The sequence below is a fragment of the Drosophila subpulchrella genome, unplaced genomic scaffold, assembly GCF_014743375.2.
Source record: "Drosophila subpulchrella strain 33 F10 #4 breed RU33 unplaced genomic scaffold, RU_Dsub_v1.1 Primary Assembly Seq15, whole genome shotgun sequence".
In the NCBI taxonomy this organism is placed as follows: Eukaryota; Metazoa; Arthropoda; class Insecta; order Diptera; family Drosophilidae; genus Drosophila; species Drosophila subpulchrella.
Genome location: NW_023665489.1, coordinates 3,089,642 through 3,233,066, shown reverse-complemented (window position 1 = coordinate 3,233,066; position 143,425 = coordinate 3,089,642). Strand labels below are relative to the sequence as shown.

Genomic DNA, 143,425 nt, shown 5'->3' with positions numbered 1-143,425 from the left:
TATATGACGTGACTGCCCCGTAGATCAGTGAGAAAACAAAAGGTTCAAATGGCAACAGTGGGATTTATTATCGTGGTATTGGTACAGCGGGTGTGTGGCTATGCTGGCTTCTGTATCTCCTTGCTCTGGCTCCGCCGGCTGCGTGTGCTCCTCCTTCTGGCTTGTCGACGCGTTGACTCGGCTTCCGCTTGGCTCCTGGGTCTCGGGACGCTCGTAGTGGCCGCCTCTGCTCACTCGCCGACGCGCTGCCTCGGGGTCGCTTGTTGCGCCTTAGACTCGCAAAGAGCTCGGCCTTGTGGGCTTAGGGAAGCGTCACCGTTCTCAGACTAGGGTGAACAAGCCTTGCTCTCCAGGCCGACGCCTTTCGAGGCAATACCTGTCCCTTGCTCTGTCCCGGACGGTCCCGCTAGGTTCTTGCTCAGATCGCGCTGACAGTCCAGGCTGTCGCCAGGAGGCTGCCTAGCAGTTCACTTCGCTTTACGCCTAGCGCAGACGAACGTTCCACCCGGCTTCACCCTAATGCTTATCGTCCGTGACGCGCCTGCGCTCCCCAATGAGCTCCGCGCGGCGGTGGTAACGTGGCTGCCGGAAATGTCTGCTGGCGTCGCTGCCGATGTCTTCTGCGTTGTCTCCTGACCAGTAGCTTGTCGTTCTGGCACTCGGGGAGTTGGGTGGTTGCAGTTCAGGAACTTCGCCGGTAATCGCAGGGCTCTCCAGGCGCTCGCCTCTTGAAACCGCAAACCGATCTACCGCTCGTCCGTCACGCCAGGTCCTGCTTGGTCGGGCAAGGTACGCTGGGTCTCCGACAACTTTTCTCCCCGAACTGACGGTTCCTCGTCGTAGGACTCTTCCGCTTGTCTCTGACGGACCCACCGGGCGACTCGCCAGGGTGTGGTCGCGACAAAGTTGGAAAACGAACGCCTTGACTTAGCCGTGTGTTGCCTTCCGGAACTCAGCCACTTGCGTCTCAATTCGGAGATTCCTGATGTCCCAATCCCGAACGTCTCGACGTGGCGATCTTGCTCCTTGTGTGCTTCCCACGGCGCTGCTTCCGACGACTCGCTTGGTTGTAGCTCCCTCGTAGATTACTTGCTTGACTGATTGTTCACTTGGTACTTTGACTGATCTTGAAGGCTTGACTCCTCGTGATCGACTGATCCAGCTGCCAGCGCTCTGCGGCCTTATATAGGGCCTACGGGAACCGTTATTTCCCTTTTGCCCACGGCCCGCTGGATCTCTCCACTCCGGGTCCAAAGTCCGTGCCTCCTGGTTGACCCACTTGTCCTTCACGTACCGCATCCAATCGATGCTCCGCCCACTGCTGCCGTCCCGCTGATTCCCGTGATTCTTGTGGCACGCCTGTGTGCCACTCCACTGCCGAGATGTGGCACTTCTTCTCCCGGTCCAAAGTTCACGGGAGAGTCCAAAGTCCGGTGCAGTTCCGTTATCCGCTCGGCACTCTTGCTCTGCCCGCCAAGTCTCCATTCTCTCATTCTCCACTCCTTGGTCTCCAATCTCTCTCGTTCTCCATCCAAGTCTCCAAACTCTCTTGTTCTCCATCCAAGTCTCCAAACTCTCTTGTTCTCCATCCAAGTCTCCAAACTCTCTTGTTCTCCATCCAAGTCTCCAAACTCTCTTCGCCGCGCCGTTACTACGCGAATTCGCCGCGTATCTGGTAAGCGGCCGGCCCTCTGCTATTGCTTCTATTTGTGAGGAGTTATTCAACTCCTCACATTCCCCCCTTACTTCGGGAAACATTTAAAACTGGTTCCTACTCTCCGGCGTTTCCTTGCTTATCCTAGCCTTCGAGTCCTTGTGATTCCCGCGGCGCTCTCTCGTTGCTCCCTCGATGTTCCCTCGACGCTCTCAACTCCGTTGAGTTTCTACAGCGCTGGTCATCCTCCTCGTAGAAACTTGAATCTCCCGCACCGATATTTTCCTGACTCCACTGGGACATCGATACTCGTGTGCTATCGATCCCCAGCTCGCTGCTCAATGCTGCGTTCTACTCCTTTTATTCGCTTCCTCCGCCTGGTCACACCATTCGTGCGTGATCGATGTGCGTTATCGATAACGACGGTGCGGCGTTGCCACCTGCTCGTTGCGATATTTCCACCTTAGGCCGATATTACCGTTTGACGTGTACCCATCGATCGCACTTTCATCTAGTGCCAATCGACCGCCTATCGAGGCGCCCCCTTCCCTGGCTCGTGGTGATTTTGCAACTTTTGATCTGCCCGCACAGCTTCTGGCTGATCTGTCTTTTCCATTTTATCTTCTCAGCTCCTTCCAGCCTATGCCGTTCGTTGCCCTCAACCTCCAGTACAGTGGCCCCAGTGGCCTTGCATAACGTTTGGCCTTCGTTTGTAGCAGAGCTTTTCTGCCCGTGGTGAGTTGCACTTTTGGTTGAACCGGCATTCACTTTCCTTTCCTTTCAGGGTTTGTTCGTGTTGTTTTTTTTCTGTTAGCCGTTGGTGCGAAGCGTGTTTCTGTCTTTTGTTACCAGCTGGCTACGGTGTAGATCTGATTCTGCACCGTCCTCCCCCTTTCCTCGGGTAACAACTAGACGGGTTCGTCCGACGCCTTCCGTAAAGAATCTCCGGATGCTACGGTGTGCCTGGACTGCGCGCCTTGTGTTGCTTGTCTCCCTCCGCGCATACTCTCTTCTACGTGGCGTAAAAGGTTGACTCTGGCTCGCGCCCGACGCTGAAACCTGTTGCCTTGCCTGTCTGTTGCCGTTTTGTAAGTGTCCCTTCCGCCTGGCGTAATCGCGGATGACTCTGGCAACTGCCCGATGCTGAATCCTGTTGCCTTGCGGTTGGGATCACCAACCATCCTTATCCACGTCCTTGTAACCTATCCTTATGGTTGACCTTTCTGCGTGGCGTGTGGATGACTCTCGCTTAGGCCTGACGCATAATCCTGTGGCCTCGCAGTCTGAATCAACGTGAAATCCTTATCCATGTCCATGTGCTATCCTGATTGTCCTTTCCGTGTGGCGTATGGATGACTCTCGCTTCGGCCTGACGCCTAATCTTTTCGCCTCGTACTGTTGTTAGACATCTGATGTTTCTGCTGTCTGCTCGTTTTGTTGTTGCTTGAGCTCGCCAACGTGAACCGTCCTTTCTTTCTTCGACTGTGTGTGGTGAATTTTGCAGATCACTGGAGAGACGAAATCTACCACCTGGTAAGGGCCATCGTACCTCGGGGCTAGTTTTGCAGCGAATCCTTCAGCCGCTTTGGACAGGTGATGTTCCTTGGCCCACACTATGTCGCCCACCGCTGGTGACCATTGCCTTCTTCTCAGATTATAGTGTCTGGCTTGGTCCTGGGACGCCTTTTCCATATTTCGCCGTACGATCTCGAATACCTCCCTCAGTTTGTTGGCGTTTTCCTCAGGGGTCTCCGTAGGTCGTCCAGTGCCTAGGGTTTCCTTATCGTATAGGCTGCTGGGTAGACGTGGTTCCCTGCCCTGGGTAAGAAACGCCGGTGTATGGCCGGTGGATTCCGATGTGCTCGTGTTCACTGCTAGCATGATCTCCGGCCACTTCTCGTCCCAGTTTCTCTGGTCCAGCCCTGCGAATTGCGCAATCATGGTCTTGACCGTTCTGTTCGCTCGTTCAGTCGGATTTTCTTGTTGTGTGTATGGTGCGGTGGACTGTTGTCTGATACCCATCTCAGCCAGAAAATTTTTAAATATGCGGCTTGCAAACTGTACTCCATTGTCCGTTATGACCACCTTCGGGACCCCGTACCTTGCTATTATGCGCTCCCTAAACGCCTTCTTGAGCGACTCTGCTGTCGCACTGCGTAGGGGCACCAGTTCCGTCCATTTCGAAAACCTGTCTATCATGACCAGCAGCATTTGGTTCCCGTGCTTAGATCTTGGTAGGGGTCCAACGAAGTCTGCACATACCGTGGCCCATGGTTCCTCCGGCACCTGGGTCAACATCTTCCCGGCCGCCTGCATCTGATTGGGCTTAAAACGCATGCAAATCTCACATTTTCGTACGTGGGCTCGGGCGTTACTATGCATGCCTGGCCAGTAGTATCGGGCTGCCAATCGTGCAATTGTCCTTCGGCTTCCTACGTGTCCCGCGGATGGTGCGTCGTGGTTTTCTCTCAACACTGTTTCTCGTAGCGACTTCGGGACGCACATCTTCCATGACGCGACGTCTTCACTGCCTGCTCGGTGAGGTATGTCTCTGTACAGTGTCTCACCATCCATAACATAGTCCGGGTACTTCTGCGGTTGGGTCCTTATCTTTTCGCCCATGTCCTTGATCCAGCTGCACTCTCCTGAAGTTATTGTTGCTGATGCCTCTTTTAATCCTCGTAGCGTCTCTGGTAGTGGTTGTCTTGATAATGCGTCGGCCACCACGTTTAGCTGGCCCTTTCTGTACGCTATCTCAAAGTCGTACTGTTGTAGCTCCAGGGCCCATCTGGCGATCCTTCCTGAAGGGCTTTCGATGCTGTTGAGCCACTTCAGGGCCATGTGGTCGGTTACTACCTTAAAGTGGTAACCTTCCAGATATGGCCTGAGCTTCCGGATCGCCCAGACGATCGCCAAGCACTCCTTCTCCGTTGTCGAGTAGTTCTTTTCCGCGCCGTTCAGTGTTCGGCTCGAGTAGGAGATTACTCTTTCGCCCTTTTCGGTGTCCTGGGTCAGTATCGCTCCGATGCCGTAGTCGCTGGCGTCTGTTTGCAGGATGAAAGTTCTACTGAAGTCTGGGCAGGCTAGCACTGGATCTGCCACGAGTCTTGCCTTAACCTCCTCAAACGCCATCTGGTGCTCTGGTGTCCACTCCCACTTACTGCCTTTGCGCAGCAGGTCGTTCAGGGGTTTGACGATTCTGGAAAAATCTGGTACAAATCGGCGGTACCACGACGCTACTCCTAGGTATTGCCGGAGCTCTTTGACAGTCGATGGCGGTTCTAGTTCGGCGATGGCGGCTGGTTTTTCTGGATCTGTTCCTATTCCCTCGCTAGTCACTCGATGTCCCAGGTACAGCAGCTCCTTTTTGAAGAATTGGCATTTTTCTGGATTCAGCCTCAGATTTGCCTCCTTTAGACGCCGGAACACTTCCCTCAGGTTTCTTTTGTGTTCTTCCAGCGTGCGACCGATCACTATTATGTCATCCTGGTAAGCGAATGCGTGAGGTGACATCTCGGGGCCAATTACTTGGTCCAAGACTCGCTGAAACGTTGCCGACGCCGAGTGAAGTCCGAACGGCATTACCCTCCACTGAAACAGACCTTTGCCTGGTACCGTAAATGCTGTATATTGCCTGCTACTTTCTTCCAGTGGGATCTGCCAGTATCCATCCTTCAGGTCCAAACTGCTGATGTACCGCGCTTCTCTTAGTTGATCTAGGATGTAGTTTATGCGGGGCATTGGGTAGGCATCCTTCACTGACTTCGCGTTGATCTGCCTGACGTCGACACACAGTCTCCACTTGCCTGTCTTCTTTTTCACCATCACGATGGGGGAGCTGCATGGGCTCTTTGAATGCTCTATGAACCCCATTTGGAGAAGCTCGTCCACCTTTGCGTTGATTTCCCCTTGAATTTTTGGGTTCTTTGGGTAGTATCTCTGCTTGATTGGCTTGTCGTCCTTCATTTTGATCTGGTGTTCTGCCATATTCGATGTTCCCGACATTGTGCTGAAGTCTGCCAGCTCTGTTTCAAGAAACGCTGTAGTATCGTCCAACTCGTTTACTTGTTGAACGACTGCTACTGATAGCTTCTCCTCGAGCCATCCATTGTATCGGTTCCTGGCTGGTATTATTATTTCGTGTCCAGCACACCTTATCTCGGTTCCGACTTGTTTCAGGAAATTCCATCCCAACACTAATGGATCCACTACCCCGGGTAAAATCAACAGGCTCATGGTCACTTGTTTGTTGCCGAATTTGACCTCCACCTCGAGCTGCGCATTAATTCCGCCGCACCTTCCATCTGCCAACCTAACTTGCCGTCTCGTCCTGGTAATCTTTCCTAGAGCAGCAATATTGTCCGCCAATTCTTCGCTAACGAAGCTTGCCGTTGCTCCGGTGTCGATTGTGGCTGCTGCATGTCACCTGTGTTGGTGACGACGACTTGGTCCTTGAGAACTTGTTCTCCTGTGCGAAAACTTCCCGTTCCTTTTCAAGTTCTTCGTACTCGTCTGCTAATATCATCAGCGTGTCCAGGTCCGACACTTTGTATGCCCTTAGGAAGATCCTTAGACTAGGGGTGCAGTTTTCCTTGATGATCCTTAGGGTCTCTTTAGCGGAGTAATTAAGTGGCCTCACCATCGTCTGCATGTCGATCATGTAGTCCTTGAACGACTCGCTGAAGCCTTGCTTCCTTTGCCGGACCTGGTCCGCCAGCCTGGTGAAGAAATCTCTTGGCAGGAAATATGTGTGGAAACTTTCAATGAATTGTGCCCAAGTTCTCCACTGCTTATTGTTGGCGATGAACCATTTCAAAGCCCTGCCTTTTAGCTACTCCGGCATTGCTCGAGGGATCATATCGAGCTCCAAACCGTACGTGTTGGCGGACCATTCTACTTGCTCCAGGAACTCGAATGGTTTTTCCGCCCCGTCGAACCTGAACGACCATTCACGGACCTGTTTAGCGACCTTTGCATAGTCCGACTGGCTTGGTCTCGGGGTCAGCGCTGCTGTTTTCTTTTCTTGGCTTGATTCTCTCCTGTGGGCCTCTTTTTGCATATTGTCAATGCTCAGGCTTGCCACCGGGTTTTCCCCTTCAGCGTTCGTTAGCGTAATGCTTGGGCCGGCTCTGTCGTAGTATGTTGCCTCCAGCTCGGCCCAGATGTCGACGAGTTGTGGATCATTCTCTATTTCGGAGTAGTATTCCGATAGGTCCTTCCTCATGTCGTCTAGCCTGCCCTCCAGGGCGACATTGAGCCTCTGTGCGACATGGGCGAAGTCTTCCTTCTTGAGGCGGTAAAACTTCTTTCCCATTTTTACTGTGCTGTTCTCACTGTTGGGACAATCACGTTGGGCGCCAGATGTAACGAACTGATTTTGTATGTCTGCTCGCTACGAGATTCGTGCGGCTAGCTCAGAAGATTGTGTTTTCGTCCCACCAAATTTATATGACGTGACTGCCCCGTAGATCAGTGAGAAAACAAAAGGTTCAAATGGCAACAGTGGGATTTATTATCGTGGTATTGGTACAGCGGGTGTGTGGCTATGCTGGCTTCTGTATCTCCTTGCTCTGGCTCCGCCGGCTGCGTGTGCTCCTCCTTCTGGCTTGTCGACGCGTTGACTCGGCTTCCGCTTGGCTCCTGGGTCTCGGGACGCTCGTAGTGGCCGCCTCTGCTCACTCGCCGACGCGCTGCCTCGGGGTCGCTTGTTGCGCCTTAGACTCGCAAAGAGCTCGGCCGTGTGGGCTTAGGGAAGCGTCACCGTTCTCAGACTAGGGTGAACAAGCCTTGCTCTCCAGGCCGACGCCTTTCGAGGCAATACCTGTCCCTTGCTCTGTCCCGGACGGTCCCGCTAGGTTCTTGCTCAGATCGCGCTGACAGTCCAGGCTGTCGCCAGGAGGCTGCCTAGCAGTTCACTTCGCTTTACGCCTAGCGCAGACGAACGTTCCACCCGGCTTCACCCTAATGCTTATCGTCCGTGACGCGCCTGCGCTCCCCAATGAGCTCCGCGCGGCGGTGGTAACGTGGCTGCCGGAAATGTCTGCTGGCGTCGCTGCCGATGTCTTCTGCGTTGTCTCCTGACCAGTAGCTTGTCGTTCTGGCACTCGGGGAGTTGGGTGGTTGCAGTTCAGGAACTTCGCCGGTAATCGCAGGGCTCTCCAGGCGCTCGCCTCTTGAAACCGCAAACCGATCTACCGCTCGTCCGTCACGCCAGGTCCTGCTTGGTCGGGCAAGGTACGCTGGGTCTCCGACAACTTTTCTCCCCGAACTGACGGTTCCTCGTCGTAGGACTCTTCCGCTTGTCTCTGACGGACCCACCGGGCGACTCGCCAGGGTGTGGTCGCGACAAAGTTGGAAAACGAACGCCTTGACTTAGCCGTGTGTTGCCTTCCGGAACTCAGCCACTTGCGTCTCAATTCGGAGATTCCTGATGTCCCAATCCCGAACGTCTCGACGTGGCGATCTTGCTCCTTGTGTGCTTCCCACGGCGCTGCTTCCGACGACTCGCTTGGTTGTAGCTCCCTCGTAGATTACTTGCTTGACTGATTGTTCACTTGGTACTTTGACTGATCTTGAAGGCTTGACTCCTCGTGATCGACTGATCCAGCTGCCAGCGCTCTGCGGCCTTATATAGGGCCTACGGGAACCGTTATTTCCCTTTTGCCCACGGCCCGCTGGATCTCTCCACTCCGGGTCCAAAGTCCGTGCCTCCTGGTTGACCCACTTGTCCTTCACGTACCGCATCCAATCGATGCTCCGCCCACTGCTGCCGTCCCGCTGATTCCCGTGATGCTTGTGGCACGCCTGTGTGCCACTCCACTGCCGAGATGTGGCACTTCTTCTCCCGGTCCAAAGTTCACGGGAGAGTCCAAAGTCCGGTGCAGTTCCGTTATCCGCTCGGCACTCTTGCTCTGCCCGCCAAGTCTCCATTCTCTCATTCTCCACTCCTTGGTCTCCAATCTCTCTCGTTCTCCATCCAAGTCTCCAAACTCTCTTGTTCTCCATCCAAGTCTCCAAACTCTCTTGTTCTCCATCCAAGTCTCCAAACTCTCTTGTTCTCCATCCAAGTCTCCAAACTCTCTTCGCCGCGCCGTTACTACGCGAATTCGCCGCGTATCTGGTAAGCGGCCGGCCCTCTGCTATTGCTTCTATTTGTGGGGAGTTATTCAACTCCTCACAACATTAAGTCTTTAAAAAAAAATATTTAACTCAAAAAAGGTTGGCTGATGAAAGACAAATAAGAGAGAGGAGAAGACTGAGGAGGGTCTGGCAGGTCAGCAGAAGGCGGACCGAAAAGACTGCATTAAACAGGGCATGCAATGATATCAACAGAATGCTTTTACACTTTAGTAAATCGCTTAAAGCTTACCTGGCGTACCTCCAGCCCTGTAGCCCTGAACACAATCTTTGAATAGCCACCAAATACTTCTCCACGAAGTGGCCGCCGGAGTCCCCCAAGGCAGCGTACTTAGCCCAATCTTATACTCTGTGTACACCGCGGACATGCCCATTCCCACGGGTAGCCACAACATAACATGCACATACGCGGACGACACGGCGTTCCTAGTCTCTGCGGACTCCCTGACACTGGCAGCGCAAGGCCTGCAACAAGCTCTTTCAAATATCGAACCATGGCTAAAAAGATGGAACGTCATCATCAATGCAGAAAAGTCAACGCATATTACCTTCTCCTTGCGACCAGGAATATCCCCATCGGTTATGCTAAATGGTGCAGCCATCCCACAACAGCTTACGGCTAAATACCTGGGCTTAACCCTGGATCCCAGATTAACGTGGAAAGAGCACATAGTGGGTAAAACAAAACTCATGAAATCAAAAAACCGACAAATGTGGTGCCTACTCCAACGAAGAATTGTCCATAAAGAACAAACTACTTCTTTACAAAAGCATTATAAAGCATCGAGTTATGGGGCACTGCAGCTAGTACAAACATCAAGAAACTAGAAAGAGCCGAAAATAGAATTCTGCGACAAATAATAAATGCGCCTTTCTATGTGCGAAACACCACTATTAAGAGAGACCTAAAGCTTCCCACAGTGGTTGAAGAGGTGGCAAGACAAAGCAAAAGGCACCTGGACAAACTGGAAGCCCACGCAAACCCACTCGCTTCCAGAATGCTGGAAGAGCAACCTTGGCGTTTAAAAAGATGGCACCCCACGGACCTGCCCTTCAGGATTCCCTGATTCAAAACATTTAATTTATTGCCCCCTGGGCAGATGAAAATACCGTCGCCTTGCCTATCGAATAATTCCTAAGATTCCAAATAATAGAACTGTAAAGTGAAACCAGATTTTCATTATTCGGTATTTAGTGTACAGTAGTCCGATTTCCCTTACTCGATACTTTTGGTATTTGTAGCATGAACAAGTACTATTCCACGGCATTGTTCGGCTCATTCATTAGAGCCTTAGAAAGAGAGAAATAAATTTGACATTTTCTGGGATTTGTTTGGTTAAGAAGGCATGGTCAGTTTAGCATTTGAACGTTAATTTCAAACGTTATAACTCAAAAAGCTTAAGCTAGCTTTTTTAAATGTTCGAAGCTTTTAAAGCAGTGGTCGGCACACACATACCATCACAGTTTGCCTTGCATTAGTGTAAGTGTAAAAAACACGAAGTTGGCGCGCAGCGCTCTGACGCCTGACGTTTCTCTGTTTTGCACTGAAATTCTCTGCCGCAGAAGCAAAAAAACACGCCGAAGCTGAGAAAAAAAAGACCCGAAGACTCATGCCGAAGTCATACGAACATCTACGTTATACGTGAGCGAGCAGAGGATGGGCAGAACACTATCCTATGCTCACTAGATAGGCCGCTGCCGACCACTGTTTTAAAGTAACTTCTATATGGGAATAAAATTGTAGGCAATTAAGAGTTTATTTGGGCGGTAAATCAGACACTTTTAATACGACTTTAAAATATTTCGGTGCTGAACAAACCTTATAGTAGTAGTCATTTCTTTATGAACCATTCGAGTTTTATTACCGAATGCCATCATATAGTTTTGTCTTTACTTATAAGTTGCAGCGTTATTTTTTGGTCGCAACGGACTAATTAAGGCTTTAAAATATTACTTTTGTTGTTATACCCCTGCAGAGGGTATATTGATTTCAGTCAGAAGTTTGCAACGCAGTGAAAGAGACGTTTCGGACCCCATAAAGTATATATATTCTTGATCAGCATTACTAGACGAGTCGATCTAGCCATGTCCGTCTGGCCGTCTGTCCGTCCGCTTCTACGCAAATTAGTCTCTCAGTTTTAAAGCTATTGGGCTGAAACTTTCCCAAAAGTCTTATATCTTTTGCAGGTAGTATATAAGTCGGAACCAGCCGGATGGGACAACTATATCTTACAGCTCCCATAGGAATTATAGGAAGAAAAAATTAAAAAAATTATATCTTTGGTGTTTTTTAGCATATAACCTCCTAAGCTTGAAAATAACATTTTTTAATTAGTTTTGAATTTTGAATACAATTTTATTGAAATCGGACGACTATATCATATAGCTGCCATAGGAACGATCGTAAAATTGGTGGGAAAATAATATGAAACAAATTAAAGCTTCGGTGTTCCTTAACATATAACCTCCTACGCTTGGAAATAACATTTTTTAATTAGTTCTGAATTTTGAATTAAATTTATCAAAATCGGACGACTATATCATATAGCTGCCATAGGAACGATCGGAAAATTGGTGGAAAAATAATATGAAACAAATTATAGCTTCGGTGTTTTTTAACATATAACCTCCTACGCTTGGAAATAACATTTTTTAATTAGTTTTGAATTTTGAATTTAATTTTATCAAAATCGGACGACTATATCATATAGCTGCCATAGGAACGATCGGAAAATTGGTGGAAAAAGAATATGAAACAAATTATAGCTTCGGTGTTTTTCAACATATAACCTCCAACGCTTGGAAATAACATTTTTTAATTAGTTCTGAATTTCGAATTTAATTTTATCAAAATCAGACGACTATACCATATAGCTGCCATAGGAACGATCGGAAAATTGGTAGGAAAACAAGAAAGGAAGTTAGCTTCGGCAAGCCGAAGCTTATATACCCTTGCAGCTATAATTATTAAATTTAAAAACACAAAAAATGATATTCCCAATAGTATAAGATAATATGTCAAAAAACACCGAAGCTATAATTTGTTTCATATTATTTTCCTACCAATTTTCCGATCGTTCCTATGGCAGCTATATGATATAGTCGTCCGATTTTGATAAATTTAATTCAAAATTCAGAACTAATTAAAAAATGTTATTTCCAAGCGTAGGAGGTTATCTGTTGAAAAACACCGAAGCTATAATTTGTTTCATATTATTTTCCTACCAATTTTCCGATCGTTCCTATGGCAGCTATATGACATAGTCGTCCGATTTTGATAAAATTTAATTCGAAATTCAGAACTAATTAAAAAATGTTATTTCCAAGCGTTGGAGGTTATATGTTGAAAAACACCGAAGCTATAATTTTTTTCATATTATTTTTCCACAAATTTTCCGATCGTTCCTATGGCAGCTATATGATATAGTCGTCCGATTTCGATAAAATTTAATTCAAAATTCAAAATTATTTAAAAACTGTTATTTCCAAGCTTAGGAGTTTATATGCTAAAAAACACCAAAGATATAATTTTTTTTCATTTTTTTGTCCGATTATTCCTATGGGAGCTATAAGATATAGTTGTCCGATCCGGCTGGTTCCGACTTATATACTACCTGCAAAAGATATAAGACTTTTGGGAAAGTTTAAGCCCGATAGCTTTAAAACTGAGAGACTAGTTTGCGTAGAAACGGACGGACAGACGGACATGGCTAGATCGACTCGTCTAGTCATGCTGATCAAGAATATATATACTTTATGGGGTCGGAAACGTCTCCTTCACTGCGTTGCAAACTTCTGACTGAAATCAATGTACCCTCTGCAAGGGTATAATAATATGAAACAAATTATAGCTTCGGTGTTTTTTGACATATTATCTTTTACTATTGGGAATATAATTTTTTGTGTTTTTATACCCTTGCAGAGGGTATATTGATTTCAGTCAGAAGTTTGCAACGCAGTGAAGGAGACGTTTCCGACCCCATTAAGTATATATATTCTTGATCATCATGACTAGACGAGTCGATCTAGCCATGTCCGTCTGTCCGTCTGTCCGTCTGTCCGTCTGTCCGTCCGTTTCTACGCAAACTAGTCTCTCAGTTTTAAAGCTATCGGGCTGAAACTTTCCCAAAAGTCTTATATCTTTTGCAGGTAGTATATAAGTCGGAACCAGCCGAATCGGACAACTATATCTTATAGCTCCCATAGGAATAATCGGACAAAAAAATGAAAAAAAATTATATCTTTGGTGTTTTTTAGCATATAAACTCCTAAGCTTGGAAATAACAATTTTTAAATAATTTTGAATTTTGAATTAAATTTTATCGAAATCGGACGACTATATCATATAGCTGCCATAGGAACGATCGGAAAATTTGTGGAAAAATAATATGAAAAAAATTATAGCTTCGGTGTTTTTCAACATATAACCTCCAACGCTTGGAAATAACATTTTTTAATTAGTTCTGAATTTTGAATTAAATTTTAGCAAAATCGGACGACTATGTCATATAGCTTCCATAGGAACGATCGGAAAATTGGTAGGAAAATAATATGAAACAAATTATAGCTTCGGTGTTTTTTAACATATAACCTCCTACGCTTGGAAATAACATTTTTTAATTAGTTCTGAGTTTCGAATTTAATTTTATCAAAATTGGACGACTATATCATATAGCTGCCATAGGAACGATCGGAAAATTGGTAGGAAAATAATATGAAACAAATTGTAGCTTCGGTGTTTTTTGACATATTATCTTATACTATTGGGAATATCATTTTTTGTGTTTTTAAATTTAATAATTATAGCTGCAAGGGTATATAAGCTTCGGCTTGCCGAAGCTAACTTCCTTTCTTGTTAAATTTAATAACTATAGCTGCAAGGGTATTTAAGCTTCGGCTTGCCGAAGCTAACTTCCTTTCTTGTTTTTATTTGTTTCCATCACTAAATTGGCCGCAAGGAGCTGAAATAATCAAGCAAAAGGCGTATTTTAAATTTTTATTCTAGATACTGCAGCTAGTGCTAGAGATGTTTTCAAAACTACATCCATGAAGCAAGCCCAAGTGATTGATGGCAAATTCTGTTAGTGTCGGACCCTGGATCACAAAAATGCCACTATCATTTTTTTCGATGCCACATATTTTTTTTCAAATGTGACATTTCTGGCTTTTCAAATTTCATCTTTTATTTCGACTCTTCTCCAAACAATCAGGCCAGTTTCTGTTTCATTTCAAAGTCAATAGATCAGGGCTAAACTTTTCCATAGATCAATATGATTGGATAAATATTGCCAGCCAAGAATGCGATAAGATCCGTTACATTTTTACTTGAAGTTAACATCCTAGCGAATAAATCAAGCCGTATATGCCCAAAATTCATGGCAAATTTATTTTTTACTGAACTTTGAAAGTTTTGTTTTTTCAACTGTCCTTGGCCGATAGACTCCAAATTTAGTTGTGTCAAAAATAGCTAAATCAGATATTAAAAAGGTTAATAGATATAAAAGTAGTACACAAATGAATTTAAATATTTATAAACTCTTTACAAGTTATAAAATTGCATGCGTAATGATATATAAAATTATTATTTTTAAAAAGTTATATTTAAAAGTACACTATAAATCAAATTTTTGGGTTATTTTGGCTATATACCGCTTGTTATATTCGATTGGATGAAAACTTCAAGTTAGAAGCCATTATGATTTTTCAACGGACTAGGTTAGGTTAGGTTACGTTAGGGCGGCTGTCGGACTATAGTCCGACACACTTAGACCTCAATGGGTCCATTGTGATACCGCATGATCTCGTTTTTTTCCTTCTCTAGGGTCCCGTTTCTAGTAGTTTCAGCCTGTGTTATGCTGATCAGCATGTCTTCCACCCGGAAGATTTAATAAAGGCACTCATGTTTTTGAGATTAATCTCCGATATTTCGGTAAGATCGTCGATGAAGGGGCTTCTTAAGTGTTTCAGTCTGAGTCTGCATAGGGCTGGGCAGAAGCAGAGAAGGTGTTCTACCGTTTCCACTTCTTCCTCATCCCTACAGCTTCTGCAGAAATCATTTTGCGGGGCTTTTAGCCTGCCGGCATGTGCGCCAACAAGCCAGTGGCCTGTAAGAGCTCGAATCAACATGCCACACTCTGTGCGGCTGAGTTTGAGTAACTCCGAGTTTTTTTGTTGTTTATCACAGGCCATGTCTGGTGAGAGATGCGACACTGTGGTGCGTTTTGCCAATGGGTGTTGGCTAGTGTGTTGAAGTAGTTTTTTATATTTAGCTTGCAAGTAGCCATGGGCATACCGACATTCTCCTCTCCTGGGAGGAGAGGCTTGGTGGTGCCCTGCCCGGCTAATTCGTCCGCTATGCAGTTACCTACGATGTCCCGGTGACCCGGAACCCATATTAGGCTGATAGTAAACTGATTTGCCATCTCGTGGAGAGATCTGCGACAGTCTGCTATTGTACGGGAGTTGGTGTTTGTCGAGTAGATCGATTTAATAGCCGCTTGGCTGTCACTATATATGTTTCGGTGTTCTCTCTGGAGGTTAAAGTTCCCTAAACAGGTTAGTGCTTATTTTATAGCGTGGACCTCCGCCTGAAAGACGCTACAGTGGTCCGGGAGCCTGAATGACTTCCTGATATCTAATTGTTCAGAGTATACACCTCCGCCAACGTGTCCTTCTAATTTGGAGCCATCTGTATAGAAACAGATTGCGTCCGTCGTGCCCGGTCGGCCCTGCTCCCATTCCTCTCTATCAGGAATCAGGGCCTCAAAGGGTGTGTGACTATATTCAATGGAATCGATTTATCATGCTGGAGAATTTTAGCATGGCCATAAAATTGGGCTTTCCACTGCCCTGTGTCCGTCAGTCGAATAGCTGCCGATTTGGCCCTTTCCATGCCTGCTAAGTCCAGGCTAGGGAGGTTCAAGATCGCATTCAGCGCTCCATTCGGGGTGGTTCGAAGGGCTCCACTAATACACAAGGCCGCCATTCGCTGTACTTTGTTTAGAGGAGTCAGTATGCATTGTTTGTGCAAGGCGGTCCACCACAGAGCCACTCCGTACAGTAGGATTGGCTTGACTACCGCTGTGTATATCCAGTTGACTATTCTAGGGGACATGCCCTATCTTAGCCCAATTGCTTTTTTACAGGAGTTAAGTGCAATGGTCGCTTTTTTGATTCTCTCTTGGTTGTTTAAGCCCCATTTGAGGCGCTTATCTAGTACTAACCCCAAGTACCTGGCGTGATCGCTAAAAGAGAGATTACAATTGTTTAGAATGGGTTGGTTAAGTTGTGGAATTTTGAACCTATTTGTAAATAGAACAAGTTCTGTTTTCGAGGGATTTATCTCGAGTCCGTTCGCTATCGTCCATTCCGATAGTATTTTAAGTTTAGCGGTCATAAGATCGCAAAGTGCTTGTGGATATTTTCCATTAAAGATGATGGCGACGTCGTCTGCGTATGCCACGACCTTACAACCTCCTCTTTCCAGAGTCCGCAGTAGTTTATTTACTGCGATCTTCCATTTTTCAACGGATTTGTTTCGAGGTTTTACCAAAGACCATAGAAGAAGACCATAGTTTATATTATCTCTGGTTTTACGATCAAACAAAAACACGATCAAACTTGAATTCTACGGCTTTTATGAAAGTACATGAATTCTATGATTGATGTTTAAAACAAAAACTTCTGATATCAAGCAAAAACTCCTCATAACGAGGTACAAATCTAGTGACCCTAGTGGCACCTTTGACAAACAAAAGTTCTGATATCAAGTTTGTGACGAAAATGTTTTTTACGATCTACTAAATATATACAAATTCTAAATTTTTCTTATTCGACACGCTTTATAAAATCGTACAGTTAAACACAGGCATATTGAATTGGAGCGTGCCGATGGCAATGTTTTCTAGCCAGAACAACCGCCAATGTCCATAAACACCCAGTTACTATTATGGAACGCGAACGGCTTAAGAAGGAGCAAGCCTGAGGAGGAACAGTTCATAAAGACAAACCAAGTCGACATTCTGCTCGTGTCCGAGGCCCATTTCACCGTCAGATCCCACTTTCCCATCACCGGCTATGACACAATCAACTCATTACACCCTGGCGACCGAATTCGAGGCGGAGCCTGAATTATTATTAGACGCGGCATTCTGTACGAGGAGCTTGAGTCCGTACAGCTTGAGTGCAGTGTGCAAGAACCCACCAAATTACATCGCAAGGCAAAATCACCAACGCTGGATGTGGCATGTTCTATGGACTTGCCCATACCAGAAATTGTAAGCGAGGAAATAAAGGAGGAGATACAAGCCCTAAAAACATCCAAGTCCCCTGGGTACGACCGACAATATGGCGCTGCCCTGAAACTCATGCCGCCAAATTGTATCGAAAATTCGAAAACCATTATGAACCAAAGCCTTAGATTCGGCCATTTCCCAACCCACTGAAAATGGTCCAAAATACATACAGGTCAATTAGCCTATTGGCAATTGTTTCCAAAATTTTGGAAAAATTGTTCTAGAGGAGGTTGATCCCGGTACTGGAGGAGAGGCAAATCATACCCGATCACCAGTTTGGCACTAGGAGAGCTCATGGAACTATTCAACAGTGCCGTAGAGTGTCAGATGCATCTTGGGCTCTTTTGAAGCTAAAAGGTTATGCTCTGCAGCCTTCTTCTTAGACGTGAGACAAGCCTTCGAGTGAGTCTGTCACCAAGGCCTACTCCACAAGATCAAGCGCAGCCTGTTTCTGATCCAAAGGAGAAGAAAACTGTCCACAAGAAATAAACTCCTTTTATATAAAACGACTATAAACCAGCTTGGACTTACGGAATTGAGCTGTGGTGCTCTTTCGCAAGTACACACATCAAAAAACGGAAAGGGCTGAAAACAGAATTCTTCGGCAAATCTTCAACGCGCCTTTCTACGTGCGAAATACGACCATTGAGACCTTGAGCTTCCCTCTGTGAATGAAGAAGTGGCGAGGCACAGTAGGAGACAGCTGGACAAATTAGAAGTTCATGTTGCAGCCTCGGCGCCTAAGAATTATTACTTAATTTCTTAACTCACTCTATGTTACCATAAAATAAAAACTATATCATAAAAAAAAAAATCTCAGTGGAAATGCGCAGAAGTTATATTTATCCCGAAACCAGGCAAGCCAGATGCTGAACTGGGGTCCTACAGGCCAATAAGCCTCTTGGACATTCTTTCCAAAATTTTGAAGAAATTTCAGTCATCCAGCAATGCTATAAGATTGTGATCTATACATTATATACAAGGAGAATGACTGCCGACAGTCAGGCCACGGTACACGAGACTGTCCGAAATTACCCATCGGAACGTGCGGCAGTACTTGCAAGGATGAATGCTAGACTTTAATCATGTTATAGCTTTATCAATAAAAATTAAAATAAACAAGAAAGAAAGTTAGCTTCGGCAAGCCGAAGCTTATATACCCTTGCAGCTATAATTATTAAATTTAAAAACACAAAAAATGATATTCCCAATAGTATAAGATGATATGTCAAACAACACCGAAGCTATAATTTGTTTCATATTATTTTCCTACCAATTTTCCGATCGTTCCTATGGCAGCTATATGATATAGTCGTCCGATTTTGATAAAATTAAATTCGAAATTCAGAACTAATTAAAAAATGTTATTTCCAAGCGTTGGAGGTTATATGTTGAAAAACACTGAAGCTATAATTTGTTTCATATTATTTTTCCACCAATTATCCGACCGTTCCTATGGCAGCTATATGATATAGTCGTCCGATTTCAATTAAATTGTATTCAAAATTCAAAACTAATTAAAAAATGTTATTTCCAAGCTTAGGAGGTTATATGCTCAAAAACACCAAAGATATAATTTTTTTTTTCCTATAATTCCTATGGGAGCTGTAAGATATAGTTGTCCGATCCGGCTGGTTCCGACATATATACTACCTGCAAAAGATATATGACTTTTGGGAAAGTTTCAGCCCGATAGCTTTAAAATTGAGAGACTAGTTTGCGTAGAAACGGATGGACAGACGGACATGGCTAGATCGACTCGTCTAGTCATGCTGATCAAGAATATATGTATTTGATGGGGTCGGAAACGTCTCTGCAAGGGTATAAAAACTTTTGGACATAACGTAGAGTAATAATTAATTAGAATTGAAATAAAAGTCAGTGATTTAAATACAAAAAGCATTAATTCAATTTCATTTTAGATTCGCTGCCGTTGTTGTCGGCGTGCCGTGAATGTAACATCTTCAATTGAGAACATGCCACGGAAGATATCCGATTCCGATTGCGCAGATGGAAGCAGGTCGAAAGGAGTGGCCATTCACCAATGAAAATACCTTCGCCTTGCCTATCGAAAAATTCCTAAAATACCAAGTAATGGAACTGTAAAGTGAAACCAGATTTTCAGTATTCGGTATTTAATGTACAGTAGTCCGCGTTCCATTACTCGATAGTTTTGGTATTTTTAGCATGAACAAGTACTATTCCACGGCATTGTTCGGCTCATTCATTAGAGCCTTAGAAAGAGACAAATATATTTGACATTTACTGGGTCTTGCTTGGTTAAAGCCTAGTACTCAGATCGGCTAAGAGTTTCACTAGTCGAAAAATCTTATTCTTTGTAGTGTGACCGAAGTTTTCAAAGTTCACCCGCAATGCATGTAGCATGGTCTTACTGACAAGCAGCTGGGTTTGTTGCCAAACGGAAAACAAAACAATTGGAGAAATTTAAAAAGGAGGAGTCTGCTGGTACACAAAGAAATTAAATTAAAAATAGATGGAATGTTCAACGAATGTTTTTATTTATGTAAATTAGTTGTTTAAAGCTTCCTTTTCGTCCCACGGATGCTTCGCCATCTTTCCCGCGCCACCGCAGTCCAGCTCCGAGTCCCAATAGGCATATTGGACCTTGAGGGGAGCCGGATTGGGAACAGGGTTGATCCGCTGATGCTGCAGGAAGTCGCCCAGCATCCTGGCAGTGGCTGGACATGGCTTCTCCAACTGTTCCTTAGCGGGCGCCCTATTTTCCTCCTCCCTGTAGAAGGCAGCGCGTCCTCCAGCTCCGCTTAAGCTGCCAAGTAGCTGGTGGTTATGGTGTACGGAGTCCTAATGGAGAGGTCTTCGGAGATCATATTACTGGTGGTCCTGCTGAAAAGATACTTCTATTAGTAAAACGCAACCAAATTATTTTGGCTAGATCTTACTTTCTTTGCCAGGACACGCCCGGCAGGATGTCCATGTTGAGAGCGAAGTCCCACTAGGCATGTTCCTTCCCACTGGGATTCTCTAGTGGATCTCCTCTAGCACTTCAACTATTCAGCGGGTTTGCCCCTGTTGTGGTATTGCATCCTGTCGGTCAAATCCCACAATAATGGGCAACAGCTTGGATTAGGCGTCCTTTTTCATCTGCACTGACCTCCATTAACAGTTTTTGGGGTTTTTCTTCCATTTAAAATTTTTAAATTCCCCACCGCTTCTGCACGAACACCGCCAAAGATTAAATTTCTTATTCTTTGGGCCGCGGCTAACGGCGTTCATCGAAAATTCACTCCCGAAATCTGGTATTTTTTCTGGTATTTCCTTAGCTCATCTGAGTACCACGCTGAAAAACAGACCCGACGAAAACCTTTAGCCGCCTGTTTGCCTCTCGCTCACTCCTATGGTTAGCTCGCGGTTTTCGTCGATGTGAGTACTAGGCTTTAGAAGGCATGGCCAGTTTAGCATTTGAACGTTAACTTCAAACTTTATAACTCAAAAGTCGTAAACTAGCTTTTTTAAATGTTCGAAGCTTTTAAAATTAACTTCTATGTATATGGGAATAAAATTGTAGGCAATTAAGAGTTTATTTGGGCGCTAAATCAGACACTTTTAAAACACTTTAAAACATTTTGGTGCTGAACAAATCTTATAGTAGTAGTCATTTCTTTATGAACCATTCGAGTTTTATTACTGAATGCCTTTTTTGGTCGCAACGGACTAATTAAGGCTCTAAAATATTACATATGTTGTTTTTATTTGTATCCAGCACTAAATTGGCCGCAAGGCGCTGAAATAATCAAGCAAAAGGCGTAATTTAAATTTTCTTTCTGGATTCCATATGTACTGCAGCTAGTGCTAGAGATGTTTTCAAAACTACATCCATGAAGCAAGCCGAAGTGGTTGATGGCAAAATCTGTTAGTGTTGGACCCTGGATCACAAAAATGCCACTATCATTTTTTTCGATGCCACATATTTTTAAAAGATTTTTTAAAGTTCAAAATGTGACATTTCTGGCTTTCAAATTTTATTTTTTATTTCGATACTTATCTACCCAATCAGGCCAGTTTCTGTTTCATTTCAAAGTCAATAGATCAGGGCTAAACTTTGCCATAGATCAATATGATTGGATAAATATTGCCAGCCAAGAATGCGATAAGATCCGTTGCATTTTTACTTGAAGTTTACATCCTAGCGAATAAATCAAGCCGTATATGCCCAAAACTCATGGCAAATTTATTTTTTACTGAACTTTGAAAGTTTTGTTTTTTCAACTGTCCTTGGCCGATAGACTCCAAATTAAGTTGTGTCAAAACAAGCTAAATCAGATATTAAAAAGGTTAATAGATATAAGAGTAATCCACAAATGAATTTAAATATTTATAAATTCTTTACAAGTTATAAAATTGCTTGCGTAATGATATATAAAATTAATATTTTTAATAAGTAATATCCTTTTCTCTTTTTCTCTCTATTGGCCAAAAAAAGTTGAAAAAACGGAACTTTAAAAGTACACTATAAATCAAATTTTTGGGTTATTTTGGCCATATACCGCTTGTTTTTTTCGATTGGATGTAAACTTCAAGTTAGAAGCCATTATGATTTTTGAACGGATTTGTTTCAAGTTTTTACGATCAAACAAAAACACGATCAAACTTGAACTCTACGGCTTTTATGAAAGTACATGAATTCAATGATTGATGTTTAAAACCAAAACTTCTGATATCAAGCAATAACTCCTCATAACGAGGTACAAATCTAGTGAAGGTCGCACCTTCGACAAACAAAAGTTCTGATATCAAGTTTTGTGACGAAAATGTTTTATATGATCTACTAAATAAATACACATTCTACATTTTTCTCATTCGACACGCTTTATCAAAATCGTACAGCTAAACACAGGCATATTGAATTGGAGCGTGCCGATGGCAATGTTTTCTAGCCAGAACAACCGCCAATGTCCAAAAACACCCAGTTACTAATATGGAACGCGAACGGCTTGAGAAGGAGCAAGCCTGAGGAGGAACAGTCCATAAAGACAAGCCAAGTCGACATTCTGCTCGTGTCCGAGGCCCATTTCACCGTCAGATCCCACTTCCCCATAATCGGCTATGACACAATCAACGCATTACACCCTGGCGACCGAATTCGAGGAGGAGCCTAAATTATTATCAGACGCGGCATTCTGTACGAGGAGCTTGAGCCCGTACAGCTTGAGTGCAGTGTGTAAGAACCCACCTAATTACATCGCAAGGCAAAATCACCATCGCTGGATGTGGGATGTTCTATGGACTTGCCCAGAAATTGTAAGCGAGGAAATAAAGGAGGAGATACAAGCCCTAAAAACATCCAAGTCCCCTGGGTACGACCGACAATATGGCGCTGCCCTGAAACTCATGCCGCCAAATTGTATCGAAAATTCGAAAACCATTATAAACCAAAGCCTTAGATTCGGCCATTTCCCAACCCACTGAAAATGGTCCAAAATACATACAGGTCAATAAACCTCTTGGCAATTGTCTCCAAAATTTTGGAAAAATTGTTCTAGAGGAGGTTGATTCCGGTACTGGAGGAGAGGCAAATCATACCCGATCACCAGTTTGGCACTAGGAGAGCTCATGGAACTATTCAACAGTGCCGTAGAGTGTCAGATGCATCTTGGGCTCTTTTGAAGCTAAAAGGTTATGCTCTGCAGCCTTCTTCTTAGACGTGAGACAAGCCTTCGAGTGAGTCTGTCACCAAGGCCTACTCTACAAGATCAAGCGCAGCCTGCCTACACCATGGTACAACTACAGAAGGTAGTCCCGTCGCCTGCCTAATCGTTTGGCTTTCAGTCCGTTAACGTGTTTCAGCGATATGGCTATCCCTTTCCCCTGCCCGTATTGGGCGTATCGTTAACGGACTAAATTTTGCCGACGGGACTATCTTGTATAGTTGTACAATGGCCTAAACCATTTTGCCTGGCACTAAAGGCATACCTTAAAAATAGGAGGTTCTATGTTAGGTGCAATCATCAGGAGTCTCTCAAGGAAGCCCAATCCTGTACTCCATGTACACCGCGGACATGTCCATGCTTACGGGTAACTTCAGCATGACAGGCACCTACGCGGACGACACAGCGTTCCTGGTCTCTGCGGACACCCTGGTACTGGCAGCGCCTGCAGCAACCACTTGTAAATCTTGAACCATGGTTGAGATTGTCGAACATCATCATCAATGCCGAAAAGTCCACACACACATCTTTCTTCCTGAGACCAGGAATCTCCCCATCGGTCACATTAAACGGTGCAGCCATTCCCTTCGACTTGTGGGACCCGGAAGACTTGGAAGAAACGATGCAACTCCTGGATGTACCCTGCGCCATGGATTTGCGCAGAAGGAAATAAAAAACAATTCGGGAAAGGAAATGAAGCCATCCAGCAGTGCCATAAGGTTGTGATCTATACATTATATTTAAGAAGAATGAATGCCGACAGTCAGGCCACGCTACTCGAGACTGTCCGAAATTACCCATCGGAACATGCGGCACTACTTGCAAGGACGAATGCTAGACATTAATTATGTTATAGCTTGATAATTGTAATTAAAATAAATATCTGCTAGTCTGGCGGGCTTTGCAATTCTGTTGTTCTGTTCGAACCTCTTGATCGTGTGCATGATGAAACCGCCAGTTGGGTGATTTACGCGCTGGAAATAATGTGCCTTCCCCATTCCTGCAGACACTTCGAACGGATTGCTGTATAAACAATTCTTTATTTCATCTTGTATTAGTGTGTAAGCCCTTATGTATAGCATATAAGATTTTTATGTACACTTTTGGCAGCGGCGGCTTCTCGGCCACCGCTGAACAATATATGAAGTTACTCTTGAAATTCACTTCAAACAAAGCAGACGTCTTATTTCTATTTCAATCATATTAACTTCAACAAACCTAAACCTTTGGAAATCGAGATATCAATACTGGACTACTGAGGGATAACTGGAACCCCCCTTGGACCACATCCAACAGGAGCAGATACCATAACTCGCGCGCCGCGTGTGCTTAGGAGAGCGCTTTCGAGAGTGCGCTTTCGAGAGAGCGCTTTCGTGAGAGAGCTTTCGCGAGAGCGCAGGTGTTCCCTCTCCCGCGCGTGATTTCTCTCGCGCATCAGCTGTGCGTCTAAGCTTTCTGTTATCGGGTAAGTGAGCTTGCTCGAGAAAGTTTAGAGGGTAGGTGTGCGATGGCTCCATCTCCGATGGAGACGGAGGGTGGATGCTCGGGCAGTGAATCTGCCAGCAGTCGCGGAAGCGTCAGCGTTGGACGAAAAGGCCGCCCGAAGGGGAAGCGAGGACGAGGTGCTGCCGCACGGGATGCTTCACAGGTGAAGATGCCGCCGCCGGCCGCTCCCGCTGCTCGCGGTGCTCCCGCCGCTACCGCTGCATCTGCCGACGCTGACGTCGCTGCTAGCGCTGCTCGCGCTGCCAGCGCTGACGTCGCTACTAGCGCTGACGCCGCTGCTGACGCCGCTACTGCCGCCGCTGCTGGAGACGTCGTGAAGTATGACCACGCCATGGAGGTGGTGAGGGGTGGCCCTTGACGGATTTCCGCGGAAGTCGCGAAGATTCGCACCTAGGTTATACTTGACACCAGCGTTATCGTGAGGAGCTCCACCAGGGAGCTGCTACTCGTCGTGGCCAAATATGAGGCCCTTATTTCGGCACTCACGCTGCGTAACGCGGTCCTGGAGGACCGATATCGGCAGTCCAAGAAGGCACCACCGCCGCCGCCGCCGCCGACTACCCAACCTGCTGCCCCGCGGATGCCCTCTGCATATGCCTCTGCGTATCCAAGCCTCCCGATGCCATCCGCCGTTCCGGTCCCGATGCCGCGAAAACCGCGCGAGACCTGGTCGGCCATTGTCCACAGCTCCGACCCGAAAATTTCGGGTAAGGAGCTGGCGGACAAAGTCAGGAAGGAGATTGCTCCCTCGCTAGGAGTGCGTCTGCATGAGGTGAGAGGGCTGGCGCGTGGCAGTGCCATCATCCGCACCCCATCGTCCGGCGAGATACAAAAGGTGGTCGCCAACAAGAAGTTTGTAGAGGCTGGCCTAGAAGTAAAACAAAGCCCAGCGCAAACGCCAAAAATCGTTGTCAGCAACGTCGACACTGCGACGCCGCCGGATGAGTTTATGAGCGAGTTGTACAAAAACAACTTCGCTGATAAGATGAGTCTGGAGTTGTTCAAAAAGCAGGTTCGACTGGAGAAGTCGTGGTCGCAGGCGGACGGCGCCACAGTTAATGTGACGCTGGAAGTCAGCACCACGGCCCTCGACGTGCTCGATGGCGGAAAGGCCTACATTGGCTGGTTCGCCTATAATTGCCGGGCGTTGGTGCGCACATACGCGTGCCACAGATGCGTTGGATTTGACCACAAGATCAAGGACTGCCGGTATAAGGAGAATGTCTGCCGGCAGTGCGGACAGACTGGCCACAGTGCGCGCGCATGTCAGAACCCGGTGGACTGCCGGAATTGGCGTTTTAAGGGCTACCAGTCGGGGCACCACATGCTGTCCCCTGGATGTCCTGTATACGCGGCGGTGCTTGCAAGGGTGAACTCTAGACATTAATGTTTAGGTTAATCCAAGCTAACTGTGGTCGCGGACGAGCTGCGACCATAGAGCTCGGAGTCCGGTTGCTTGAAAGCAAGAGTCTGTTCGCACTGGTCCAGGAGCCATATGTGAACGACGGGAGGATGGATGAGCTGCCTGACGGTATAAGGAGTTTTACCGATCGAGGAGGAAAGGCGGCCATCCTAGTTTATCACCAGGATGTCACCTGCATGCAAGTGGAGCCCCTCACCACGGAGTACGGCGTATGTGTGAGCATTAAAGGAAGATTTGGCTTAATCTTTCTATGCTCCGCATATTGTCAGTTTGATGCCGATTTACCACCGTACCTCGCGTACTTGGATGCGGTCCTGCTGCTGGCCAGCAGAACCCCCGCAATCCTTGGCCTTGATGCGAACGCAGCATCCCCCATGTGGTTTAGCAAGCTCCCTCCTCACGCTGAGAGACTTGCAAACTATAATCGGGGTGAGCTGCTGTCTCAGTGGATTGTGGAGAAGGAAGCCGTGGTTCTAAACCAGCCAAGTTCGGTGTACACGTTCGAGTCCAGCAACGGACGGAGCGACATCGACGTGACGATCGCCAACGCTGCAGGATCTATGCTAGCCACATACGAGTGGAGAGTGGACGATTGGGAGTTGAGTGACCACAACATCGTTACTGTTGTGGCCAACCCAACGACCGATACAGCCGTTGAGAGCCTAGCTCCGGTGCCGTCCTGGAACTTCTCCAATGCACGTTGGCGGTTGTTCGAGCAGGAAATGGTGAGTAGGACAACCGAACTTCCGGAAGACTTCTCAGAATCGCCGCTGGACCAACAAGCCTCTACCCTTCGCAGGATCGTCCACGAAGTGTGCGACCTTGTTCTGGCTAGCAGGACTGCAGGATCGCCGAGATCGAGACCAGGTTGGTGGACCGCTGACCTTAGTGCGATGCGCCGCGAAGTCAGGAGACTTAGGCGCCGACTTCAGGATGCCAGACGTCGTCGCCATGACGACGTGGCCGAGCTTATTGTGCGCGAGCTGAGACTTACCTCGGCCGCCTACAAGAAGCTCATCCTGAGGACGATTTGCAAGGCTGTGTGGCGCGCCATACCTCAGCATCTTACGGCGATGTATTCCAGCTGCATCCGGTCGGGGTACTTCCCTGCTGAGTGGAAATGCCCTCGTGTGGTAGCTCTGCTCAAGGGACCCGACAAGGACAGGTGTGAGCCATCGTCGTACCGCGGCATTTGCCTGCTTCCGGTTTTCGGAAAGGTGCTGGAGGCCATCATGGTAGATCGTGTGAGAGAAGTTCTTCCGGAAGGCTGCAGGTGGCAGTTCGGTTTTCGCCAAGGACGTTGTGTGGAGGATGCTTGGATGCACGTGAAGAGCAGTATTCACGCCAGCCCGGCGAAATACGTGCTCGGCATTTTCGTGGACTTAAGGGAGCCTTTGACAATGTGGAATGGAGTGCTGCACTGCGCCGATTGGCGGAGTTGGGATGCCGAGAGATGGGCTTGTGGCAGAGCTTCTTCTCAGGCAGAAGAGCAGTCATCCGAAGCAGTTACGAGGAAGTTGATGTCCCCGTAACTAGAGGCTGTCCGCAGGGGTCAATCAGCGGCCCATTCATTTGGGATCTGCTGATGGATTACTGATCCGTCGCGTGTACCAAGTCGCCCCCCTGCGGTAAAATTTGCTGGAGCAACCTTGGCATCACAGTCAGCGAAGGCTTGAGATTTCTCGAGCACGTCGGGAACCTTCGACAGCGTATGGCTGGAGTCGTTGCAGCATTGGCGCGTGTGCTTCGAGTAGACTGGGGTTTCAGTCCTCGAGCCAGGCGGACCATCTATGCCGGACTCATGGTGCCCTGTGCGCTATTTGGTGCCTCGGTATGGTATGTCACTACGACGCAGCAAGTTGTGGCCAAGAGGCGACTCCTTGCTTGCCAGAGGCTAATCCTTATGGGAAGCCTTCCGGTATGCCGAACAGTGTCCACTGCGGCACTTGAATACAAACTAAAGCGTGGATACCCGCTGGAGGAAAACGATCTGCTGTATGGCGAAGACCTCACGAGTCTGAGCTGGGAAGAGAAGATGGTGCGTATGGAGCAGTGCTTACTGCACAGATGGCAGGACAGATGGGATGACGTAGATGCGTCTGGACGGGTGACCTACAAGTTCATCCCAGATGTCACTCTGGCATTTCGGAATCCACACTTCGGATTTCCGATGCGCACCGGATTCCTGATCACTGGACACGGATCGTTAAACGCATTTCTGCATAATAGAGCGCTCTCGGACTCTGCCGCATGCTCATGTGGCGATCCAGTTGAGGATTGGCAGCACGTCTGGACGTTTGGAAGGATTCTGGAGGATGAGGACAGGACTCGACGACTCAACACGTTTGCTGACGAAGCGTTCCGCAGGAGGAGGGACTTTTAGTCCAAAACCCTTGCCGTGTGGTAGCGGCGAAGAATTCTGCCACAGCCTGTCATAGCTTGTCGTAGGAGGCGACTAATATGGCAAATGGTTGCCCCATCCGAGCTTGTCGGAGCTGAAGGGGTGAGGCTCACCGAGCCTGTAATTTCGGTACCACGGGTTGAGCAGCTCCAAGGCTGCTCATTGAGGTTGGCCCCCTTGTGGGAGTATCGTGGTGGCTGTGGTTGACACCTATATCGCGGGTAGAGTCCTCGGGCTCGACGTGGATGTTGCGTTATACAACTCAGGTGCTGTGACCGACAGAACGGTAGAGACTTTAGATAGATCTCGCCCCTACGCAAGGGGGAGTGTTTGCCCGACAAGTAAGCACTCGAATTGCTACTGGAGTGGTTGCTATGTATATAGCTATAGCTTCTAGTCCGGGGCGTTGGCTTGGCGCTTAATCTAGACCCGTGCATTATATACTCACTTGTGGGTATATTATAATGCCGTGGTTGGTATCCCTTCATTGCGGAACATGCCACGTTAAATAAAAGCGGAGGGATCCGATTCCCACTGTGGATCCCTGCGACGATCCCAACGGAGATCTCGTGGCAGACCTCTGTCCAAACGAGATGATTGAACTGTTTATCGACGAGGACAGCAAGGATCTAACACCCCAGCAGTGCTCTAAGATTGTGTACTTCTGCTGGCATGTGAGATCAACTTTGAATGTTAGATCTTTCCCAAAATCGGATACACCAGAGAATCTCGAAAGAAATTAAAATTCGGGCCCAGGTATTCAGAACATAGTAACGGTAAACTCATGCCCTTGGAGATCCGAACGAAAGTCAATTTGTAACGGCGCGAATGGTCACTTGAGGATCAACAACGAACATAGTTGGTAAAGCCAAGCTTATGAACGTCAACTGTGGTTGCTGCTCCAAAGGAGAAGTAAACTGTCCACAAGAAATAAACTCCTTTTATATAAAACGATTATAAAACCAGCTTGGACTTACGGAATTGAGCTGTGGTGCACTTTCGCAAGTACACACATCAAAAAACGGAAAGGGCTGAAAACAGAATTCCTCGGCAAATCTTCAACGCGCCTTTCTACGTGCGCAACACGACCATCGAGACCTTGAGCTTCCCTCTGTGAATGAAGAAGTGGCGAGGCACAGTAGGAGACAGCTGGACAAATTAGAAGTTCATGTTAACCCACTCGCCTCCAGCGTGTTGTTATGTTATTAATGTGTTATCAATGTTACCATAAAATAAAACTATATCATATAAAAAAAATCTCAGTGGAAATGCGCTGAAGTCATATTTATTCCGAGGCCAGCAAGCCAGATGACAAACTTGGGTCCTACAGGCCAATTAGCCTCTTAGACATTCTCTTCAAAATGTTGATTAAATTTTAGCCATCCAGCAATGCCATAAGGTTGTGATCTATACATTATATAGAAGAAGAATGTATGCCGATAGTCAGGCCACAGTACACGAGTGTCCGCAATTACCCTTCGGAAAATGCGGCAGTACTTGCACGGACGAATGCTAGACTTTAATCATGTTAAAGCTTTATCAATAAAAATGTAAAAAAATAGCTTTTGGACATGACGTAGAGTAATAATTTATTAGACTTGAAAAACAATCAGTGATTTAAATTCAAAAAGCATTAATTGGTTTGCATTTTAGTTTCGCTGCCGTTGTTGTGGGCGTGCCGAGGATGTAACCTTTTCATTTGAGAACATGCCACGGGAGAGATCAGATGTTGCGTTATACAACTCAGGTGCTGTGACCCACAGAACGGTAGAGACTTTAGATAGATCTCGCCCCTACGCAAGGGGGAGTGCTTGCCCGACAAGTAAGCACACGAATTGGTACTGGAGTGGTTGCTATGTATATAGCTATAGCTTCTAGTCCGGGGCGTTGGCTTGGCGCTTAATCTAGACCCGTGCATTATATACTCACTTGTGGGTATATTATAATGCCGTGGTTGGTATCCCTTCATTGCGGAACATGCCACGTTAAATAAAAGCGGAGGGATCCGATTCCCACTGTGGATCCCTGCGACGATCCCAACGGAGATCTCGTGGCAGACCTCTGTCCAAACGAGATGATTGAACTGTTTATCGACGAGGACAGCAAGGATCTAACACCCCAGCAGTGCTCTAAGATTGTGTACTTCTGCTGGCATGTGAGATCAACTTTGAATGTTAGATCTTTCCCAAAATCGGATACACCAGAGAATCTCGAAAGAAATTAAAATTCGGGCCCAGGTATTCAGAACATAGTAACGGTAAACTCATGCCCTTGGAGGTCCGAACGAAAGTCAATTTGTAACGGCGCGAATGGTCACTTGAGGATCAACAACGAACATAGTTGGTAAAGCCAAGCTTATGAACGTCAACTGTGGTGGCTGCTCCAAAGGAGAAGTAAACTGTCCACAAGAAATAAACTCCTTTTATATAAAACGATTATAAAACCAGCTTGGACTTACGGAATTGAGCTGTGGTGCACTTTCGCAAGTACACACATCAAAAAACGGAAAGGGCTGAAAACAGAATTCCTCGGCAAATCTTCAACGCGCCTTTCTACGTGCGCAACACGACCATCGAGACCTTGAGCTTCCCTCTGTGAATGAAGAAGTGGCGAGGCACAGTAGGAGACAGCTGGACAAATTAGAAGTTCATGTTAACCCACTCGCCTCCAGCGTGTTGTTATGTTATTAATGTGTTATCAATGTTACCATAAAATAAAACTATATCATATAAAAAAAATCTCAGTGGAAATGCGCTGAAGTCATATTTATTCCGAGGCCAGCAAGCCAGATGACAAACTTGGGTCCTACAGGCCAATTAGCCTCTTAGACATTCTCTTCAAAATGTTGATTAAATTTTAGCCATCCAGCAATGCCATAAGGTTGTGATCTATACATTATATAGAAGAAGAATGTATGCCGATAGTCAGGCCACAGTACACGAGTGTCCGCAATTACCCTTCGGAAAATGCGGCAGTACTTGCACGGACGAATGCTAGACTTTAATCATGTTAAAGCTTTATCAATAAAAATTTAAAAAAATAGCTTTTGGACATGACGTAGAGTAATAATTTATTAGACTTGAAAAAAATCAGTGATTTAAATTCAAAAAGCATTAATTGGCTTGCATTTTAGTTTCGCTGCCGTTGTTGTGGGCGTGCCGAGGATGTAACCTTTTCATTTGAGAACATGCCACGGGAGAGATCAGATTTCGATTGCGCAGATGGAAGCAGGTCGAAAGGAGTGGCCATTCACCAATGAAAATACCTTCGCCTTGCCTATGCAAAAGTTCCTTAAATACCAAATTGTGGGATTATAGAGTGAAGCCAGATTTTCATTTTTTCGGTATTTGTCCGATTCCCATTACTCTGTAATTTTGGTATATTTCAATGGGTAACGCGTAGGTATTTTAAACATAAACAAGAACTACTACTATAGCGGTTACTCCGCGGCCATGTTCGGCTCACGCCCCACATTTTTCCACGGCATTGTTCGGCTCATTCATTAGAGCCTTCGAAGGAGACAAGTGCTAAAAAAATATTTTAAGTGATTTTAATTTTATCATCTGCGGCAGTCATTTCTTCATGAGCAGAGGGTATTATGATTTGAGTCAGAAAATTCCAACGCAGTGAAGGAGACGTTTCCGACCCCATAAAGTATATATATTCTTGATCAGCATCACTAGACGAGTCGATCTAGCCATGTCCGTCTGTCCGTGTGTTTCTACGCAAACTAGACTCTCACTTTTAAAGCTATCGGGCTGAAACTTTTCCAAAAGTCTTAGTTCTTTTGCAGGTAGTATATAAGTCGGAACCAGCCGGATCGGACAACTATATCTTATAGCTCCCATATAAATAATCAGAAAAAAACATTTTTTTAAATTATATCTTTGGTGTTTTTTAACATATTACCTCCTTAGCTTGGAATTAACATTTTTTAATTAGTTCTGAATTTCGAATTTAATTTTATCAAAATCGGACGACTATATCATATAGCTGCCATAGGAACGATCGGAAAATTGGTCGGAAAATAATATGAAACAAATTATAGCTTCGGTGTTTTTTAACATATAACCTCCTACGCTTGGAAATAACATTTTTTAATTAGTTCTGAATTTCGAATTTAATTTGATCAAAATCGGACGACTTATCATATAGCTGCCATAGGAACGATCGGAAAATTGATAGGAAAATAATATGAAACAAATTATAGCTTCGGTGTTTTTGACATATTATCTTATACTATATCTTATATTATACACTATATTGGGAATATCATTTTTTGTATTCTTAAATTAAACAACTGTAGCTGCAAGGGTATACAAACTTCGGCTTGCCGAAGTTAACTTCCTTTCTTATAAAATAATAATCCTTATTAAAATAAAAACGGATCAACATTGAAGAAACATAAACAAAACCAAAGAGGAAAATACTAGGGGTGAGTGGTGATTCCTGTAATATAAGAGAAAGAGAGAATAATTTAGAAATTCCAAAAGAAAACTGTTGCTTATTTCCCCACCTCGACCCAGAATAAACATAAAAACTTAAAATTTCAATAAAATAAACGCTCGAAAATATTTACATTAAAAATGGAGGATATGAAGGAGGTATTGAACCGTCTTGACTCTACCATTGCGGCTCTAACCACTCAAATGGTGGGCATGAAAGATGAAGTTAGGAAAATAGGGAACAGGGTGAACATTCTAGAAACCGACTTCGAAAAGCGCAACCCGGTAGCGGACATACCGCTACCACTAACGCGTCTGCGTACGGAGTACGAACTAAAAGAATATTCGGCCGTACCGGATTGCGTAAAGGAACTTTTGACTTTCGAGGGTGATTCCGAAAAATACATCTCTTGGATCAATAGGGCCCAATCCATCATTAACGATTACGAGGTCATTCGGGAGAAACCTCTATATAGGTCAGTCCTTATCCAGATTAGACAGAAATTTAGGGGCAACGCCGACATGGCGCTCAATGCCTACAATGTGCAAGATGACGACTGGACAGAGATCAAACGGGTATTGGCATTACACTTCGCCGATAAATGGGATGTCGGTACGCTAGAGTACGAGCTGACTTAAATGGCCCAGGGAAACCAAAAACCAGAAGACTTTTACCTTAGGATCAATTATCACGTCTCACTCATAATGAACAAAATAAAAAGCATGAATTACTCTACGGAGATGACCAATGCTTTCCTTGCCGGACAAAGGGACAAGGCTCTTAATGCCTTTATTAGGGGACTAAACGGCGACGCTTCTAGGCTACTTATATTCCGTAAGCCTGCGGACGTCCACGAAGCGTACTCTATTTGTCTACAATTACAAAAAATGGAGGCGAGAAACCCCACGTCAAGGGCGCCTATGTTTTATCCCAGCAGGCTTGAACCGCTCCAGATAAGTTCCACTTACTATATTTTGCCGGTCATACAGCCAGTTTTTCGAACCCTATTTCGACTAACTTTCTGTTTGATATATTGTCTAAATCCAAAAGTGATTAATCCGACGTAACGGCAATAACTTCCGTTCAATTCCGTATTTCAATTCCGTTATTTGTGCCCGACAATATTCCAGTTTCCTTTGCCCACAATTGTACACTTGAAACAATTCCAGTAAATATTTCAGTGCAACTATTTAACTAAACTAATTCTCAATTATTTTCATTTCCAATTTTGTGTAAAATATAACTCAGCCACAGTAAAAAATTCCCGATCATAAAATTTTTCCTTAAGATTTGCACTCCTTATTATACCCGTTACTCGTAGAGTAATTATACCCGTTACTCGTAGAGTAAAAGGGTATACTAGATTCGTCGGAAAGTATGTAACAGGCAGAAGGAAGCATTTCCGACACCATAAAGTATATATATTCTTGATCAGGATCACTAGACGAGTCGATATAGCCATGTCCGTCTGTCCGTATGTCCGTATGAACGCTGAGATCTCGGAAACTATAAGAGCTACAATACTGGGATTAGGCATGCAGATTAGATGTTTCAGCAGAGTGTTCAGCAGAGTTATACATGAAATGTATTATTCTCATCAATACCTATCGATTAATAAAATAAAAAGTTTTCCACGCCCACTTTTACGCCCACAAACCGCCCACAAAAAATCGTAAGTATGAACGTGGATATCTCGGAAACTATCAAAGATAGAAAATTGGGATCTCAGATTTAGATTCCGTAGCCTTATACGCAGTGCAAGTTTGTTACACGAATATGCCACGCCCACTCTAACGCCCACAAACCGTCCAAGCCTGTGGCGCCCACAATTTTCATGCTAGATACAACATTTTAACTGAACTGTATTGGTCTCGTCAATACCTATCGATTAATCTAAAAAAAATTTGCCACGCCCACTCTAACGCCCATAACGCTTAAATCTGTCTACCGCCGGTAGGTGGCGCACTTCAGTCTCGCTTTGCTGCTTGCATATCTCCATTTCCCTTTGGTCCCTTTAGCTGAGTAACGGGTATCTGATAGTCACGGTACTCGACTATAGCGTTCTTCCTTGTTTTTTACTGTGTTCCAGCTGCGTGTGTATATTTACATAAATATTCTTGTACAGTCCACTCTAACTACTCTTTCTAATACAGTCCACTCCCACTACTTTTCTCGACCTAAAAATACGACTAAATTATTTCTAAAATTAAAAACAAAGTTACAATATCCACAAATTTACTCCAGCAAATCGTCTGCAATTTAGTTGTGCAGGTGACAAACAAACGCACCGACAAACAAACATAAGTGAAGTCTTTACAATTCCCGCAGCGTTATTCCGCTATTCGCACCCCACATATGTACATATGTACAGTGTACATACATAAGTATTTCGATATTTTTGCCAGTGCACAGTGGGTCAAGGGCTCACAATAAATGTTCCTTCCAAACAAACAAATTTAAAGTCCGTAATTCTTTACATAAGTCCGACCATCCGATATAATAAATATTTATTGACTTTGCCTATCCGACAGTGTGACCGTATATATTCACAATCTTGATTGGTACCTAAATTCCAATTGGATTCTAGCCCGTTTCCTTGCTTCTGAATTAAAGATTGTAAACTATTTAACGTCATGGCAACATCAGTCAAATCCGCTTTAACCCGATTTATGGCCACAGCTGACTGTCTGATCCTTTTAAGCCACTGTGAACGCTCCAGGTGTTATCCGCCTGTAAAATCCGTCGCGAACGGTAAAGGCAGCATACGACGTATGCTCCGACTGCATTATAGCTGCAGGCGAGGGCGCCGCAGACATGAAATCCATACTAAAATCCAAGTATTACCAAACGTACTCCACCTATGAAATGTTTGCCGCGCAGCTCATGGAACAAATCCAAAAAGGCTCCTCCCAACTACCTCAAGCTCCAGTAACTCCGTTCCAAAATTCCTCGTCTTATGGCTGTCGGCTCCCTCCTATCGAGACAGAGGTTTTCTCTGGCGATTATCTTCGCTGGCCGACTTCCCGGGACCTTTTCACGGCAATATACATAGACAATCCGAGTCTAACGCCCGTTGAAAAATTATTCCACTTAAATTCAAAAACAAGTGGCGAAGCTCATTCCATAGTTTCGAGATCCCCACCCACCAATGATGGCTTTCGCTCAGGTTGCAGGTGAACAGTCACCTGAAAACACCTTTCAACGTGCAATCCATAGCACAGGAGTCGGGAGCAGCTTTAAAGGAACTTCAACGCACTTTTCAAGGTTGCTTAACTTTCTTAACATTTTCCGGTGTTAGTATTGAGAATTGGGACCTTATCCTGGTTTATATGTGCTCGACAAAACTACCAAAGCTCACCCTCTCATTATGGGAGCAATCCATCCAAAATAAAGCCGAAATTCCTACGTGGCTTGAGCTTGATTCCTATTTGACGGCCCTTGAGGCCGTCGATAGTTTCCGATCTGCCAATTTCCTACACGTCCAGTCTCAAGACACAAATCGAGTGGGAGAATTTCCAAAAATAAATTCCTTCAACACAAGGTTAGTTCCGATACCCAAAGTCTGCGATCTGTGTTCGAAGAAGAACCATCCCGTGCGTATATGTCCACGCTTCATACAAATGACAGTAGACGATCGCCTAGCCTATATCCAAAGGAAGCAGTTGTGCTCCAACTGCTTTGCAAGCAGCCATCAATTCCGGGAGTGCACACGCGCTCACAACTGTCTCACTTGCCAAAATCGGTATCACACATTGCTGCATCGAAACAGCGGTCCTACTACTCCGCTGGTTCGATCCGACCCTCCAAGGCCAGTATCCGCCTCAGTTCCACACATCATTTCGTCCTATTCAACGCAAGTTTCCGTTCAAAAAGTCCCTCCTAAGAATACTCCATCCGAATATTGGGTTCCATACCCCAATCCTACCAATGCCGAGTCTGCCAAAATATCCATCCTCTACGGAAGTGCCACCACTTTCTACAGCTAAGCCGCCAGAATCGGCTCCAGGAAGTACATATCCAGAAGTACTGCTCCAATTGCTTGGCTCACAATCATTCCAAGGACTCCTGCCGCAGTGGTCATCACTGCCACAAGTGTGGAAAGGGCCACCACACTCTTCTACATACGGGCGACCAATCTTCACTTCCAACATATTCCTGAGCCTACTATCCTGCGGGTGTCCTCGCAAGAGGGGGGAATGTCTCTGATTAGCATTCGTTGTAGTCAGACGTGTTTTCTTTTCGCAATGAATTCTTATTCGTGCTCCGAGTGCAATGCTGAAGTTACAGCAGCGCAGCTTCGCGTTTTTGAGGCGGTTCGTTGCTCATCGCTTTGTCGTTGTACTTTTCACACTGCATGTGTTGATCTCCCGGAGGATGCTATTAGATTATTAACATATATGCCGAATCTACTCTGGCAGTGTGATCGCTGTGTTGTGAGTAATGATTCACACTCCAAAATCGATCAAGTAATGGAAGAACTTCATGACCTGAGGATTCTATACATGGATTTAAACTCAAAGTTTCTGAAGGCTTTTCCGAATTCTACCACTGACAATAGCAATGTCAGTAAGCGTAAAAAAGTGGTGAAACCATTGGCTCCAGCTTCTTCAATTGGTCGTCAAGCCAAACATGCAGTCCTGATACCCCCTGCACCAGTTTCTACTGCCGCCAGGAACCATACAAAGAATAACAGGATCAAGAGGCGAATAGTTGGTCAAGCTCCTAGTCGTGAACTACTCGATGTTGTGCCGAGCAATAAATTCCTTCATATTGGTAGATTCAGAGCGCTCGTAAAATCGGATTCTGTGTGTGAATATGTTGCAAATAAGCTAGGTGTGGATACCGCCACCAAAATTTGCAAGCCTTTAGTCAAAAATGGTGTAGATGTTGCTACACTGGAATTCGTCAATTTCAAATTAGGAATACCTGAGCAGCACTTTCAGACTGTGCTTAGTGATGCGATCTGGCCCAATCCAATCAAGGTCAGTCGATTCATCCACAGGGATAGGCCTATTGTTGATGGAAACGTTCTGGATTTGCACAATCATCATACATCGGACTCAAAAAACCCCCAATAATCGGCGCCTCTGGTGTCGATTTGACTACGGCAAATTTTTATGATCCTCTTCCTCATCTTCATGCTACTTATTCGCAATGTCAACGTCCGCTGGTTTCGATATCGCTTGCTGCTACCATTACTCTCTCATACGCCGCTCCCAGTGCACTCTTAAGTGTTGGGCGCCCGTCACTCCCAAATCAAAAACATCATCAGCTGGATTTTTCCTTTTTTGTTCTGTCTAACGTTCATCAAACCAGATTCCATTAAGACTCCCGCTCTAAGCGCGCTCTTCGGAGATGTGCACTCATCTCATTCAAAACAACATCGGCATCAGCTGGATTTGTCGTTGTCTATTTCGCGCGACGTTTGTCAAACGCTCTCTGGAGAGCTGCTCTCATCATATTTCATCAAGATTCCCGCTCTAAGCGCGCTCTTAGGAGTTGTGCGCTCATCACCGTCAAACAAACAACAACGTCAGCTGGAGTTGTCGTTGTCTGTTTTGCGCGACATTCGTCAAACGCCATCACGCTTCTCCCTCTAAGCGCGCTCTTTGGGGATGTGCATGCATCACAAGCAAAGCAACAACAATATCAGCTTGAGCTGTTGTTGTCTGTTTCGCACGACGATCGTCAATCGCTCTTTGGAGAGCCGCACTCATTATACTTCATCAAGATTCCTGCTCTAAGCGCGCTCGTCGGAGTTGTGCGCTTATCACAATTGAACCAACAACAACGTCAGCTGGAGTTGTCGTTGTCTGATTTGTGTTACGTTCGTCTAATGCTCACAAAAACCCAACGGCTGGAGCTTTCGAAAATTGCTTTGAGTAATACTCGTGATCACAGTTTCATTTCCTTATTACCGCGCTCCTCTCTGACGCTACGAAATTGCTTGGATTTATCATCGACTGCTTTGTGTGGCTCTTCCCGATGGCAGCATCAACAACAACATTGTCCATCTCTCCTCAACTTGGATAGATATGCTCTGTTAACGGAGACATTGCCATCGCTCCTAAGAACTAGTTGCTCCTTACTAAAAGTATCTAGCAATCTTCAGGAATGCATCGATCCTAGTCTGCATGATAAAATTCGTATTAAAAACTACATTACTGAAGGCGATCTGCGGGCCTACAACATTGGGAACGCAAGAACAAATACTTCCTAAGGCATTGGACTATGATGCCTTAAATGCGAATCCGGAGATTGTTGATCGTGCTATTGTGAGTACGGCTCACTAAAAATTTATTTTCAAAACATCTCCGGAATGCGTACAAAGGCGGAGCAAGTATACCTTGCCACATCCCAATGCGAGTTTGATGTTATAGTTATAGTTGAAACTTGGCTCAACATAAACTTTTACTCAAATGAATTCTTCGACTCCAATTTGTACCATGTGTTCCGCAAAGACAGAGATAGCACGAAAACTCACTGTGCTAGAGGGGGCGGTGTAATTTTTGCTGTTCGCTGCAATTTGCGCTGCTTATCAATTGGGCTTCTCGTTGAAGATACCCTTCTTGATCAAGTTGCGGTGTCGATAATTGGAGAATCGGAAACGCTGCAAATTGTGGTGTCATACATACCACCGAATGGTTCATATAAACTTTACAAGGCTCACCTGGAAAAGATTACCGATATCTACAATAATCTGCAGGACCATCAACATATCTGTGTGATTGGAGACTTTAATCTATCATCCCTCGTTTGGTCTCAGGATCCGGAGCATCACTCTTCACTGCCAAGCAACATACATCAACCACACGAGATTCTTTTCATCGATGATATTTTCAGTATGGGCTTAATACAAGTCAATAATATATTCAATAGCTTACATAAAATTTTAGATTTAGTATTCGTTAGCGCTGATATTAACTTTTCTTTAGTCCAATGTAATTCACCTATAAGCAATTGTGATATCCATCATAGACCATTGCTACTAGGTATAAACTTTTACAGTTTTGCGCCTTCAGCTGAATATTCACCTAGATTTATTTTCAATGAAACCAGCCTTTGTGCCATCAGAAATGAGATCTCTGCCATTAACTGGGAGTCAGTTTTATCACATGTCAGTTTGGAGTCGTGTTATGACACTTTTTTAGTTGTTATTTTAAACATCATTAAGAACAATGCTCGAGAAAGGGTCCATAATTCGTTTAAGTTGCCATGGTATACGAAAGGTTTGAAAAAGCTTAAAAATCTTCGAAATAAATTCTATAAATGGTTTTAAGTTACACAGGATCCTGGTGATTGGAATAGACACTTGCAGCACAAACGAGAATTTGAATTTCTAAATAAATTTCTTTGCAATCAGTATATAGCAAGTGTTGAAAACGGGCTAAAAAGTAATCCCAACTCTTTTTGGCGATTCATCAATTCAAAGAAGAACGCTTCTTCAGTCCCATCTGCTAGGTTCCTAGGGAATTTATCTTCCCATTCAAATACAGAAACTGCAAATCTCTTTGCCTCTTATTTTAAAGCTAAATTTGACTAGACGAGTCGATCTAGCCATGTCCGTCTGTCCGTCTGTCCGTCCGTATCTACGCAAACTAGTCTCTCAGTTTTAAAGCTATCGGGCTGAAACTTTCTCAAAAGTCTTATATTTTTTGCAGGTAGTATATAAGTCGGAACCAGCCGGATCGGACAACTATATCTTATAGCTCCCATAGGAATAATCGGAAAAAAAATGTTAAAAAATTATATCTTTGGTGTTTTTTAACTTTTTACCTCTTTTCCTTGGAAATAACATTTTTTAATTAGTTCTGAATTTCGAATTTAATTTTATCAAAATCGGACGACTATATCATATAGCTGCCATAGGAACGATCGTAAAATCGGTGGGAAAATAATATGAAACATATTATAACTTCGGTGTCTTTTGACATATAATCTTATACTATTGGGAATATAATTTTTTGTGTTTTTAAAATTAATAATTATACCTGCAAGGGTATATAAGCTTCGGCTTGCCGAAGCTAACTTCCTTTCTTGTTTTTCACTTTTTCACTATTTTTGCCTTGCAAAAAGATATGGCTGCAAAAAATACCAAAGATACCGAAAAAATGTTGTATTACAATTTATTACAGATGTAATGTAAAGAATTTAAATATTCACAAAACTATTTTATAAAATCTGTGAAAGAAGAATAGCACCCATATTATATTATATATATGTATATATTAAATATTATATATATATATTGTTTGTAAAACCGACGACGCCTTACCTTGTGTTATAAGTTCGTATGTGAATATAATTTTTGTAAAAACACAATAGAGAAAAGTAAACAATAAAACCAAATTCACTTGCTAATGTACATATATAAGTTTTTAACAAAAATATTCCTAAAAATATATATACACATTTGTATACTTACAAATATATTTAATGCTTATTATTTTTTATTATATTAATTAATGTTTAAACCAACGTATGCTTTATCGTTAAAACATAATTTATTCATAAGCTTATTAAAATAATATAATTGCATACTTTTCTTATATATATTTTGTTGTCTTATATTTATTTACAATATATTTCAAATATGTTTAATGTCCGTTACAAAGGGAAATTTGTCATCCCCGTCAAACAAATTTGAAATGCGCGCCCCATTTTGGCTCGATTCGAACTCTTCAAGCCTATTTTTACAGAGAGAATATGTGATTGCATGGGTAGACGTCGAGCGTCGTGACGTCACGTCAAACCTTGAGTCCAGCGTCGTGACGTCACGCCAAACCAAGTGAGGTGAAAAACATTCAATAAAAAGACATGTACATTTTTAATTTAAATTAAATTTATTAAAAGATTCTCATGTTCATCAATAATAAGGCAGTTTATTTTAGAAATAAATTTTTTGCTGTTTTACCCAGAAAACCGCCAATAAATCTTGAATACAACCCCTACTATCAGTACTCTTCTTTCGCACGCAGCTCTTACGGCGGATGCGTCCTGTTGCTGGTCCCTCGCACAAGTTCGAACAGCTGATTTTTTCCCCACACCTTCAAACGTCGGCGTAGGCCGCAGCTACCGGCAGAGCAATTGGAGCCTCTATATAGTTTCTTACTCTACGTCAGAAGTTTGCAACGCAGTGAAGGAGACTTTTCGACCCCATAAAGTATATATATTCTTGATCAGCATGACTAGACGAGTCGATCTAGCCATGTCCGTCTGTTCGTCCGTTTCTGGGCTGAAACTTTCCCAAAAGTCTTATATCATTTGCAGTCGGAACCAGCCGGATCGGACAACTATATCTAATAGCTCCCATAGGAATAATCAGAAAAAAAATGTAAAAAAATTATATATTTGGTGTTTTTTAACATATAACCTCCTACGCCTCCTACATTTTTTAGTAAGTTCTGAATTTTGAATTTAGTATTATAAAAATCGGACGACTATATCATATAGCTGCCATAGGAACGATTGGAAAATTGGTGGTGGAATAATATGAAACAAATTATAGCTTCGTTGTTTTTTATCATATAATCTCATTCGCTTGGAAATAACATTTTTTAATTAACTCTGAACTTCGAATTTAATATTGTTCAAATCGGACGGCTATATCGTATAGCTCCCACAGGAACGACCGGGAAATTGGTGGGAAAATAATATGAAAGAAATCATAGCTTCGGTGTTTTTTTCACACAAATTCGTCCTTTTCAATAAGTACTGAATGGGTTGGCAAATGTATGGTAACATTCAAACGGCATTTAAATTACCTTTCCATTGATGCCAAAGTTAACAAGATGTAAGTTCAAATTATGAGTATATTTAACTTTTGTTTTGTGAAAATACTTTTGACCACCCCTGTATACACTCATAGAAATTTTACTGTAAAATCGCCCTAAAAACAAGGAAAATCACCCTAAAACGGGGGTCAATGGCGACTGGGTAACAAAATAAGGGCAACAATTTCTAAAAATAGGCATGTATTGGTCTTACATTTAGGGCGATTTTTCTTAGATCTAGGGTTAATTTTCTTAAGTCTAGGGCGATTTTTCTGTTTTCAAAGGTAAATACCCTTAACATATGAAAAAATATTTTAATCATCAACGGCGGTATATTTTGAAATTAGGGTGATGCGCCCTAAAAATAAGAGCAAGTGCCCTAAATATTAAAACTAATTTTTATAAAAAAATCGTGTTTGGACATGTTTGCTGGTTCTCGGCAAACATTATTCTGCGGTACTTTTTCCGGGATTTTTTTTTAGAATTATTTGACTCAGTGTCCTTTTTTCACTATAATTTCAGAGGGTGAGAAAAGAGCGAGGTTATTATTTGGCCGCTCCACGCATGTTGGTATAAACTGCTAATTAGAGTCAATATGAACTGAAAAGTAGTAGTAGTAGTAGTAGTTAAACAGAATCAGGGAAAAAACATTAATATAAAACAACTTACTTCTTTAGAAAAACTTCGTGGTCGCAGCGAGAATCGAACTCACGACCGCTGGGTTCGCAGTCGAGAGCACTACCGCTGCACCGAAGACGCATCGCTCTAGGCGACGCGCAGGGTGCATATCTCAATTTTTTCTAAAAACAAATTCTCAATTTAATTCTAAGAAATATTCTCACTAACGACAACAAATTATGTTTTATTTTACCCAATTAGACTAAATACATTAAAAAACTATTATTTTAATGTAATATACATATTTTTTATTTGTTATTTTGACGTGTTCTAAAATTTTTTTTGCCTCTGCACACAAAATTGGTTAAGAATTCAATTCTAAAAACTTGCACAAAAAAAAAAAATAAATGTTGACTCTTCGTAGGCTCGAACTCACGCCATTTAGATGAGTTTGAAAGTTTAACGCATTAGACCGCTAGGCTACCGAAAATCAAAATTCAAGGGCGATATTCTAGTTTCAAGGGCGATTTTTGATGATTTTTTGTTCTACGAAATAAGGCGATTTGCCCTAAATATGAGAAAATATTAAAAGTATATGCTCGGAAAAATTCGCCCTACATAATAGAAATTTGAGAAAAATTAACCCTAAAACATATTTTCTATGGCGATTTTTCCTATATTTAGGGCGATTTTTCTTAATGTTAGGGCGATTTTTCTAGCATTTAGAAAATTAATTTTATGAGTGTAGCGCCACCAGAGTGGACGTGGCAAATTTTTTTAGATCAATCGATAGGTATTGACGAGACCAATACATTTCAGTTAACATTTTTATTCAAGCATGTAGAATACTGTAGGAGCCACAGTTTTGGGCGGTTTGTGGGCGTTAGAGTGGGCGTGGCACTCTGCTGAAACAAACTTGCGCTGCGCAGGGATCGCAGGAATCTGCATGCCTAATCCCAGTATTGTAGCTCTTATAGTTTCCGAGATCTCAGCGTTCATACGGACAGACGGACATGGCTAGATCGGCTCGGCTAGTGATCCTGATCAAGAATATATATATTTTATGGGGTCGGAAACGCTTCCTTCTGCCTGTTACATACTTTCCGACGAAGCTAGTATTTTCTTTTACTCTACGAGTAACTGGTATAAAAATATACATATGCGTAGATGTAGTTCAGATATATGAGTGCCGAACTTTGGAAGCCCACAACACTCTTGGCACATTCCACGCAATCTAACAAATTTAAAGCATATAATATTTAATTTTTTTATTTTTATTTATTTATTTTAAAATTTGGGCTCGGAAGTTCCTTGTGTTATCGGGGTCGTTGGCACCTCCTCGTCAGCACCTGGGGCCGGCGTTGCCTTTCTTTGGTGCAACTCAAATTTTTCACGCACCGCAATGCCTTCTGCAGCGCTTTTTCGGGATGCTCCGAGAGCGATTGCATCTGGTATTAGAAAAAAAAATTAGTTTTAAAAATAAAACGAGACGAGAATAAAAACGAGTGATCGAAAGTAATCGTTATTTGTAAGTTTTTATTTATAATAAAAGATATGTTATTTTTGGCATTTAAAGTAAAAGTCCCAAAAGTTTTTTAAAAATTAAACTTACAAACAATTGTTACTTTCGGCCCCAATAAAAACTTACTTAGCAAGGCGCGTACGAAGTTTGGGTAAGCTTTGAGCTTCCTCTTGTTCTGGCCCCCCTCCAAATTGTGGGACAGAACAAGGTCCTCTGAAAGCACGTTTAGTATGGAACGGCTCAGCCTTCCATTTTTAAGTAGCGTTACCATCAGCTTTGTCTAAAAATATAAGAAAATATTTTTAAAAAATGGAGAAGTAAAGCTAAGAACGAAAGCCTCGACTACGAAATAAATATAATTAAAAAACAAGAATATAACTTACATAGTTCTCCAAATTCCCGTCCACTAGTTTAGTGTCGATCCCTTGGAGGTCCTCGGCTGTGCATAGAGGGAAGGAGCGCTCCATGGTCTCGACTATCTTGGTATCCACCTTGCCCGACTGCCTTACGTAGGCGGTTAGGGAGCCAAGGGCATTGAGGCCTTGGTGGATACCCCTCACTTCCGCCAGAAGCTCCTCTATGTTTTTTTTCCATCTATAAATAACATGTAAAGAAAAATACAAAATATTACTATTATTATCCAAATTTAAAAGAAAACTTACTGTCCAGCCGGGCGCTCTGGGAATCCTCTAAAAAATTTAAATGGTTAATAACTAGAAAAATTAAGAAAAATATTGTACATACCGCTCGTGGAAAGGCAAAAACGATTCGGGGCACTAATTTTTAAAACTTCCAAAAAATAATATATAAAGAAATAATAAAGAAATAAAATGAAAAATAATAAAACAAATAAGAAATAAATAAAAATAAAACAAACAATAAAATAATAAAATAGAATTAAAAGAGGAAGCAAATAAATAAATGATAAAATAAATAAACAAATAAGAAATAAATAAAACAAACAATAAAAAAATAAAAATAAAATATAATTAAAATAAAAAGTAAATAACGTTTTTTTTTCGGTTTTCGAACCGGGAAGGTGAATCTTCAAAAGATATAAAGAGCGCCGTCGCTGTTATATGCCCGATTCGGTTTATAAAACGCCTACGGACTAAACACCTCCCATTTTAGACCTAAGAAAAATGCAACATGGGAATTAATACTATACTATTTTTGAGAGGAATTCCTACGGCTTTCCTACTAAGCTGTGAAACTGAAAACTTTTCTAAAATTCCTTCACATATACCCACATCAAATGAACTAATAGGCTCATCATAAAAACTTAAAAGCTCAGAAAATTTTCTACCTAAAATAAATATTTCTCCTTCCTCTTCTATAAAGGATTTCACTTTAATTGGAACTATTTCCTGTACAAAACAAAAATTATCGGGTCTAGTCCCGCTCAGTATGCAATATTTCATTTTTAATATTTTTTTTTTTCTATTTTTATCTGCTGTTCTTCTTTTCTTTGTAGGGAACCCTCGCTAATTTTTCTATTTATTTGGCCAGAATTTGTGTGGGTTTTCGGACAAAACGCTTAAGAGTTTGCAAATAATTTTCAAATGCGTAGGACAAACCACTAATCGAATCTCCGACTACTGTGATCGTTTCGCATATATGTAGTAGGCCGTGATCATATTACGATGGAAAATTTTCAATGAAAACATTCAACATTTCTTGGCTAATGAGAACATTTCGTTGTCGTTGTTTTTCAGAGCAGAGCAATGTATATGCACAATGTAATAACAAAAATGCATAATATTGCTCTTTCCTGACTGTATCTTTAAGAGCTACAATCCCACTATACAATAAAAACTGTCTATACCACCTTGCCTGTTACAAAAGTCGTTTACAATTGATTCTAGGCTTTGTCATTGTATTAAATAATGCTTTTATATGTAACTAGCGCGGCATCAGGTGATCAAAGATCCTCCCAATTTACTATGTTACAAATTACATTGGCATCACATCCATTGTCGTTTATAAAGTAAATTATAAACTTTAAATGGTATAGAAGCCATACAATGCAAATTGCCCCTTATTTATCATTGCAGTCCAGCACGGATACGACCTTAGAGGCGCTCAGGCATAATCCAACGGACGTAGCGTCATACCACTGTTCGCTCGAACAAGTATTGTGCCATTGGTCCGTACCTGCGGTTCCTCTCGTACTACGCAGGAATGCTGTCGCAACAACGTTTTGTCATTAGTAGGGTAAAACTAACCTGTCTCACGACGGTCTAAACCCAGCTCACGTTCCCTTGCATGGGTGAACAATCCAACGCTTGGTGAATTTTGCTTCACAATGATAGGAAGAGCCGACATCGAAGGATCAAAAAGCGACGTCGCTATGAACGCTTGCCGCCACAAGCCAGTTATCCCTATGGTAACTTTTCTGACACCTCTTGTTAAAAACTCTTTAAACCAAAAGGATCGATAGGCCGAGCTTTTGCTGTCCCTGTGTGTACTGAACACCGAGATCAAGTCAGCATTTGCCCTTTTGCTCTATGTGTGGTTTCTGTCCGCACTGAGCTGGCCTTGGGACACCTCCGTTATTATTTGAGAGATGTACCGCCCCATTCAAACTCCCTACCTGGCAATGTCCTTGAATTGGATCATACCTGAGTAATTGGAGTTATACCAAATTTTCAAATCAAAAATACATAAATGCACCGTTTTATTAAAGAATTTGTTTGCGATTATATAACAAACTCGTGATACTTTGATCAAGAAGCTTGCATCAAAACCCAATACCATAAGATATAATAAATATATCCGTATAATGGCTAGGAAATGATACACGTTCCATTTAATCAAGTAAGTAAGGAATCAATAAGAGTAGTGGTATTTCATTGGCGATACCAAACCGAAGTCTAATATCTCCCACTTATTCTACACCTCTTATGTCTCCTTACACTGCCAGATTAGAGTCAAGCTCAAAAGGGTCTTCTTTCCCCGCTAATTATTCCAAGCCCGTTCCCTTGGCTGTGGTTTCGCTAGATAGTAGGTAGGGACAGGGGGTGTGTCTCGGATCCCTCCGAACTTATTTTACGTGGCGTGTTCCACAATGAAGGGATTACAACCACGGCATTCTAATATACCCACAAGTGAGTATATAATGCACGGGTCTAGGTTAAGCGCCAGACCAACGCCCCGGACTAGAAGCTATAGCTATGTACATAGCAACCAGCCCAGTAGCAATTCGAGTGCTTACTTGTCGGGCAAGCACTCCCCCTTGCGTAGGGGCGAGATCTATCTAAAATCTCTACTGTTCTGTGGGTCGCAGCACCCGAGTTGTGTAACGCAACATCCACGTCGAGCCCGAGGACTCTACCCGCGATTTAGGTGTCAACCACAGCCACCACGATACTCCCACAAGGGGGCCAACCTCAATGAGCAGCCTTGGAGCTGCTCAACCCGTGGTACCGAAATTACAGGCTCGGTGAGCCTCACCCCTTCAGCTCCGACAAGCTCGGATGGGGCAACCATTTGCCATATTAGTCGCCTCCTACGACAAGCTATGACAGGCTGTGGCAGTATTCTTCGCCGCTACCACACGGCAAGTGGTGGAGACTACAAGTCCCTTCTCCGGTTGAATGCCTCCTCGGCGAACGTCGTAAGCCGTCGGGTCCTCTCCTGATCCACCAGAATTCCATCGAATCCGATCCAGTTTCCGCCATCTTGCTGCACACCAAGTCCATCGAGGTCACGCAAATCCGCGTAGTTCGGGCAGTCACATAGGACATGCTGCCAGTCCTCACAAGGGGCGCCGCATAAACATGCGGCAGTAGGCATCGTACCGATCCTACACAGAAATGCGTTCATGGATCCATGTCCTGTGAGCAGAAATCCGGTGCGCATCGTGAATCCAAAATTTGGATCGCGATAGACAAGTTCGACGTCCGGGATGAATTTGTAGGTCACCCGGCCGGTTGACTCTACGTCATCCCATCTGTCTTGCCACGTCTGCAGTAAGCACTGCTCCATACGCACCATCATCTGCCCCCGGCTAAGACCTGTGAAGTCCTCGCCATGACACAGATCATACTCCTCCAACGGGTATCCACGCTTAAGCTTGTATTTAGCTGCCATTTGCATGGCAACCAAATCAAGCGGGGGAGCGCCAGCAAGAACCTGCAGTGCCGCAGTGGACACTGTTCGGCATACCGGAAGGCTTCCCATAAGGATAAGCCTCTGGCAAGCAAGGAGTCGCCTATTGGCCACAACTTGCTGCGTCGTACTGACATACCATATCGGGGCACCAAATAGTGCACAAGGCACCATGAGTCCGGCATAAATGGTCCGCCTGGCTCGAGGACTGAATCCCCAGTCTGCTCGAAGCACACGCGCCAATGCTCCAATGACTCCGGTCATGCGCCTCTTTAGCACTGTGAAGTGCTCGAGAAACTTCAAGCCTTCTTCGACCGTGATGCCCAGATACCGGCAGCTGCTGACATACGGCAAGTTTGCTCCCGCAAATCTTACCGCAGGGGCGCGACTAAGCGCACGCGAAGAGGTACGAGCCAATCGATGGCGAGGGTCCTCTTTGAGCAGCATAATTACCGTCTTGCTGGTGGAAACGGCAACGCCGACTTCCATCCCCCACGCTTCTACGATGGACATCAGCTGCGCTCCTTTTGTCTCCAGCACGTTCCGGGATTCTCCCTCAACGAGAAGCAGCAGGTCATCCGCGTACGCACTCAGGGTGCAGTACGACTCAAGGCGCCGGAGCAGTACATCCATCAACAAGTCCCATATAAATGGGCCGCTGATTGACCCCTGCGGACAGCCTCTAGTTACGGGGAGATTGACTTCCTCGTAACTGCTTCGGATCACTGCTCTTCTGTCTGAGAAAAAGCTCTGCCACAAGCCCATCTCTCGGCATCCCAGTTCGGCTAATCGGCGCAGTGCAGCACTCCACTCCACATTGTCGAAGGCTCCTTTGAAGTCCACGAAGATTCCGAGCACGTATCTCGCCGAGCTGGCTTCAACGCTGCTCTTCACGTGTCTCCAAGCATCCTCCACATAACGTCCTTGGCGAAATCCGAATTGCCATCTGCAGCCTTCCGGAAGAACTTCCCTCACACGATCCACCATAATGGCCTCGAGCACCTTGCCGAACACCGGCAGCAGGCAAATCCCACGATACGACGACGGTTCGCACTTATCCTTGTCGGGCCCCTTGAGCAGAGCCACGACACGTGGGCATTTCCACTCTGCAGGGAAATACCCCGACCGGATGCAGCTTGAATACAGCGCCGTCAGATGCTGAGGTATAGAGCGCCACACAGCCTTGCAAATCGTTCCGTTGATGCCGTCCATGCCAGGCGAGCGTTTGCTCTTCAACCTGGCGACACAAGCATCAACTTCTGAGACATTCAGGGGCGGTGGGATTTCCTCCGCGGAGACAATCGGTGCATCAGACTCCGCAGCTGGGAAAAAGTTGCGGAGGAGCACACGCGCACAGTCACCCCAATTGGTGACCAGCTCGCCATTCACGCGGAGGCTCCCAATCTCCGTCCGTCTCTTGCGACCTCGGCACATCTTGTAGACGCGCCCCCAGGGATCGTGCGAGTTCTCTCCCACGATGCGTCTCCAACTGTCCTCCTTGGTCTTCACGATGAGCTTCTTGTAGTCGGCTGTGGCATGCCTCAGCTCGACCACAATCTGCTCGGCCACGTCATCATTATGATGGCGTCTGGCATCCTGAAGACGGCGCCTGAGTCTCCTGACTTGGCGGCGCTTTGCGCAGAGGTCAGCGGTCCACCAACCTACCCTCGTTCTCGGCGGTCCGGGCGTTCTCCTACCCAACGCAAGGTCGCACACATCGTGCACCATCCTGCGAAGTGTGGAGACTTGTTGGTCCAGCGGCGATACTTGAAAGTCTTCCGGAATTTCGGCTGCCCTATTCACCAATTCCTGTTCGAACAGACGCCAACGTGCATTGGAGAAGTTCCAGGACGGTACCGGAGCTAGGCTCTCAACGGCTGTGTCGGTCGTTGGGTTGGCCACAACAGAAATAATGTTGTGGTCACTCAACTCCCACTCGTCCACTCTCCATTCATATGTGGCTAGCATATCTCCTGCGAAGTTGGCGAGTGTCACGTCGATATCGCTGTGCGATCTGTTGTTGTCGAACGTGTAGCTCCGACTGGGTTGGTTCAAGACCACCGCTCCCTTCGTCAGTATCCACTCGGACAGCAGCTCACCCCGAGAGTAGTTAGCTAGTCCCTCCGCGTGGGGAGGGAGTTTGCTAAACCACATGGGGGATGCTGCGTTCGCATCGAGTCCAAGGATTGCTGGAGTACTGCTGGCCAGCAGCAGGACAGCATCCAAGTACGCTAGATACGACTGGAGGCTATAATCCTCATCGCTATCGAACTGGCAGTATGCGGCGCAAAGGAAAATTGAGCCAAAACTCCCCTTTATGTACACACACACACCGTAGTTGTTGGTGAGCGGCTCCACTGGCATGCAGATGACATCCTGGTGGTTCACATAAATGGCTGCCTTCCCTCGTTGATCAACGAAACTCCTCACTCCATCCGGCAACACATTTATCCTCTCGACGCCCACGTAAGGCTCCTGCACCAGTGCGAACAGACTCTTGCTTTCAAGCAACCGGACTCCGAGCTCTATGGTCGCAGCTCGTCCTCGACCACAGTTAGCTTGGATGAACCTAAACATTAATGTCTAGAGTTCACCCTTGCAAGCACCGCCGCGTATACCGGACATCCAGGGGACAGCATGTGGTGCCCCGACTGGTAGCCCTTAAAACGCCAATTCCGGCAGTCCACCGGGTTCTGGCACGCTCGCGCACTATGGCCAGTCTGTCCGCACTGCCGGCAGACATTCTCCTTGTATCGGCAGTCTTTTATCTTATGGTCAAAACCAACACATCTGTGGCACGCGTATGTGCGCACCAACGCCCGGCAGTTGTAGGCGAACCAGCCAATATAGGCCTTTCCGCCGTCGAGCACGTCGAGGGCCGTGGTGCTTACTTCCAGCGTCACATTAACTGTGGCGCCGTCCGCCTGCGACCACGACTTCTCCAGTCGCACCTGCCTTTTATACGACTCCAGAGTCATCTTGTCAGCGAAGTTGTTTTTGTACAACTCGCTCATGAACTCATCCGGCGGCGTCGCAGTGTCAACGTTGCTGACCACTATTTTTGGCGTTTGCGCTGGGCTTTGTTTGACCTCTAGGCCAGCTTCTACAAACTTTTTGTTCGCGACCACCTTCTGTATCTCGCCGGACGATGGGGTGCGGATGATGGCACCGCCACGCGCCAGCCCTCTCACCTCGTGCAGACGCACTCCTAGCGAGGGAGCAATCTCCTTCCTGACTTTGTCCGCCAGCTCCTTACCCGAAATTTTCGGGTCGGAACTGTGGACAATGGCCGACCAGGTCTCGCGCGGTTTTCGCGGCATCGGGACCGGAACGGCGGATGGCATCGGGAGGCTTGGATATGCAGAGGCATATGCAGAGGGCATCCGCGGGGCAGCAGGTTGGGTAGTCGGCGGCGGTGGCGGCGGTGGTGCCTTCTTAGACTGCCGATGTCTGTCCTCCAGGACCGCGTTACGTAGCGTGAGCGCCGAGATGAGGGCCTCATATTTGGCCACAACGAGTAGCAGCTCCCTGGTGGAGCTCCTCACGATAACGCTGGTATCGAGTATGACCTCGGTCCGAATTTTCGCGACTTCCGCGGAAATCCGTCCGGGGCCACCCCTCACAACCTCCATGGCGTGGTCGTATTTCGCAACGTCTCCAGCAGCGGCAACAGTAGCGGCGTCAGCGCTAGCAGCGGTGTCAACGCTAGCAGCGACGGCGGCGCTAGCAGCGGCGGCGGCGCTAGCAGCGGCGGCGGCGCTAGCAGCGACGGCAGCACTAGCAGCGACATCGGCGTCGGCAGAGGCAGCGGTAGCGGCGGAAGCAACGCGAGCAGCGGGAGCGGGCGGCGGCGGCATCTCCAGAGAGGAGAGCGTCTCCTCTACAAGGGGCTCTGGCCCGCCTCCAACTCCATCCACGGCAACAATTTTTGCCTGCGAGGCATCCCGTGCGGCAGCACCTCGTCCACGCTTCCCCTTCGGGCGGCCTTTTCGTCCAACACTGACGCTACCTCGACTGCTGGCAGATTCGCTGCCCGAGCATCCACCCTCCGTCTCCATCGGAGATGGAGCCATCGCCCACCTACCCTCTAAACTTTTTCTCGAGCAAGCTCACTTACCCGATAAGAAAGCTTAGGCGGTACACTCACAGCTGACGCGCGAGAGGAATCACGCGAGAGGGAACACCTGACGCCAAACGCTCTCGCGAAAGCTCTCTCACGAAAGCGCTCTCTCGAAAGCGCTCTCCAAGCACACGCGGCGCGCGCACGTGTGGAATTTTCCACAAAGGAAAATCTGATTACTCCGCTCACCGCTGACTTTTCCAAAATGTTTTTGCACCACCGTACTCCTTTCGCAAAGGCACGAATTTTGACGCAAATTTTAACTTTGTACACCACGTACTTTCCGAGATATGACCGACTGATTGGGACCACGAAAAAAACACACGTCCGTCGTTAATCCATTCATGCGCGTCACTAATTAGATGACGAGGCATTTGGCTATTTTTTTTTTTTTTTTTTTTGATCGCTAAGGTATGGAAATCTTTAAAAGTTACTAGGTCTGCCAACACCTTGTGTGGTCTCAGTTTGTCTAGTTATGTACGATTCATTGCTCTATCTGAACCTTCTTCACATTGAGGGTTCCACAACGCCTACGTACTAAAATCATCCTTACATGCTGTTGTTGTGCGATGTTTATGCCTAATTGATGGTGTGCCTAGGCAGCAGGCATATATATTTGAACCAAGGGCATAAGCTACGTCCAGCCTCTTGAGTATCCACTATAATACATGAACTGTCTAAAACAGCCAAGACTACCTCTTATTACTTGTATAGATATGATATGGCTATCATATTTATTTAGAAGGCCCTTCGCAATCAACCGTTTTACGGATTGACCACTCCAGATCCCCCTCCAATTAATTGTGGCAGAGTGAAACTCTATGTCACCTGTCGCTACGAACTTGCGCCGCAATTCGCGTCTTATGTCCGGGGTATCGTATCTTTGGATTTTGCGCTGGTGCGCATCGTCCAAAGAGTGTCCGTCAGTTGTCACCTGAACGTCAATCACATCAATGGGATTTGGTCGGAGTACCACCAGGTCGGGTTTATTCAGGCCGGACTCGCCCTGCAGACTTGGCTCAACAATGACCACGCAGCCTCTCTCCTCAAGTCCCCGCTTGATTCGATTTACTACGCATTGTGTCTAGCTACCCGCCTCCCATGCGAGCGATAGCATTTTTGCATGATGTAGTTTGATGTTTCGGGAGCATCACATCCTTCACGACACTGTCGATCCAATTCGTGCCTTCCCCTCGTAGTACGAGACTTCGTGGGTTGGGCATTTATCCGCAGTTTAATTCCGTCTCTATATTCCTTTCCTGTTAGCAAACGCGTGGGTTGACTGACCCATCCGTGTTGTGGACCATAATGGCCCGCTTCACGGAGACCGTTGCCATCAACAGACACGAACAATCTATTTGCCCAATACTCTTCTATTGCCGAATGTGTATGCATTTCATGTTGTTCCGCTAGCAACCTAACTCGGGCCCTTTGCATTTCTTCCTTGAAGAAAGAGCTGGCCACTTCGGATTGCTCGAAGTGAGGCCATTTTATATTGCTCAATCGTCTTAGTCGAAGCATAGGAGCCATCCATCTTAGTGATGGAATCCCGAGTCCCCCACACTTTGGGGGGGCGTGAACGAATGCTATTGGCACATCCGGTGGTAAATCTAGCCATTTACGCACATAGAATCGTATCAATTTGTCGGATTTTCGTAACACACCTATCGTCACACTCCCAAGGGTAAGCTTGTGGTAGAGTTGTGGGATAAGGACGGTTCGAAGGGCAAATATCTTCTGTTGTGGCTTAAGAGGAGCTTGTGACAACCTTTGTAGCTTTGGACCAATTTCCTCGGCTGGGTTGCACTTCACTCTCCCGTTTGCATTGTAAATGATACATAAATACTTCCACTCGTTAGTTCGCTTCAATGCCGGACACCCGTTCAAGCCTACTTTGAAGGTATGTGGATCTAACACAGTACACTTCGGTTTCGGCTGACCCTTAATACCGATAGTGAAACACTTGTCAGCATTAAGGGTGAGTCCAACAGTAGCCAGATAGCTAACTGTCTTGTCAAGCCGTTGTTGAAGCCCCATTCGAGTTTCCGCAAAAAGGACCAAATCGTCTGCAAACGCGGCCGCGTTTGTCATGGCAGCTCCAACCTTGGTACCAATTTCGTTGGGGAAGGCTCTAAGTAACCGGTCAATGACCAGATTAAATAGAATAGGTCACAAAGGGTCACCCTGCTTCACTCCTCTAGCAGGGACGAATTCCTCTGAACTCCAACCTTCTCCGCAGAGACTAGTACCACCAACCTCGTACGAACTTTGTACGTAGTCGACGAAGTCCTTCGGTGCACCATAAGCTGTTAGGGTGTTATATATAGATGCATGTGACGAAGAGTCAAATGCCTTGCTTACATCCAGATAGGCTATGTAGCAAGATCTATAGCTTTTATGACTACTCCTTAGGACTAAGTCGACTATCGACGCATTATCGGCGCATCCGTCTGTTGGTAAGAAGCCCCGCTGACGCGGGTCCCAATCAACTGATGAGGTCAATCGGGTTGCCAATATTGCATTTAGCTGTCTTACCAAGACTGATGGCACCGATATTGGACGAAAGTCTTGCGGTCGCATTGCCGTCCCCGTCTTCGGAATGAAGATGGTTCTGGCTAGTCGGATAAAGCGAGGTAATTTACCGCACCATAGAATTAGGTTCATTATGCGAAGCATAACGCCTGACGGCACCTCCTTAGCAGATTTTGGAGTTATTCCGTCAGGCCCCGGAGAGCTAGATAATGCGACTCTTGATCTCCTAAGTTCGCGCTTTGTAATAGCGGACCATACCCTCTCAAGCGAGTGAACTGGAGTTGTCACTATGTTTTCGCAAGAGCTTGGGCTAGACTGAGTCATTACCTCTCTCCAATAGGGTTCCATATATTCTTGGTTTGGCATTACCGACTCATCAGTTTCCTCAAGTATTGACTTAATGCACCTTTCTTTATGCTTATCCCAGTTCCGCTGGATGACAGCGTACTGCTGCCTTCTGCTTTCTCTTCTATTCCGAGGCCGCCGTGCCGGCCTCGTCAGCGTGCGTCTTGCACCCTGTGTCGGAAAAATTCCCTGAAGATAAGCGAATAAGCACTGGAGAGTGGTTTCCTTCCCCTCGATCTGCGCGCTATCAATGATAGTTTGCAGTTCTTGGGCTCTCCATTTGGAAGGACAAACTACGGGGCTATAACCGCGTAGCGCCAACAAGATTCCACTGTTCGACCGTTCTAATAGTGTGATTGGAGACGTTTCAGACGTTGGTACTTGGGGGTTTTGCTCACTATTACTAGGGCGGCGCCGTATGGTTAGATTTGCAACTTCTGGGACCAGAGCAGATTGCCCCCTTATCTGCTCAATTTCTCCTTATAAGCTTTTTAATTGCTTCGACGCTACGGTTCGTGAAAAATACCGCTAGTTGCTTATTTATGTGTCTTACACCATTTGCCGTGAGCTCAACCTCCTTTCTCGCCATCATCATCTTCTCTTCCTCACACCATCTTTCCTTGATATCAACACGTCGACGAAGATCATCAAGTTCGTCTGGGTGTTGAGATCTCATGTGAACACCAAGTCCTCTTTTGCTTGTAAAGGACCGGTCACATATTGTACATGGCACTCCGACTGGAATAGCTTCTGCACTTGGTTCATATTGGGCATCCCCTGGGAAGAGATCCACAGGGGGTCGAGTCGTCATCCAATGTTCCACTAGTATCCGAGGCCTATTTATATTATATTCTGTAGTTCCAATATGTAAATTTCCCATAGGGTAACCAGCCCTATGGGAAATATATTCGCCGCTCAAATTGGCTGTTAAACAGTAAAGCAAGCTGTTTAACATTACCGGGGAACACCACGAGGAGGTTTTGAGTCGACTTGAATCTAGATATGACTTATGAATTACAGAATAATATTCGGCTTCTGCACATCCGAGGATATGACTTATGAATTACAGAATAATATTCCCCTTCTGCATACCTAAATTCCAGTTCCCCCCTAAATTCCAGTTCCCCATAAGAGAGTCATAGTTACTCCCGCCGTTGACCCGCGCTTACTTGAATTTCTTCACTTTGACATTCAGAGCACTGGGCAGAAATCACATTGTGTCAACACCCGCTAGGGCCATCACAATGCTTTGTTTTAATTAGACAGTCGGATTCCCCAAGTCCGTGCCAGTTCTGAATTGATTGTTAATTGATAATCGTTATAATTAATAAGAACTAATTGGTTTAACCCAATTAGTATTCTTATGGCTTTTACCGAAACTTGGCTGAAACCAGAGATATCAGACTCTGAAGTTCTGTCAAATAACTTTAATGCCTATAGGACCGATCGCTCCTCACGTAGGGGAGGCGGTGTGCTGATTGCCGTTACCACTAGCCTCACATCTGAAAAAATCTACTTTGATACCCATAACGAAATTGAATTTGTTAGTGTGAAAGTCTCCTTGCAATCCATATCTATTTTTGTAACATGTTCCTATATTCCACCTGGCTCTGATTTAATAATTTATGAGCACCATCTGTCTGCCATTAAATCTGTTCTATCCCTTCTTTCTAACAGAGACCTGTTGATTGTTTTGGGTGACTTTAATCTCCCTGATATCTCTTGGTCTTCTCCTACTGACTCACTTGTCGCTATACCCTTATCCGTCCATGATTTTGTAGATGGTCTTTTAGAATTATCGTTACAGAAAGTAAGCTTTATACGGAATTCATTAAATAGACAACTAGATCTTGTGTTTGTTTCAGACCCGTCTGAAGTCACGGTATCTAGAATTGATGCTCTTGTTGTACCTGAAGACCGATATCATCCAACAATGGAATTGACAATCTGCCTCCCATGCGTTGATACCCTCTCTCCTTTAGTTCCTCAAACTAAAATGAGATGTTTTCGAAAATGTGACTATAAAAAACTTAACGATATGATTTCTCTATATAATTGGACAGACTTGTACAATTGTATGGATATTGAAAGTGCCACTGAACTATTCTATATAGTGTTAAATACTTTTTTTAATGAATGCGTTCCTGATAGGCTTCCTTCAAAGCTAAACAGGCCTCCTTGGTTTACCAATGCGCTTCAAAGACTTAAAAACCTTAAAACAAACACCTATAAAAAGTATAAAAAATCGGGTAAGCCATCTGATTTTTCGAAATATGTGGTGGCTCGATCGGACTTTAGTGTTCTCAATAGTCATTGCTATTCTATGTATTTAAGTCGATGTAAATTCGAATTTTCAAATGATCCGAAGCAGTTTTATAACTTTGTTAATGCCAAGCGTAAGTCGTTGGCATTGCCTTCATCTGTACGTTTTAACTCAAAGGAGGCATCGACGGATTCTGAAATTGCTGATTTATTTGCCGAGTTTTTCCAAACTACTTATAGTTCGGTTGCTTGGTCAAATTTTAACTACCCTAATCCCTTAAATAGGGCAAACTGTATTTTTACCCCTGAAATTACGGAAGCTTCTCTCATAAGAGACTTAGCAACAACATCGCCAACATATTCTCCCGGTCCAGATGGACTCCCCGGGTGTGTGCTTAAGTTTTGTGCGTCAACCATATGTAAACCGATTCTTAAACTTTTTAATTTGTCTATTTCATCATCAGTTTTTCCTACTATCTGGAAGGACTCTTTTATCATTCCACTTCACAAAAAGGGTGCGAAGGCGGATGCCCAGAATTATAGAGGTATTTCCAAACTGTCGGCAATTCCTAAACTATTTGAACGTATTATTACTTCTCATTTGCAACATTTATGTTCCTCGCTAATATCACCGTGTCAGCATGGTTTTGTTAAGCGAAGATCGACCACCACCAACCTTCTTGAATTTTCATCTATTGTAATAAATGGATTTAAGAAAAAAATGCAGACTGACGTTATATATACAGATTTTAGTAAGGCCTTTGACTCTGTCAACCACTCTCTTCTATTATTCAAATTAAATCAGCTTGGGTTTCCATGTAAGCTATTAACTTGGATTTCAAGTTATTTGAATGGTAGGACTCAGAGGGTTATATTCAAGAACGCTGTTTCAAAATTGATCTACGTGACATCTGGAGTGCCTCAGGGTAGTCATTTAGGTCCTTTGCTGTTTACTTTGTTTATTAACGATCTTCCCTCTACCATAAAACATTCTCGTGTACTAATGTATGCTGATGATGTTAAGCTTTGTTTATCATATAACGATATAGCGTCGGGTTTCAACTTACAGTCTGATATTGATTGTTTTCAGGGATGGTGTGAGTATAACCTTTTAAATTTGAACTGCCTTAAATGCAACGTTATGACTTTTTATAGGGGTACTCCTACTTTTGTTAGTTACTCTCTTCAAAATACGTCACTCGACCGTATATATTCCGTTAATGACTTAGGCGTTCTTCTGGACCCAAAACTTAAATTTGACTGCCACATATTGTCCACTGTCAACAAGGCCATGAGTGTTCTTGGGTTTATAAAGCGTTGGTCAAAAGAATTTGTTGACCCTTATACAACCAAATTATTATTTATCTCCCTTGTCCGCCCTATTTTGGAATATTGTTCTTCGGTTTGGAGTCCACAATATCAAGTGCACATTGACCGTATTGAGTCGGTACAAAAAAAATTTCTTCTTTTTGCCCTTCGTAGTTTGAACTGGGATCAAAACATAAGGCTACCTTCCTATCAGAGTAGATTACTATTGCTTAATTTACCTACACTTGTAAATCGTAGAACAATGCTTGGTACTATTTTTATGCAAAATCTTATTAGAGGTGATATTGATTCTGTAGAACTTGTAAACCGCCTAACTTTCAATGTTCCTGCTAGACTAACACGAAATTATTATCCCCTAAATTTGCCACGATGTACATCAAATTTTTGTCTGCACGAGCCCTTTCGCGTTCTATGTAATAATTATAACAATCTTTACCATTTAATTTGCACATCATCTTCTATCCCGGTATTAAAAACTAATATTTTAACTCATTTGCTTCATTCTTAGTTGCTTCTTTTATTTTCATTTGTGTCCCGTCTCTATTTGTTTTTTGTATCTTCCTCGCGAACTCGCATTTTTGCCCAAATTTATAGAAGGGCCCCGCGCGTAACAAGCACGTGCTTGGTGTCGTTGGGCCACTTGTTTGTACTGCTCGTAGTGCATCAACGTCCATCATATATAAAATTTTAGCAAGAAAGTTCCACAATTGGCTACGTAACTAAACTATCCGGGGAACAAGTGACCAACATAAATGCCAGACACTCTATTTACCCAGAACGAGCACATAAACTATGTTATTGTTTCCCAATCAAGCCCGACTATCTCAATCTTCAGAGCCAATCCTTATCCCAAAGTTACGGATCTAATTTGCCGACTTCCCTTACCTACATTATTCTATCGACTAGAGACTCTTCACCTTGGAACCCAGCTGCGGATATTGGTACGGCCTGTTGAGAAGTTTGCGTGTCCCCACCATAAATTTTCAAGGTCCGAGGAGAAAATATCGACACAACAGTATATGTCATGCTCTTCTAGCCCATCTACCATATCTCTCTGCGAAAGACTTCCATGGTAGTACGGCTATAAAACAGAAAAGAAAACTCTTCCGATATCTCTCGACGGCTTCTTTATGGTATAACAATGTTCTCGGCTTGCGTGCAAACTCTTTTGGAATATACTTCCTCATTGATGTTAATGTTTTCGAAATAGTTTCCTTTTCAATTTTGGTAAATTTTTCTACGACTTTGTTATTATAAAGTCTTTGTAAAAACTTTCGCATGACACCCAGTTCTACCAAATGCATGCAATCAAGAGGAACTTGTGTTACCATTAAAACGCCAAGCTTTTCAAAAGCGGACTGAACATTTAAATATTTTGAAGTGTGATGGCTAGGATACTTTCTAGCACGAAAATCTTCGTCTGAAATGGGATCCTCACACTTTGTACTGTACGTTAAAACATAATTAATTTTTTTGGCTACCTGCAAGCACTTTGTACATCCATGGCTGGATGTATGACCAGGCGTGCCTGTCACGTAAGCTCTTGCAGGTGCATCACAAATAATTGCTCTAAATTCTACAAAAACTTGTTTATTTAATATGGTGACCCCGTTTTTTAATGTGTCGGACAACTAATTATCTAAAAACTCATCAGAATTAAGGGGTTTATTATACCCCATAAAAACTCCTATTGGCAAAAAAGGGAAATTTTTAATATTATTTAATCTAATTAAAATGGGCCACAACTGGGCACGGGAACTATTAAATAACGGGAGTCCGTCAATATTTACATCAATGCTTAAGTAATCCGAAATATCTTTTAAGACAGCTATTTTATTTAGTTGCTTTGTTAAGCCGATATGCAAGTAAGATCCCCCATTTATCATTATATCGGGCTTATTAGAGCACTTAAATGTATAAAATGGCTTTATTTTTAAATTATGCTTAATTAGGAATTGTAACCAAATCAATTGCACAATTTCTTGTTGGCTTATGCTTTAAATACTATCATGGTCACTAACATTTCCTGCGAATGTAAAAGACTTACGTCTTCAACTATAATGTAATCAAGCCCTGTATTCGAATCACCTACTTCCATTGTAATTCCTACTTCTTCTACTCTTTCTACACTATTCTCATTTCTTGTAACTCCTGCAGAAATTCTCATCTGCTGTTTTAATTTTTCCTGCTCTATTTTAGCTAACCTACGCATTTGCCTATCTCCAACCATTTTATGCTTGTTTTTCTTGTTTTTGTTTTTAATCTAAAGTTTTTATATCCTTTAAGCCCTGAAAATACAAGAAAATATATTTATGTAATGATTTTAAAAATTTTTACACCCGCTTGCAAAATAAAAGAAGCATATCGTTGAAAAAACTTCCTCTCTTGTTTTAATAGATAACAATCTCTGAAGTCCACAATCATTAATATAACAAAAGTGGCGTATACAGGAGGTGCTCTTAAATGGTGGGCCGATCGCTCTGGTCTCCCGGAGTAGCCAGTCCTTTGTAAGATCGTCCTCGCTGTCGATCAACATACGACGGCCTTCTACCATGTTTTTCCGCATTGATTCTCGATAAAAAACTTTCAAACTCTTTAAGTCATAAAAAGTTAACTTAAAAAAGTGTTTCAAGTACTGAGTATACAAATTTAACTGCTTAAGGACATCTTTGCTTAGCTGGACCGCACCACCTTACTGAACAGAGGATTTTCAAATGCTGAAGTCAAAGCCTTCTTCTTACAAAAACTTATAAAATTGTATTCTTGTATGTTCGGAACAAGAAGTATGATTACAAGAAATTTGCTCAAAGTTGTCCTTTTTCAATACGTTTGTGGGCGCACTCTTTTTGATAAAGAATGATAAATATAGCATTTGCGCAGTCATTTCAGGTTACGAAAAGCGCGCCGTTCGACCGAAGACATCCGAGATCGGCTGTCTTTTTCCCGCCTCGGCATATCCGGTAGACGTGCCCCCATGAATTATTCTTTTGCCGTCCCACGAAGTCCCGCCAGTTTGGCATCTTTATCGTCAGAATAAGCGCCTTGTACTGGCCTGATGCAAGCCTCAGTCCAGCGGCAAGTAGCTTAGCATCGTCGGTGCCTAGACCTAGACCTATTTCTTGACAAAATGTTGAGTAGCAAAAAAAACAGTCCAATATAAACAAACCTCGACTATCAGAAACCCGTTACTCAGCCAAAGGGACCAAAGGGAAATGGAGATATGCAAGCAGCAAAGTTGGATTGAAATGTGGCACCTACCCGCTATCTCAATATATGGTTATGTGGGCGGTAGACAGATTTAAGTGTTATGGGCGTTAGAGTGGGCGTGGCAAACTTTTTTTGGATCAATAGATAGGTATTGACGAGACTAATACATTTCAGTTAAGAATTTTTTTCTAACAAAAAATTTGTAGTCACCACAGTATTGGGAGGCTTGTGGGCGTTAAAGTGGGAGTGGCACACTGCTGAAATAAACTTGCGCTGCGCAAGAAGCTCAGGAATCTACATGCCAAGTCCCAATAGCCTAGATTTTATAGTTTCCGAGATCTCAGCGTTCATCCAGACGGACAGACGGACATGGCTAGATCGAATCGGCTAATGATCCTGATCAAGAATATATACATATACTTTACGGGGTCCGAAACGCTTCCTTCTACCTGTTACATTCCTTCTTTCATGCTAGATAAAAAATTTGCAACGCCCACTCGAACGCTCATAACGCTTAAATCTGTCTACCGCCGGTAGGTGGCGCATTTCAATCACTCTTTGCTGCTTGCATATCTCCATTTCCCTTTGGTCCCTTTAGCTGAGTAACGGGTATCTGATAGTCGAGGTACTCGACTATAGCGTTCTTCCTTGTTTTGTTTTTGTAAAATGTGTTCTATGATTTTTCTAGCACCCCTAAGTGTCTCAAAAGTTACTTCTATGCGATCCCGACCCTTTTTGTTTTTGTAAAATGTGTTCTATCGCGCAGAAGTTACTAACAAGTGACTTCTGGACGACAGGCGATAGAAATATCTCCCTCTTGCTTGTAGGGAATTTAGGCACATATTCTCCTTGGCATTATTGCTCAAAGATTCCGAGTCAATCTAGCCATGTCTGTCTGCCCCGCTGTTAGTATGTTCGTATGAACGCTGAGACCTCAGAAACTAAAACAGCTAGAAAGTTTAAAAGCTTCGAACATTTAAAAAAGCTTGTTCAAGCTATTTGAGTTATAACGTTTGAAGTTAACGTTCAAATGCTAATGTGACCACGCCTTCTTAACCAAGCAAATCCCAGTTATATATTTGTCAAATATATTTATATGTTGAAAAATACCAAAAGAAAAAATATCGGACTACTGTATACTGAATACCGAAAAAAGAAAATCTGGCTTCACTCTATAATCCCACAATTCGGTATTTTAGGAGTTTTTACATATGCAAGGCGAAGGTATTTTTCATTGGTGAATGGCCACTCCATTTGACCTGCTTCCATCTGCGCAATCGGAATCGGATCTCTCCCGTGGCATTTTCTCTATTGAAGGGGTTACCTCCACGGCAAGACACCCACGCCACAACAACAGCAGCGAAACTGAAATGAAATAGAAATAATGCTTGTTGTATTTATTTCAGTGATTTTTATATTAAATCTAATAAATTAATACTCTACTTTACGTCCAAAAGTTATTTATTTTAATTTCTATCCATAAAGCTTTAAAATGATTAATGTGACGTGATCTATGCTTTTTTTTCTGAAAACTGTGTGCTGCATTTCAACACTATTTCCAGAAAATTCTGAATTTGCATTTCAGCTATTTAAATTTTACACGGCTGTAGTAAGCGAGTCTTATTCGGGTCTAAATTCACCATTTCCACAACAACATTTAAACTTGTGTTGCCAAGCCGACAAGTTTTTCGAAGACATTTTAATGTAGCTTCGGTATGACTTTCGTCAAACAGAATGGGAATGGAAAAAGGACTTAAAGTAATATTAAGATCTATATTTAATTAGACTCTGTCTTTATCGCCATTGGAATTTGGGATTCTAACTTCTGGAAAAATTATTTTGTGATTTCTCTGATTTATTTTCCAATAAGTCTTTTTTTTTAAATTCTACTTTTCTAAAACTCTTCTGTAATTAAAGAAAATTCGTTTCTGCCATTTTTTGGGAGCCATTTTTTGCTTAAAATAGCCACTATTGGCAACACAAAAATTTTTACGTAAAGACGTACAAATTATTTCGTACTCGTTTTTTGACAAACGGCCTCACGTCCCTATTAGTCCTAGCTCTAATGCGGCTTCTACAGCCTTGGTCACGTTTAAAACTTTATTTCTGAAAACAACAAAAAAATATTCATGTAATGGTTCTAATTTTTAGGGTAGTTTTTTGGGAGTCCCGACTTTCGCAATTAAAGAATATTCGCAATTAAAGAATATTCTTATATATATTTTTTAAAATTATTTTTTAGAGGGAAAACATTAAAAGACAGGCCGAAGCTAGATTTAAGCTGTGCCAGTCGTGTACCATTTTTCATCAAAAAAATTTATTTATTTATTATTAAAAAAAATTAAAAAGAATCATATTATTTTCTACACCTCAGACGAGCTGAAGGCCTTAGCTGCTAGAGCTCTAAATTTAGTTGGCGTATAGTTTTAACTTTAATCTAGCTTTATATAAATAAATAATTAGAACAAACAGAATTTTAAATTTTGTTGTTTTTTATTGTTACAAATATATATGTTTTTGTATTTATTGGTTTTCGGCGGCTTCCTTCAGAAGCCTCTGATGCTCTACGGGTTCCTGCTGGCGCGTTGCTTGCCGCTGGCGTCGTCCTCCTGGTTCTCGGCAGGGCGATTACGGCGTCGGCACCTACGTTGCGACTCCTCGCCATCGCCATCCCACTCCTGGTCACCAGGATGAAGTCGGCGTCGACTTGCCGGCTACTCTCCATCGGCGGAGCGCTCCTACTAGCGCCGACGTTGCGGCTCCTTCTGGGAACTTCCCAGATAAAAATTTGTGATTGCCTGAAAAAGAAATTGTATTGTTAATATAATAAATAAAGAAAATCAAAAAATATATTTACACATTTTACCATCGAAATTTGGGGTACCATCTTTGAACTTCCCGTTTCTCTTTCAAAGTAACGGGAATTGATTTCGGCAGTATGGCAACTCCACAATAGCAACTAAGAAGTTTTTATATTTTTCTAAAATCAATAAAATGTTAAATTCTACCAAACCACTGGCTCGATTTCGATGAATTAAATATTTAAGTAATCAGGAAATTAAGACCAATTAGGGGGTGCATACATATCATAATGAAGGTTTGAAATAAAAAATATTTATTTTTCAATATTAAGCTACCAAAAGTTGTCGATTGGCTCAATAAGTGTTGTAAGCACTTGGCGATATATCGATAAATACCTTTTTGTGGTAAATGTCTTAGCTGAATTACCTTTCTCTCTGGTCTGGACAGTGTGACCGCGTGGGAAAAGCCATAATTGAAAAGACTTGCAAGGGTATACAAACTTCGGCTTGCTTAAGTTAACTTCCTTTCTTGTTATATTTATGAATAACAAATTCTTTTTAAGAGAATAAATATTATAAATATTTATAAAGTAATAACGAGATATTGGAGTCGAGATAAGTGAATTGCTTAAAACAAAATGTTAATAATCAAATAATAATACATATTATGCATAATACATATTTGTTTATATATATATTTGTATATATATGTATTTAGAACGTTCATTTTTAAATTTTCCGTTCATCTATTTTAAATATATAAATTATATATATATATAGAAATAAGTTATTTCATTGTCATTTTTATACCCTTGCAGAGGGTATTATGATTTCAGTCAGAAGTTTGCAACGCAGAGAAGGAGACGTTTCTGGCCCCATAAGGTATATATATTCTTGGCCAGCATCACGAGACGAGTTGATCTAGCCATGTCCGTCTGTCCGTCCGTTTCTACGCAAACTAGTCCCTCAGCTTTCAATCTATCGGGCTAAAACTTTCCCAAAAGTCTTATATCTTTTGCAGGTAGTATATAAGTCGGAACCAGCCGGATCGGACAACTATATCTTATAGCTCCAATGGGAATAATCGGAAAAAAAATTTTTGTTAACTATTTCCTTGGTGTTTTTTAACATACAGTGGTCGGCATAAGTATTTTGACAAAACAAAAGTTAAATATACTCATAATTTGAACTTACTTCTTGTAAACTTTGGCATCAATGGAAAGGTAATTTAAATGCAGTTTGAATTATACAATACATTTCTTAACCCATTCAGTAGTGCCCATTTTTGGGGTTGGATATATATATCTATATTTGCGAGACGTTTTCACAAATCACTTTTCCAACTCCGATTTTGTGAACGTAAGTACAAAATTGATCACTTGGCTTTCTTTTTTTCGTGGGCTGTGTCGGATTCGTTGGAGTCCGCCGAATACTCTAGTTCGCTTGACAGTCGCTTTCTCGGAACTAGAACTTTTCCTGATAATTGAATTTTCAGCCCGAATCTACATATGTCTGAACTTTTTTTCAAAATTCTCGGAAATTTCCTGTCCACTCCACAGCTTTGAGGCCAAACTAATAAGGTTTTAGCTGAACATTTGGTGAAGGAATCCACCCTATTCTACAGGACCAAAAAAGCTTCTGAGCTAATGGGATCGGATAATGATTTTAAGCCACCTCACCTGTATTCTGCTTCAGTATACAGAAATGCCAAGTAGGAGGCAGGGAAAAAGCAATACAGAAAGGTAGATCCGCTGGACGCCATCTCTGACCTAAAAAGAAGCCAAATAGATCAAAATGTCATTCGCGAGGTAGGGAAGGACCCAGTTATAATCCTATTTGGTCACCACATCAGGTTCGCGTTTATAACAAATTAAGAAAGCAGTGTTCCCTGTGTATCGACGCCGCTGGTGGCAGGTATACGGAATATGTTTACATAGATGGACAAAAGTCGCAACACATATTCCTTCACATTGCTGTACTCCACTCTCCGTTTGGTCAGCTGGTGGTATCATCTATGCTCTTGGAGAAACAAGACATGGTTACCATTACAACATGGCTATTAAGATGGCTACAAACAGGAGCTCAGAATCCAAAAGAAGTTGTATTTTAGAAAAGGTAATACTTCTATGAGCAACATATTTATATTTATTTTGATTTATTGCAGGTGTGCGATTCTTCAAGGGCTTTGCTGTCGGCCTGTTCTTTAGCATTTGCGACCTTCAACACCGTGGAAGCGTATGCAGATGCTCGCATGTCAACCAATGTGCCAAGAGCAAACATACGCATCTACGTCTCTCGCTATATGAAAAATTTAGACGATTTTTTTGAGAAAGAAAAACAACTTGTAAAATGTTTTTATTTATTTGGAACTGGACAGCTCATATGGGCAAGTAGTCCCGAAGATGCGCGGACTATTATTAGGGCATTGCTAATAATTTCAATGTGTAAACGAGGCGGAGATGGGGCAACGTGTTTGAAAGAAACGGTCCAATTAATAGAAAATCGAGCAAAGGAAGGTAGTCAGCTAAATGCTATTGTCGACGCAGCTGAAGATATACAAACAACAACGGTCGACGACCCTGGTAAACTATATTAGTTCAGAAATTACTATACCCATTTAATCTTAACTTTATACGAACATGTTCTTTATATATCTCGAAAGATCCGACTGAAAACACTTTCGATGCTGAGTATCTGCTGAGCACAACAAGCTACCTCGCACAATGGACTTCGTGCATAAAAAGGGAAGTGGGTGAAATTGTGGAAAAGGAGGAAGGCGACGATCTTAATCCTCGTGAGTGAGATCAGTATTCAAAACGGCTCCTAAAACAGATCAGGACGATTCCACTGTGGTCTAGTATAGCTAGGAACAAATTTGGATATGGCAGGATCCCAGCTAGTAGCGCACCAGTCGAAATCGAGTTTAACTCAAATAAAATCAAAGTGGTAAGATCCAAATGCCGCATGGACACAGCTGTGGATAAGCTGATAACATATTTCAAAGGAAGTACGAAGTTGATTGATTGCTCTGCAAAAAACAAGGAAAATTTGAGCATTAAAGCTCTTGGGTGTTTCAAAAGTAATGAGGAAAATCAACTAGAGAACCACAATCAAACTTGAGAACCACATTTGGATATCAGCAATGTATCCGATTTAGCTGTGGCTGGTACTTCAGGTACTAGCTTTCTTTGGAATGGATGAAAAAAAGATCCAGAACTGGTCACATAATTCACCCAGAGTGGCATTGAATGAGGTAGAAAACTGAAGAGGATTGCGGCAACCAACTACATAAAAACGCAACCTTTATCTTAATAAGGAGAACTGCGATTTTAATGATATTTTTCGACGATATTGAAAAATGGAAACGATTCCACCTTAGGCCTAGTAAATGTGGAAGGCTCAACATTGCTTTTGAAAGTCTGTTTCAGGTACTCTTGGCTGGAGTTTCAGACTCTAATCTTTTAAGGCAGTTCGTAGAAAAGAAAAGAAATGACAATGATTTATTCGACACAGTTCTTAATGTGTCGGAATCTAAAATTGACGCTCAGACCTGTAAACAAGGAAGAACGCTGTAGTCGAGTACCTCGAATATGAGATACCCGTTACTCAGCTAAAGGGACCAAAGAGAAATCGAGATATGCAAGCAGCAAGGCGAGATTGAAATGCGCCACCTACCCGTGATCTGATACAAGGTTGTGTGGGTGGTAGACAAATTTAAGCGTTATGGGCGTAAGAGTGGGCGTGGCAAACTTTTTTTGGGTCAATCGATAGATATTGACGAGACTAATACACTTCAGTTTAAATTTTGTATCTAGCATGAATATTGTGTGCGCCACAGGCTTCGGCGGCTTGTGGGCGTTAGAGTGGGCGTGGCATATTCGCGTAACAAACTTGCGGTGCGTACCAGGCTACGAAATCTAAATCTGAGATCCCAATTCTCTATCTTTGATAGTTTCCGAGATATCCGTGTTCCTATTTACGATTTTTGAAGTTTGTGGGCGTGGCAAACTTTTTTCGGGTCAATCGATAGGTATTGATGAGAACAATACATTTCAGTTAACATTTTTTATCTAGCATGAAAATTGTGGGTGCCACAGGTTTGGGCGGCTTGTGGGCGTTAGAGTGGGCGTGGCACCCTGCTGAAACAAACTTGCGCTGCGCAGGAATCTACATGCCAAGTCCCAATAGCCTAGCTTTTATAGTTTCCGAGATGTTAGCGTTCATACGGACAGACGGACAGACGGACATGGCTACATCGACTCGGCTAGTGATCCTGATCAAGAATATATAACCCTTATTGGGTCGGATACGCTTCCTTCTGCCTGTTACATACTTTCCGGCGAATCTAGTATACTCTACGAGTAACGGGTATAAAAATGTTGAAGACCAGGGACGCGAGCTTTACCTTTGGAGTTGGCATGGCGATGTGCATTGCCGCAAGAGAGCAGGAGTAGACCGAAAAAAGGACACAGAAGCGGAAATATTGCGTGAGCCCGTATCTCAAGGAACGGTCCTTTAAAGGCCGCTATGCTTCTGACGTAAGTAATATTGTTTAAAAATAAAGTAATAATCTTGCACCTGAGTATTTTGTTCTATCTTAAAGTTTCAGAACTTGGTAAACACACCCCATCCATGTTCTTCGAAAACTTCCATATGACGGAGAGCAGCTTCAACGCGCTCTTTGGAATGGTGGAGCAGTACCTTGTCCCGAAACGGAAAAGCCGGCCAGATACCATACCGCTAAAAGCGAAGTTGGCCATCGTTTTGGAGTAAATAGAATATATTTATATATAGTCTTTAATACCATTATAGTATTTAAATATTGTGATTTAATATTCTTTTGATCGATTTCTTGCTTCTGGTCACTTATCGGACCAGTAAGCAGCATTTCGGAATCGTCCTCGACCAGGTTTGCACAGCAATTTGGACTGCGTTGCAAGGGGAATTTTCGAAGTTAACAAAAAAAATTACATTCTGAGGTGGGCCAAATACTTCGAAGACGAATGGAACTTTCCAAACTGTCTTGGTGCCGTCGACAGGAAGCATGTGGCGATAAAGGCGCGCTCTAATAGCGGAAGCATTTTTTACAATTATAAGGTATGTACTTTTAAATCTATTCTAATGTAGGGATTTTATTCGATTGTTCTTATGGCAATCTGCGACGCTCACTGCCGGTTCACGTGTATAGAAGCCGCGGCGTTTGGAAGCGAGGGTGATATGAACGCTTTTTCCCAGATTACGCTTAAAAAACGCCTACTTTTGGATGAGCTGCCGTTTCCGGAGGACAATGTTATAAACGGGCATCGAACTCCCAACTACATAATCGGCGATGATGCATTTCCCCTTCAAAGGCGCATTATGAAGCCATATATTGGCAAGGACCTGCATCGGAAGGAGCGCATATTCAATTATAGGCTGAGTCGTGCTCGTCGTTGCATTGAGAATGCGTTTGGGATTCTCAGCGCACAGTGGATGGCTGTACAACGTACTTTGCTGAGCAATCCGAGCAAGACTCAGAAAGGTTTTGCAGCCTGTTGTGTCCTGCATCATTTTTTGATGCGGAAGAATCCTGAACGCACACGTTGCACGAAGTACCGAGCAACGTGCTTGTCGACCTGCGAGCCTGCCGACGAGGTCGCCCCCAGGATTTCAGTAAGGAAGTTTGAAACAACTTGGTGGAATATCTGAACGGTAGTGCTGGGTATTCTCAAGTACCTTGGCAAGACAAGTCTGCTGGTGTATGAAGAAATTTAAAAAAAATAATTGGAATGTTCAACGAATGTTTTTATTTATCTAAATAAGTGGTTTTGGGATTCTTTCTTATCCCACAGAAGCTGCGTTATCTTCTTCTCCACCTTGGCAGCATCTTCCGGATGCATGGTGCTGAGCTCCCCTTCCCAATAGGCCAATATGGGCCTTGATAGAGTGAGGTTGTCCCGCTGATGCTGCAGGAATTCCCAGCAGCCTCCAGCTCCGCTTCAGCTGCATAGTAGCGGATTTCCCCGGAAAAATTCGCCAAACTTAAAGGCCCCGTGGGACTGCAGCCGTGAAGCGAATGTGAAGAAGAAAAGGCGACTAGTCGCTTAGAGAAATGCGGTTTGGTGAAAGTAGAGTTTAATTTTAAATTAGATTGATTTTTTTATTAGTGAATAAGTGATTTTGTTAGTTTTGTGGGCCAAAGCCAATTCCAAAAAGAGGAAAAACAAGAAAGGAAGTTAACTTCGGCAACCCGAAGTTTGTATACCCTTGCAGCTATAATTATTAAATTTAAAAATACAAAAAATATATTCCCAATAGTATAAGATAATATGTCAAAAAACACCGAAGCTATAATTTGTTTCATATTATTTTCCCACGAATTTTCCGATCGTTCCTATGGCAGCCATATGATATAGTCATCCGATTTTGATAAAATTAAATTCGAAATTCAGAACTAATTAAAAAATGTTATTTCCAAGCGTATGAGATTATATGATAAAAAACAACGAAGCTATAATTTGTTTCATATTATTTTACCACCAATTTTGCGACCGTTCCTATGGCAGCTATATGATATAGTCGTCCGATTTTTATAATATTAAATTCAAAATTTAGAGCTATCTAAAAAATGTTATTTCCAAGCGTAGGAGGTTATATGTTAAAAAACACCAAAGATATAATTTTTTTACATTTTTTTTCTGATTATTCCTATGGGAGCTATAAGATATAGTTGTCAGATCCGGCTGGTTCCGACTTATATACTACCTGCAAAAGGTTTAAGATTTTTGGGAAAGTTTCATCCCGATAGCTTTAAACAGTTTTAAAGCGACTTAAAGAGACTAGTTTGCGTAGAAACGGACGGACAGACGGACATGGCTAGATAGACTTGTCTAGTCATGCTGATCAAGAATATCTATACTTTATGGGGTCGGAAACATCTCCTTTACTGCGTTGCAAACTTCTGACATAGAGTAAGAAACTATATAGAGGCTCCAAATGCTCTGCCGGTAGCTGCGGCCTACGCCGACGTTTGAAGGTGTGGGGAAAAAATCAGCTGTTCGAACTTGTGCGAGGGACCAGCAATGGGACGCAACCGCCTTGAGAGCTGCGTGCGAAAGAAGAGTACTGATAGTAGGGGTTGTATTCAAGATTTGTTGGCGGTTGTCTGGGTAAAACAGCAAAAAATGAATTTCTAAAATAAACTGCCTTCGGATTTGGTTTAATATTGATGAACATGAGAAATCTTTTAATAAATTTAATTTAAACTAAAAATTGACATGTGTTTTCATTGAAAGGTTTTCACCACACTTTGTTTGGCGTGCCGTCACGAGGCTGGACGCAAGGTTTGACGTGACGTCACGATGCTCGACGTCTACCCATGCAATCACATATTCTCTGGTAAAATAGGCTTGGAAAGTTCGAATCGAGCCAAAATTGGGCGCGCATTTCAAATTTGTTTGAGGGGGATGGTAATTTTGCCTTTGTAACGGACTTTAAACATATTTGAAATATATTGTAAATAAATATAAGACAACGAAATAAATATAAGAAAAGTATGCAATTATATTAGTTTAATAAGCTTATGAATAAAATTTGTTTTAACGATAAAGCATACGTTGGTTTAAGCATTAATTAATATAATAAAAAATAATAAGCATTAAATATATTTTTAAGTATACAAATGCGTGTATATATTTTTAGGAATATTTTTATTAAGAACTTATATTCATTAGCAAGTGAATTTGGTTTTATTGTTCACTTTTCTCTTTTGTGTTTTTAAAAAATTTTTATTCACATACGAACTTAAAACACTAGGTAAGGCGTCGTCGGTTTTACAAACAATTATATATATAATATATAATATATACATATATATAATATAATATGGGTGCTATTCTTCTCTCACAGAAGTTAAAAAATAATTTTGTGAATATTTAAATTCTTTACATTACATCTGTAATAAAATGTAATACAACATTTTGTCGGTAACTTTGGTATTTATTGCAGCCATATCTTTTAGCAAGGCAAAAATAGTGAAAAGGTGAAAAAAAAAGTTTGAATTCAAGTGTGCAAATTTGATTTGCTTTTTTAACACGAATATATAAACATATACCTTTAATTAAAACTAAAACGGTGTACCTAAGTATAGTTAAAAAAGTTAAATGTCAGAAATAAAAAGATAAGTTAGATTATAAGAGCTTGTACGCCGGGGGGTAGCGGGGTACCGGGCGGGCGCTGGTGGAATGGCGTGGGAGGCGACGGCGGGAAAACGTTCGGCGTCGGCGGGCTGGTTCGCTGGGCTTCGCTGGCTTGCTGCTGGTGCGGTTTGCTGCTGGTGCTGATGAAGCTGTAGGGGAGAAACCACTCGAACGCGTATTTGCCCCTTAGTCGGAAATAAAAGTGCACAAGAAGTTAAACTGGTAAAAAAGTAGGCGGGGGTACGACCGCGGTTTATTTCAATTGAACTCCAGAATCGAACTGACTTAGTCTAAGCTCCGCTCTGCGCTCCAAAGCGCAGCGGAGACTTCATGGCGGGAGCTAGGAACAGCGCAGGAGAGCGGGAGCGCGAGAGTGCGGGAAAGCGGTAGAGCGGTCCAGCTGGTGCAGCTGGATAGCGGGGCCAGTCCAGATTCGCCGGACAGTGGGCCTGAACATTCCGCCCCCCTTGCAATCGCTAGCGTTGCAAAAATAATAACGGAGACGGAACTTCGGCCAGCCGCCTACGCCTCAAACCTGCGTACAGGCGCCGGAGACGATCCACCCGAACACCGTCCTCTGGGCTACCGGCAGTCCCTCGTCGATCATGTGAAAGCCCGGCTTTATCACCTTCGGGTAGACGTCTGCGCCCAGGATCAATGAGATCGTGGCTGGCCGGTGGAAAACCTCATCCGCGAGCGGTAGCTCCTTAAATTTGTGGACGACGCTCTCACTGAGCGCACGGATGGGAGTGCGGATGCGCACGTTCGGCTCGATCTTGAGGACCACCTCCAGCTTGATGGCCTCGTCGACCTTCGAACGAATCGTCGCCGTGCATATGCTCTCGTCGCCCACGTTTGTTGTCGGCAAACGCAACGCGGCGGCCAGGGATGCATCAATGGAGCTTGTCGGGGTGCACGGATCAATGAGTGCGGCGGTGTCGAACTTCTTCTCTCCGGTCTCGACGATCACCACAGCAGTCGGGAGGACATTAACGCTATGCCGCTGGAGAAGTGCGGCGAGCGACGGAGCTGGTGTCGAGGATGCTGAGCGCGGTGGAGGAGCAGGCGTTTGGCGAGTTGGCGGATCTTGCCGGCGCGAACGCTGCGGAGAAGCGGGCTGTTGCTTGGAGCGGGACTTTTGCTTGGAGCCGGACTTTTTCCGGGAACCAAGGTCATGCATGTGCAGCAGCGTGTGATGATCCCGGTTGCACGTTCTGCACCGGTCACCGCTACGACAGCTCCCAGTGGAGTGCTCGTGTGCGAGACAGTTCGCGCAGTACTTGTTAATAAGCACTGCCCGCAGCCGCTTCTCTGCGCTCAGCTTTAGGAACCTCTGACACTTCCGAAGAGGATGGATTCCGCGGCAGACTCGGCATCGGTAGGACTGAGTACCTCGAGTACGTCTGCTATCCAGAGCCTGAGCGCTACGTGGACGGGGAGCCATTTTCCTGTTTAGAGTGTGGATAAGGAAAAAAAACAAACAGGGCTGATTAACACTGACGTGGATAATGGCTACGGACTAGGGTGTATAAGAAACGCGGCTCGTTACGAGGTAGTTTTGGGCGGCTCTCTTGGAAGAAGAACCACCTTGGTCACTGGACGTTTGACAATGCCGCGTGTCGTACGAATGTCGACTACGCGGACATTACCATCGGCTCCCGGAAAAACGGAGTCTATTCTTCCGAGTCGCCACTCATTTGAGGGCAAATTGTCATCCTTAATGACGACCAGATCGCCAACACGCAGATTTTCTGTGGGGACTTGCCACTTGTTGCGCTTGTGGAGCTCCTTAAGGTACTCATCCTTCCATCGAGTGCGGAATTGTTGATGGAGAGACTTTAAGTGCTGCCACCGGTTCAGAATGGACTTGGATTCGCCCTTTACTTCAGGTTCCACTATGGATAGAAGAGGTCCACCAACAAGAAAGTGCCCTGGTGTCAACGCTAAGAGATCAGTTGGATCCTCGGACATGGGAGATAGCGGTCTGGAATTCAGACAAGCTTCGATTCTCGCTAGGAGGGTGGACAGCTCTTCAAAGGTGTACTTCCGCGTAGCGGTGGACTTGTAAAACAAGGTCTTGAAGCTCTTGACACCAGCTTCCCATAGGCCTCCCATATGGGGTGCCCCAGGAGGAATGAATTGCCAGGTGAGCTGCTGATGACTATAGGCATCGGTCACAGACTCCTTAACGGCTTGCAGGAAGTCTCGGGAAAGCACGGTGGAGGCGCCGACGAAGGTCTTTCCATTGTCGGATTGGACTTGGCGAGGACACCCTCTTCTAGAGACGAAACGAGCGAAAGCGGCAAGAAACTTTTCAGTCGTTAAGTCGGATGTAGGCTCTAGATGGATGGCCTTTGTAGAAAAACAAACGAAAACCAACACATACCCTTTCGTAATGAGACAAGCTCTTCCGGTATAATTTTTTATGTCAAACGGGCCGGCGTAGTCCATCCCTGTGTACGTGAACGGGCGGGAAAAGGACACTCGCTCTTTCGGAAAACTTCCCATCATCTGGACTTGCAATCTCTTTTTGTGGATAACGCAGACCTTGCAGGAGTTAACCACTGCCTTCACCAAGTTCTTTATTCTCGGAACCCAGTATCTGGACCGAGTGAGACGCACCACTAACTGGTTGCCACCATGCAACGTAATGAGATGCGTGAATTTGACCAAAAGCCGCGAGAGTGCACATTCGTACGGCAGGATTATCGGATGTCGTTCATCATACCGCAAACTGTCGGAGGCCGTTACGCGGCCGCATGCCCTGATTACCCCTTTCTTATCTAGAAAGGGGTTCAGGGAGAGAATCGAACTCGCCGCGGGCACAGGACGTTTCTGACTCAAGCAGCGGTATTCTTCAGGAAAATACCTGCGCTGAGTGCAAATTGTCATTCCGCGGCGGCAAGGTCCTGGGCCTCTAGACGGACCCCGGAAGGCGGTGATTGTCTTCAACATCGTTGGACAAAACGATGGACATACGCGAGGACCCGCAAAGCTCTATCTAAATTGGAAAAGCGATCTAGGAAATCTTCTGACGGCATAGACGCCACATGGACTTTAACGGCACGCTTTTCGATCTCAGTCACCGGCAGGTCGGTTCCCTGGCTGGGCCAATGATCGCGTGGACGTTGCAGCCAAGTGGGTCCATGCCACCAAAGCGGGTTATCCACCAGCTCTTGAAGGGGAACTCCTCGACTAGCCAAATCAGCTGGATTATGTTCGGATTGAACGTGAGACCAATTGGCCGCCTCAGTGGACTCGGTGATCTTCGTCACCCTGTTGGCAACGAACGTAGTCCAATGGCACGCTGGTTTTGCTAACCATGCTAGCACAATCGTGGAATCGGTCCAACAATGGAATTTTGAGGTCAGCCTCGGCATGTTTGGAAGAATGGCTTCGGCCATCTCGGACAAAAGGAGAGCCCCACATAACTCCAGCCTGGGAAGGGACACCGTTTTGACTGGCGCCACACGCGTCTTGGCCGTGAGCAAGTGCACCATCGTCTTATGGCCCACTTCTACGCGCACATAGATCGCAGCACCGTATGCCTTTTGCGAGGCGTCACAGAATCCGTGATGCTCTACGCGGAACTCTGGACGGAAGGAAACCCATCTGGGTATTCTGACCTGGTCTAGGACCGAATAGCTCTGAAGAAAGCTGTTCCACCTTTGGCACAGCTCAATTGGAAGTTTATCGTCCCAGCCTAGATCCTGAAGCCAAATCTCTTGCATAAAGATTTTGGCACACACAACAAATGGAGCGAGCCAGCCTGCTGGATCAAATAGCTTGGCAATTTGGGAAAGGACTTGTCGTTTCGTGTGGGAGATTTCCGTTGCTAAATCTGGTGGGACGAAAAAGAACTCATCGGACGTCGCCTTCCATCGTACGCCGAGAGTTTTGGCTGTGCTCTCAGTGTCGATCTCGAGGAAGTCGGCTGTCAGAAGATGATCGCTTTGGATATGAGCTAATATTTCTTTGTTGTTGGAGGTCCATTTTCTCAGTGGAAACCCCGCGGAATCTAGAGCACTTTGTAGCTCGCGAACAATGGACTTAGCGTCCTCGGCGGAGTCAGCTCCCGAAAGGACATCGTCTACATACATATTATTTCGAATGACATTGCTCGCTCTTGGATGGCTGAGCTGCACGTCAGTTGCCAACTGTTGCAGGACTCGAATGGCCAGGAATGGCGCGCAATTGACTCCAAAAGTTACCGTCTGTAATTCGAAATCTCGAATGTGCCCCTCGCTATTGCGGAATAAAATGCGTTGGAACGGGGAATGCTTCGGATCTACCCATATCTGCCGATACATACATTCTCGATATCGGCACTGTAGACGTATCGGAAATATCGCCATTTCAGGATCTGGATAGTTAGATCGGACTGTAAGACTGGGCCAGCATGAAGGATATCATTTAAGCTGACCCCATTCTCTGAAGGGCTGGAGGCATTGAAAACCACACGTAACTTAGTGGTTGTACTTTCCGGCTTAAGCACGGCATGATGCGGAAGGTAATAACTGGCAGAATTATGGGTAGGACGGACCTCTTTCATGTGATTGAGGTCGAGATACTCTTGAATCACGGAGTCGTATTTGGCTTTCAGCTGACAGTCCCTCTTCAGGCGTTGCTCGGAACTGCGACAACGCGGAGGATCTGGAGTGACCGAGGGCGGATTTTACGTTCTGAGGATCACGAAACGGAAGACTTACGACATACCTGCCGTTATCGTCTCTCGTAGTCGTTCGGAGAAAATTTTCCTCACAAGCCAAATCGGAAGATTTTGTCACTTTTACTGGCAGATCCTCCACCTCCCAAAATTTGGTGAGAAGCCTATCCAGGGACGTGTCAACTGTATGGGAGATTCGTGTGGAAAAAACGGAAATCTGATTTTCCCTTGGAGCAGGAACGGGTCCTGTTAGGATCCACCCGAAAGTGGTTTCTTGCCCGAGGAGAGAGCCACAAATATTCGGCCGGGTGCCGCTTAGGAGAATGGATGGCAGTATGTCGGCCCCGACCAGAATATCTATCTGTGCACTCTCGTAGAACTTTGGATCCGCTAGTGACAGTTCGGGAAGATCCCGTAGAAACTGTTGCGGAATCGGACAAGATGGAAGGTTTCCAGCTAATTGAGGAAGAACATAGGCCGTCGTCTTTATTTGCAAGCCATGCCTGGTCGGAGAACGGATGGTAAACTGACAGAGCTTTTTGGATTCAGCGGATACTGTCTGGTTTAAGCCTGATACTTGGGCTCGGATTACCTGGTGAGGCAACTTAATCAGTTTGAAAAGCCGCTCAGAAATAAAGGTTGCCTCTGATCCTGAATCTATCAAGGCGCGAGCTTTAAAATTTGACCCCAGGTGACATATGTCAATTATGGCGGTGCCCAGCAAGACGGATCTATACCCCGTCGCGAAGTAATTTTGGACTGTAGAGTCCGTGGACCGGGAAGCGGTGGCAACTGGTGTACTTTGTCTTGATCTGGGTCTTGGGGCGGGATTCGAAGGCGATTGGGAGAAGTTGCCTCTATGTAGTAAGGTGTGATGGCGGCCGCGGCACGTAAAGCAACTATGAGTGCTCTCACAATCACGCAGCTGATGCCCTCGTGCGAAGCAGCACAGCTGCTTCCTCTTTATGTATGCCGAACGCTCGTCGACCGTCATCTGGAGGAACCGTGCACATGTGCGGACAGGATGGTTTTCCTTCTTACAAAGGTCACATCCTTTTGGCTTGGGTGCTACCCTTGTCTCGTAAGAATTTATTCTTCGAGGCGCTGCAGTGGGGGCGGATGTTTTTGGCTGAGATTGACTCGAGCCTGACGGCCGTACGTCGTCTATGGCTTCTAAGGTCCGGTGACGCTCCGTAAGGAAGGCGTTCAGTTCCTGCCACGTCGGAATCTCTGCCTTATTGTGCAGGGACTGTTCCCACAAGGATAGCGTGAGCTTAGGAAGTTTGGAGGAGCACATGTACACTAGGAGGCAATCCCAATTTTCGGTTTCAATTCCGGACATTTCTAAAGCCGTAAGGCAACCCTGGATGGTACGTTGAAGTTCACGGATAGCTGACCCAGATTCCTGATTAACGGACTGCACATTGAAAAGTATTTTCAATTGGCTATTTACTAACAACCGCTTGTTTTCGAAACGCTCAGTTAGGTTAGCCCAAGCTGAGCGAAAGCCGTCGTTAGTAAGGGGGGAGTTCGACACTATTCGTGTGTGCATCGCCGCTTGTTTTGGCATTTAGGTGAAACAATTTTTCGACTGGCGTCAGCCTTGGATTATTTATATAAATGGCCGTAAACAGATCCCTAAAGGTCGGCCACCGCAGATAATCTCCGGTGAAAACCTCGGTATCGCACGGAGGCAGCCGACATCCAGAGGAAATATAATTCTGGGTAGGAACAGCTTGAACTTGGGGAGCCTGGGCTATCATATCCGCGATCTGAGCCCCACATCTCTCATAAACGGAATAGCAGTAGCCGTATTTAGCCTTGAGAACTGGCAAGCTATCAGCTGCACTGTCTCCGGCTGCTGCTATGCACCCGGTGCATTCATCGTATTCTGCCTTGATGCGGTCCCATAACGCGCGTATTTCTTCGCGGCGGATGTTCAGCATGGACAGAGTAGGAGGGATCGGCGAAGGAGTGTTTGCTCTGGATTCAAACTCACTCAGCCGATCTGAGACCTCAGTAAATTTGTTGAGAGCGATTTGGGGAGGTGTTAGTGCCATTTTGACGTTTGCACGGGTAGCCCTTTTTCGGGGCGACGAGGTCTTGGCGGTTAGTTCGGGTGTGGGCGGATCTACGGATATGCCTGGGACTACGGCAGGTGGAATAGACAACTTGTTGTTATCACTTCCAACGGACATTTAAGGGAAATGACCTTTTTTCTTTTTTTTTGTTTTGGATCAGAATCTGCTCGCCTTTATTTATGTCGGATAAATAGGAAACCTGGCCCACTTTTGGAACAGTGGAACGAGGTGTCGACAAAAAAGGTAGTGGATCGGAGAAATAGAAATTGGAAGCAAGTACCGACTTGGTTACTTTGCGGAATTAAACCCAATGATACGGATTAGGAACGGTGAGAAAGGAGTTCGAATATCACCCGTTGAGAAGTAATACTATATTATTTAAACCTTTTGGTATATGTATTTTGGTTGGGATCAAGTTTGGTATATTTTTGCTGGTATTTTTGCGTTTGGATAAATTGAGGGGGAAAAATACCAACTATTGTACTATTTCGCCTTTATTTAAACTTCTGAATGAAGAAAAAATACCAAATTATGCCAATAAGTTGTTGGCCGGAGGATGCGATCGGTTGATTATTTAATTGCTTTAATTTGATTTAATATTCCCAGGGAAAAATACTAAAAATATACCAAAAAAATTGGTGGACGGAGGCTGCTATGCATGCAGTGGAGTGCTGGTATTTTTCGCGTTTAAGTAAAATAAATTTTACGGAGTAAATACCAAATACCGAAAAAAATACTAAAAAAGTTGGATGGTAAATAAAACACAATGACCAAAAAATTTTCACGTCGGTTGGTGTAATTTTTTATTTTAATATTTTTTACCGGATGGCCGACGGAAAACTTTAATTAGTCGGAACGGGATGGTGGAGTTAAAAATTATATGTGACTGTATGTAGATATGTGTATATATGTAGATATTTATACGTATGTAGATATTTGTATGGATGTAGATATTTGTATATATGTAGATATTTATATGTATGTAGATATTTGTATGGATGTAGATATTTGTATATATGTAATTTTCGCCGGTTTTAAATTTATTAAATAATTATTGCCGGCGGGGTATGTGTTGTTATGGAAGTTTTCGATTTATTGTGTGTGGACTGTATTTGGAAAAACGAAAAAATATGTGCAAGTATTTTAGCGGCTGCGGATATACAGTGAGAAAAATCTTGAAAAGTTTTGGGGGCCTGAATTGGCAGAACACTAGAAATTAAATAATTCTCACTGTATGCTTGGCTTATATTTGCACAATATTTTCTCAAAGCTTGGAATATTTTTTCTCAATTTTATACAAGTGTATGTATGTATGGATGAGCGGCCAAATGCAATTAAAAAAGGAGTCGGAAAAAATTGGCAATATGGCCGCACGTAGCAAAAGGAAAATCGAAGAAAAAATGGCGAAGTAATTTATTAATTGCCGTTGTCGGATTTAATCGGACTAGGATTTTGGACAAATCGTACAGAAAGTCAAACGAATTATATTTTCGAGTGGCTGACTGCAGACCGGCAATTAATAAGACGAAAAGCTTTACTTATCTTATCCGGCTCGAAGGACCAAAATGTACGCCGGGGGGTAGCGGGGTACCGGGCGGGCGCTGGTGGAATGGCGTGGGAGGCGACGGCGGGAAAACGTTCGGCGTCGGCGGGCTGGTTCGCTGGGCTTCGCTGGCTTGCTGCTGGTGCGGTTTGCTGCTGGTGCTGATGAAGCTGTAGGGGAGAAACCACTCGAACGCGTATTTGCCCCTTAGTCGGAAATAAAAGTGCACAAGAAGTTAAACTGGTAAAAAAGTAGGCGGGGGTACGACCGCGGTTTATTTCAATTGAACTCCAGAATCGAACTGACTTAGTCTAAGCTCCGCTCTGCGCTCCAAAGCGCAGCGGAGACTTCATGGCGGGAGCTAGGAACAGCGCAGGAGAGCGGGAGCGCGAGAGAGCGGGAGAGCGGTAGAGCGGTGCAGCTGGTGCAGCTGGATAGCGGGGCCAGTCCAGATTCGCCGGACAGTGGGCCTGAACAGAGCTTGTTACATATACCCGTTACTCGTAGAGTAAAAGGGTATACTAGATTCGTCGGAAAGTATGTAACAGGCAGAAGGAAGCGTTTCCGACCCCATAAAGTATATATATTCTTGATCAGGATCACTAGCCGAGTCGATCTAGCCATGTCCGTCTGTCCGTCTGTCCGTATGAACGCTGAGATCTCGGAAACTATAAAAGCTACATTACTGGGATTAGGCATGCAGATTCCTGAGATTCCTGCGCAGCGCAAGTTTGTTTCAGAAGAGTGCCACGCCCACTCTAACGCCCACAAACCGCCCACAAACTTCAAAAAATCGTAAATATGAACGCGGATATCTCGGAAAATATCAAAGATAGAGAAACGGGATTTCAGATTTAGATTCCGTAGGCTTGAGCGCAGCGCAAGTTTGATACGCGAATATGCCACGCCCACTATAACGCCCACAAACCGCCCAAATCTGTGGCGCCCACAATTTTCATGCTAGATAAAAAATTTTAACTGAAATGTATAGGTCTTGTCAATACCTATTGATTGATTTAAAAAAAACTTTGCCACGCCCACTCTAACGCCCACAAACCGCCCAAGCCTGTGGCGCCCACAATTTTCGTGCTAGATAAAATATTTTAACTGAAATGTATTGGTCTCGTCAATACCTATCGATTAATTTAAAAAACCTTTGCCACGCCCACTCTAACGCCCACAACGCTTAAATCTGTCTACCGCCGGTAGGTGGCGCATTTGCTGCTTGCATATCTCCATTTTCCTTTGGTCCCTTTAGCTGAGTAACGGGTATCTGATAGTCGAGGTACTCGACTATAGCGTTCTTCCTTGTTTTTTTATCATCTTTCACTTTAAGTTAGATGCTGTAATGCTTTTTATATGTACAGTGGCGAACAAAAGTGTTGGCACACTTATTATCTTGAACATCAAGTGCGCTTTTCTACCTTTATAAATGTGTTATAAAATTCAATCAAATTTTTTTGGATAAGGCAAATATTTAACTACCAGATTAATTTTGTTTTAATAAAATATCTCTAAAAACTAAGTTATTAAATTAATTAATTAAATTAAAATTAAATTAACTAAGTTATTAATTAAAAATAAAATTAAATTAAAACAAACAATAGGCAGAATTAGGTGCACAAAAGTATTGGCACACTTGTGTTTTTAATAACTATTTCGTTAACACTTAACCGATTTGGTTGCTTTTTTTGCCAAACTTGATTTGACACTATATCTTAAGGGGTATAATGCTAAATCAGTACCATAAAATCGATTTAGTACCTTAAATTACACCATCTTCTCATGAGACATTCACAAATGTTAGTATACAACTGACAGATCGAGTTCAATATTATTTAAGTTATTGAGCTCTCCCAATGAAAATAAGTACCTTGAAAATGGATTGAGCTCTCCCACTGAAAATAAGTATATAGAAAAAGGATTGAGCTCTCCCACTGAAAATAAGTATTTTGAAAAAGGATTGAGCTCTCCAGTATATGATAAATTTTTGCCACTAGGATCGAGCTCTCCTTTAAATCATAAATTTTTACCACAAGAATTAGGCATAATTCTTAAAAATATAAATGTGGCATTAACACGAATTAATAAAGGCTTAAAATAGCAAAACATAAAATTAAAAAATGTGATCAAAAAATTGAATGCCAAAATTAAACATTAATAAATAAACATTGATAAGTTAAATATAATTATCAATGTGTAGTTGTGTAAACTTAAGGCTGACATTTCCCTTCTGGAAATGCAAAATGATGCGCTGTCCAAAAGAAATTTGTCCATTTCCAACGAAAATGACTCATTGCAAAGTAAAAATTATGATTTGCTTTCGGAAATAATGCTGCTTAAATTAATTCCCTTATTTCAAAAATTTCGAAATTGGAAAATCATAATCATTCCTTATTAACTCAAAGTAAAGAAGCCGTCCAACTTAAAACATATTTCAGCAATGAAATTCAAGAAATTAAAACTACATTTTCGAAATGGTCAAAATTGTGCGAAAGCAAAATTAAGAGCAGCGCAGGAATGAATGATAACGTCAATTCATTCCAGAACATTGTGTCCAAAAAAAAGAGAATTCATTGCACAGATTCTGAAAAGCGGCTCTTTTTGCAAATTTATATGAATAGCCCTGAGGCTTACAATAATTTAAGACTAAATTTAGGCTTCAATATGCCATTTGAGTCTTCGTTAAGAAGATGGTTGCCATTAAAGGACTTTATACCTGGCCTTTCAGGAGAACATGTCCAAATTTTGGCAGAATTTGTTCAAAGTATGAATGAGTCAGATAAAAACTGCACCATTCTGTTTGATGAAATGAGCATCAAGTCAGGATTGGAGTATGTCCAAAAGTCTGACCGTGTAGTTGGATTTACAGACTTGGGAGACGGTTATTCTGAAAATGACCAATACTCCTCTCCAGCAGAGGGAATGCTTGCGGTTATGATCCGTGACCAAGTGAAACCTTGGAAATATGTTTTGGGCGTTTTCTTCGTAAATGAATTTATACGAGGTGAACATTATGCCAAAATCCTTCAAAGAGCCTTTGAATGTTGTCGAAATATTGGTCTTAATGTTACGGTTATAGTGGGCGACCAAGGATCTATGAATTGCGTAGCTTTTAGATCTTTGGATACACTTATTTCTAGCCCAAGGCCACAATACATTTTTGATTACGTTCATTTGTTTAAGAGTGTTAGAAACAACTTCTTGAACAGGGATGTGCAGTTACATGCAGACCCACAAAAATTTGATGAAAAATCATCTAAAAGTGTCGCCTCTTGGGAGGTAATTGAAGAGTTTTACAGAATTGACTCATATGGTGTGTCTCGACTGGCACCAAAACTAACAGATAGGCACATTGATCCAAATAACTTTCAAAAAATGAACGTAAAATTGGCCACACAAGTTTTTTCAAATACTGTAAGCCATGGTATAAATGTATTTTGAAATGCCGGAACATTACAAAGTTCAGTGAAAGCTCTTGCAACGTCAGAGTTTTTGAAAAAAATGAACGATTGATTTGACCTTTTAAATGAAGGTATATATCGTTCAGATAATATAATGAAATCAAAGCTAGAAGATTTCATGGCTTTTTTGTCCAATATACGATTTTTACGTCATCGCAAAACCAATAAAGATTCAACTGCAACTTGCGTTTTAAAGCTAATTGAACGTATGCGAACTACTTTTACAGAATGAAAGCATACAATATATACGGCTAAACAGGTTTTCCCAAGATCCTTTTGAAAACTTATTTGGCTTAATAAGATCCAAGTTTGGAAATTTTACAAATCCAACAGCTCAGCAATTATTGTATGCTCTTCGAAATGTATGGGCTACACAAATTATAAATGAGCATACTACAAAGAACACAAATTGCATTCCAGATTCTGACATTTCCTTAGATTGGTCCTATGAACCAGGAATGATGCAGGAAATTAACAAAAATATGTTAGAACTGGAAATATGCAAGACAACACAGTTGTTAAAGACAATCTAATTGTTGAACCTACATTGGGTATAACACCAATGGAAAGAAATTGCCCTGACGACAAGTTTGGAGAACGTAATGCCTTAAGATACTTTTTGGGTTACGTAATTTTAAAAAAATTAAATGCAGATAGTTGCCCAAAATGTACAAAAACTCTCCATTGAGGCAATGGATGAAATGAAATCCAAAACGGATGGCAAAAAATTATAGTTCTTTAGAGCTTTATTTAAAAAATCCTTCTGATGCTATGTTCGAAATTACGGTGCTCCATGTTCAAATATTTGACTAAGAGTTTAGAGAGCGTCCAAACCGACGAACTATTTCGGAATATTTAGTCAGCAAATGCATAGAAGAAACCAATAAGCAGTATTCTTATTGGTTTGCGTCAGCTGACCCATGCGCTCTGAACAGGCAAAGTATTTTAAAACATTTATTAAAAGTTCTCTTATATAAGCACAGTAAATGGTATCACGAAACAAGAAAGGAAGTTAGCTTCGGCAAGCCGAAGCTTATATACCCTTGCAGCTATAATTATTAAATTTGAAAACACAAAAAATGATATTCCCAATAGTATAAGATAATATGTCAAAAAACACCGAAGCTATAATGTGTTTCATATTATTTTCCTACCAATTTTCCGATCGTTCGTATGGCAGCTATATGATATAGTCGTCCGATTTTGATAAAATTAAATTTGAAATTCAGAACTACTTAAAAAATGTTATGTCCAAGCGTTGGAGGTTATTTTTGGAAAAACACCAAAGCTATAATTTGTTTCATATTATTTTTCTACCAATTTTCTGATCGTTCCTATGGCAGCTATATGATATAGTCGTCCGATTTCGATAAAATTTTATTCAAAATTCAAAACTAATTAAAAAATGTTATTTCCAAGCTTAGGAGGTTATATGCTAAACAAGAATGGAAGTTAGCTTCGGCAAGCCGAAGCTTATATACCCTTGCAGCTATAATTATTATATTAAAAAAACACAAAAAATTATATTCCCAATAGTATAAGATAATATGTCAAAAAACACCGATGCTATAATTTGTTTCATATTATTTTCCTACCAATTTTCCGATCGTTCCTATGGCAGCTATATGATATAGTCGTCCGATTTTGATAAAATTAAATTCAAAATTCAGAACTAATTAAAAAATGTTATTTCCAAGCCTAGGAGGCTATATGTTAAAAAACACCGAAGCTATAATTTGTTTCATATTATTTTCCTACCAATTTTCCGATCGTTCCTATGGCAGCTATATGATATATTCGTCCGATTTTGATAAAATTAAGTTCGAAATTCAGGACTAATTAAAAAATGTTATTTCCAATCGTTTGAGGTTATATGTTGAAAAACACCGAAGCTATAATTTTTTTCATATTATTTTTCCACAAATTTTCCGATCGTTCCTATGGCAGCTATATGATATAGTCGTCCGATTTCGATAAAATTTAATTCAAAATTCAAAACTAATTAAAAAATGTTAGTTTCAAGCTTAGGAGGTTATATGGTAAAAACTCCAAAGATATAATTTTTTTAAATTTTTTTGTCCGATTATTCCTATGGGAGCTATAAGATATAGTTGTTCGATCCGGCTGGTTCCGACTTATATACTACCTGCAAAAGATATAAGACTTTTGGGAAAGTTTCAGCCCGATAGCTTTAAAACTGAGAGACCAGTTTGCGTAGAAACGGACGGACAGACGGACAGACGGACATGGCTAGATCGACTCGTCTAGTCATGCTGATCAAGAATATATATCCTTTATGGGGTCGGAAACGTCTCCTTCACTGCGTTGCAAACTTCTGACTGAAATCAATATACCCTCTGCAAGGGTATAATTATGATATACTTTTGGAAATAATGCTGCTATATGTATAAATTATAATTTAGTCCAGATCTCTCATGTTGACTTTCATTCCATCTCCTACAGAAATTGAATCCGCGTACTTTGTAATTTCTGCCCCTGTGGATTTTGAGTTTCTGGCCAGAGGATTTTAAGTTTCTACCCAGTGGATTTTGAATTTCTTGGAGGAAATTGGCAGATTGGAAACTATCGACGGCCTCAAGAGTGCGATGGCGCTCTGTCAAATAGGAATCAAGCTCAAGCCACGTAGGAATTTCGGCTTTATTTTGGATGGATTGCTCCCGTAATGAGAGGGTGAGCTTTGGTAGTTTTGTCGAGCACATATAAACCAGGGTAGGGTCCCAATTCTCAATACTAACACCGAAAAATTTTAAGAAAGTTAAGCAACCTTGAAAAGTGCGTTGAAGTTCCTTTAAGGCTGCTCCCGACTCCTGTGCTATGGATGGCACATTGAAAAGTGTTTTCAGGTGACTGTTCACCTGCAATCGCTTATTTTCGAAACGCTCAGTTAGGTTTTTCCAGGCTGAGCGAAAGTTTGTTTCAGAAGAGTGCCACGCCCACTCTAACGCCCACAAACCGCCCACAAACTTCAAAAAATCGTAAATATGAACGCGGATATCTCGGAAAATATCAAAGATAGAGAAACGGGATTTCAGATTTAGATTCCGTAGGCTTGAGCGCAGCGCAAGTTTGTTACGCGAATATGCCACGCCCACTCTAACGCCCACAAACCGCCCAAATCTGTGGCGCCCACAATTTTCATGCTAGATAAAAAATTTTAACTGAAATGTATAGGTCTTGTCAATACCTATTGATTGATTTAAAAAAAACTTTGCCACGCCCACTCTAACGCCCACAAACCGCCCAAGCCTGTGGCGCCCACAATTTTCGTGCTAGATAAAATATTTTAACTGAAATGTATTGGTCTCGTCAATACCTATCGGTTAATTTAAAAAACCTTTGCCACGCCCACTCTAACGCCCACAACGCTTAAATCTGTCTACCGCCGGTAGGTGGCGCATTTGCTGCTTGCATATCTCCATTTTCCTTTGGTCCCTTTAGCTGAGTAACGGGTATCTGATAGTCGAGGTACTCGACTATAGCGTTCTTCCTTGTTTTTTTATCATCTTTCACTTTAAGTTAGATGCTGTAATGCTTTTTATATGTACAGTGGCGAACAAAAGTGTTGGCACACTTAGTATCTTGAACATCAAGTGCGCTTTTCTACCTTTATAAATGTGTTATAAAATTCAATCTAATTTTTTTGGATAAGGCGAATATTTTACTACCAGATTAATTTTGTTTTAATAAAATATCTCTAAAAACTAAGTTATTAAATTAATTAATTAAATTAAAATTAAATTAACTAAGTTATTAATTAAAAATAAAATTAAATTAAAACAAACAATAGGCAGAATTAGGTGCACAAAAGTATTGGCACACTTGTGTTTTTAATAACTATTTCGTTAACACTTAACCGATTTGGTTGCTTTTTTTGCCAAACTTGATTTGACACTATATCTTAAGGGGTATAATGCTAAATCAGTACCATAAAATCGATTTAGTACCTTAAATTACACCATCTTCTCATGAGACATTCACAAATGTTAGTATACAACTGACAGATCGAGCTCAATATTATTTAAGTTATTGAGCTCTCCCAATGAAAATAAGTACCTTGAAAATGGATTGAGCTCTCCCACTGAAAATAAGTATATAGAAAAAGGATTGAGCTCTCCCACTGAAAATAAGTATTTTGAAAAAGGATTGAGCTCTCCAGTATATGATAAATTTTTGCCACTAGGATCGAGCTCTCCTTTAAATCATAAATTTTTACCACAAGAATTAGGCATAATTCTTAAAAATATAAATGTGGCATTAACACGAATTAATAAAGGCTTAAAATTGCAAAACATAAAATTAAAAAATGTGATCAAAAAATTGAATGCCAAAATTAAACATTAATAAATAAACATTGAGAAATTAAATAAAATTATCAATGTAGAGTTGTGTACACTTAAGGCTGACATTTCCCTTCTGGAAATGCAAAATGATGCGCTGTCCAAAAGAAATTTGTCCATTTCCAACGAAAATGACTCATTGCAAAGTAAAAATTATGATTTGCTTTCGGAAATAATGCTGCTTAAATTAATTCCCTTATTTTAAAAATTTCGAAATTGGAAAATCATAATCATTCCTTATTAACTCAAAGTTAAGAAGCCGTCCAGCTTAAAACATATTTCAGCAATGAAATTCAAGAACTTAAAACTACATTTTCGAAATGGTCAAAATTGTGCGAAAGCAAAATTAAGAGCAGCGCAGGAATGAATGATAACGTCAATTCATTCCAGAACATTGTGTCCAAAAAAAAGAGAATTCATTGCACAGATTCTGAAAAGCGGCTCTTTTTGCAAATTTATATGAATAGCCCTGAGGCTTACAATAATTTAAGACTAAATTTAGGCTTCAATATGCCATTTGAGTCTTCGTTAAGAAGATGGTTGCCATTAAAGGACTTTATACCTGGCCTTTCAGGAGAACATGTCCAAATTTTGGCAGAATTTGTTCAAAGTATGAATGAGTCAGATAAAAACTGCACCATTCTGTTTGATGAAATGAGCATCAAGTCAGGATTGGAGTATGTCCAAAAGTCTGACCGTGTAGTTGGATTTACAGACTTGGGAGACGGTTATTCTGAAAATGACCAATACTCCTCTCCAGCAGAGGGAATGCTTGCGGTTATGATCCGTGACCAAGTGAAACCTTGGAAATATGTTTTGGGCGTTTTCTTCGTAAATGAATTTATACGAGGTGAACATTATGCCAAAATCCTTCAAAGAGCCTTTGAATGTTGTCGAAATATTGGTCTTAATGTTACGGTTATAGTGGGCGACCAAGGATCTATGAATTGCGTAGCTTTTAGATCTTTGGATACACTTATTTCTAGCCCAAGGCCACAATACATTTTTGATTACGTTCATTTGTTTAAGAGTGTTAGAAACAACTTCTTGAACAGGGATGTGCAGCTACCTGCAGACCCACAAAAATTTGATGAAAAATCATCTAAAAGTGTCGCCTCTTGGGAGGTAATTGAATAGATTTACAGAATTGACTCATATGGTGTGTCTCGACTGGCGCCAAAACTAACAGATAGGCACATTGATCCAAATAACTTTCAAAAAATGAACGTAAAATTGGCCACACAAGTTTTTTCAAATACTGTAAGCCATGGTATAAATGTATTATGAAATGCCGGAACATTACAAAGTTCAGTGAAAGCTCTTGCAACGTCAGAGTTTTTGAAAAAAATGAACGATGGATTTGACCTTTTAAATGAAGGTATATATCGTTCAGATAATATAATGAAATCAAAGCTAGAAGATTTCATGGCTTTTTTGTCCAATATACGATTTTTACGTCATCGCAAAACCAATAAAGATTCAACTGCAACTTGCGTTTTAAAGCTAATTGAAAGTTGCCAAAGAATAATTAACGTATGCGAACTACTTTTACAGAATGAAAGCATACAATATTTACGGCTAAACAGGTTTTCCCAAGATCCTTTTGAAAACTTATTTGGCTTAATAAGATCCAAGTTTGGAAATTTTACAAATCCAACACCTCAGCAATTATTGTATGCTCTTCGAAATGTATGGGCTACACAAATTATAAATGAGCATACTACAAAGAACACAAATTGCATTCCAGATTCTGACATTTCCTTAGATTGGACCTATGAACCAGGAATGATGCAGGAAATTAACAAAAATATGTTAGAACTGGAAATATGCAAGACAACACAGTTGTTAAAGACAATCTAATTGTTGAACCTACATTGGGTATAACACCAATGGAAAGAAATTGCCCTGACGACAAGTTGGGAGAACGTAATGCCTTAAGATACTTTTTGGGTTACGTAATTTTAAAAAAATTAAATGCAGATAGTTGCCCAAAGTGTACAAAAACTCTCCATTGAGGCAATGGATGAAATGAAATCCAAAACGGATGGCAAAAAATTATAGTTCTTTAGAGCTTTATTTAAAAAATCCTTATGATGCTATGTTCGAATTTACGGTGATCCATGTTTAAATATTTGATAAAGAGTTTAGAGAGCGTCCAAACCGACGAACTATTTCGGAATATTTAGTCAGCAAATGCATAGAAGAAAACAATAAGCAGTATTCTTATTGGTTTGCGTCAGCTGACCCATGCGCTCTGAACAGGCAAAGTATTTTAAAACATTTATTAAAAGTTCTCTTATATAAGCACAGTAAATGGTATCACGAAACAAGAAAGGAAGTTAGCTTCGGCAAGCCGAAGCTTATATACCCTTGCAGCTATAATTATTAAATTTGAAAACACAAAAAATGATATTCCCAATAGTATAAGATAATATGTCAAAAAACACCGAAGCTATAATGTGTTTCATATTAGTTTCCTACCAATTTTCCGATCGTTCGTATGGCAGCTATATGATATAGTCGTCCGATTTTGATAAAATTAAATTTGAAATTCAGAACTACTTAAAAAATGTTATGTCCAAGCGTTGGAGGTTACTTTTGGAAAAACACCAAAGCTATAATTTGATTCATATTATTTTTCTACCAATTTTTTGATCGTTCCTATGGCAGCTATATGATATAGTCGTCCGATTTCGATAAAATTTTATTCAAAATTCAAAACTAATTAAAAAATGTTATTTCCAGGCTTAGGAGGTTATATTTTAAAAAACACCAAAGAAATAATTTAAAAAATTTTTTTTTTCGATTATTCCTATGGGAGCTATAAGATATAGTGGTCCGATCCGGCTGGTTCCGACTTATATACTACCTGCAAAAGATATAAGACTTTTGGGAAAGTTTCAGCCCAATAGCTTTAAAACTGAGAGACTAGTTTGCGTAGAAACGGACGGACAGACGGACAGACGGACATGGCTAGATCGACTCGTCTAGTCATGCTGATCAAGAATATATATACTTTATGGGGTCGGAAACGTCTCCTTGACTGCGTTGCAAACTTCTGACTGAAATCAATATACCCTCTTCAAGGGTATAAAATGGGATGCCAAAGATAAACTTAGTGCAAGAGTCAATAGTGACATTAAGTCAATTAAAAAGCACAAACACAAACTCTGATGAAGTTTATCCAGATAAGAATTGTCATAAGTTTAAAAAACTAAATATTTTACAGCATAAGTAATTAAATTTTCAATACAGTAAGTCATTTTATAACTAAGGCCTAGAAAATTTATTTATTATTATATAAAAATTATCTTATACATTTATGAAGTACATTTCGGCAGTTTTCACAAACTGTCCGATCTACCGTATTCCATTTTATTATTACAAATAATTAAAAAGGAAAGATCGCTGATGAGGAAGAGTGGTGTCTTCCGAAACAGTTTGTAAAGGTAACGAACCCCATACACATATACTGCAGGCAGCTGTGGTGGGCGGGCGGCAGGCGAAGCACTGCCTCCGCAATGAGCTGCCGCTGCTCCGTCTGCTTGCCGGTGCCTAGGTCCTGCAAACCCATGTTTAGGGGTAGGTAAAGCTCACGTCCTGCTGCCATGAAGCTGGGGTAGGCTTGGAACGTGATGAGCGGCACTGGGAGCAGGCGTAGGTAAAGCTTCAGAGTCCCGGCAATCACGTTCAAATTTCCGTAGGCCGTCTCCGACATGTTCGTCGTCTCGCCCTCCCGATCCAAGGCCAGCTTAAGGGCCTCGATCTCATCGGCCAACCCGGACACCCGGTGTATCCCCTCCTGCAGCATGCCCCTGGCTTCCACCTCTTCCACGCAACGCCCCATCACGAAGGGAATCTGGTGGTGCGGCTCCAGCTGCACCATGGTGGTCAAGTCAGTGCCGAATACGCCACGTATACTCTTTAGGTCCGGCACTCACTTAGGCGGCACCAGCTCGGAGCACTTGCTGCGCGCCACAAAGCCGCAGGCTTCGCACTTGACGCCCTGTGCGGTGAATCCCCACAGGAAGTTGGCACAGAACTCGCACCAGTTGAGGCCCTTGAAGGTGTTTACCTGCAGGATGACATTAATTGGTTTAGGTGCGTCGTTGTAAATTATGCATTTACGCTGAGCCCACCTTAAAATGATGCGGTCTCTCGGAGCTTTTGCTCCATTTCCTCGACTGGCGGGGACTCCTTGGCTGCCGAGGCCTTGCCCAGCTCATTGGAGAGGACCCTCAGCTTCCGTCCGTTTAACGTCATGTAGGGGCTCTGCTGGTAGCAGTTATTGGTTTGCTGGTTTATCTGCTGGATGATGGGGCTGGAGCTGCATGTGGAAGTTGATTAGCCCGTCGGCGACCATGTCGTGAACCGTATCGAAGCGCTTATCAAATTTAATTTAGAAATATTTTTTCGTGATACTCTCGCTGATTTCCACTGAAATATAATATATGTATCAAGTGTGATTGGTACAAAAGGACGCCTGCACTTGGTGATAATTGCTGGTTAACCTTCTAGTTTCCATTTAGAATAATACTCACATTCACAGACGCGGTGATAAGTTATGGTTAATAATGAATCTATGTCTACATCGATGGTTAGTTTTGGAAGAGAGAGAAGCTCCAATCTCTGTTTTCAGTTTGCTTCAGTTTTCAGCTGCTTATTAAGGACTTTCCCCTGTATACAGAGAGGAAAAACCAAGAACATTGTAATTGATTTGAGCACATTTGTTCTTAAATACCGTGTAAGCACAAATGTTCTTATTTTGATCCGAATGTTCCTAAATCTAGAACGAAATGGTAGGAACTAAAAAAGTGAAATGAGTTGATTTCGTTCCATTTTAAAGTTGATTTTGGTTTTAATTTAAGAACATATTTGGATCAATATGATAACATTTTGATATTGATTTTATCTGAATTTGGGATCAAAAGAAGAACATTTTAAGCTTATATTAAAAGGAAAAATTATTTAAAATTGAACACTCGTCCCAAAAAAACGCAAAAATAAGTTTATTTAGTTTTTAATAGTTTTATATTTTTATTAAGTTGGTGGCAGTTATTTTATACCATAACATTATGGTACATATAAATGCTTATAAATATATAAATCTAAACTAATGTAATGTAAGGGTGCGCTGAAAATAAAATTATAAATATGAGAGTAACTATAAGTTTTTTTATGATTTTCTGATAATTATAAGTGTTTTTGTTTACATATGTTTATATATACATACAGATATGTATGTAGAACACATAAACAAGAACGAATTTGTCCTTACCAAATTCTTGAGAAAAACACTTACACTTCAATGCAGCCAATCTTAAAAAACCATTCAGCAAACACTTGCATGTGTATGTACATTCCATACATGCATACATACATAGATTTTACTGCAAAGAAAAGATAAATAGAGCTGTAAAAGTGTATTTTATTTTAAAGCTCTAAGTACTTCGGAATTTATACTAACCTTCAAGGAATTTCCTTACGGACTCCATTTCAATATCCTTTAGGAACTTTAACAACTGCTCGTCACTTTCACTTTCCATCACTTTAAACTTTTTGCAATATATGCGGTACAAACAAATCGAAACGCAGACGAATGGTTTAGAAGAAGAAGAGCAAAGAAGAAGGGTCTAACGCGTGCTAACTGTTAACCGAAAGATACTAACGCGTTATAAAAAATGCGCAACATACCATTTCAAGTCGAAAGCAACTCACTTTTCGTTCTATTTTTAATCCTTTCCGTTCTTACTTTAAGAACATTTTGAGAATATTGGGTTTCTGAGAACAAATTGAATTTGATTTAAGAACCACGTGATAAATGTATAACATTTCGTTCTTGTTTTAAGAACAATTTTTGTTTAACCAAATTTTAGGTACAAACTCAACTTGATTCAATCACAAAGAGAGCATTTTGAGCTCAAACAAGGAAGAATGCTATAGTCGAGTACCTCGACTATCAGATACCCGTTACTCCGCTAAAGGGACCAAAGGGAAATGGAGATATGCAAGCAGCAAAGCGAGATTGAAATGCGCCACCTACCGGCGGTAGACAGTTTTAAGCGTTATGGGCGTAAGAGTGGGCGTGGCAAAATCAATCGAGAGGTATTGACGAGACCAATACATTTCAGTTAAATTTTTTTATCTAGCGTGAAAATTGTGGGCTCCACAGGCTTGGGCGGCTTGTGGGCGTTAAAGTGGGCGAGGCACATTCGCGTAACAAACTTGTGATGCGTACAAGGCTACGGATTCTAAATCTGAAATCCCAATTCTCTATCTTTGATAGTTTCTGAGATATCCGCGTTCATACTAACGATTTTTTGAAGTTTGTGGGCGGTTTGTGGGCGTTAGAGTGGACGTGGCAAACTTTTTTTTTGCGTCAATCGATAGGTATTGATGAGAACAATTCATTTCAGTTTAAATTTTTTCTCTAGCATCAAAACTGTAGGAGCCACAGTTTTGGGCGGTTTGTGGGCGTTAGAGTGGGCGTGGCACTCTACTGAAACAAACTTGCGCTGCGTAAGAAGCTCAGGAATCTGCACGCCAAATCTCAATAGCCTAGCTCTTATAGTTTCCAAGATCTCAGCGTTCATCCGGACAGACAGACAGACGGACAGACGGGCATGGCTAGATCGACTCGGCTAGTGATCCTGATCAAAAATATATATACTTTATGGGGTCGGAAACGCTTCCTTCTGCCTGTTACATACTTTCCGACGAATCTAGTATACCCTTTTACTCTACGAGTAACGGGTATAAAAATGGCGTTCTCATTTTAAGAACATTTTCAACTCAGATTAGAACGTCAGAATTCTCTCTGTGTATGTATATATATCTCGATATCCTTGGTCGTTGTCCTTGGTCTGCAAAACAGAATTTGTTCTTCAGCCGGGATAAGAATGTCTAAGTTGGAATCACGTAGTTGGAACTTCTGGCGGAATGAACGGATCGGCTATCTTGGCAGTTGTTTCAGTGTTGCTGTTGTGTTGGATAGTGTGTGTTAATTCTATTGTCGTGGTGCCAAACAGTTGGAATCGGAAGGACCCGGCCGGCCTAGCTGCTCATGACCATGCGAACAAACTCCTCGTAGTTGATGTTGCCCTGCTGGTCCTCCATGTTGGCCAGCAGCTGCTCCACCTCCTCGTTAGTCAGCTTCTCGCCCAGCGTGGTCAGCAGGTGGCGCAGCTCGGCGGAGGAGATGTAGCCGCTGGCGTCCTTGTCAAAGTGACGCAGTCCCTCGATAAAGTCATCGGCCGTATCGCCAGAACGGGCCTTCGAGATCGCTTGGTAAATAGGTAGGAACACCTAGAACGAGATGCGCTCGTCGGGTTTCAGCTGGTGGGTGCACTGTGAGGAGTTGAATAACTCCCCACAAATAGAAGCAGTAGCAGAGGGCCGGCCGCTTACCAGATACGCGGCGAATTCGCGTAGTAACGGCGCGGCGAAGAGAGTTTGGAGACTTGGATGGAGAACAAGAGACTTTGGAGACCAAGGGTGGAGATCGAGAGAGTTTGGAGACCAACGAAGGAGAGCGAGAGAGTTTGGAGACCAATGAAGGAGAGCGAGAGAGTTTGGAGACCAAGGATGGAGATCAAGAGAGAATGGAGACTTCGCGGGCAGAGCAAGAGTGCCGTGTGCAAAAGAGGATAACGGAACTCCACCGGACTTTGGACTCTCTCGTGAACTTTGGACCGGGAGAAGAAGGGCCACATCTCGGCAGTGGAGTGGCACACAGCTGTGCCACAAACATCGTGGGAATCAGCGGGACGGCAGCTGTGGGCAGAGCATCGGTTGGAAGCGGTACGTGAAGGACAAGTGGGTCAACCAGGAGGCACGAACTTTGGACCCGGAATGAAGAGATCCAGCGTGCCGTGCGCAAAAGGGAAATAACGGTTCCCGGAGGCCCTATATAAGGCCGCAGAGCACTGGCAGCTGGATCAGTCGATCACGAGGAGTCAAACCTTCAAGATCAGTCAAAGTACCAAGTGAACAATCAGTCAAGCAAGTAATCTACGAAGGAGCTACAACCAAGCGAGTCGTCGGAAGCAGCGCCGTGGGAAGCACACAAGGAGCAAGATCGCCACGTCGAGACGTTCGGGATTGGGACATCAGGAATCTCCAAATTGAGACACAAGTGGCTGAGTTCCGGAAGGCATCACTCGGCTAAGTCAAGGCGTTCGTTTTCCAACTTTGTCACGACCACACCCTGGCGAGTCGCCCGGCGGGTCTGTCAGAGACAAGGGGAAGAGTCCTACGACGAAGTTGTCTGGGACCCAGCGTACCTCGCCCGACCAAGCAGGACCTGGCGTGACGGACGAGCGGTCCGAGGCGATCGCCTGGAGAGCCCTGCGATTACCGGCGAAGTTCCTGAACAGCAACCGCCCAACTCCCCGAGTGCAAGAACGACAAGCTACTGGTCAGGAGACAACGCAGAGGACATCAGCAGCGACGCCAGCAGACATTTCCGGCAGCCACGTTACCATCGCCGCGCGGAGCTCATTGGGGAGCGCAGGCGCGTCACGGACGATAAGCAGTAGGGTGAAGTCGGATGGAACGTTCGTCCGCGCTAGGCGTAAAGCAAAGTGAACTGCTAGGCAGTCTCCTGGCGACAGCCTGGACTGTCAGCGCGATCTGAGCAAGAACCTAGCGGGACCATCCGGGACAGAGCAAGGGACAGGTATTGCCTCGAAAGGCGCCGGCCTGGAGAGCAAGGCTTGTTCACCCTAGTCTGAGAACGGTGACGCTAAGCCCACAAGGCCGAACTCCCTGCGAGTCTAAGGCGCAACAAGCGACCCCGAGGCAGCGCGTCGGCGAGCGAGCAGTGGCGGCCACTACGAGCGTCCCGAGACCCAGGAGCCAAGCGGAAGCCGAGTCAACGCGTCGACGAGCCAGAAGGAGGAGCACCAGCAGCCGGCGAAACCAGAGCAAGGAGATACAGAAGCCAGTCCAGCCACACACCCGCTGTACCAACACCAAGAGAATCTGAGCTAGCCGCACGAATCTCGTAGCGAGGAGACATACAAAATCAGTTCGTTACATCTGGCGCCCAACGTGATTGTCCCAACAGTGAGAACAGCACAGTAAAAATGGGAAAGAAGTGGATTTACCGCCTCAAGAAGAAAGACTTCGCCCATGTCGCACAGAGGCTCAATGTCGCCCTGGAGGGAAGGCTAGACGACATGAGGAAGGCACTATCGGAATACTACTCCGAAACAGAGAATGATCCACAACTCGTCGACATCTGGGCCGAGCTGGAGGCAACATACTACGACAGAGCCGGCCCAAGCATTACGCTAACGAACGCTGAAGGGGAAAACCCGGTGGCAAGCCTGAGCATTGACAATATGCAAAAAGAGGCCCACAGGAGAGAATCAAGCCAAGAAAAGAAAACAGCAGCGCTGACCCCGAGACCAAGCCAGTCGGACTATGCAAAGGTCGCTAAACAGGTCCGCGAATGGTCGTTCAGGTTCGACGGGGCGGAAAAACCATTCGAGTTCCTGGAGCAGGTAGAATGGTCCGCCAACACGTACGGTTTGGAGCTTGATATGATCCCTCGAGCGATGCCGGAGTTGCTAAAAGGAAGGGCTTTGAAATGGTTCATCGCCAACAATAAGCAGTGGAGAACTTGGGCAGAATTCATTGAGAGTTTCCACACATATTTCCTGCCAAGAGATTTCTTCACCAGGCTGGCGGACCAGGTCCGGCAAAGGAAGCAAGGCTTCAGCGAGTCGTTCAAGGACTACATGATCGATATGCAGACGATGGTGAGGCCACTTAACTATTCTACGAAAGAGACGTTAAGGGTCATTAAAGAGAACTGCACCCCAAGCCTACGGATGTTCTTAAGAGCATACAATGTGCCGGACCTGGACACGCTAATGATCCTAGCCGATGAGTACGAAGAACTTGAAAAGAAACGGGAAGTCTTCGCACAAGAGAACAAGTTCTCAAAGACAAAGTCAGCGTCACCAGCACAGGTGACATGCAGGAGATGCGAGGAAGTAGATAACCAGGACACACGAGGAAACGACCAATGGTCACCACCACGCCAAGCCAGACGACAGCAGGCAACAGAAGCACCACGCGGAGGCCATTGGGCATCACCTCCACAGCAACAGAGACAGCCAAACAATACCTTGTGGAGGCCGCCAAGCAACACACAGAGGCCACAAGATAGCACCCATATCACAGACCCGCAGGAGGCCTGTCGGAAATGCGGTGGGAACGGACACTGGGCTAGAGGATGTCGAAACCAGCGGCTGCTGTTTTGCTGGATATGCGGCAAGGTGGGTGTTAGGAGCGTCGATTGCTGGCAACGATCGGGAAATGGCCAGCGATCTCAGCCGCAGAGAAGCGAGCGGGGATCGCACAATGCCACCTCTCCAAACTAACGGGCAAGCTAATCGAGGAGGAGCAGCAGTTGTCCGCAGCTGTGATGATTGGTGGGAAAAGCTACAAAGCCACAATCGACACCGGAGCAACGGCAAGCTTCGTTAGCGAAGAATTGGCGGACAATATTGCTGCTCTAGGAAAGATTACCAGGACGAGACGGCAAGTTAGGTTGGCAGATGGAAGGTGCGGCGGAATTGATGCGCAGCTCGAGGTGGAGGTCAAATTCGGCAACAAACAAGTGACCATGAGCCTGTTGATTTTACCCGGGGTAGTGGATCCGTTAGTGTTGGGATGGAACTTCCTGAAACAAGTCGGAACCGAGATAAGGTGTGCTGGACACGAGATAGTAATACCAGCCAGGAACCGACACAATGGTTGGCTCGAGAAGAAGCTATCAGTAGCAGTCGTTCAACAAGTAAACGAGTTGGACGATACTACAGCGTTCCTTGAAACAGAGCTGACAGACTTTAGCACAATGTCGGGAACATCGAATATGGCAGAACACCAGATCAAAATGAAGGACGACAAGCCAATCAAGCAGAGATACTACCCAAAGAACCCAAAAATTCAAGGAGAAATCAACGCAAAGGTGGACGAGCTTCTCTAAATGGGGTTCATAGAGCATTCAAAGAGCCCATACAGCTCCCCCATCGTGATGGTGAAAAAGAAGACAGGCAAGTGGAGACTGTGTGTCGACTTCAGGCAGATCAACGCGAAGTCAGTGAAGGATGCCTACCCAATGCCCCGCATAAACTACATCCTAGATCAACTAAGAGAAGCGCGGTACATCAGCAGTTTGGACCTGAAGGATGGATACTGGCAGATCCCACTGGAAGAAAGTAGCAGGCAATATACAGCGTTTACGGTACCAGGCAAAGGTCTGTTTCAGTGGAGGGTAATGCCATTCGGACTTCACTCGGCGTCGGCAACGTTTCAGCGAGTCTTGGACCAAGTAATTGGCCCCGAGATGTCACCTCACGCATTCGCTTACCAGGATGACATAATAGTGATCGGTCGCACGCTGGAAGAACACAAAAGAAACCTGAGGGATGTGTTCCGGCGTCTAAAGGAGGCAAACCTGAGGCTGAATCCAGAAAAATGCCAATTCTTCAAAAAGGAGCTGCTGTACCTGGGACATCGAGTGACTAGCGAGGGAATAGGAACAGATCCAGAAAAAGTAGCCGCCATCGCCGAACTAGAACCGCCATCGACGGTCAAAGAGCTCCGGCAATACCTAGGAGTAGAGTCGTGGTACCGCCGATTTGTACCAGATTTTTCCAGAATCGTCAAACCCCTGAACGACCTGCTGCGCAAAGGCAGTAAGTGGGAGTGGACACCAGAGCACCAGATGGCGTTTGAGGAGGTTAAGGCAAGACTCGTGGCAGATCCAGTGCTAGCATGCCCGGACTTTAGTAGAACTTTCATCCTACAAACAGACGCCAGCGACTACGGCATCGGAGCGATATTGACCCAGGACACCGAAAAGGGCGAAAGAGTAATCTCCTACTCGAGCCGAACACTGAACGGCGCGGAAAAGAACTATTCGACAACGGAGAAGGAGTGTTTGGCGATCGTCTGGGCGATCCGGAAGCTCAGGCCATATCTGGAAGGTTACCACTTTAAGGTAGTAACCGACCACATGGCCCTGAAGTGGCTCAACAGCATCGAAAGCCCTTCAGGAAGGATCGCCAGATGGGCCCTGGAGCTACAACAGTACGACTTTGAGATAGCGTACAGAAAGGGTCAGCTAAACGTGGTGGCCGACGCATTAATGAGACAACCACTACCAGAGACGCTACGAGGATTAAAAGAGGCATCGGCAACAATAACTTCAGGAGGGTGCAGCTGGATCAAGGACATGGGCGAAAAGATAAGGACCCAACCGCAGAAGTACCCGGACTATGTTATGGATGGTGAGACACTGTACAGAAACATACCTCACCGAGCAGGCAGTGAAGACGTCGCGTCATGGAAGATGTGCGTCCCAAAGTCGCTACGAGAAACAGTGTTGAGGGAAAACCACGACGCACCGTCCGCGGGACACGTAGGAAGCCGAAGGACAATTGCACGATTGGCAGCCCGATACTACTGGCCAGGCATGCATAGAGACGCCCGAGCCCAAGTACGAAAATGCGAGATTTGCATGCGGTTTAAGCCCAATCAGATGCAGGCTGTCGGGAAGATGTTGACCCAAGTGCCGGAGGAACCATGGGCCACGGTATGTGCAGACTTCGTTGGACCCCTACCAAGATCTAAGCACGGGAACCAAATGCTGCTGGTCATGATAGACAGGTTTTCGAAATGGACGGAACTGGTGCCCCTACGCAGTCCGACAGCAGAGTCGCTCAAGAAGGCGTTTAGGGAGCGCATAATCGCAAGGTACGGGGTCCCGAAGGTGGTCATAACGGACAACGGAGTTCAGTTTGCAAGTCGCATCTTTAAAACTTTCCTGGCTGAAATGGGTATCAGACAACAGTTCACCGCACCATACACACCACAAGAGAATCCGACCGAACGAGCAAACAGAACGGTCAAGACCATGATTGCGCAATTTGCAGGGCTGGACCAGAGAAACTGGGACGAGAAGTGGCCGGAGATCATGCTAGCAGTGAACACGAGCACATCGGAATTCACCGGCCATACACCGGCGTTTCTCACCCAGGGCAGGGAACCACGTCTACCCAGTAGCCTATATGATAAGGAAACCCTAGGCTCTGGACGAGCTACGGAGACCCCTGAGGAAAATGCCAACAAATTGAGGGAGGTATTCGAGATCGTACGGCGAAATATGGAAAAGGCGTCCCAGGACCAAGCCAGACACTATAATCTGAGAAGAAGGCAATGGTCACCAGCGGTGGGCGACATAGTGTGGGCCAAGGAACATCACCTGTCCAAAGCGGCTGAAGGATTCGCTGCAAAACTAGCCCCGAGGTACGATGGCCCTTACCAGGTGGTAGATTTCGTCTCTACAGTGATCTGCAAAATTCACCACACACAGTCACGTTGGCGAGCTCAAGCAACAACAAAACGAGCAGACAGCAGAAGCGTCAGATGTCTAACAACAGGTACGAGGCGACAGGATTAGGCGTCAGGCCGAAGCGAGAGTCATCCATACGCCACACGGAAAGGACAATCAGGATAGCACAAGGACATGGATAAGGATTTCTCGTTGATCCAGACTGCGAGGCCAAAGGATTATGCGTCAGGCCGAAGCGAGAGTCATCCAAACGCCACGCAGGAAGATCAACCATAAATATAGGTCATAAGGATACGGGTAACATATAGGGATCCAACCGCAAGGCAGCAGGATTCAGCGTCGGGCAGTTGCCAGAGTCATCCGCGATCACGCCAGGCGGAAGGGACACTTACAAAACAGCACAAGGATACGGGTAACATATAGGGATCCAACCGCAAGGCAGCAGGATTCAGCGTCGGGAAGTTGCCAGAGTCATCCGCGATTACGCCAGGCGGAAGGGACATTTACAAAACAGCACAAGGATACGGATAACATATAGGGATCCACCCGCAAGGCAACAGGATTCAGCGTCGGGCAGTTGCCAGAGTCATCCGCGATTACGCCAGGCGGAAGGGACACTTACAAAACATCACAAGGATACGGGTAACGTATAGGGATCCACCCGCAGTGGCAACGAGATTCAGCGTCGGGCAGTTGCCAGAGTCATCCGTGTTTAGGCCATGCGGGAAGGACACGGACAAGGTCGACAACAACAGTAGCGAAAGCACATCACGTCACCAAGAATACCCCAACAACACCCGAAGGACACCCTAGGGATAGCCCAACGATACCCAAAGGACACCCCAGGAAGAAGAAATGAACGTCGAATACTTACCTGCTGTCCCGATTGCAAAGTGAATGCGAAGTCCTCTCCGCACCCGCTCTCGAGAGCTGCCAATATGGATTCCGATGCAGCCGATAGAGGACGAGTGAAGGGCGAGAGAGGACGAAAGGAGAGAGAAGGATAAGATGAGAAGGAGTAAAGGAAATGCAAAAGAAACTTACCTATGAAAATTGCGAAATCACCACGAGCCAGGGAAGGGGGCGCCTCGATAGGCGATCGATTGGCACTAGACGATAGTGCGATCGATGGGTACACGAAAATGGTAATATCGGCCAAAGGTGGAAATATCGCAACGAGAAGGTGGCAACGCCGCACCGCCGATATCGATAACGCACATCGATCACTCACGAATGGTGTGACCAGGCGGAGGAAGCGAATAAAAGGAGTAGAACGCAGCAATGAGCTGCGAGCTGGAGATCGATAGCCCATGAGTATCGATGTCCCAGTGGAGCCAGGGAGAATATCGGCGCGGGAGATTTAAGTTGCTACGAGGAGGATGACCAACGCTGTGGAAACTCAACGGAGTTAAGAGCTTCGAGGGAGCATCGAGAGAGCAACGAGGGAGCGCCGCGGGAATCACAAGGACTCGAAGGCTAGGATAAGCAAGGAAACGCCGGCGAGTAGGAACCAGTTTTAAATGTTTCCCGAAGTAAGGGGGGAAAGTGAGGAGTTGAATAACTCCCCACAAATAGAAGCAGTAGCAGAGGGCCGGCCGCTTACCAGATACGCGGCGAATTCGCGTAGTAACGGCGCGGCGAAGAGAGTTTGGAGACTTGGATGGAGAACAAGAGACTTTGGAGACCAAGGGTGGAGATCGAGAGAGTTTGGAGACCAACGAAGGAGAGCGAGAGAGTTTGGAGACCAATGAAGGAGAGCGAGAGAGTTTGGAGACCAAGGATGGAGATCGAGAGAGAATGGAGACTTCGCCGGCAGAGCAAGAGTGCCGTGTGCAAAAGAGGATAACGGAACTCCACCGGACTTTGGACTCTCCCGTGAACTTTGGACCGGGAGAAGAAGGGCCACATCTCGGCAGTGGAGTGGCACACAGGTGTGCCACAAACATCGTGGGAATCAGCGGGACGGCAGCTGTGGGCAGAGCATCGGTTGGAAGCGGTACGTGAAGGACAAGTGGGTCAACCAGGAGGCACGAACTTTGGACCCGGAGTGGAGAGATCCAGCGTGCCGTGCGCAAAAGGGAAATAACGGTTCCCGGAGACCCTATATAAAGCCGCAGAGCGCTGGCAGCTGGATCAGTCGATCACGAGGAGTCAAACCTTCAAGATCAGTCAAAGTACCAAGTGAACAATCAGTCAAGCAAGTAATCTACGAAGGAGCTACAACCAAGCGAGTCGTCGGAAGCAGCGCCGTGGGAAGCACACAAGGAGCAAGATCGCCACGTCGAGACGATCGGGATTGGGACATCAGGAATCCCCGAATTGAGACACAAGTGGCTGAGTTCCGGAAGGCATCACACGGCTAAGTCAAGGCGTTCGTTTTCCAACTTTGTCACGAGCACACCCTGGCGAGTCGCCCGGCGGGTCTGTCAGAGACAAGCGGAAGAGTCCTACGACGAAGAACCGTCAGTTTGGGGAGGAAAGTTGTCTGGGACCCAGCGTACCTCGCCCGACCAAGCAGGACCTGGCGTGACGGACGAGCGGTAGATCGATTTGCGGTTTCAAGAGGCGATCGCCTGGAGAGCCCTGCGATTACCGGCGAAGTTCCTGAACAGCAACCGCCCAACTCCCCGAGTGCAAGAACGACAAGCTACTGGTCAGGAGACAACGCAGAGGACATCAGCAGCGACGCCAGCAGACATTTCCGGCAGCCACGTTACCATCGCCGCGCGGAGCTCATTGGGGAGCGCAGGCGCGTCACGGACGATAAGCAGTAGGGTGAAGTCGGGTGGAACGTTCGTCCGCGCTAGGCGTAAAGCAAAGTGAACTGCTAGGTAGCCTCCTGGCGACAGCCTGGACTGTCAGCGCGATCTGAGCAAGAACCTAGCGGGACCGTCCGGGACAGAGCAAGGGACAGGTATTGCCTCGAAAGGCGCCGGCCTGGAGAGCAAGGCTTGTTCACCCTAGTCTGAGAACGGTGACGCTTCCCTAAGCCCACAAGGCCGAACTCCCTGCGAGTCTAAGGCGCAACAAGCGACCCCGAGGCAGCGCGTCGGCGAGCGAGCAGTGGCGGCCACTACGAGCGTCCCGAGACCCAGGAGCCAAGCGGAAGCCGAGTCAACGCGTCGACGAGCCAGAAGGAGGAGCACCAGCAGCCGGCGAAACCAGAGCAAGGAGATACAGAAGCCAGTCCAGCCACACACCCGCTGTACCAATACCACGAGAATAAATCCCACTGTTACCATTTGAACCCCTTGTTTTTCTCACTGATCTACGGGGCAGTCACGTCATATAAATTTGGTGGGACGAACACACAATCTTCTGAGCTAGCCGCACGAATCTCGTACCGAGCAGACATACAAAATCAGTTCGTTACAGCACTTCTTCACGTCCGAATCCGTGGGGTTCTGGCCCAGGGCCCTCAGGCACTAGCCCACCTGCCTCAGCTGGATCTTGCCATCGCTGCGGTAGTCGAACAGGTTGAAAGCCTCCTGGAATTCTGCGGAAAAATGTGGCTGTTAGATAAATATCACTGAAAAGCAACGTAAATTCAATCCTACAGTTAGACAGTTAATATTGTTTAATGTTTTCTTTTATTTTATTATAATTTTAGTTAATATACATGTTAGTTGTTAATATTCATTCTTTCAACAGAAAGTTCGGTTCCTGCTGCAGGTGCAGCTGCAGGTCCGGCTGCAGGTGCAGCGGCAGGTGCCGGACCAGCATCATTCCGGTAGCGCCTGTGTGCCCTTATGGTGTGGGGGGCGCCGGCGGCGCCCGTTAGCCCCTCCCGCGTACCACCGCTGATAGGGGTGTCCGTACTGGTAAAAGTACGGACCAGCGGCAGGAGCAGGAGGGGGCGGGGGCGGGGGATAGTAGCCGTACGGCTGCGGGGCGTAGATTACCCGGTATGGTGCCGGGTACTGTCCCTGGTACGGTGCAGGGGCATACCCCGGCGGATACGATGTTGGGTAGCACGGATTCATAATTCCTAAAATGTATAAGAACTATTATATTTATAGAGAAATATTTAAATTAAATTTACTTCCATGAATCTCCTGTGAACGCGCGCTTTGTAAAATAGAGTGACCGGAACAAAAAAGCGCAATACTGAAAAGCAAATACTGAAAGTTTTTTAAAGTATTGGAATACCCAAAAAATATTTATTGGAAATTGTATGCTGATATTTGATTTATCAATCACAGTTTATTATTTATTAATTAATATTTAAAAATACAAAAAATGTTATTTCCAAGCGTAGGAGGTTATATGTTGAAAAACACCGAAGTTATAATTTGTTTCATATTATTTTTCCATCAATTTTCCGATCGTTCCTATGGCAGCTATATGATATAGTCGTCCGATTTCGATAAAATTTAATTCAAAACTAATAAAAAATGTTATTTCCAAGCTTAAGAGGTTATAAGCTGAAAAACACCAAAGATATAATTTTTAAATTTTTTTTTTCAGATTTTTCCTGTGGGAGCTATAAGATATAGTTGTCCGATCCGGCTGGTTCCGACTTATATACTACCTGCAAAAGATATAAGACTTTTGGGAAAGTTTCAGCCCGATAGCTTTAAAACTGAGAGACTAGTTTGCGTAGAAACGGACGGACAGACGGACAGACGGACATGGCTAGATCGACTCATCTAGCCATGCTGATCAAGAATATATATAATTTATGGGGTCGGAAACGTCTCCTTCACTGCGTTGCAAACTTCTGACTGAAATCAATATACCCTCTGCAAGGGTATAATTATGATATACTTTTGGAAATAATGCTGCTGTATATATAAATTATAATTTAGTCCAGATCTCTCATGTTGACTTTCATTCCATCTCCTACAGAAATTGAATCCGCGGACTTTGTAATTTCTGCCCATGTGGATTTTGAGTTTCTGGCCAGTGGATTTTAAGTTTCTACCCAGTGGATTTTGAATTTCTTGGAGGAAATTGGCAGATTGGAAACTATCTGTCAAATAGGAATCAAGCTCAAGCCACGTAGGAATTTCGGCTTTATTTTGGATGGATTGCTCCCATAATGAGAGGGTGAGCTTTGGTAGTTTTGTCGAGCACATATAAACCAGGGTAGGGTCCCAATTCTCAATACTAACACCGGAAAATTTAAAGAAAGTTAAGCAACCTTGAAAAGTGCGTTGAAGTTCCTTTAAGGCTGCTCCTGACTCCTGTGCTATGGATGGCACATTGAAAAGTGTTTTCAGGTGACTGTTCACCTGCAATCGCTTATTTTCGAAACGCTCAGTTAGGTTTTTCCAGGCTGAGCGAAAGCCATCATTGGTGAGTGGGGATCTCGAAACTATGGAATGAGCTTCGCCACTTGTTTTTTAATTTAAGTGGAATAATTTTTCAACGGGCGTTAGACTCGGATTGTCTATGTATATTGCCGTGTAAAGGCCCCGGAAAGTCGGCCAGCGAAGATAATCGCCAAAGAAAACCTCTGTGTCGATAGGAGGGAGCCGACATCCATAAGACGTGGAATTTTGGAACGGAGTTACTGGAGCTTGAGGTAGTTGGGGGGAGCCTTTTTGGATTTGTTCCATGAGTTGCGCGGCAAACATTTCATAGGTGGAGTACGTTTGGTAATACTTGGATTTTAGTATGGATTTCGTGTCTGCGGCGCCCTCGCCTGCAGCTATAATGCAGTCGGAGCATACGTCGTATGCTGCCTTTACCGTTTGTCACAAGGAATTGAAGTGATCGCGACGGATTTTACAGGCGGATAACACCTGGAGCGTTCACAGTGGCTTAAAAGTGGATCAGACAGTCAGCTGTGGCCATAAATCGGGTTAAAGCGGATTTGACTGATGTTGCCATGACGTTAAATAATTTTAAATTTTTAATTCAGAAGTAAGGAAACGGGCTAGAATCCAATTGGAGTTTAGGAACCAATCAAGATTGTGAATATATAAGTTCACACTGTCGGATAGGCAAAGTCAATAAATATTTATTATATCGGATGGTCGGACTTATGTAAAGAATTACGGACTTTAAATTTGTTTGTTTGGAAGGAACATTTATTGTGAGCCCTTGACCCACTGTGCACTGGCAAAAATATCGAAATACTTATGTATGTACACTGTACATATGTACATATGTGGGGTGCGAATAGCGGAATAACGCTGCGGGAATTGTAAAGACTTCGCTTATGTTTGTTTGTCGGTGCGTTTGTTTGTCACCTGCACAACTAAATTGCAGACGATTTGCTGGAGTAAATTTGTGGATATTGTAACTTTGTTTTTAATTTTAGAAATAATTTAGTCGTATTTTTAGGTCGAGAAAAGTAGTGGGAGTGGACTGTATTAGAAAGAGTAGTTAGAGTGGACTGTACAAGAATATTTATGTAAATATACACACGCAGCTGGAACACAGTAAAAAACAAGGAAGAACGCTATAGTCGAGTACCTTGACTATCAGATACCCGTTACTCAGCTAAAGGGACCAAAGGGAAATGGAGATATGCAAGCAGCAAAGCGAGATTGAAATGCGCCACCTACCGGTGGTAGACAGATTTAAGCGTTATGGGCGTTAGAGTGGGCGTGGCAAATTTATTTTAGATCAATCGATAGGTATTGACGAGACCAATACAGTTCAGTTTTTTATCTAGCATGAAAATTGTGGGCGCCACAGGTTTGGGCGGCTTGTGGGCGTTAGAGTGGACGTGGCATATTCGCGTATAAGTCTACGGAATCTAAATCTGAGATCCCAATCTTCTATCTTTGATAGTTTCCGAGATATCCACGTTCATATTTAAGATTTTTTGTGGGCGGTATGTGGTCGTAAAAGTGGGCGTGGCAAACTTTTTATTTTATTAATCAATAGGTATTGATGAGAACAATACATTTCAGTTAAAATTTTTATTCTAGCATCAAAACTGTAGGAGCCACAGCTTTGGGCGGTTTCTGGGCGTTAGAGTGGGCGTGGCACTCTGCTGAAACAAACTTGCGCTGCGCAGGAATTTCAGGAATCTGCATGCCTAATCCCAGTATTGTAGCTCTTATAGTTTCCGGGCTATCAACTTTTATACGGACAGACGGTTAGACGGACAGACGGACATGGCTATATCGACTCGTCTAGTGATCCTGATCAAGAATATATATACTTTATGGGGTCGGAAACGCTTCCTTCTGCCTGATTCCGACGAATCTAGTATACCCTTTTACTCTACGAGTAACGGGTATAATTACTATACGAGTAACGGGTTTAATTACTCTACGAGTAACGGGTATAATAAGGAGTGCAAATCTTAAGGAAAAATTTTATGATCGGGAATTATTTACTGTGTCTGAGTTATATTTTACACACAATTGGAATCGAAAATAATTGAGAATTATTTTAGTTAAATAGTAGCACTGAAATATTTACTGGAATTGTTTCAAGTGTACAATTGTGGGCAAAGGAAACTGGAATATTGTCGGGCACAAATAACGGAATTGAAATACATATATTTATTGCCGTTGCGTCGGATTAATCACGTTTGGATTTAGACAATATATCAAACAGAAAGTTAGTCGAAATAGGGTTCGAAAAACTGGCTGTATGACCGGCAAAATATAGTAAGTGGAACTTATCTGGAGCGGTTCAAGCCTGCTGGGATAAAACAAAGGAAACTCCAGGAGAGGAAAATCCAAAGATTTTGAAATCGGGCTTCGACTGGACCAAAATGTTGGTGCGGGGTGGCTTGATCGCTGAAATGGATGAAGTCCCAAGAACGAAGGTACGCAAAAAACACGGGGGTACTCGTTGCTAGAATGTTGTTGATAATACTCATTGGGAGCGGGGCTCGATGATGGGGTGGACTGAATATGGTAAAGCCTTTGGACTTTACGGAAGGGATTCAAATTAGAATTAGCGCTCGGGCCTCGCCTTATGCCGACAGCCTCTCCTTGACGCGAGTTAAGACTTGACCTATAACTTTGAACTGATTGGTTTGACTCGTGATTGGTTGCTAATCCGGCCCCCTGGATTCCTGGAGAGCCTTGCACGTTTCCGCTTGAAGCATAGTTGTGCCCTGAATTCGTTCGTGCCCTATGGTTGAAATGGTGCGTCTGGGGTGCGTTATGTGGTCTATAGTTCCGGTAGTTTTGATTGGAGGTCTGTCTAAACAAAGGCGCCCTTGACGTGGGGTTTCTCGCCTCCATTTTTTGTAATTGTAGACAAATAGAGTACGCTTCGTGGACGTCCGCAGGCTTACGGATTATAAGTAGCCTAGAAGCGTCCCCTAATAAAGGCATTAAGAGCCTTGTCCCTTTGTCCGGCAAGGAAAGCATTGGTCATCTCCGTAGAGTAATTCATGCTTTTTATTTTGTTCATTATGAGTGAGACGTGGTAATTGATCCTAAGGTAAAAGTCTTCTAGTTTTTGGTTTCCCTGGGCCATTTAAGTCAGCTCGTACTCTAGCGTACCGACATCCCATTTATCGGCGAAGTGTAATGCCAATACCCGTTTGATCTCTGTCCAGTCGTCATCTTGCACATTGTAGGCATTGAGCGCCATGTCGGCGTTGCCCCTAATTTTCTGTCTAATCTGGATAAGGACTGACCTATATAGAGGTTTCTCCCGAATGACCTCGTAATCGTTAATGATGGATTGGGCCCTATTGATCCAAGAGATGTATTTTTCGGAATCACCCTCGAAAGTCAAAAGTTCCTTTACGCAATCCGGTACGGCCGAAGATTATTTTAGTTCGTACTCCGTACGCAGACGCGTTAGTGGTAGCGGTATGTCCGCTACCGGGTTGCGCTTTTCAAAGTCGGTTTCTAGAATGTTCACCCTATTCCCTATTTTCCTAACTTCATCTTTCATGCCCACCATTTGAGTGGTTAGGGCCGCAATGGTAGAGTCAAGACGGTTCAATACCTCCTTCATTTCCTCCATTTTTAATGTAAATATTTTCGAGCGTTTATTTTATTGAAATTTTAAGTTTTTATGTTTATTCTGGGTCGAGGTGGGGAAATAAGCAACCGTTTACTTTTGGAATTTCTAAATTATTCTCTCTTTCTCTTATATTACAGGAATCACCACTCACCCCTAGTATTTTCCTCTTTGGTTTTGTTTATGTTTCTTCAATGTTGATCCGTTTTTATTTTATACAGGATTATTGCTTTACAAGAAAGTTAACTTCGGCAAGCCGAAGTTTGTATACCCTTGCAGCTATAGTTATTAAATTTAAAAATACAAAAAATGATATTCCCAATAGTATAAGATAATATGTCAAAAAACACCGAAGCTATAATTTGTTTCATATTATTTTCCCACCAATTTTCCGATCGTTCCTATGGCAGCTATATGATAAGGTCGTCCGATTTCGATAAAATTAAATTCGAAATTCAAAACTAATTAAAAAATGTTATTTCCGAGCACATGAGGTTATATGCTAAAAAACACCAAAGATATTATTTTTTAAAATTATTTTTCCGATTATTCCTATGGGAGCTCTAAGATATAGTTGTCCGATCCGGCTGGTTCCGACTTATATACTACCTGCAAAAGGTTTAAGACTTTTGAAAAAGTTTCAGCCCGATAGCTTTAAAACTGAGAGACTAGTTTGCGTAGAAACGGACGGACAGACGGACATGGCTAGATCGACTCGTCTAGTGATGCTGATCAAGAATATATATACTTTATGGGGTCGGAAACATCTCCTTCACTGCGTTGCAAACTTCTGACTGAAATCAATATACCCTCTGCAAGGGTATAAAAATTAGTGGGGACGGCAACACGTAGTAACGAAGCGCACAAAGAGATTGTGCAAAGTCGACTACTAAATACACATAACTTATGTGTTCCTGTGTTATAACATGTAAAATCAAGCAAAAACACCCCTTAACGAGGTCGTGACGATCACGCACCATCAACATACAAAGTTCTGATATCAACTTTTGTGACGAAAAATTCTTTATATTCACCAAATAAATACACTGCCTAAATTATTTTCATATTGTGCGCTTCAGCAAAATATTTAAATTTCTCGCATCAAAGGTATATTTTAACTTTTGTTTCGTCAAAATACTTATGCCGACCAGTGTAAAGTTACACAGTTAAGTGTTGGCACACTTAGTATCTTTAACTTTAAGTGCGCTTTTCTACCTGTATAAATGTGTTTTTCAATTATCAGTGAATCAGTTGTATACTAACATTTGTGAATGTCTCATGAGAATATGGTGTAATTTAAGGTACTAAATCGATTTTATGGTACTGATTTAGCATTATACCCCTTAAGATATAGTGTCAAATCAAGTTTTTCAAAAAAAGCAGCCAAATCGGTTAAGTGTTAACGAAATAGTTATTAAAAACACAAATGTGCCATTACTTTTGTGCACCTAATTCTGCCAATTGTTCCTTTTTTTTATTTTAAAAACTTAGTTTTAGAAATATTTTATTAAAACAAAATTAATTTGGTAGTTAAATATTCCCCTTATCCAAAAAAATTAGGTTGAATTTTATTACACATTTATAAATGTAGAAAAGCGCACTTGATGTTCAAGATACTAAGTGTGCAAACACTTAAGTTCGTCACTGTACATATAAAAAACATTGCAGCATCTAACTAAAAGTGAAAGATGATAACAAAAACAAGCTCTTATAATCTAACTTACCTTTTTATTTCTGCCATTTATCTTTTTTAACTGTACTTAGGTACACCGTTTTAGATTTAAGTAAATGTATACGTTTATATATTCGCGTTAAAAAAGCAAATCAAATTTGCACACTTTCATTCAAACTTTTTTTCACTTTTTCACTATTTTTGCCTTGCAAAAAGATATGGCTGTAAAAAATACCAAAGATACCGACAAAATGTTGTATTACATTTTATTACAGATGTAATGTAAAGAATTTAAATATTCACAAAACTATTTTTTAAAATCTGTGAAAGAAGAATAGCACCCATATTATACTATATATATTTATTTATTTTATAGTGACGTGTCTGCACTGCGATTTCTCAACGGCCAGCAGTTCAAAGAACGAAACCGTTCACAAATAAACAGAATCGCCAATTTCGGCTTTGATTAAAAACGATACAGAAGCTCGAGATCCCGCAATGCAAACAAACAAAGAAAATTGATTAAGACGTAATTCCATAAACGTAAAAATCCAATAGGATCGCAAAATCTAATAAGACCGAATTATGTAAACATAAACATAGAAGTGGCGATCGCATCATCCACTTGCGATTGCGTCACCTAATGCACTAACAGTAAATTCTAAGACGCAAGCCGAGGTTTCATTCTAACCAATTCTGTAACATACAATTAGTCTTTTTCCAACGTTCTAATAAAGAATAACCAACAAATAAAAAGGTTTCTCCTGATTTTTTAAACAAAGTCGGGAGCTTTCTGATCAATTAAAAGGATATTTCTAAACAACTAGGATATCCAGATCAGCGCGTGGAATTGCCCACAAGTAAGCAATTTAATCGACTAGCTCGGAAGTGCAACTAAGAGATCCGCAAAAGAACCTAAGTGCAAATTAAAGGCACTGAAAAAAATATAATAAACCACAAATTGGTGTGGCACCCAACCCATTGACGGAGCAAAACTTAAATCAGCTTTTGTCCCAGATCCGGAATATTCCAACGTTTGAAGGAGATCCATCTACCCTAGGAACCTTTGTCAGAAGAGTTAACTACCTTTTGCGTCTGTATCCTACAACCAATGATCGACATACAAGCGTTATATTTGGAGCAATTGAACTTCAAATCACCGGTGATGCCCAGAGGATTCTGCAAGTTTTACAAGTCAACAACTGGCCAGATCTTAGAGGAACTATTAAGGTGATTATACAATACTAATTTTCAAGGTAATCTAAGAAAATTTTGTAACGAGATCGAGCTTAAGCAGTTAGTTATAAGCAACAAATTAGAACTTGAGGGAAATCCAAATGAATTAATATTGTACACAGAAGCAATGTTTAGGACTACAAAGAACCTAATACAACGAAAATTACCTGACAGAATTTTTATGACATTAGCAATAAGCGATATTTCAACAGTACTTAAACTGAAACAAGCGGCTCAGCAAGAAGGTCTATACGAAGAAAATGAAAATTTAAAACATTATAACATCAATGTTAATAAAATTCAAAAGCATAAACAAACAAATTATACACGTAACCCCTATCCTTACACTAATTTGTACAACACCCAACTATTTAGTCCTGGCTCAGCTCTTTCAATTCAACCACACCCCAACCAACCCCAAAGAATGGTTCCACAAAATTATAGGTTCCAATCGAATAACAGAAATAATACTTTTGACCAAATAGGGGAAGTTACCAAAAGTTTCGAAGAAATTTAATTCAGGGACAGCAAAATAATACAATGAATCATAGCCAACAGCCAAGTGGACGATTGGGCTCAGTACCCAACCAATCACAAAAGAGAGTCAGACAAAGTAATAGTGGACAATCAAGAATGCAAGTAGACGAAAATTATCAACAAAATAAGGAGTACAAAGAAGATGTTTATAATGAAAATGAAAATTTTCCAATGCAAGCTTACATACATAGAAGTAACTATAAATAATCATAATTAGAGTTGCCTCGTCAATACCGGTTCATCAATTAACTTAATGAAAAAGAATTTTTTCAACGGGAGCATACATAAAGATTTGACAATTATACGCACTATGACAGGTCATTATGAACTAAATGAATTTGTAAAAGTTGCACCTAATAGTTTATTTACTCAAGAACAAATATTTTATATTCACGACTTTTCTTCCAATTATGACATACTACTAGGACGAAAGTTACTAGAGGCAAACCAGGCAAATATTGATTATTTAAATAATCGCACTACTATTAGTGGCCGCATTTTTTTACACAAAAAAATTAGTTTCAAAAATCCAACACATATAAATAATTTTGAGGCATTGCTAAAATCTAATAATTATACTGATGAAATAAATTATGCTGTTCAAAATGAATTAGCAGAGGGAAAAAGTTATCGCTTAGAACACTTAAATGAAAAAGAAAAAGTTAAATTCTTAAAATTAATTAACCAATATAAATGCATTCAATATCGTGATGGTGAAAATTTGACCTTTACGAATGTTGTTAAGCATGAAATAAAAACTCATCATGAAAATCCAATTTATAAAAAACCGTATGGGTATCCTTTTTCATTTGAAAAAGAAGTTGAGTCTCAAATACAGGATATGTTAAAGCAAGGAATAATTAGGCACAGCCAATCACCTTATTGCAGTCCATTGTGGATAGTACCAAAAAAGAAAGATGCTTCAGGTAAACAAAAATTTAGACTTGTAGTAGACTATAGGGGCTTAAATGAGATCACTATTAGTGATAAATTTCCCATTCCCAATATGGACGAAACAAAACAAACAAAACAGCGTTTTCCACAAAGTACGGACACAACGAGTACACACGAATGCCATTTGGATTAAAAAATGCACCTGCAACTTTTCAGCGATGCATGAACAATGTCCTTCGTGAATTAATAAACAAGCATTGCCTTGTATACTTGGACGATATAATTGTTTTCTCTACGTCCCTTGACGAACACCTTACTTCATTAAAAATTGTCTTTGAAAAACTTAAAAACGCTAATCTAAAATTACAACTAGACAAATGTGAATTTTTGAAAAAAGAAACAGAACTTTTGGGACACATAGTTGGACCAAACGGTGTAATGCCAAATCCAGAAAAGGTTAAGGCAATCAATAAATTTCCAATTCCCAAAACTCAAAAAGAAATAAAATCATTTCTTGGTCTTTGCGGCTATTACAGAAAATTCATTCCAAACTTCGCAGACATTTCAAAACCTTTAACTAAATGTTTAAAAGCTGGTTCTAAAGTGACATTCAAAGATGATACATTTATTGCAGCATTCAATAAATTAAAACAACTTATCATAAACGATCCCATACTGATTTGTCCAGATTTTGGAAAAAAGTTTCAATTAACTACTGATGCTAGCAACTTTGCATTAGGAGCAGTTCTTTCTCAGGATAACAAACCAATCAGTTACATTAGTAGAACTCTAAATGCACATGAAGAAAACTTTAGTACAATTGAAAAAGAATTATTAGCTATAGTATGGGCGACAAAAACCTTAAGACCCCATTTATTCGGTAGAAGATTTGAGATATTAAGTGACCATAAGCCGTTAGTCTGGCTAAACAATATCAAAGAACCTAATATGAAACTGCAAAGATGGAAGATAAGGTTAGGAGAATATGACTTCAAAATAAAATATTTAGAAGGAAAGCAAAATAACGTAGCCGATGCATTGTCAAGAATCAAAATTAACGAAGTATACTATGGCAGTAACAAAGCAACAGCACATAGCGCTGAAGAAGATAATGACAAGACAGGTAGAAATGATTCGAAGCAATACAGAAGGTGAAGAAAGTGAAAATTATTTTAAGAAAGTCAAGACTAAAATAATGTTTAATGAATTAAACATCGAAAAAGCTAAGCAAATATTAATAAAACACTTTTGTACCAAGTCAAGTGCACTTTACATCGAACACGACTCTGATTTTGAAATCATTCAAGAAGCTTTTAAACAGGTTATGAACACTACTACAAAAATTGTAAGAGCAGTAATTAAATTACAGGACATAAAAACTTACGCTGAATTTAAAGAAATTATTCTTAGCAACCACGAAAAACTATTGCACCCAGGAATTGAAAGAATGGTAAGGCTTTTCAAAGAAACCTATTATTATCCCGACTTCCAGAATTTAATTCAGAATTTAATTAATGAGTGTAATGTTTGTAACCAAGCAAAAACCGAACATAGAAAAACATCGCTTTTATTAAAAACAACTCCAGAAACAGAATTTTGTAGGGAAATTAACGTCGCAGATATTTACACGATCAAAAATTAAAGTGACCTAACTTGAATTGATTTATACTCAAAATTTGGAAGCGCGATTGAATTAAACGGAAAGGACTGAATGGAAGTTAAAAGAGGACTTTTTCGAATATTCAATTCAATGGGAAAACCCAGAACCTTGATAAGGTACAGCTCAGTACCCAACCAATCACAAAAGAGAGTCAGACAAAGTAATAGTGGACAATCAAGAATGCAAGTAGACGAAAATTATCAACAAAATAAGGAGTACAAAGAAGATGTTTATAATGAAAATGAAAATTTTCCAATGCAAGCTTACATACATAGAAGTAACTATAAATAATCATAATTAGAGTTGCCTCGTCAATACCGGTTCATCAATTAACTTAATGAAAAAGAATTTTTTCAACGGGAGCATACATAAAGATTTGACAATTATACGCACTATGACAGGTCATTATGAACTAAATGAATTTGTAAAAGTTGCACCTAATAGTTTATTTACTCAAGAACAAATATTTTATATTCACGACTTTTCTTCCAATTATGACATACTACTAGGACGAAAGTTACTAGAGGCAAACCAGGCAAATATTGATTATTTAAATAATCGCACTACTATTAGTGGCCGCATTTTTTTACACAAAAAAATTAGTTTCAAAAATCCAACACATATAAATAATTTTGAGGCATTGCTAAAATCTAATAATTATACTGATGAAATAAATTATGCTGTTCAAAATGAATTAGCAGAGGGAAAAAGTTATCGCTTAGAACACTTAAATGAAAAAGAAAAAGTTAAATTCTTAAAATTAATTAACCAATATAAATGCATTCAATATCGTGATGGTGAAAATTTGACCTTTACGAATGTGGTTAAGCATGAAATAAAAACTCATCATGAAAATCCAATTTATAAAAAACCGTATGGGTATTCTTTTTCATTTGAAAAAGAAGTTGAGTCTCAAATACAGGATATGTTAAAGCAAGGAATAATTAGGCACAGCCAATCACCTTATTGCAGTCCATTGTGGATAGTACCAAAAAAGAAAGATGCTTCAGGTAAACAAAAATTTAGACTTGTAGTAGACTATAGGGGCTTAAATGAGATCACTATTAGTGATAAATTTCCCATTCCCAATATGGACGAAACAAAACAAACAAAACAGCGTTTTCCACAAAGTACGGACACAACGAGTACACACGAATGCCATTTGGATTAAAAAATGCACCTGCAACTTTTCAGCGATGCATGAACAATGTCCTTCGTGAATTAATAAACAAGCATTGCCTTGTATACTTGGACGATATAATTGTTTTCTCTACGTCCCTTGACGAACACCTTACTTCATTAAAAATTGTTTTTGAAAAACTTAAAAACGCTAATCTAAAATTACAACTAGACAAATGTGAATTTTTGAAAAAAGAAACAGAACTTTTGGGACACATAGTTGGACCAAACGGTGTAATGCCAAATCCAGAAAAGGTTAAGGCAATCAATAAATTTCCAATTCCCAAAACTCAAAAAGAAATAAAATCATTTCTTGGTCTTTGCGGCTATTACAGAAAATTCATTCCAAACTTCGCAGACATTTCAAAACCTTTAACTAAATGTTTAAAAGCTGGTTCTAAAGTGACATTCAAAGATGATACATTTATTGCAGCATTCAATAAATTAAAACAACTTATCATAAACGATCCCATACTGATTTGTCCAGATTTTGGAAAAAAGTTTCAATTAACTACTGATGCTAGCAACTTTGCATTAGGAGCAGTTCTTTCTCAGGATAACAAACCAATCAGTTACATTAGTAGAACTCTAAATGCACATGAAGAAAACTTTAGTACAATTGAAAAAGAATTATTAGCTATAGTATGGGCGACAAAAACCTTAAGACCCCATTTATTCGGTAGAAGATTTGAGATATTAAGTGACCATAAGCCGTTAGTCTGGCTAAACAATATCAAAGAACCTAATATGAAACTGCAAAGATGGAAGATAAGGTTAGGAGAATATGACTTCAAAATAAAATATTTAGAAGGAAAGCAAAATAACGTAGCCGATGCATTGTCAAGAATCAAAATTAACGAAGTATACTATGGCAGTAACAAAGCAACAGCACATAGCGCTGAAGAAGATAATGACAAGACAGGTAGAAATGATTCGAAGCAATACAGAAGGTGAAGAAAGTGAAAATTATTTTAAGAAAGTCAAGACTAAAATAATGTTTAATGAATTAAACATCGAAAAAGCTAAGCAAATATTAATAAAACACTTTTGTACCAAGTCAAGTGCACTTTACATCGAACACGACTCTGATTTTGAAATCATTCAAGAAGCTTTTAAACAGGTTATGAACACTACTACAAAAATTGTAAGAGCAGTAATTAAATTACAGGACATAAAAACTTACGCTGAATTTAAAGAAATTATTCTTAGCAATCACGAAAAACTATTGCACCCAGGAATTGAAAGAATGGTAAGGCTTTTCAAAGAAACCTATTATTATCCCGACTTCCAGAATTTAATTCAGAATTTAATTAATGAGTGTAATGTTTGTAACCAAGCAAAAACCGAACATAGAAAAACATCGCTTTTATTAAAAACAACTCCAGAAACAGAATTTTGTAGGGAAATTAACGTCGCAGATATTTACACGATCAAAAATTAAAGTGACCTAACTTGAATTGATTTATACTCAAAATTTGGAAGCGCGATTGAATTAAACGGAAAGGACTGAATGGAAGTTAAAAGAGGACTTTTTCGAATATTCAATTCAATGGGAAAACCCAGAACCTTGATAACAGATAGGGATAGTGCTTTTATAAGTATAGCACACAGAAAACGTAAATATTCAGATAACAACAAGTAAAAATGGAGTTTCAGATGTAGAAAGATTACACAAAACAATTAACGAAAAAATACGTGTGATCGAGACCAGCGACTATCCGGAAAACAAACTTATGAAAATGGAAGTAATGCTGTATACTTACAATCATAAAACAAAACACAATGCAACAGGTAGAACCCCAGCTGATAATTTTATTTATGCAGGTACCCCTGCATTTAATAGCCAACTTATAAAAGAAGCTAAAATAGAACAACTTAATAAAAAACGACAACATTTTGAGGTAAATACCAAATTTTGAAAGGCTCCCATAATTCACGGGAAATTACACAATCCTTATAAAAAGACAGGAAATATAGAACAAATAGATAATGATCATTTTGAGGAAACTAACAGAGGTCGAAAAATAAAACATTACAAAACAAACTTCCAGAGACAAAAGAAAGTTAATAAAAGTAAATATTTGCAGGAGGATCCAGATCAAGACCCAGCGCTTTGACTTTCATCTTTCTGACATCAATGTTAATAATAATGATGCCAATGGGTAACAACCAATTTATAGAAATTAACCCTATAAAATCATACAATGGCTATTTGCTATTTATGACCGACACAATCAACATCCCAAATAGTTTTGAATACCATTGCCTCACAATTAATATTACAAAAACGGAAGAAACTTACAAAAATTTGCTATCACAAGCGTTTGGCTTTAAGGAAATAATACAGATTAAATATTTAACGGAAAAACTACAAAGAGAAATTAATGGGTTAAAAATTGTTAGGAGAAACAAAAGAGGATTAGCTAATTTTGTAGGAACAGCTTACAAATATCTTTTTGGAACATAAGATAATAATAAAAAAGAAGAATTAGAAGAAAAAACAAGGAAGAACGCTATAGTCGAGTACCTCGACTATCAGATACCCGTTACTCAGCTAAAGGGACAAAAGGGAAATGGAGATATGCTAGTAGCAAGGCGAGACTAAAATGCGCCACCTACCGGCGGTAGAAAGACTTAAGGGTTATGATCGTTACAGTGGGCGTGGCAAACTTTTTTTTGGGTCAATCGATAGGTATTGACGAGACCAATACATTTCAGTTAACATTTTTTCTCTAGCATGAAAATTGTGGGCATCATAGGTTTCGGCGGTTAGTGGGCGTAAGTGTGGGCGTGGCATATTCTCGTAACAAACTTGCGCTGCGTACAAGGCTACGAAATCTAAATCTGAGATCCCGATTCTCTATCTTTGATAGTTTCCGAGATATCCACGTTCATATTTACGATTTTTTGAAGTTTGGGGGCGGTTTGTGGGCGTTATAGTGGGCGTGGCAAACTTTTTTTGTAAGAGCCACAGTTTTGGGCGGTTTGTGGGCGTTAGAGTGGGCGTGGCACTCTGCTGAAACAAACTTGCGCTGCGCAGGAATCTCAGGAATCTGCATGCCTAATCCCAGTATTGTAGCTCTTATAGTTTCCGAGATCTCAGCGTTCATACGGACAGACGGACAGACGGTCAGACGGACAGACGGACATGGCTGGATCGACTCGGCTAGTGATCCTGATCAAGAATATATATACTTTATGGGGTCGGATACGCTTCCTTCTGCCTGTTACATACTTTCCGACAAATCTAGTATACCCTTTTACTCTACGAGTAACGGATATAATCAATGGAATAGCTCAAAACAGTGCACAGGTAAACGAACTAAATTATATAATCGATACAGTTTACAAAGGCATCGATATAATAAACAAGCATCTCGAATACAACGAAAACGAAAAAATTCTTGAATTATTGGTTTTTAATTTAGAACATTTCGCAGAATACATTGAAGACCTGGAAATGGGAATGCAGTGAGCAAGATAAGGAATATTCAATCCAAAGTTATTAAAACACGACTACTTGACAAACATTAATTCTGAGATACTTCTGAACATAAAAACCTCAACTTGGCTTAGGTCAGATTCAAACGAAATTTTAATTATATCCCACATACCCAGAGAAATAAAGAAACTTCGCGTATACGAAATATTACCTTATCCAGATGAAAAAAATAAAATATTACAAGATAACACCCAAAACAAATATTACGTATACAGAAATACACAAGAAATAATGTCACCAAATTAGACCCAATATCATACATACAAGCAAAAGAAAGATTTACAAAATAATTGTAATTGTAACACTGGGTCTCTTAATATTAAGTATATCACTGTACCTACTTTGTAAATTTAAAGAAATACCTAAAAGAACACTTATTAAATACAATAACACAAACGGTGACGACCCAACACACAAAACACAAGAGTTACAAGAAATACCAAAACTATACCCCAAAATCACATAAATAACCATACGATTTTGTCTAAGTGATGGGGGAGTGACGTGTCTGCACTGCGATTTCTTAACGGCCACGATACAGAAGCTCGAGATCCCGCAATGCAAACAAACAAAGAAAATTGATTAAGTCCGAACGTCAACAATGACGTAATTCCATAAACGTAAAAATCCAATAAGATCGCAAAATATAATAAGACCAAATTATGTAAACATAAACAAAGAAGTGTCGATCGCATCATCCACTTGCGATTGCGTCACCTAATGCACTAACAGTAAATTCTAAGACGCAAACCGAGGTTTCATTCTAACCATTTCTGTAACATACAATTAGTCTTTTTCCAACGTTCTAATAAAGAATAACCAACAAATATAAAAAAATCTCCTGATTTTGTATTGTTATATATATATATTGTTTGTAAAACCGACGACTCCTTACCTAGTGTTATAAGTTCGTATGTGAATATAATTTTTGTAAAAACACAAAAGAGAAAAGTAAACAATAAAACCAAATTTACTTGCTAATGTAAATAAGTTTTTAATAAAAATATTCCTAAAAATATATACACGCATATGTATACTTAAAAATATATTTAATGCTTATTATTATACCCGTTATTCGTAGAGTGAAAGGGTATACTAGATTCGTCGGAAAGTATGTAACAGGCAGAAGGAAGCGTTTCCGACCCCATAAAGTATATATATTCTTGATCAGGATCACTAGCCGAGTCGATCTAGCCATGTCCGTCCGTCCGTCTGTTCGTCTGTCCGTCTGTCCGTATGAACGCTGAGATCTCGGAAACTATAAGAGCTACAATACTGGGATTGGGCATGCAGATTCCTGAGATTCCTGCGCAGCGCAAGTTTGTTTCAGAAGAGTGCCACGCCCACTCTAACGCCCACAAACCGCCCACAAACTTCAAAAAATCGTAAATATGAACGCGGATATCTCGGAAAATATCAAAGATAGAGAAACGGGATTTCAGATTTAGATTCCGTAGGCTTGAGCGCAGCGCAAGTTTGCTACGCGAATATGCCACGCCCACTATAACGCCCACAAACCGCCCAAATCTGTGGCGCCCACAATTTTCATGCTAGATAAAAAATTTTAACTGAAATGTATAGGTCTTGTCAATACCTATTGATTGATTTAAAAAAAACTTTGCCACGCCCACTCTAACGCCCACAAACCGCCCAAGCCTGTGGCGCCCACAATTTTCGTGTTAGATAAAAAATTTTAACTGAAATGTATTGGTCTCGTCAATACCTATCTATTAATTTAAAAAAACCTTTGCCACGCCCACTCTAACGCCCACAACGCTTAAATCTGTCTACCGCCGGTAGGTGGCGCATTTGCTGCTTGCATATCTCCATTTTCCTTTGGTCCCCTTAGCTGAGTAACGGGTATCTGATAGTCGAGGTACTCGACTATAGCGTTCTTTCTTGTTTTTTATTATAATAATTAACGTTTGAACCAACGTATGCTTTATCGTTAAAACATATTTTATTCATAAGCTTATTAAAGTAATATAATTGCATACTTTTCTTATATTTATTTTGTTGTCTTATATTTATTTACAATATATTTCAAATATGTTTAATGTCCGTTACAAAGGGAAATTTGTCATCCCCGTCAAACAAATTTGAAATGCGCGCCCCATTTTGGCTCGATTCGAACTCTTCAAGCCTATTTTTACAGAGAGAATATGTGATGGTATGGGTAGACGTCGAGCATCGTGACGTCACGACAAAACTAGCGTCCAGCCTCGTGACGTCACGCAAACCAAGTGAGGTGAAAACCTTTCAATGAAAAGACATGTCAATTTTTAGTTTAAATTAAATTTATTAAAAAATTTTTCATGTTCATCAATATTAAACCAAATCCGAAGGCAGTTTATTTTAGAAATTCATTTTTTGCTGTTTTACCCAGAAAACCGCCAATAAATATTGAATACAACCCCTATTATCAGTACTCTTCTTTCGCACGTCCCTCGCAAACGTTAGAACAGCTGACTTTTTCCCCACACCTTCAAACCTCGCCGTAGGCCGCAGCTACCGGCAGAGCAATTGGAGCCTCTATATAGTTTCTTACTCTATGCTTATGTCCAAGTGTACCAACATAGAGTAATAAACTATACAGAGACACCATTTGCTCTGCCCGAACCTCTGCCCAACCTCTGCTAAGAGCCAATTCAAGGCCAAGTTTGAAGCTAACTTCGGTTTTTCACCACACCCAACAAGTGCGAAGCAACAGCAATTGTGTTGAGGATTAATTACAAAAACAAAACAGTGAGTAAGAGCGGTGTTTTTTGCGTACCCTTCGTTCTTGGGACTTCATCCATTTCAGCGATCAAGCCATAGAGCAGTGGTCGGCAGCGGCCTATTTAGTGAGCATAGGGAAGTGTTCTGCCCATCCTCTGCTCGCTCACGTATAACGTAGATGTTCGTATGACTTCGGCATGGGTCTTCGGGTCTTTTTTCTATCAGCTTCGTCGCGCTTTTTTGCTGCTGCGGCAAAGATTCTCAGTGCAAAACAGAGAAACGTCGGGCTTCAGCGCGCTGCGTGCCAACTTCGTGTTTTTTACACTCACACTAATGCAAGGTAATCTGGTGATGGTATGTGTGTGCCGACCACTGCCATAGAATAATAAACTAATAGAGACACAATTTGCTCTGCCCGAACCACTTGGCCTTGAATTGGCTCTTAGCAGAGGTTGGGCAGAGGTTCGGGCAGAGCAATTGGCGCCTCTATATAGATTCTTACTCTATGTTGCCGATAGCGATCAAAATTTTTTGACCGACGCCTCTCTAGCATACTGTTCAAGAAAAACACTAATTGTCATAAATGTATGGTTTTATGAGCTCTGTTCATAACAATATGTAAATCTATCAAGAGCCTTAAATAATGATCTGTAACTGTAAGCGTACAAGGGTGCAGTGCCGAACAATTGTAATATTAAGTACGAGGCCCCTTGAGCCTGACCATAAATATAGTTCTCACACTGCACAAAGGATCGCCTTGCGGGAGACCGTTAATAAGGCTCCCGCTCAAGCAAAACAGATGTGGTCTCTGCGTAGACCATAGATTAGTTTATTATTAGAATTTCATGTTAGTTAGGTCAGATAAGACTAAGAAAAATAAAAGTCCGTTTTTATACAGAACTCAAACATGAAGGTTGTTTTTTCCTTATGACAGGATTTCTCTTTCCTTTTGGTCACTCGAGCCCTTTTGATTCCTTGCGGAAAAATTGGTTAAACCTCTCTGTTGTCTTCCCCGACCAGTGGTAAGAGACTCAGAGACTTTCTGCACCTTAAATATTCTGCTAAGTGCCAGAAACTTGCAGCAAAATGTAGCAATAGATTCAAACGATTGTTCAGAATTCAGAACTTATTAAAAAATGTTATTTCCAAGCTTAGAAGGTTATATGTCACAAAAAAACCAAAGAAATAATTTTTTAAATTTTTTTTCCGACTATTCCTATGGGAGCTATAAGATATAGTTGTCCGATCCCGCTGGTTCCGACTTATATACTACCTGCAAAATAAAGAAGACTTTTGAAAAAGTTTCAGTCCGATAGCTTTAAAACTGACAGATAAGTTTGCGTAGAAACGGACTAACAGACGGATCAAGCATCGCCGACATCTACAAGCGTCCAAATTCAGATAAGTAAGAAATATAAATTCTTCCTAATTTCTTAACGTACTTCAATAAATAAAAATATATATAAATAAAGAAAATGTTTTCCGACAAGACCATTGAGCTCTTGCAGAAGCAGTCCGAGTTAACTCAGCAAATCAGGGCTTTAGAGGCAAAAGTGCATTTAACTCAACAGGAGTTAAAAAAAATTTTTGACCTACAAAAGGTTTTTATACATAACCATAGTGTTTTGCTAAAGATCGGTGTAGTTGAGCACGAATATTTCACATCAAAACATTATGATGCGATGATGATGATACTTGCTACACTTAAGTTACAGTATGAAAAGGTCTCAGATAGACCTGGAAATAGTGAGGTAAAAATGGCAGAAATCTGCGAAATTAAAACCACTTCCAGGGCTGCTAAGTTTAAGAATGATTTTAAAAACAATGTGGGGCATTTAAGGAAGTATCTCGAGGAAACCTTTTATAATTTAATTTAATTTAATTTTAATTTAGATTGCGATATTTTTATACCCTTGCAGAGGGTATATTGATTTCAGTCAGAAGTTTGCAACGCAGTGAAGAAGACGTTTCCGACCCCATAAAGTATATATATTCTTGATCAGCATCACTAGACGAGTCGATCTAGCCATGTCCATGTCTCTCAGTTTCAAAGCTATCGGGCTGAAACTTTCCCAAAAGTCTTATATCTTTTGCAGGTAGTATATAAGTCGAAACCAGCCGGATCGGAGAACAAAATCTTATAGCTCCCATAGGAATAATCGGAAAAAAAAAACATATTTTAAAATTATATCTTTGGTGTTTCTTAACATATAACCTCCTAAGCTTGGAAATAACATATTTTAATTATTTTTGAATTTCGAATTAAATTTTATCGAAATCGGACGACTATATCATATAGCTGCCATAGGAACGATCGCAAAATTGGTGGAAAAATAATATGAAACAAATTATAGTTTCGGTGTTTTTCAACATATAACCTCCTACGCTTGGAAATAACATTTTTTAATTAGTTCTGAATTTTGAATTTAATTTTATCAAAATCGGACTACTATATCATATAGCTGCCATAGGAACGATCGGAAAATTGGTAGGAAAATAATATGAAACAAATTATAGCTTCGGTGTTTTTTGACATATTATCTTATACTATTGGGGATATCATTTTTTGTGTTTTTAAATTTAATAATTATAGCTGCAAGGGTATACAAGCATCGGCTTGCCGAAGCTAACTTCCTTTCTCGTTTCCCTTGAAATTAGAAAAAAACAAGGAAGAACGCTATAGTCGAGTACCTCGACTATCAGATACCCGTTACTCAGCTAAAGGGACCAAGGGAAAATGGAGATATGCAAGCAGCAAAGCGAGATTGAAATGCGCCACCTACCGGCGGTAGACAGACAAAAGCGTTGTGGGCGTTAGAGTGTGCGTGGCAAAGTTTTTTTTGGATCAATCGATAGGTATTGACGAGACCAATACATTTCAGTTAAAATTTTCTATCTAGCATGAAAATTGTGGGCGCCACAGGCTTTCGCGGCTTGTGGGCGTTAGAGTGGGCGTGGCATATTCGCGTAGCAAACTTGCGCTGCGCTCAAGCCTACGGAATCTAAATCTGAAATCCCATTTCTCTATCATTGATATTTTCCAAGATATCCGCGTTCATACTTACGATTTTTTGAAGTTTGGGGGCGGTTTGTGGGCGTTCAAGTGGGCGTGGCAAACTTTTTTTTTGGTCAATCGATAGGTATTGATGAGAACAATACATTTCAGTTAAAATGCATGAAAACTAGCATGAAAACTGTAGGAGCCACAGTTTTGGGCGGTTTGTGGGCGTTAGAGTGGGCGTGGCACTCTGCTGAAACAAACTTGCGCTGCGTAAGAAGCTCAGGAATCTGCACGCCTAATCTCAATAGCCTAGCTCTTATAGTTTCCGAGATCTCAGCGTTCATCCGGACGGACAGACAGACGGACATGGCTAGATCCACTCGGCTAGTGATCCTGATCAAGAATATATATACTTTATGGGGTCGGAAACGCTTCCTTCTGCCTGTTACATACTTTCCGACGAATCTAGTATACCCTTTTACTCTACGAGTAACGGGTATAAAAATAATCTCTGATCACATAAATAGGCTTATGGGCTTACCCAATCTAAATTTGGAATCCAATAAGCAATTTAAAATATTTTTTGACACAATTAATGAGTCAATTAATGTTAATAAATTAAAAGCATTATACTTCGGAAACTTAACAAAGATTCTCTTAACTTATATGAGAGCCATGTAAATAAGACAAAGTAAATTCAGGCACTTTCTGATGTCATGGTGTTCTTAGAGCAAAGACTCAGCTCCATTTCCTCTTTTCCACAGGAAAATAAGCCTTTGAGAAAAGAATTTCAAAACAAAAGCAACAAAGAAAATTGTTCTTGTTGTAATTTACCAACCCATAATGTAACACAGTGTTATAAATTTAAGGGAATGGAACCAGCAGAAAGAAATAACTGGCCAAAAAAATACACATTTGTTTAAAGTGTCGGAGGCATTCAAGCAATAAAAAGGGCAGAATTAAAATTCCTTGCTTTAATGGCAAAAAACCGCACCACACGCTTCTTCACATTAATAATAATACAGAAAAATTATATACATGTACGACGACGGAACAAGCCTTATTGACCATAGCATTGATTCATGTGAAATCAGCTAGTGGGGGCTATGAAAAACTCAGAGCACTGATTGACAGTAGTATGAAAGACGTGTTCTGGGACAATTAGCATATTAATGGCCCCCTGCCCCCCTCCCCACTTCATACGTATGCGGGTTCTAATTAGCATAATCCAATAAATTAACTGATTTTAATGGGCTTTGAAGTCATAAAAATGTCACGATCATGTCCACAAAGAGTATAGTTACACATCCCCATGTGAAAAAATTGATCATGTATCCTTTCCCCCATTATAAGCAATTAATAGCCACGTGAGAAAGGTCGCACACCCAAAGTATCCAAGGTTGGTTATATTAGAGGAACATGTCCGATCATGTTGGGGAATAATGTTTCCTATGATTGCAAAACTAATTTAGAAATCAAACGAACCCCAATAAAATAAATCTCACAGGTTAATGATTCTCAGATGTGGAATATTTTCAAACACACATTTTTGTATCCGCCCCAGAATATTTATCTGGTAAATTGCCTAAAATTTTCTCCTTTCCACAAATGGGTCATAAACATGTCATAAAAGGGGTTCAAGCAAAAGCTACCCGAACATGCGCACCTGTCTATTACCTAACCGGATTAAAAGGGACACATGCACTAGCCTGAAGGCGCACGCTCATTGACAAGATCATGGGCTTCACGCCAACGATCTCACGGCTGACTACTAGCTCTTATACGTCCCATAACAGGGGTTGAAATCACGACCGCGCAACAACTCGCAAGTAGCCGACATATCTCAGTCAAGAAAATATTTTCCATTCTCCGTACCTGTAATTTTAACTCGAAATAAAAAATCAGAAGTTTATTTTGTAGCATAATAATACATTTATTCATGTATTTTGGAATTGTAAACATGTTTTATTATATATTGAAATTAATTTTCTGGCTTCGTTCCGACGATTTGCATAGAAGAGGCAGGCGCACGTTTTCGACGTCGATTCAGGATTACAAACTGTAAAGTGTTCACCATAATTCGTAGTTTTCATGTCTACCTCGATTCATGAACATAGTTTTTGTGTTTAGAAGGTATTGAAAATGTTGACCAATTATCTGTCCTTTAAATTGTTCAATAAATTGGTCAATTTCCTCATGAAATTTCATTTTGTTAATTTTATTTTCTTGTAGGTCTTTACATATCTAGTCTCAACTTTAAAGTTATGTATAAAAATTATTTTATTGTTTTGGAGCTACTTTTAAAAAATGTCAAAATAATGTATGCATTGTTAAGAGCACAAACCCCGCCCTTAAGGTGTTTTTCACAATAGGGAAACCGGTTTCCTTAAATCTGTTTAATGACGGACAGCCAATTTCCTCGATAATAATGAGCTGACGATTCCCAAAAGACGTCTGTAGAAATCGTTTCTTTTCCACACCTATACAAATAATTTGTTTTCCGCTTGTAGTTGTCCTTAAATACTTTCGAGTTTGTGGAAAACTGTTTTCTCCGTCGTTCCAAAAAATGTTGTGATGTGTATTGGCTAACCGAATTGCAGTCTTTCGAGATTTTGCATTTAGCAAAGTAAATTCATATGGTAGTTCTATTAAAAAACTATAATTCAAGTTTGGATCTGTTTCGAATACAATTCCAATTTCCTTAAGAATAAAATTATTATTATTATCAAAGAAACCTAGAACATCAATGGGAACATTATCTTTCAACATTTTTCTAATGTTAAACAACTCGTTGTACTAGTCCGTTTAATGGGTTATATTCAACTAAACGGTCATGTATTTTCATGACTTGGTGCCTTCAGTTCTATTCTCACATCAATAGGACCAGTTTTCACTGATTCGTTTTGATATGAAAGATCAACCACAATAAAAGGTGCCTTCAATTTAAATTTATTTGGGGTCAAAAATGGTTGTGATTTACGATTATAGTAACTAGATTGAAAACTTGTATACATTTCATATAGGTGAGCATACTGATTCTTACTAAAATCGACATTCTGATTAAATTATTATTGTTGAACGTTGATGCACTAAGAGCAGTACAAACAAGTGGCCCAATCGACACCAAGCACGTGCTTATTACGCGCGGGCCCATTTTTATTTCGGGCAATTACGGTTCGCGAGGAATGTACATAGAACAAATAAAGACAGGACAAAACATAGATCAACAAGACTAAAGCAAATGAGCTAAGATTTTAGTTTTTAATACAGGGATAGAAGTTGAGGAACAAATTAAATGATATAGGTTGTTATAAATAATAGAAAGAACGCGAAAGGGCTCGTGCTGACCAAAATTAGATGGACATCGTGGCAAGTTGATAGGATAGTAGTTTCGCATTAGTCTAACAGGAACATTGAAAGTTAGGCGGCTTACCAAATCTACAGAATCCATATCGCCTCTGACAAGATTATTAATAAATATAGTACCAAGCATAGTTCTACGGTTTACTAGACTAGGCAAATTAATAAATAGAAATCTACTCGAGTAAGGAGGCAACCTGACGTTTTGATCCCAGTTCAAACCACGTAAGGCAAAAATAAAAAATAGTTTTTGTACGGACTCTATACGGTCAATATGCACTTGATACTGAGGACTCCAAACGGAAGAACAGTATTCTAAATTAGGACGTAAAAGGGAGGTAAATAATAATTTGGTAGTGTATGGATCATCGAATTCTTTAGACCAACGCTTTTTAAACACATTAACACTCATAGCTTTATTTGCAGTAGAGGTTATGTGGGAGTCAATTTTAGGTTTAGGACCTAGGAGAACACCTAAATCGTTAACTGAGTATATTCGGTCCAGGGACATGTTCTGAAGAGAGTAACTCATGAACGTTGCCGTAACCCTATATAAAGTCATAACGTTGCATTTAAGATAGTTTAAATTCAAAAGGATGTACTGACACCATTCCTGGAATCTATTAATTTCTGACTGCAACAAGAAACCAGACTCAATATTATTATTTGATAAACAAAGCTTAACATTACATTAGTACACGAGAGTGAGTTACGATAGAAGGAAGATCATTTATAAAGAGAGTAAACAGCAAAGTGCCCAAATGACTGCCCTGAGGCACTCCAGATGTCACGTTGATCATCTTGGAAACAGCGTTTTTGATTAAAACCCTCTGAGATCTACCATTCAAATAACTTGAAATCCAAGTTAACAGATTGTTCGGAAACCCGAGCTGATCTAATTTGAATAAAAAAAGAGAGTGGTTTACAGAGTCAAAGGCTTTACTAAAATCTGTATATATAACGTCTATCTGCAATTTTTTTTTAAATCCATCTATTACAAAAGATGTCAATTCGAGCAGGTTAGTGGTGGTCGATCTTCGCTTAACAAAACCATGTTGACACGGTGATATCAAGGAGGAGCACAAATTTTGCAAATGAGAGGTAACAATGCGTTCAAAGGTTTTAGGAATTGCAGACAATTTGGAGATTCCTCTATAGTTCTGAACATTAACCTTCGCACCCTTTTTGTATAGTGGAATAATATAAGAATCTTTCCAAATAGTAGGAAAAACAGATGATGAGATAGACAAATGAAAAAGAATGGGTTTACAAATAGTTCGGGCACAAAACTTAAGCACACACCCAGGGAGTCCATCTGGCCCCGGAGAATAGGTTGGCGTTAAAGTTTCTAAATCACTTAAGAGAGAACTTTCGGTTATTACAGGAGATAAAATACAATTTGCCCTATTTAAGTGATTAGGGTAGTTAGAATTAGACCAAGAAACAGAATTATAAGTAGAGTGAAAAACAAGGAAGAACGCTATAGTCGAGTACCTCGACTATCAGATACCCGTTACTCAGCTAAAGGGACCAAAGGAAAATGGAGATATGCAAGCAGCAAAGCGAGATTGAAATGCGCCACCTACCGGCGGTAGACAGATTTAAGCGTTGTGGGCGTTAGAGTGGGCGTGGCAAAGTTTTTTTTGGATTAATCGATAGGTATTCACAAGACCAATACATTTCAGTTAAAATTTTTGATCTAGCGTGAAAATTGTGGGCGCCACAGGTTTGGGCGGTTTGTAGGCGTTCTAGTGGGCGTGGCATATTCGCGTGACAAAATTGCGCTGCGCTTAAGCCTAAGGAATCTAAATCTGAAATCCCATTTCTCAATCTTTGATATTTTCCAAGATATCCGCGTTCATATTTACGATTTTTTGAAGTTTGTGGGCGGTTTGTGGGCGTTCAAGTGGGCGTGGCAAACTTTTTTTTGGGTCAATCGATAGGTATTGATGAGAACAAGACATTTCAGTTAAAATTTTTATTCTAGCATAAAAACTGTAGGAGCCACAGTTTTGGGCGGTTTGTGGGCGTTAGAGTGGGCGTGGCACTCTGCTGAAATAAACTTGCGCTGCGTAAGAAGCTCAGGAATCTGCACGCCTAATCTCAATAGCCTAGCTCTTATAGTTTCCGAGATCTCAGCGTTCATCCGGACGGACAGACAGACGGACAGACGGACAGACGGACAGACGGACATGGCTAGATCGACTCGGCTAGTGATCCTGATCAAGAATATATATACTTTATGGGGTCGGAAACGCTTCCTTCTGCCTGTTACATACTTTCCGACGAATCTAGTATACCCTTTTACTCTACGAGTAACGGGTATAAATAGAGTTTAATCAATAGAGTTTAATCGTACTGATGATGGCAAGGCTGAAGTCTTTCGCTTAGCATTAACATAGTTATAAAACTGCCTCGGATCCTTGAGAAATTCAAATTTATATCGGTTTAAATACATGGAATAGCAATGACTGCTAAGTTTTTTTTTTTTTTTTTTTTTTTTAGTATAACAAAATCATTTATTGAACGTTGATCAGCCAACCTAATGGCTATAAAACGTTGTGTACGAAGAGAAATAATAACGTTAATACATAACAGAAGAGGTGATTAACAATATTTACAATAATTTGTATTGTACAACAATTTTATTGCTTTAGGACTCGAGAGACCTGACGTCCTCTTGTCCTGAGATCACCGGGGTGCCTTCGCTTTAGTCTTCTTCTAGTCCTTTGGTGGGCCAAGGAAGCTGCTAGGTGGCTTATGTGTGCATTGAGACGATCATTGTACCGACTAGAGTGCCGGTTTATCTGCTCCCTGATTGAGGGAACATGAAGGTCTATTGTTAGGGCGTCATTCCTGATGTACCACGGCGCGTCTGCAATCATACGCAGCGCACGGTTTTGGTCCATTTGGACTTTCATTACGTTCGAGTCTGATGCCATGCCCCACAGTTGGATGCAATACGTCATTGAGGGCACCACAATTGCTTTGAACAGCAAAACTTTGTTGCCAAGGCTGAGCTTGCTCGTTGGCTTAAGCAACCAGTTCAGTTTTCTCAGCTTAGCTCTACATGAAGCTGCTATTTTGGTAGTGTGCTGCTCCCAGGTGAGCCACTTGTCCAGGATCAAACCCAGATATTGCGCATGGGGTGATTGTGGTATGGTGATATCCAGAAGCTCTTCTCTGGGAAGGATCTTTCCTCTCAAGGTGAAATTGCAGTGTTGCGACTTTCTTCCATTCATGGATATGTTCCACCTATTTGTCCACTTCCCGTAAGAGTCGAGGAATTCCTGGGTAATCCTTGACGCTTCGATTGGGCAAGAGGCGTTCGCAATAAAGGCCGTGTCGTCAGCGTATGTAGCCAGAATCGTGCCCGGCTTGTTAGGACACGGCAGATCTGAAGTGAACAGAGTGTACAAAACGGGGCCCAGAACGCTTCCCTGAGGAACGCCAGCTCGAACGATTCTGATTCTTGACCTTTCCCCTCTCACCTCGACCATGAAACTTCGGTCAAGCAGGTATGATTTTAGTAGGAGGAAATGGCTAGTCGGGAGTAGGGACTTCAACTTATAAAGTAAGCCATCGTGCTACACGCGGTCGAAAGCTTCCTTAACATCGAGAAAAATTGCAGAGCTGTATTGCTTGTATTCGAAAGCATCTAAAATATGATGGACAACTCGATGTGCTTGTTCTGTGGTTCCATGATGATGCCTAAAACCAAACTGATGGTCGGGAATGGCATCCTGCACGCTTCTTACTCCCATGATTCTGCTAAGAAATATTCTTTCGAATATTTTAGAGAATGTGGGTAGCAAGCTTAGCGGTCGGTAAGACTGGACAAGGTTCTCCGGTTTTCCTGGTTTTGGTATCATCGTTATCACAGCACACTTTCATTGAGAGGGAAAGTGGTGGATACGTAGCATTGAGTTAAACAGGAGAACAAGGAACAGGATTCCCTTTTTAGGCAAGGCCTTGGCGATTCTGCTATCAATGCCATCAAAGCCCGGCGCTTTTCTAGGATGTAGCTTTTGGATATGAAGATAAACTTCTTCTGGGCTTACGTGTTGAATCGGTAAGGCATCCGGGGAAGGGGCATCAAGGAAGGCAAGAGTTTCTTCAACATCCTTGCGGCTCGCGAGTTCAAATGGCGTTTTTCAAGTTCGTCTGCAAAAGCTCAAGAAATTTCTGAGTCGGACCTGCACCATGTGTCATCAGATTTCTTTATGGGGATCTTTCGTAGGGGCTGTCGTTTCATATTCCGTGTGCATTTCCAGAGGTTAAAGCCGTAAGGTTTGGTGGGGTCAGCATTCAGGAGCATCTCATCAAAGTATTTCCGTTTGGTTTCATAAAGAAGCTTTTTAAGATCATCCTCCGCTCGTCGATATGCACTTTTGTCGACAGGATCTTGAGATCTCATATATCTGCGACGTAGGGAGCGTTTCAGCCTTACCAGATCCATAATCTCAGGTTTTAAAGGAGCCTGAGGTGGACTGGAGGGGCTTGAGCTTGAGGTTGAGGACTCGGCAGCGATATGGATGTTCCGGACAAATAGCTCGACGGCGTCAGGAGAGCGTAACAACATATTTAGGTTAACAAGCCGGTAGACCGCTTCTTGAAAGCGTGGGAGGCTCGCATTCCGAGGAAGGATGCAAGGCCTACGAGAAGTTTTTTGCGCAGCGACTCTTAGTTTCACTATCAATGGGATGTGATCAGAGCTTAGTTCAAGACTTTCTGAGATGGAGAGACTCACGGACCGAATCCCTCTGTAGACAGCAAAGTCAATGGCGGTTGGCGTTCTTTGACTGTACGGATAGTGTGTAGGCCCTCCGGTTGCAAGGACCTTGACATTTGATCTTTGAATATAGTCTGCTAGTGCAGTCCCCAGAGACGGTGGTGAGCATTCCAGTCTCCTGCGATTATGAAATTTGTTCCCAGATCGTCGAAGAGTTTTTCAAAGTCGTCAGCAGTACATTGAAAGTTTGGTGGACAATAGATAGACGCAATAGCTGTTTCACCAAGGTCTGTTTTAACTTTGACGGCGACACATTGAACATTTGGGCTTTGTAGACTATAGAACTGGTAACATTGAAGACAGGATTTTATTAAAATTGCAGAGCCACCGCGTTTCCGATCAGCCGGATGGGTTGCTTGATGTATATCGTATCCGTGCAACTTGTAGTACGACCTCGAGCAGAAGTGTGTTTCACTAACCAACATAATGTCAATATTGTGACATTTTACAAAGAGCTCAAGCTCAAGGGCTTTGTTGGCAAGTCCGTCAGCGTTCCACACACCAATGTTGAGGCCGATTTGACTCATGGTTGGGCAACATTGACTGGGAGAAACTCAGCGAATGCTTGAGCAGTTGCAGGAGAATTTAGAGGCAAAAGTTTTGAGACAAGTCCCATCATAAACACCATCATTTGGAACAGCTTGTCCATCTGAGCGACGAGGACCGACAGATTTTGGTTAGATTGCAAAAACATTTGCACTTGACGCTGCCATTGCTGGTCATTGATCAACTGCTGCGAGCTGCGTCGCAGTTGTTGGTGGGAAGACTGCTGCTGGTGACTTGGCTGTTGTTGCTGTTGTTGAGGCCTTTGTTGGTGCTGTGATAGCTGCTGCTGCTGCCGAGGTGGTACTACTTGATGGTGAAGCTGACTTTGCTTTCTATTGTTGCTGCCCAGTGGCGGAAACTGTTGACTCTGTGGGAAAGTCATAGGGGCTTGTTGGTGCTGGGGAGGACTAACTTGACCACGGACGGCGTTTGCGTAGGAGTTCTGACCCACAAGGTTTGACCGAACATTCGAATTAGTTGACTGTTGGGGAACAGTGCTACGATGGGATGCGATACTTTTTCGTCGATATGCAACTTGCTGATAGACGACACAGCCTTTATAGCTTGCTGTATGGTTTCCGTCACAGTTTACGCACTTAACTGGGTGAACGTCCTTTACGCAGGCCTCCAAACCGTGTTGTAGGCCACATCTCACGCAGTTGGATAGATTTTGGCAATGATTTTTAGTGTGTCCAAATGCTTGACAGCGGTGGCATTGGACGACATCATCCTTTTTATAGGGGAGTTCAACTTGAACCCGTTGCCGACAAAGTGCCTTAATTTCGTGAATTTCTTTGTTATTTGCTGCCGGTTCTAATTCTACAAAGACTAGATTCACGAACTTGGTCTTGTCGAAGCGGCTTCTAGGTCTATTCACAAATCGAACCTTGTGGCCAGTCAAGGTAAGACTTTCCTTAATGTTTTCATCCGGGATGGAATGATGAACACCACGGATGACTACTCGATAGGATCGCTCTTCTTTTAGCTGCCACGAATGGAATGGCACTTTTTTAAGGGTTAGAGACTTGGTTATCGCTCTGTATGCATCTGGATCTGCAGCCAGAATAGAAACAGAGTTGTTCGGGTGGCATTTCAGGGAGTACTTGGACGGGTCAACAATCTTGTCAGTGGATCTAATAAGTCCGTTCAGATTCTCACAGTGATCAACCACAATTGGGGGTGGTTTGTGGGAGGGTAATTGTACTTGACTGCCAGACGGTTGGTTATGTTTCTTATTGTTGCTAGCGGGGTTGTTGCCAACATTAGTGTTGACTACGTTGTTGTTGCTGGTAGAAGTACTGGCTTTTTCAGTGTCGTAGGGGCTGACCGTTTGAGAAACTTCCACGTCTATGTCCATGTTCAACAGTTCTGAAAAGCGGTTAGCAAAGACGTTATTTTTTGGGCTCTTGGAGTTTCTTATTATTTTAGTGACTGAATTCGGTGATCTGGAGTCAAGACGGCGCACTATAGGCTGGCTGACCACTTTTTGTGGCCAAAAATCCATTTTTCGAAAGTCGTTAATATTTAAATCTAATGACGTCAAAGTGTTGCGAAAAAATCAAACTTCAATGTTACGTAAAATAAATTTTAACAGAGTCACGATCTATTAAAATATCGGCTGTTAAAACAGCTGTTCGGTGTCATGGGCGCACGAAAGCTACTTTGCGAAAAAAAGAGTCGGTTTAAAATTATAAAAATAAGGCACCAAACTAAGTTTTTATCAAACAAGTTATTACGGCATCGAAATATAGCGCCGTGTACTTTATGTTTGTGGTCGTCACAAGTTGAATTTGTTTGTGTTGTCCCTGTAATTGAGTGTTTTTTATAGTCGCTTTACGTGTACAAATTTACAATAAAAACTAACTTTAAATAGAGATATATAGTGAGTTTCACCTAGTTTCACCTTAATATTTACACTGTGTTGTCGGTAGTTCAGTTCTTGTTCATATGAATGCACTTTTGCGCACTTTCGTCGCAATTTACCTTTTAAGGTCACAACCTCAGATTGGCCAATACAAAATTGTTTGGGATTTGGAGTTGTGGAGAGACAAAGCAGGCAATATTTGACAGATTTAGACCTTCGATATCTGGTTCAGATGCTTATGAGGATGTTTTGTTTTTAGGGTAAGTATTTTCTTATCTATTTATACCCGTTACTCGTAGAGTAAAAGGGTATACTAGATTCGTCGGAAAGTATGTAACAGGCAGAAGGAAGCGTTTCCGACCCCATAAGGTATATATATTCTTGATCAGGATCACTAGCCGAGTCGATCTAGCCATGTCCGTATGTCCGTCTGTCCGTCTGTCCGTCTGTCCGTATGAACGCTGAGATCTCGGAAACTATAAGAGCTACAATACTAGGATTAGGCATGCAGATTCCTGAGATTCCTGCGAAGCGCAAGTTTGTTTCAGAAGAGTGCCACGCCCACTCTAACGCCCACAAACCGCCCAAAACTGTGGCTCCTACAGTTTTGATGCTAGAACAAAAATTTTAACTGAAATGTATTCTTCTAATCAATACCTACCGATTGACCTAAAAAAAAGTTTGCCACGCCCACTTTAAGGCCCACAAACCGCCCACAAACTTCAAAAAATCGTAAGTATGAACGCGGATATCTCGGAAAATATTAAAGATAGAGAAACGGGATTTCAGATTTAGATTGGGTAGGCTTGAGCGCAGCGCAAGTTTGTTACGCGAATATGCCACGCCCACTCTAACGCCCACAAACCGCCCAAGTCTGTGACGCCCACAATTTTTATGCTAGATAAAAAATTTTAACTGAAATGTATTGGTCTCGTCAATACCTATCGATTGATTAAAAAAAAATTTTCCCACGCCCACTCTAACGCCCACAACACTTAAATCTGTCTACTGCCGGTAGGTGGCGCATTTGCTGCTTGCATATCTCCATTTTCCTTTGGTCCCTTTAGCTGAGTAACGGGTATCTGATAGTCGAGGTACTCGACTATAGCGTTCTTCCTTGTTTTATATTATTTTTAATGAAATAAAAAGAAATTTCTTCCAAAAAGGGGTGGTGCCACGCCTTTTTTCTGTTAATTTGCTATTTATAGCCCCAAATATAAAAACCAAACTCAAATATTTGCTTTTGCTTGAAGTTATTAATTTTGGCCACAAAAAGTGTTTAGCCAGTCTATAGTGCGGCGTTTGCTGTTTACCGAACCACCAGTCCTCATCCTCGGCATTTATGGCTGCTTGTTTCGGATCAACTTCATTGGTTGGTACAGGTGGGTTGATGTGAGACGTGGCATTATATAGGCGACTAAATTTTGTTAATGAGCAATTAAGTGCATCACTCATTTTCTTCTGTTGTAAGGCCACAGTTTTTCGGATGTTTAGCTCATCTTCGGAGTCTGAAAGACCAGCCATTTTTGCTATTAGGCACTGGTGTGCACTACTTTACCGACTTATGGTATACAGAAGGCCTTTGACCAGCCTGCTTTGAGGCGATCGTGGCCTAGTGGGCAGGGTGCAAGTCCCGCAATCGGGCGGTACCCGGCTCGAACCCACCGAAAGGCGAACAGATTCAAAAATATTTTTTCTTTTATTTGGAAGAAAATAATGAATTCAAATATATTTCGAATTCGAATTTGAACCAACTAGCGGTGATTTGTACGTGCAACAAATACAACTCTTAGTTTTTAATTTCTGTTCCACTTGTTTTGTTTTCGCGACAAGGCACAACTAACGGAGCATAGAAGCACTGACACCGCGACTTTAGAAGTCGGATTCACAAAAAAAGTAGGTTTTGCCACGGAGGTGGACTTGTCCATAGACTCTTCACAGGGAATTTCGCAGCGATGCAAAAACGCGTCTGCACTCCACGAAAGCATGATCGAGACTGACTGTTAAGTACATTAAAATTAGTACGAGCCACCAAATATCTTGAAAAATCGGATGGCCTACCCGACTTTTGTACTTTTTATAGAAGTTTGCATTAAGGTTTCTAATTCTTTGCAACTCATTGGTAAACCAAGGAGGACTGTCTAACTTAGAAGGAAAACTATCAGGAACACATTCACAGAAAAAAGAGTTTAGGACACTATAAAATAGTCCCGTAGCACTTTCAATATCCAAGCAATTATATAAATTTGTCCAGTTATATTGATAAATAATATTGTTGAGTTTATTATAGTCACATTTACGAAAGCATCTACTTTTAGTTGGAGAAAGTAAAGGAGAGAGGGTATCAACGCAGGGAAGACAAATTGAAGGTTCCAATGTGGGATGATACCGGTCTTCAACTAGTGGGTCAGTTTTAGATACCGTGACTTCAGACGGATCTAAAACAAATACAAGATCTAATTGTCTGTTTAGTGAATTACGTATAAAGCTAACTTGCTGTAATGATAATTCTAACAGACTGTCAACGAGGTAATGGACAGATAAAGGGGTAGAGACAAGTGAGTCAGTGGGAGGGGACCAAGAAATGTCAGCGAGATTGAAATCATCCAAAACAATCAAAAGATCCTTTTCGGAAAGATAAGATAGAACAGTTTTTATTTCAGACAAATGTTGCTCATAAATTGTTGAGTCGGATCCGGGTGAAATATATGAACATGTCACATTAGTAAAAAACGATTTCAAAGAAACTTTAACACCAACGAATTGTATGTCATTGGGATTAAGAAAGTATATTCTCTCCGATGATAAAGTAAAGGTAACGGCACCCCAGCACCGCACCCCCCCTACGAGGAGAGCGATCAGTTCTATACGTATTAAAATTGTGGGATAGAACTTCAGAGTCTGATATCTCCGGTTTCAGCCAAGTCTCAGTAAAGGCCAGAATGTCTTCAGAAGAGGCAGAGGAGTCAGCATAAAGCTTAGGTAGCTTCATAATAAGTCCCCTAACATTTTGATAGGCCAAAAATAAACTGCTCAGTGTTTTGGCGCACGTACTACCGTGGAAGGCCTGTTATTAGTTCTCCGTCTGTTTGAAACAAATTCTTTAATGACCAATTCATCATTAAGCCAAAAACTTTTAGAGCTTATTACATTAAATATTTCAGGGGAGCAGATATTTTAAATGAACATGGAAACTTAAACTCGCCCACTGTGATGTTTTGAGATGGGAATTCCTGGTGTATAAATTCCAAAACATTTGCAGATGTGGTTTCAGGTGTTAAACGAGACACATACAACTGCTTCCTATATGAAACAACCGAGAGTCTCTTTCTTCCGCCACCAACAATCTGAACATCGTTCGTCTGATTATCGAGACCAGGGACTCCTATAAAGCTAACTTCACCTGTATGCATAGAAAGCTGCGTAGTGTTTGACCCCTTAGTCTGACTAGCAGAAACAGGGACTCCTCCAGAGCTTTTGGTACCAATGGGTACTGCTGGCAGTGAAGCTTTAGGTCCCCCAGCGGCAGTGGATGCCGACATAGCTGCCGTTACCGATCGGGTAAAAATATTTGAAACTAAGTTGGGATTTGGGACTGATGCCTTTACTCCCACAGATTTTAAAGGACATTTTTTTATTATCAAGCTCGGCCTTAAACTCATTGAAATCAGCAACTACGCTTATAAGTTTATCAAACAGTTTTTTAAAACGATCATTGGTCAGCGCCACATAGCCATCCAAATCACGGTCTTTTTCAACGCACGAGGCACAAGTCCACGAAAAATAAGCACACAAATCAATATAGCCTTTTACTCTGCCAACAAGTCCAGTACATTTCGGATGTACAACTATGTTGCAGAGACGGCAGTAAATAAAAACGTCATTAGGTGACGATCCAAGCTGACAATCTTTTTTGGAACAAAAGAGAGCCATTTCTTTAAGTATTTTAATTTAAGAAAAAAAAAGTTATTTATAAAACCAAAAATCAAAAGAATTATAAATACCTCACTTAATTTGACACTGGGATCAAACAATAAAAATGTAGACACAAGAACTCAAAAGTATAAGGGCGCTTAGAGACTGCGAGAGCGAAAGAGCGTGAGAGAGTGGCTATCGACTAAGCGTGGCTTGCGAAACACAAACAAAATATACACGACAACAGTTTAAGCGACAAGAAACGGGAGAGAGATTACAGACAGTTATGGGAAACAACAACAAGCCACTGTAGCGTCTTCCTAGCGGAGGTCCACGCTATAAAGGAAGCACTAAACTGTTTAGGGAACATAAGCCTCCAAAGAGGACACCTAAATATATATAGTGACAGCCAAGCGGCTATTTAATCGATCTACTCGACAAGCACCAACTGCCGTATAATAGCAGACTGTCGCAGATCTCTCCACGAGATGGCTAGTCACTTTACTATTAGCCTAATATGGGTTCCGGGTCACCGTGATATCGTAGGCAACTGCATAGCGGACGAGTTAGCAGGCAGGGCACCATCATGCCTCTCCTCCCAGGTAAGGAGAATGTCGGCATGCCCATGGCTACTTGCAAGCTAAATATAAAAAACTACTTCAACACACTAGCCAACACCCATTGGCAAAACGCACCACAGTGTCGTACCTCCCACCAAACATGGCCTGTGATAAACATTAAAAAAACCTCGGAACTACTCAAACTCAACCGCACAGAGTGTGGCATGCTGATTCGAGCTCTTACAGGTCACTGGCTCGTTTGCACATATGCC

The 143,425-nt window shown here is 42.4% G+C and overlaps 1 protein-coding gene and 1 pseudogene across 1 annotated transcript; both read right to left on the bottom strand.

The window, feature by feature from the left end:
- Nucleotides 1-44,226: 44,226 nt before the first annotated feature.
- LOC119558928 lies at nucleotides 44,227-95,002 on the bottom strand (annotated as a pseudogene).
- Nucleotides 95,003-96,509: 1,507 nt separating this feature from the next.
- Nucleotides 96,510-106,808, bottom strand: LOC119558927 (myosin-2 essential light chain-like). The gene is made up of 3 exons (XM_037872127.1): nucleotides 106,661-106,808; nucleotides 106,260-106,321; nucleotides 96,510-96,761 (listed from the first exon to the last, which is right to left on the bottom strand). Exons 1-3 carry the CDS (start codon nucleotides 106,806-106,808, stop codon nucleotides 96,510-96,512), a joined length of 462 nt encoding a protein of 153 aa, XP_037728055.1.
- Between the last annotated feature and the right edge of the window lie 36,617 nt (nucleotides 106,809-143,425).

Coding starts and splice junctions, on each gene's coding strand:
- LOC119558927 (XM_037872127.1), bottom strand. CDS start 106,808: ATGAATCCGTGCTACCCAACATCGTATCCGCCGGGGTATGCCCCTGCA. Junction 106,322..106,660: donor CCCTCCTGCTCCTGCCGCTG/GTCCGTACTTTT, acceptor ATTTTTCCGCAG/AATTCCAGGAGGCTTTCAAC. Junction 96,762..106,259: donor GCAAGATCCAGCTGAGGCAG/GTGGGCTAGTGC, acceptor ATCTCGTTCTAG/GTGTTCCTACCTATTTACCA.